Source organism: Lampetra planeri, chromosome 2, assembly GCF_965212315.1.
Source record: "Lampetra planeri chromosome 2, kcLamPlan1.2.h2, whole genome shotgun sequence".
In the NCBI taxonomy this organism is placed as follows: domain Eukaryota; kingdom Metazoa; phylum Chordata; class Hyperoartia; order Petromyzontiformes; family Petromyzontidae; genus Lampetra; species Lampetra planeri.
In genome coordinates, this window is record NC_136108.1 from 22,488,002 (window position 1) to 22,632,180 (window position 144,179).

Genomic DNA, 144,179 nt, shown 5'->3' on the forward strand with positions numbered 1-144,179 from the left:
CCCCAATTGCTCGTCCGGCGCCCTCGGCGGATCCTGCGGCGTCGGCATTTCTTCTTCCTCACCCCCCGATGCCAGCTGGCCCGAGTCGTCAAGGTTATCCTCGCGGTCAATCTCGTGAGTCCGACGGGTCTTCCTTGTATCCATGCTTGGAAGACTGTTTCACTTCTGACGCCAGTTGAAGTATTGAATGACGGCAGGAAACTCCTTGACGGGTAACACACTTTTTTATTAAATCTTGACTTGTCACTATACAACGAGTGGTCTCTATTCCTCAGACTACACACACTTGACTTGACTCGTGTAGCCTCTATTCCTCCGGCTACACACACTTCACTTGACTCGTGTAGCATCTATTCCTCCGGCTACACACACTTCACTTGACTCGTGTAGCATCTATTCCTCCGGCTACACACACTGCACTTGACTCGTGTAGCTTCTATTCCTCCGGCTACACACACTGCACTTGACTCGTGTAGCTTCTATCCCTCCGGCTACACACACTGCTCTTGACTCCGTAACGTCCGTGAAGCCTACAGGCCCACCCCGGCTTGGGCGTGGGCCACAACCTCCGAGTCCCACGAGCCGGCTCTCTCACGGACGTTCGGCTCCGGGTCCCAGGGTTCCGCCTCTTCCTCCGTCTTCCGTCTTCGCTGGTACTCTTCTCTCCCCGTGCGCCTGTGCGCATCCCCTTATATAGTCCCCGCTCACGGGAGACGGAGTGTATGCGGACCTCGACGTGAGCATCGCTCCTTAGTTGACCAATCACGCCGCGCTGTTCCTACGATCCGTTTTCCCCAGCGCGTGTTACCACTACACAACCAATCACGCCGCGCTGCCACACGATCACTCCCTCTCAAGCGCGTCACCGGCACACACAGCCAATCACCACCACACAACCCATGACCCCGCGCTGACCCCTGATCCCCCACCGTCAGCGCGCGTTACCAACACACACAGCCAATCACTACGCGCTGACACACGATCCCTACCCCAGCGCGTATCACCACTACACTCCGTTCAGGCGCCGCCTCGAACTCTGTCTCCCCGCTCCTTGTATCCTCTTCCCCGTCCTTTCTGGAACTTTCCCCGACTTCACCGATCCCCTTCATCTCTCTCAATAGTCTCCCAACCGACCCCTCATTTGCATGTGGTCCCCCCCCCCCTGCTCATTCAATTTTATCCCGACGACCAATCGGACTTGAGTGGTTCTCCACTTTCCAATCGAATCTTGTACCTTACGTTTGGCTTCTTCCTCCCTGACAGCTTCTCGCCAATGAGAGTCGAGCGCGCTACTTTGAATGTACGAGCCATTAGACCCGGCGAGTACAGGGTAGGTACTATTTTGAGTACAGGGAATGTTTGTGCATTACTTAATATGGTTTGCCTCTCGGCCGTCCCTTACGCAACAGTACAATAATGTTCTTGGCGCTTTGTCAGTCCACCTCTGGATGAAGTCATCTAACCATGCCGTGTCAATTATGGGGGTTGTGTGACCATGCTTCATACTAATGTTACGTGCAGGTTGGATATACAATACAGCATGTATTCATAATCAACGTTTTTGCGTTAGATCGCGTTATTTATAAATGTGTCGTAACCCTCCATCACCCGACACGGCCAATCAGCAAAAAAGTGTCACGTTGACAAAAGACAAATGGTTCACTGCTTTAGCCCACCAGTGTTTTGAAGCGTGAAACCACAACATTTAAATTTTTTGAGTACAACGTACACAAAAATTGTAAATCTTGTGGTTTCACGCTTAAATATATGCTGCCAAGCCTGGTGGTGCCCATTCAGACGCTGTCTTTCCGACAGACCTGTTCTTCACCTGAGGACGGCTGCTTGCGTTGTGGCCGAAACGTCGTGAGAATTATTGTATTATGTTTTATTTGTATTATTTTATTATTTCCCTTCTACGTGACTTTACCGAAAGAACCAAGAAGATGAATCCCTGCAGTCACGAAAGCTTTAAATCGAAATTTATTTGTCATTTGTCAACGCGACACTTTTTTGCTGATTGGCCGTGTCGGGTGGTGGAGGGTTACGACACATTTATGAATAACGCGATCTAACCCAAAAACGTTGATTATTAGTAATATTGGTCGCGAAAGCCTACGTGTTAAGCCGACGTTAAACAGCATGTATGTTGAACTTCTTTCGAACCGTACGTAGCGAACCGTGCTAATCGGAGGTGCATAAATAACTCGGTTGACGAATCCTCTGGGGACAAAGCTCCTTTATAGTCGGCCGTGGAGGGTCCATTTTCACCCCCCCCCCCCCATATTTTTGTACAAAAATGTATAATCGAAAATGGGAAATAATGCAAATCGATTCAAATGAATAATTCTAGATTTGAAGCTTTCGTGACTGCAAGGAATCATATTCTTAGGTTTTTTCGGTAAAGTCACGTAGGTAAAACATCAAAATTAATGAAAATAAAATAAAACAAAAATCACGACGTTTCGGAGGCAACACAAGTCTCCGTCATCAGGTGGGACCGTCACAGCCGAATTAGCTGCATCAAGTGAGGCAATGATTCAAGAAGTAATCCCTTATAAGCAAGTTGAAGGGGGGAGGAGAGGGGGGGGGGAGCTCATCAGAATGTGGTAGCCAATGAAAAACAATGGACTACGGCTTGGACGAGGTTGCTGCTGTACACGCCAACACAATGGACAGAGAGGGGGGAGGGGGGGTCTGATACACATGATAGACAAAAGAACGAAAATGCCCATGTTTATACCAATGCTGGCTGAACAATGAAGAGAGCACTGCCAAAAAATAACTGGGGATGTTAACACTCGGTAAAGTAAAGTAAAATAGTGCCTGTCAGATAAGATGGTCCAAAAAAGTGTAATTAAGTCTTTTTTTTTCAAATGAATAATGTTTTAAACGCTGGACGTGTCCTGTAAACCGCAATTGAGTGGGGTCTGTTTACTGGACATTACCAGCAGCCGATCAGCGAAGAGCATCGCGAGACCTCCCTCTCCCCCTGCCCGCCATTGCTTGAACTCGCTGGAATGTCATCATGTTTTTTGCAGTGATTAAAGTTATTTAGCTTCCCCCATTATGTCATCCAACCGACCGTCTCGTGCTAGTTGCCTCATTGGGCAAAGAATGCAGCGTAAATTCATCTCTGGAAACCAAAATGCAGATCGTAAGGAGGACGGGTAGAGGCGAGGGAGATGAAACCTGAAGTGGCGCGTTATGGTTGGCGCAGTCCATCTTAGAGACAATTTTAAAACAAGCAGACGTGAAAGCCACTGTGCAGCAATGTTTTACTATTGTACCCCCCTTCTCTGAAGTCCTGGAACGCATCCTTATGCCTCCCATATTTACCTCTGGAATTGACCTTTCTGATAAGGAAGTGACATCATCGAAAGCATCTACTTTGTTAACCGAGGTATAACTCTACATATATCGACTTGCCACTGATCTTAGCCATGGCTGGGTATTGAACTTGGGTTACATGGGTCATAGTGCAGTGCTTTAATCACTGTGTAATGCGGGCGTAAACGGCTTCGCGGATATGACGTCATGGGGGGGAGGAGTTAGGTCACGTGTGAGAGAGGGGTGAGGTCTTAAGGGAGAGATACCGGAAGAGACGGGGGAGTGTGGGAGATAGAGTTAGAGTGAGGCCACGCTGGGCGGAGGTTGGAGAGTGGCGAGATCGCCACACACGCAGAGTAAGACTCGGCACCGTCGGCCAGCGGTGACCGAGCACGGGGGAACGCGGAGCAGCGGTGGAGCTGCGGTGAGGGCAGCCGGAGGACTGCACAGGGGATCTGCAGCGGAGCTGCAGAGGCGAGGAGGCTACGGGAGCGAAGGCAGCTGTGGAGTTGCCAAGCGGAGGGGCTCTGAGCGAGGGCCGTGTGGGACAAGTGTAAGAACCCAAATAAAGGACAACGGAGACAGACCCGGTGATCGAGTCCTTTATTACACTGGTGTCAGAAGTGAAACGGCTCGTCAAAACAGCTCAGAAAAAAGAATATTCCTGCGCCATCATCTGCATCATCATCCGACGACGACGACCTTCCTCAGGCGGTGGACTTGCCTGCGATGGAGGAGGAGATCCGTGCGGGAACGAGTACGGCTCCGGGAGTCCAAGATTTCGCCGCGTCGGTGGACCCGTCCGCACCAGAGGACGCAGATTGGCGATGGAGGCAGATGGTGGCACAGCTGGAGACACTGAAAATCGTGCTCGCGCAATTGTGCGAGCTCGTCACGCCGAGGACGGTGTTGGGGAGAGCCGATGGAGGTCCGCAGGTTGCTGCCTTGCCTCCGCTGTCGGCGCCATCGGCCACGCGGCAAGAAGACGCCATATTAGGCGTGGCAGGAAAAGAACGGCGGGAAGCCGCCATCTTGTGCTCTCCGCGGCGAGGGGCCGCCATCTTGAACACGTTGCGATGTGACGCCATTTTGAATATGCCGCCTGGTGAGTCATCAGCTGAGGACGGTGCAACAAGGTGTCGCAGTCGTCATCTCACGACCGTTAAAGAATTCTCCATCGGGGGCGATTGGAGTGCTTTCGCCTGCAGATTTTTGGCGGCGGTACACTCAGCACGGTGGACGGACGCTGAGGCATTGGAGGTTTTACCGACTCTTCTCGATGACGAGTCGGTGAGATTCTTCCGTTCTATAAAGGCCGAGAAGAAGAAAACATTGAGAGGAGTTTTCGACGAGATGGCAGATGCATATGAGCCACCGGATGATGCTCATCGCCGGTTTGTTCAACGTCAGCGAGCACCCGAGGAGTCGCCGGTGGCATACAGGGGTGCGGTATTGGAGTTGGCCATGGCTGCATACCCGGAGACGGAGCCTGACCTGCTCGAACCTCTCATCTTGGGTAAGATGCTCGAGCTGTCCCGGGATTTGGGGATTCCTATGCCGGTGTGTGGCCACGAAAAGCTCACATCCCGGGCGGCCGCTAAATGTCTTGATGCCCAGTTCAACCTGCGCCGTTGGAAGCAAGTCACGGCGTGGACGGGGGGGCCCATCGTCGATGGAGGTGCCGCGGGTTGGGATCCCAAGAAGGCGGTGTACGTTCCTGACGGGGGGGGCCCGCAGGAGCTGACGGCCGCCTCTGCTCAGTGGTCGGCCCGCAGTAGTCCGGGGCCGCGATCTGCGCCGCCGCCACGGGAGCGTCGGGACGGGGGGCCTGCGGCGCGGCGCAACGACATCGACTGCTTCCGCTGCGGCCGTAAAGGCCATTACGCCAGGGACTGCTGGGCCCGTGTCCCGGGTCTGCCCCAGCAGGAGGCCTCGACAGCGGACGTGCCACGGAAGGATCCTCCAGGACAGGCAAGTCGGTGCGCACCACACACCCGGCAAGGCTTGACACCTCACTCATCACCGTTGTCGTGCGATCCGGGTGTTGTTAATAACGGGGGGAGGCCATCGACTGGGCCACGTCGCTCGGTAACGCAGTGGCGTAAATTGGCACGGCGGGTCGTCGCGGCCGCTACTGGTTCGTCCACTGTACCTGGTTCTATACAAGGGGTGGACGTGCGTATTTTAGTGGATTCCGGGGCGTCCGCGACCATTATATCGGATGTAATTTTCCATCTGTTGGACATCCCACCTGAGGCCGTGCGTCCGGTTTACGATTCCTGCGTCGCTGCCAACGGGGGTAGCATGGGCATTGTGGGCCAGGTGGACGCTAAAATATCTATCGGGGGAGTGTCGGCCTCGGGAATTGTGTTAATTTCGAGGTCCCTCGCGGTTCCTTGCTTGTTGGGAACTGACTTCCTGGCCAAGATGCCCATTCTAATTCGAATTAATCAAAACTGCATTGAATTACCGGGTGGGCGAAAAATTACATTTCTACCGTCGCCCTGGGGGCGACCTGCTTCGGTCGCTCAGGTGCAGGCGCTGTCCGAGGTATCTGTTGATATTCCACCTGGCTCACAGATGCTTATCCCCTTGCGATATCGGAAGCCTGTACCTGGTCGTCAGGGTGCAATTGGGGTTTTGTTGTCGCCGTCCGCCACCATAACGGGCGGAGCGGCGCTCGTTGGGGCGCAAACTATTGTCCGGCCAGACCAGCAGCCGTTTCTGCAGGTGCTTAATGCAAGTACCGAAAATGTGTGTGTGCCGGCTGGTACGGTTGTGGCACATGCCACTACGGCGTTTACGGCACAAGATCATCTGGGCAGCCAGGTCATGGTTGGTGGTGTTTCAGGTCCTGGTGCCGCAGATAATCGCTGGATCGCCGAATTGTGTGGGGAAAATTCTTCCCTTTCCGGTGAACAACGTTGCGCGCTTCGTAGATTATTATTGAGTTATTCTGATGTGTTTAGCTCCGACGATTTGGACTTGGGACGCACCTCGTTGCTTTACCATCATATTGACACAGGGGACGCTGCCCCTATTCGGCTAAACTCGCATCGGATGAGTCCGGCGGAGCGAGATCAGGTTCGAGGGGCAGTGGAAGACATGTTGGCTGCGGACATAATATCTCCATCTAACAGCCCATGGGGCGCGCCTGTTGTTTTGGTTAAAAAGAAGGATGGCAAATTGCGATTTTGTGTCGACTTTCGAAAATTGAATAAAGTGTTTGTGGCAGATGCGTACCCCCTGCCACGTATGGACGACTCCCTCAATGCCTTGTCGGGGGTGAAGTTCTTTTCAACGCTAGATCTCTCTTCGGGATTCTGGCAGCTTCCCCTTGACGAGCCCTCGTGGGAGAAGACTGCTTTCCGTATGCCGCAGGGCTTATTCCAATTTAATTGTCTTCCGATGGGGTTGAATGCTGCCCCTGCCACATTTCAAAGGTTGATGGAGTTGGTGTTAACGGGGTTGCAGTGGGAGACATGTCTGATATATTTAGATGATATTATCGTCTTCAGCCGCACATTTGATGAGCATTTACTGCGGTTGGAGGCGGTGTTCGCCAGGATGCGTTCCGCAAATTTGAAATTTAAGCCTAAGAAATGTCACCTACTGCAACGGTCCGTACGCTATTTGGGGCATATCGTCAGTGCGGACGGGGTGGCCACGGATCCGGACAAGACAGCATGCATCCGTGACTGGCCAACCCCGGCCACGGTGGGGGATGTACGTCGGTTTTTGGGGTTTGCCTCATATTATCGGAGGTTTGTTCCGGATTTCGCGACGATCGCGAGGCTCTTGCACCTCCTTACGGGTAAAGGAAGGAAATTTGCTTGGGGTCCGCCAGAAGAGGCGGCGTTTCAGGGCCTGCGCGATCGACTGGCTACGGCACCGACGTTGGATTATCCTGATTTCGATCACCCCTTCATTCTGGATATGGACGCGAGTGACACGGGCATTGGGGCCGTGTTGTCTCAGTCAAAAGGTGGTGTGGAGCGCGTGGTGGCGTACAGTAGCCGGGTTTTGTCTCCCGCAGAAACCCGCTACTGCGTCACACGCAGGGAACTTTTGGCAATTGTTTTCTTTCTCCGCCAATTTCGACCGTATCTCTACGGTCGTTCATTTATTGTACGCACGGATCATGCGGCCTTGCAGTATGCTCTCAAGATGGACCAACCATCCGGCCAGTTGGCGCGGTGGTTGGACACGCTGCAAGAATTTTCCTTCCAAATTCACCATCGGAAGGGGGTGCGTCACGCGAATGCGGACGCGCTTTCTAGGTTGCCGCAGCGATCCCCTTGCGCGTGCGCGTCTGGGACGCATAGATGTGCGCCGATTCAGCAACCCCCTCAGCCTGTTGCGTTGGCGGTCGACGTGCCTGAAGCTCCAAAGGAGCTGGGACCGGCTGATGGGATTTTGAATCTTCCAAGGGCTGTGTGGATTCGGGAACAAATGTTGGATGATTCATTGGTCACGTTACGGAATCGGACTGCGAAGAAGAGTGGGGGACTGGGTACGGGGGGTATGCTGGAAACCGCTCTCCGCGATGGTCTGTTGATGTGGAGGGAAGGGTTACAGGAACGCTGGCATCTGGTTGTACCGGCATCCTTGCGGTACGAATTGATTAGGACTCTGCATGGGGACACGCTTTTACATCTGGGGGTGCAGAAGACCCTATTGACGTTGCAGCGAGACTACTTTTGGCACGGCATGACAACGGATGTCGTCGGTCACGTTCGCGCGTGTCCCGATTGTGCCCGGCGAAAACCACCTAAACAACCATATGTGCCGCCCATACAGTCTATTCAGGTGTCTAGAGTTAATGAATTGGTGGCGTTGGACATTTTGGAACCCTTCCCGCCATCCGCTAAGGGTAATAAATACTTGCTAGTTGGGGTGGAGTACCTCTCCCGCTGGCCGATGGCCTGGCCTTTGCCTGACCAGTCAGCGGCGTCTATCACAGACGTCTTTCTATTCGGGTACGTTATGGACAAGGGGGCACCGGAGAGGCTCCTCACAGACCAAGGCCGGAATTTTTCTTCTAAATTGTTGGGGGAGGTGTGTGCGGCTTTTGGAACTAAAAAGATACGGACATCTCCCTACCACCCACAAACGGATGGTATGGTCGAACGGCTAAATCGGACTTTGTCCGCCATGTTGTGTCACACCGTGAGTGAAAAACAATCGGATTGGGATTTGCATATCCCTGGGGTACTTTCGGCATACCGGATGACGCCGCATGCGGCTACAGGATATTCGCCGTTTTTCCTTATGTACGGTCGCGAATGGATGTGCAGTTGGGAACTGGAGTGAGGGGACCTACTAAGCCTCTTCCTGATTACATTCAGAATACCGTTCGCCGGGTTACTGAGGCGCGGGAAGGGGCCCGCATGGCTACTGCCAAAGCCCAGGCCCGGAACGAGCGGTGTGCTCGACGCTCAAAGGGGGAGTGCCCCTGGAAGGTGGAGGACATGGCCTGGCTCCATTGCCCGCAGGTGCGGCCAGGTACCTCTCCTAAATTACACAAACCATGGCAAGGGCCGGTTCGCCTCATCGAGGTTCCCAACCCACAGTCCGCACGTGTTCGGTTTGGATCTCGACGTTGGTTCGTTCACACGTCGCGCTTGAAACCATATGTGGCCCCTCGAAACGATGCGTCATCTCCTGATGTTGCCTTGCCGGGGTCTGTGGCTGCCGACTCATCCTTGCCTGTGCCTGTTGACCTTGCAAGAGCGCCTGTCGTGCCTTTTACAGACAAGCCGGCCGTGACATTGCTGGAGACAGGAGACTCTGCTCGGGGTGTGCCTACCACGGCTGCGGGGACTCCGAGCCCCGCCGCCCTTCCGACCCCGTCGCAGACACGATCGCGACGCACCCCCGACGCTGGGCCTTCAGGGACACGGGACCGGGACGTTGACGGGCCTCCACTAGCGACAGGAGGACTTCATCCTGTCGCTCCTAAAACCCCGTCACGTTCCCGGTCTGCAGGAGGGCCGCCGCCCGTCCGGGACGGACCGGCGACCCGAACGCGCTCAAAGTCCCTTACATTTCGTTGAATTTTACTGTTGTGTTTTGTTGTTGTTGTTATATTTATTGTATGCTTCATTGTCCTTGAATGTGTGATGGTTGTGTTCGCTCGCATTACTTGTCTCGTTATTGTTCAGCCGAGGTCGGCTGGATTTTCTCTACGGGGGAGGGTGGTGTAATGCGGGCGTAAACGGCTTCGCGGATATGACGTCATGGGGGGGAGGAGTTAGGTCACGTGTGAGAGAGGGGTGAGGTCTTAAGGGAGAGATACCGGAAGAGACGGGGGAGTGTGGGAGATAGAGTTAGAGTGAGGCCACGCAGGGCGGAGGTTGGAGAGTGGCGAGATCGCCACACACGCAGAGTAAGACTCGGCACCGTCGGCCAGCGGTGACCGAGCACGGGGGAACGCGGAGCAGCAGTGGAGCTGCGGTGAGGGCAGCCGGAGGACTGCACAGGGGATCTGCAGCGGAGCTGCAGAGGCGAGGAGGCTACGGGAGCAAAGGCAGCTGTGGAGCTGCCAAGCGGAGGGGCTCTGAGCGAGGGCCGTGTGGGACAAGTGTAAGAACCCAAATAAAGGACAACGGAGACAGACCCGGTGATCGAGTCCTTTATTACAACTGTGCCACTGCTCCACCTCAATATATGCCGAAATAATGTGATAAAATATAATGAGAAGATTATAAAGTATAGTGACACATTATCGTGATGAATCAGATTTTACATTGAACACAATTTTGTGAAATATTCATCAAGCTTTCCAACAGTGTACACTACATGACAATGTAGCATTCACGACAGTTCCTTATATTGTATCTGACTGATGTGAAATTTACCATGTATACAATACAGTACTGCAGTAATAAATGCCAAATTACCAGTGCTGTTATAGAATTTGAATATTAACAGACTTAACAATGACATTTAATATCGTGTGTGTTATCAAATATCACTCGACTGGTTGTATTTCGGCCATGTGCTTAGTTTGCTGATGCGATGGTTGCATCACCGACACCATGAATCGGTCGCATTGTCACATGCCTCTAGCTTTGTTATGAAGACTTGTGCAGGTGTCACAACCATACACTGAGCAGTCATCTATTAAAGCTTCACCTCTTCTCCATTGCTCATTATCTTCCCTCTCCTCGCTCCTCCATTCCTTCCCGTCCCTCCCGAACAGCCCTTTCGTGATCCCTAAGTACCCCTCTATCGCTGTCACTCATTCCTCCATCCTTGTACGCCCCAATCAACTACATCATTCCATTGTCATCGTTTCGTAAACTACGTCAAGCGCATTGAGTGAATGCACACTATAAATATAAATTATATTAATCACCAAGTCTTCCTGCAGACTGCAAAAGATGGGTTCAAAATCTTGAGATACATTTGTTTTTACCACAACACAAAAAAAACAGTAAACAAACAGCACAAGGGTGTGTGTGACAATGTCACAACAAAACATTGTACGGCTCCGGCACCATGCATGGAGGAATTCTGGGGTGTAGCCAAAATAAAACTGGGGATGAGGGACTTACCATCGTCATCTACACTGAAGAACCCCCATAATCAAACTGTACTCAGACCCTGTACCTACCTAACCACACGCTGGAGATGGATAAGCATTCGTGGTAGTCTACACGTGTTGTTGGTAGTCCAACTCTGGGGCATGCAGACATTAATTCAACACCGCCACACGGGCATCTCATCAGCAGCTGCCTTTAACATGCTGTCCTTATCATTTTCCATACATTCAATGTCAATGATAATTTGAGTCTTTATTTATGATTTGGGGGAAGTTGTGTAACAATCCGGCAAATATATTTTTTAGTTTTTATCTCTCCACCACGCGACACGGCAACATAAATTCAATTGTCGCGCGTGCAATGGAGGCGTCCAATGACGCGCCAATTATTGTTGCGAGAGGACGACGCATGTAACGCGATGCCACAGATTGATGTTCCATGGTCGTTGCCCCTTGCCGAAAGAGAGGCTCTCCTAATCATCACTGGCCTTCAAAGCCGAGCTTCGATCAACGCCGTTGACGCAGTGGCCAACCGCCCCACCGGTTGTCTGTAGGGTTTGTCCACAATAGCAACAAAAAACTATCGTTACGTTTCATTCACACTGGATCCGTTTTACGAGAGTTGCTGTTACTGTACTGTGACTTCATGAGCCTTATTGAGAGGCGGACACAGGCGGACGGAGTTAATGCATTATTAACGCACTCGCAATCAGAGTTAGACAGCATTAAAAGGTGACACGCGGAAGAAAAAAAAATCTAGAAATTATAGGATCACTCCCCTGCCCACTGCCACATGAATTAATACAAAAAAAATACATTCAGCTGCTAACGAACTCAATCTACGATCCAACTCAGTTCCTAAATGCTGTCATCAAAGTTAAAGTGCTACGGTCAACCTTGTTTTGTTTGTATTTTGGCTTTCATAACAGTAAAAGGCGTTTTTTGTGCAGTGTACACCATGGCGCACATTTTTTGAAATATCTACAGAACTTGTCTCACTCCTGCGAAGGTTTCCCTGCAGCATCGACGCGTAGGCTGCTCCGCTGGTGCGTGCACGTGAACCAATGGCTTGGCTTGGGCGAGATGGCCGTGTTTCCTTGTCTGCATTTAAAAGCAGTGGCTTCTCTTCACTTCTTTTGGCCCTTCACTGTCGGGGCTGATAAAAGAAAATGCGCTGTTAATTTCGTGCAAGGTTACGAATACACGCACACTTACACAAGATATTAACCCACGAGATGCAATCAACTTTGGGGCATGCAGACAATCGGTCAGAACCCTTGACTCTCAAAAGGAAGGCCTATACACGTTAAAATACTAGCTGGGAGTCAACTTAGCGTCTCGTCCTCCTGGAAATTATTTAAATGAGCACCAATCTATGGAAAGCCAGTTACAAAGACACGGCTCTGTCACGGTAATGTGGAATTCCCACCACTGGCTCAGGGCCACCAATTGAGATGGGAGCGACCTCATTGCTTTATAAGGGAGGCGCTTTGGCTTGCGACTTCTGGGGCCGGCATTGGTGCACGGTACGGCGGGGCTTTCAGCACCATTCGCCAGCTATGGGGTCTCTCAATTGATGTTCTTAGCACACAAAATCTTTGCCTATTTAGCGCTATCAGTTATGTAACTGTTGTATGGACACATTGTATTTCTCCTTTGATAGAATTTGTACGTTTTAGTGCAAAAAAGTTTCTACAGCTAACATAACGGTGCTTGCATCAGGAATGGCTTCTCAAATGAATGACACCTGGATGGAATCGAGTATAATCCATTTGCAAAGTTTGTGAAATGAATATCACATGCCAAACGTGAACTGTTTGCGTTATATAGGTAGTTTATCAAAGCAGAATCACCAATAGTAACACACATCGACTATCCATGGCATTGCAATGGAACTAATAAGATGTGATACTTTTCCATGGCTCATAAAATGGTTTCATGTTATATGCAAAACGAGTGCATGTTTATATATTGTTATTAATGTACATGATAACAAAAACATTGGAATTGATTTTAAGTTGAAAGCATTCTAATTTCATTCAGGCAGAACATAAGTAAACGTATTAAGTTAGGCACCATATGGTAAAACTTTTTTTCTTCTAGGAAATTCATTTTAACAATTTTAAAGTGGAGCAATACAGGTGTATTATCTCTGACAGGCTGAGATCGGATAGCACTGACAGAAGTCGCTGGGGTGTGAAGGAGTAATTATATCATTAACGCACAGGGGAACAAATGCTACACGAGATTTCACCATAGATGGTGGAGTCGCGCTGCCCACGCGTTTGGTACAGGGAACTCTGAGGCCGCGCCTCTGCTCTGTGGCTGTTATTTAGCCTCAGCGTATACGCGAGGAAACATGTGATCACAAAAACATCAACTTGTCAGGGCCCGTGACTAATTTTGTTTTTCTTTTCCCACCGCACATTTCTTGCATTTAAAATAACTCGGTACGGCTGGCATTTTTCCTTCACTTATTGCAATTATTTTAAAATGAAGAATTGTGCCTGGCCCTGTTGCTGTTGCTAACGATCACACCACGTCAGAACTGTGGATAGAGCACACATCGCACGCGACACAATCCAGCGATGAGAACGCATTATTATATTTTTCACCAGGGACTTAATAAAAAAAGGTCAAAGAAAACATCCCAATGCTGAAACATTCTCTGAAAATTACTCAACTGGAATCACACAAACAGCAGCAAAATCATCACCCCTCTCCTGCAAAAACTTGCCAGGACCCTCCTGAAAATGAGTCTTTCGACTCAGTGAAGGTTTCCTGCGTAAACAAACTTCATAATAATAACAACAAAAGGAATCCAGAGTGACAATGCAAATGGCACTCATTCTGGCGATTTTATTTTTTATGATGCTAGATAATAGTAAAGTAATATATTGTGCCTGCAGTATTCAAAATCCTACTCCATACAGTTATGTGGAAAAGGTAGGGTTATAAACGAGTATAGCATCCCACTGGCTGGCAGCATGAAATTCACGTTTGGAGGGCATTTTGCACTGCAGCAACCGAAAGTTCACACCTTCAACGAGAAACCAAATGTAGGGATTTCTGCCATAAAATACAAATTAAAAATTCCATTAAAATTGGGAAAAACAACCTCAAAGTATTATTCAACAATCATAATATTCGAGTACTTGGAATGAATGCTTAACTGAAACTGAATGGAGCAATTGTATATGCTGCACTGTACCGCATTCACTAAACGCCAAAAACACATTCACTCGGTGATTTGTCCCACTGCTCCTGGAAACATCAGCAATTTTGCCAAAAATCGGACCTTTCCAGCAAATGAACTGTAAATTGGCCCCTGTATACTCAAGCCAACTATGCATTCACTGTGCGGGAATAGGTGTTACCCTTTCCGGCAATAATACATCATCTTGATACCAGCAAATAGAGTCCCATAGATATGAGGGAAGTTATTTCATGTTAACAAGTCACTAATCAACCGTGACCGTATTTTAGCCTCACAATCTCGCTTCGTGGATACAGCTGCTTGCTGAATCCAAGACACTTGCATTGAAAAACCGTAAGAAATCGTGACCTTAATATTATAAACAACTTGTGTACATGAGTTTGCGAATGTCCCAGTGTTTGTTTGCATGTTATAGGGCAGCGATGGGCAACTGCAGAGGAGTTTATGGGCCACATGGGTGGACCTCCTTCACCTCAGTGGGCCGCAAGCATGACACCGTGCTTGTGCATCTCGCCATGACCCCACACATCACCCTAGAGACACCGAGACCAGCACCACTACGAGGGCGGCACAGGACGCAAGTTGGCCCACCACTGCTCTAGGGGCGATGCAGTTGTTTGTATAATGCAGGGCTTACACTTGAGGGCAGGCCTCGTCTCCTTGGTGCCAATGCCTTTTTCACAGAGAGCCTTGGTGATCCAATCGAGCGCATCAACTGTTATACCCAGCTGGTGCAAACACAGACAAAAACAACAACAGTTTTCACAAGTTCAGAACATCATTCGCTCAATTTAGAACTACATTTTTGACACTTTGAGTCATGCAGCTCACTATTCCTCACTTCTTGCATGTCACCGTTTTTTTTAACTAAGTCAGGCATCTTGAGTTGAAGGTGGTCTGTAAATATACAATTAGATGAGATTGAGCCGTTAAGGGTAAACATTTAGAATCAATCAATGGAATGTTTTGCCAAACTAAAGAATGGAAAGTCTGGAATGGTCGTGCACTTCTCTGTGATTAATAAAACAATTTATATCGAGCATGAAATGCTATGTGGAAAGGAACATTTGATGTCAGTCAGTTATGGAATGCTGAAAACGATCAATTACATCTCTATAATACAGCACAGGCAAGAAGAGAAACAATAGCCAGAAACATTAGCCCACAATGTCTCTGTCATACGAGTGTCAATAGCAGCAGTGGTGATATTTATCGGTCTGTGCTCGTATGATGATGCCAATACAAGTCCCTTGAGTGGTATCTCACCTCTTGAAAAACAACACAGAAAATATGGGAGTCAGGTCTAGTTCAACTGGTCCCTTTGTCTTTTTAGCATCTCATTCCAGAAACTCCTACAGACTGCTCCCTAACCACCTTCTCTACATTATCCCAGACATTAAGCATCTGAAAAACTGCACAAACCCTGGGCACTCCACAGTCTGGCTTCACCCCTTACTCAGAAATTACCACCAAAGACTGTTTTGACAGTCCTGGAATGATACAGGCATCTGCTCAATTAACGACCGATTTAACAAAGACAGGCAATGTATGTATGTTGAAATTATTTCGCACCCTATGTAGCCAACCGTGGTAATTAGAGGTGCACAACGTACATCGTACACCTTCCAGCCAAACGTACATCTTATAGATTCCCCAACAACCTGCAAATGCGTCATTTCCACAAACATCTACCCTGCAATTGTCTCACCACTCCGCTTGTGTTTCCCCAACCTGCTCTTTCTTGGTTAAACGAGTGGTCAACTCACGACAAGAAGTCACGAATATCCTCCCTTTTCTTGCATTTAACACCCCCATGAGACTACACACCACCTTACTGCATGGGAAAAACTTCATTACCAATCCAATCAACGATCATCAGTAGACTAATTCGCATGTGCCAAATGTATAATAATAACACTGTGTAACACATTGTTTTTGTTCCTGGGTAGTACGTGTTATTTCCTAATTGCTTATGCCTCAAAAGTACAGAAAATGGCTATTATTCCCCACAAACTTTGCTTTGGTGACCAGGACAGTGATATTATTTTATTTACCTATTTTCTAGAACAATCAAAATAGATTCACTGCTGAGTAAACTTGAAGTAACTTCTAGAACATTCTAGAACTGTCCAGTAATATAAATAGTAGTATAAATACAGGGCCTTAAGCCTACCGTTCAGTTTAGCTCCAGCTGCCCAAGTGGATACATATCTGCAATTTTTTTAGATGGCATCAAGTGGCTGAAAGCATCCGGCAGACGCATTTTGCTATGTCTGCGGCTAATTTATCAAGACAAGAGCGAAAAAGTACTCTGTTAAGATGTGTGAGGCCTACAAGGCATATTACGGCATGCCTGTCGGGGATCAAGACAAACCCTGGGCACCTCATTTCACCTGCAAACAATGCAAAAAAACTCTGGAAGGTAAGATGGACAATTGTTGCTCAGAATTTTATGTTATAAAAAAAAATTGTAAAAGTTTTTAATTTAAAAATGTTTTTAAATTTTTAATGCTATTGAAAAAATATATCATATATAAAAAATGTTCCAAGAATCTGACACATTAATCATGGGTGAAATAAATGTATTTTTGTAGGATGGTACAGAGGGGAAAAGAAAGCCATGAAGTTCGCTATCTTAAGAATTTGGCGGGAACCCACTGACCACTCAAGCAACTGCTACTTCTGTATGGTGGACCCTTCCAAACGTCGGACTGGCAAGAATGCACCTGCTATCACGTATCCGGACCTTCCTTCACTCATCGCCCGGTGCCACACTGCCATGAGCTCCCCCTACCCACTCCTCCAGAGAGAGAGCGGCCGTCTTTAGAAGAGAGCAGCAAGTCAGAGAGCGAATAAGACATTGTACATCCAGATAACAATTTCAGAGGTGGAGCTGAGAAGAGAAATTCATACTACCCCAACTAAAAAGACCTCAACGACTTGATCAGAGATTTTGGTCTCACCAAGTCCAATGCCGAGCTTTTGACATCTAGGCTCAAGCAATGGAACTTGTTGGATGAAAGTGTGCAAGTCGCAGATCAGAGCAAGCATCATCAACCTTTTTGCAGCTTCGTCATCCATCAGGATGGGCTCTGCTTCTGCCATAATGTGACCAGTCTGTTCGAGGCAATCGGAATCGCCTGTAACCAAAATGAGTGGCGCCTCTTCATTGACAGCTCATCCAGGAGCCTCAAAGCCGTGCTTGCTCCATAATGGTAACAAGTACCCGTCTCTTCTCCTGGCTCACACGGTGCACCTCAAAGAGGTTACAACAGCATCAAGACCTTGCTGGACGCCGTGAAGTATGATGAGTACGGCTGGGAGGTCATCGGAGACATCAAAATAGTGGAATTCCTGATGGCTCTCCAAGGCGGTTTTACCAAGTTTCTCTGTTATCTTTGTCTTTGGGACAGCAGGAACACCAAGGCGCACTACCACAGGTGGGACTGGCCACAGTGGACCGAGTTCTCTGTGGGAAGGAACAACGCCAAGTGGGAGCCACTGGTGGACCCCCGGAAGGTGCTGATGCTACCACTGCACATCACATGGGCCTTATGAAACAAATTGTCAGAGCTGTAGATAAGGAGTCGGCAGCCTTCAAGTACCTTCAAGACTTATTCCCTAAGCTGTTTGAGGCAAAGGTCAAAGCCGGTGTCTTCGTCGGACCATAGATAAAGAACATCCTGGAGTGCAATGAATTCCACAAGAAGCTCACTAGTAAGGAGAAAGTGGCTTGGAATAGCTTTGTCGCAGTGATTTGTGGCTTCCTGGGCAATCACAAGGTCGAAAACTATGTGGAGCTGGTTCAGATTCTGGTGAAGAACTACGGCACAATGGGCTGTAGGATGTCCCTCTTGATAAATTCAAGGAGAACATAGGAGCGTACTCGGAGGAGCAAGGCGAGCTCTTCCACCGGATATACTGGACTTTGAACGCCGCTACCAAGGACAGGATAACGAGAACATGATGGGAGACTACATTTGGGGGCTGATTCATGAAAGTGATTTACAGTATAATCGTAAATCTGGAAAATCTACTCACTTTTAAATATTTTGTAGTCATTTTTGTATTACTTTAGTATAAATACATGTTAATTTTGATTCAAATGTTGTTGTTTTCTGACTTTATGTGAACGAAAAGACACAAATTCGCCCGTTTTCTCATTGAAGTTATGTAAATTTCTAAATATCACTGTCCTGGTCACAAAAGCAAAGTTTGTGGGGAATAATAGCCATTTTCTATACTTTTTAGGCATAAGCAATTACGAAATAACACTTACTACCCAGGAACAGAAATTGTGTTACATAGTGTAATTATCATCACTTATGCTTGTTTATTCAGGATGGTCTTGCCAAGTTTTGACAGCAAGAGACGATGTTGCGATGTGTACTCCCAATTGAGTAGTTTGCTGATATCTCAGCATTGGGAGGTTTGGCCAATACCAGTTACATAAATTGGCTAAAAAATTAAACTTTTTTTATCAGGTAAGGCCCACTGAGCTATATAGCTCTTTTTTAGAAGCTACCTGGGCACAAATGATAGCAGCCAAATACTATAATTGTGTGTTTTAGCTTTCCGTATGTTGAACTTCATTTTCACCGTATGTAGCCAACTTTGTAAACCGGAGGTGATAAGGTATTCAGGATCCTGTTAAGGGGTAAAAGTGCTCTTTGATGCACCCCTATATTTAATTCAGGCATGGAGGGTCAACATTCCACAACATTTCCACTGACCTTCTCTTCTATCTGATGGAGCCGGACCTCCAACGCAGCCGTTCTGCCCTCCCCAGAAACATCCAGGAACTGCATCACCGAGTCCATCCTGGTGTCATGCCAGACCGGAGTTAATGCCAAAATAACAACAACAATGCCACCATGACATATTTCACAACTGTCCAAAACCTCTCACATAGTAATAGGTTACGTATTTTATAACAAACTTTTATCATATTATTTGGTTCTTTGGGTAAAGTCACGTAGAAATAAAATAAATAAAATAATAGAATACGACGTTTCGATTGCAACACAAGCAATCGTCATCAGGTAGAAAACAAACCTAGTGAACTTAGAAATACAATGCAATACAGAGTCGGCTAACACAACAGTCAGCACCTTACCTGGTTGATTACGTTCTTCCAAAGATTGCTAAATTTGAGAGAGAGACAAAACACAGACACAGAGACACACAGACAGAAACACAAGCAGAGAGAGACAACACAGAGACAGAGACACAACATAGACACACAGAGATCCAACGCCTCTGTGTCGAGGCCTTAAATAGAAAGAGAGGGGGGGCAGAGAGAGAGGTGGGTCTGCTGGAGCAGAGAAACTAGCATGTCGATGAGAGAGCTGTGTGGAAATCCACCCCGCGGCGGCCGGGGGAGAGAAAGAGCGGTAAACGGGACCCACATTACAACTTGTAAATATCTCAGAACTGGAAAGGGCTAAGCTATTACAATTTACATTAAATAATATTCTGTTGCTCGCCGTTTATATGCAATTAGATGTTACTTATAACAAGGGGTAAGAGAAAGCTGTGGATGAGTACGTTGTAGGAGCTGAAGGATCGTTTGTGGAAGTGAAGAGGAGGGCAGGGGACAGACGAGGGCTGAGAAGATGGCAGCCAGGGTCCCATCGTTAAGGCAGAGCACCACGGGAGGAGGAGGATACCGTAGGCCAGTGATGGGCAACCCAGACGAGTCGGTGGGTGACATGAGCGTCCCTCCTTCAATTCAGTAGGCCACAAGCTTGAAATCGTGTTTGTGTACTCACTTATACAAATGTCACACCGTCGCAGTGTTCAACTTTAGCTTACAGCTCGCCCATCATTGTTGTGACAAAGCATAACACTGCACCATTCTGACTCTGAGATATAGGCGCTTGCATCTCCCTGTTGTGTGAGAAAAAGCAAGCACGGCTAAGCCCAACACAAACGTATGCTTCCCAGGAGTGATAGGGCATTGCAGACACCTTGTACGTAATCCCACCTTCAAACGCTTCACGGAAATTAACTGTGAAAGAGACACACCTCGACCAGGTCACCACGAGGGACTCCACGGGTCGCATCTGACCCGCGGGACGCAGGTTGCCCATTACTGGCGTAGGCTCCATACAACGGCGGTACTATTGAATGCTAAATTGTCCGTGGGGAACTCACTTCTCTGCCGTCGACTTAATCCTCTCCTCCAGTCTCTGGCTCTTCTCGGTGAGCTGGCTCGCCACGTAGCTCTCCCGCATGATGCTCTCCCATGCCAGAAACTCGCGCTCCTCTGACTCACTGAAACCCTTCTCTGGGGGGAACACGTGGAATGAACTCTCATTGCGACTGCCTCGCTCGCAATCCTTGTGTTGCTTTGTAAGATTTTGGGGAAAACAAGGGATGGGTTAACATTTGAAACCTTTCCCAGGGAAATCCTCACCAAATCCTCAAGAATTCTTATGCGGGTCCTTGCTTGGCATGTTATATTAATTTGTAAATGAGTGTTTTTGTTTTAAAGCAGGCATAATGGAATGGCGATGCTGTAGGTCGGAGGCGAGTCTAGTGAATTCTGTGACTCACCATGTTGGTGGGAGAGAGTCTGCATTAAATTTAAATTATTCTGAGGATTTATAGGACTCACTGCACCACTTAAAATAATAATTTTGCACATTTTTTTTCCAAATTTCCCAATGTAGGCTCTGATCGGAAAAAAGTATTGTAACTTTTGGGCAGCATAGTAGCACAGTGCCAACACACTCCTCACAGCAAGAAGCCCTGGGTTCGATTCCTGGCACGGGTGCCTTTCTGTGTGGAGTTTGTATGTTCTCTCTCCCCCTGTTCTGCATGGGTTTCCTGCCATAGCTAAAAAAACAACATACAATGTAACTGGCATTGGCCACATATCCCAATACTGAAAAATGGATGACGCACAGCAGCAAACATCACTCACTACAGAAAATAAAACTTGACCCTCCTGAAAAAGAGTTGAGACTTGGTGAGGATTTCCCGGGGTAAAGCAGGGTAGTGATAATAATAATAATTAAAAATAAAAGTTGCCAAAGTTGCAATACTAGCATTCCCATGTTGTAGGATTGCTACAAGCGAAACACATTATTAATATATATTCACAATAATTTTGTCTATAAAACCATGGAAATGTATTAAAAGGTTATTGTATGCTACAATGCTCGTTCATGAAAAAGTATATGCCGCAGCAATAACTATTACACCAATGTGGAATTGTATACTTTTAACAGTATCTTTGAAGCAAATTAAGCACAAAAGCAATTTGAACAATTGGATGCAACTGGGCGGAGTATCTGATGCCAAGTTCTTGAGGAAGTATCATGGACAGAGCCAAGCAAGGCCACGATCGCCGACATTTTTTAGAAATTACATGGCACACAGGGAGAGAGAAGCTCTTGTGCAATCAAGGTGTACGCGACAGTGGGTAGCCATCACGCGAAGTAAACCAGGGGGAAGGAAGTCTCACTGAAGTCCTCGTGCTTGTGTTGGGGCTTCTTGAGGATGAACCGTCTCACAAATAAGTAGACGTGGCTGAAGACGATGAGCGGCGGTGCCAGGGAGGGCCGGCTGTGGTACTCGTTCACCAACTCGTACCGCTGGAACTTCCAGATGGTGTCCGTGTTGTCCTGCACCAACTGGAAGGTGTAGCTACAACGTGACAAGGACATCCACTCCTGCTCAGGCACGAAACTATTCGTCAGCTGATGACTTACAATAGCCTTTTATGACCAAGATACGTGCTTACCAGTTGCATGTGTGAGCACCATCCCAATTGCTTTGTATATCTCAACTTAATGCATATTATCATTGTCATCACCTACGCTTGTTTACCCAGGAAGCCTCGCTAAGCCTCAAGTCTCCTCTTCAGGAGGGTCCTGCCAAGTTTTACATGGTAGGGGGCGATGTTGCTGCTCCTGTGTGTGATCCCAATTGAGTAATTTGCAGGTAATTTTTCAGAATTTCGATGTTTGGCCAATACCACGTCGAGGAACGGCTCTCTAGTGCTGGTTTGTGTTCTCCAATTTGGCTGCTTGGAAACAACGCGACTTCCTAACGGCAACACAACTTCATCCTAAACTTGCATTCATACTAAATCATCTTCACGGGCGTTTCCCCGCGCCTCCGATTAGCAGGGTTGGCTACGTACGGTGCGAAAGACATATGTGCATACGTACATCATGCCCTGCAACCCGTGACGGACAGCGAACGGACAGAGCTCAGCGTGGATGTTTAAACACGTGTTGAGTGTTCGAGTTGCTTTACTCGCATCTAAACGAGGTCATCAAAATCACATTTGAGCTGAGCTGATTTATCGTGCACCGCTACTCCATGCTTTGCTCAGTCTGGGGTCCCGTGAGCTCCTTGGGGCCCTACGCCTTTGCTTAATTTGCTTATGCCTTGCTCCACCGCCACTGCTAATAGCCGGTTATCAAATTACTACCCCCACCGTGAACCTAAGAACCTTACGTCCCGTACCATCTACTGTGCGCCGTTGACATGGATGCGCGTGTAACGTGCAGGCTCTCTGCTTCAGCACCAACTGGTATGGGGTTGATTAAACCCATTATTCATTCAGGGTAGATAAAATGAGAACCGTTCTGTGGCATTAAAAGCGCTTTGACGAAAGCGCTATATAATATCTTAGATGAGATAACGCAATCGGGTGATCATAACTACATCACGCGAGTAGGAACAAGTGGTTGTGCGGCTGCCTCGGCGTAACATCACACAGGGCGGGATGTTGCTTTGTTGATTACAATGAGTGGCTTAGCGACTAACACTGTAACATGTATTTTCACTCATTTCATTTTTTATTTAATGAATGAATTAATGATTAATTGATTCTACGCGATCTAAACCAAAAACCTATATTATGGATGATATTCGTCGCGAAAGCCTACGTGTTAAACGGAATCAATGATTATTATATAGCGATGTTTCTTCAGAAACGCAACAACCGCGTTATAGGAGAAGAGAATGTATGAGTGTCGTTTAAAAAAAAAGTCAATTTGGCAGCAGGCAGAGAAACACTTGAGCCAATAAACTGTAGCGTACTTGAACATGGCGATCAGCAGGTTGAGCAGCAGGATGTTGGCAAACAGCAGGTAGAGGCAGGTGAGCAGGATGGTGAGCCAGTCTACGCCCAGCACCGGACACCTGGGCTGGCTGGTGTTAATGCCGTTGTTCGTGCACGACGTGGTGTCAAACGTGGTACCTGAGAAGTCATCGCTCACAGAGTGAGATTCGCGTTCGAGACACGGCTAACGGACAGCAAAGACGTTCTCTCCCCTCTAACGGCGCTCGCGACCGCTTTTAGAAAGCGTCAAGACATTTGATACATTTTCACATGCGTGCACATTTTTACGTGGATTTGTTGTATTAAAGTAAATTAAACGCCGCTATATTGTACGGGGTGGAGTGGTGGCGAGGTGTATAGCGCACTGCACTGTGAACCTGGCCCACCCGAGTTTGTTTCCTGACTGCTTGCTCCCGCAGGCGGAAAGAGACATCTTAACCTGTCCTGCCCCAGCCTCCCTCAATCCACACTGACCAGCACGGTCAAGTATGGTCGAACAACCCCCATGACTATCAGGGGCTGGGGAAGCCTTCATTCAGCAATGCATTGACACAGTGCTGTAAATTATTATTTTATGAATAGTTTAGAAACGAATTGAACTGTTTCGTGAAACCTTCTGTGTATCGTGGAAAATAATGAACACAATAACAAGAGTTACATTTCTCTCACCCATGACATCCCTAACAATGCTGAGGATGTTTTACTGATGTAAAAATATTGACCATGCAGAGACGGCCAAGTAGCTATCTTGAGGGATGAAGAGAATGCCTCTGATTGGGTGGAATGGCCCCTTCCTTTTGGGAGTTTTGTCCTATTTTGGCTTTTCGGGGGCCATTAGAGATTAATGCTCCCATGCCAAAATCTTCAAACCTGCCAGGCTCACCATGAGCGATGCTTGTTAGTCGACTTCTGATTTGTTTCTGCTAAGTAGGAGCACGACGCAATGACATCAGTTATCCCTCACCCCCTCTGCCCCTTCTGTTTATGCGACCATCTGATGTGATTTAAAGTACACTAAATCCCTGCGTTTCCACTTTCACAAAGTTTTCTTTTATGTAATGTTTTTAGCTTAACGTGCACCGCACCCGCTATAACGAGAGTCTAGCGTGTGATGGACTACTAGCTATAACGCGAGTCTAGCGCGTGTTAGACTACTTTTCTGAGCGACATGGGTGTTGGCAGCGTTGTTTGGTGATGCTGGAAGCTGGTACTGCAGTACTAGCGATTTTTTTACCCGCCATCTCTCCCTCACTAACTTTATATTTAAATAAATTAGTGTTACACATAGCGTCATTTTAGAAATACTATATCAACAGAAAACATGTAAAACGAAACTTGTAAAAAAAATGTACTGTCAAATAAAAACAACAATGGAATGGCACCCCTACCTTCACTGTTATTTCTTACAGGAAAATCGCTCCCCCCACTTAACACATTCACTTTACGCGGCAATTCTCAGGAACGCAACCCCCATGCTAAGCACGGACTCGCTATATACATGAAAAACTATGGCCTAACTTCTAACCAAAAGGTCACACGCGGCACTACTCGACGTTCATCACACACTGTTAATGCTCATGGAGCCAGACCGGTCTATACCGAGTTTGTTGGAGGTCATCAGTGACTTTGGCCAGGCCTTAGAGTACAAGCTCAATGCTCGTGAGTCATTAGTTCGGTGGTAATCCCTCTGCATAAATTAGACCAAGGCTGGTGCCCAATCTGATGGAACTAGACATCCATGAAACACATTGGGGTTTGTATTTCTAGTCTCAAAGAGTCTAAATCGGAATAATTAACTCTCCATATCAGTGGAACTCTCTGGAGCTGCATCTCATTGGTCGTTCAAATGTAGTAAAACAAATGACACTGCCCAGAGCCCTGTGTCTATTCGAATTCTTCTGACACGTCTCCAGGCCTTGTTACATCCTTTAGTATCATCATTTATGAAGAATCGTATGACTTGTATTGGCTGTAGATCCTTCCGCATTACTTGATCCTAAAGGGGCTTACGCCTCAGGGATTCCCACAAGCACTTTCTTGCTACTTGAACAGTGTGTTATACAAATTGTACAAATCTTTAGAATCTCTCAAGAGGGATGGACGGACCTCTGGTCATTGGCTGAGCTGCTCCATTCCCATTCCAAAGATTGGCCTAAATCTCCACATCTTCTCTGGACTCCTTTGCAGTAGCCCTCGTCCAAACTGGGCCAGAGGAGAAGGCATCATATCCAGGAAGCCACTTGTAGCAATGCACATTTAAATAATTTAGACTTAAATGTTTTTTCTCTGGAACTGCTTCTTGTGTTTAGTTTGTTGTCCTGCACTTGCACCAACCGATTACCGCGGTTGGGTACGTGCAGTGTGAAAGAAGTTATACAACATACAACGTGGATGCTGCACGTACTGTCAACCCTGGTGGGGAACTGTCCGAAGATGAGCAGGTAGGGCTGATAGACGACTCCACGAAAGATCCAATCCAGCCGCTGCTCGTTGAGGATGAGAATCCCCTGAGTGGCCACTCCGTAGGCCACCACCCACACGCCCAGCAGGAACAGGAAGAAGAAGATATCCTTTACCTAAGGTGGGATGTTTAATACGAAACAAAAAACACCCAGATGCAAATAATTCGAGGCTTTTCCATGTTCTTTTTGAAACGTTCCATCCTTGTACTACTACAACCCTTGTTTACCCAGCCTCACTGATTTACTCTTTTTCAGGAGGGTCCTACCAATTTTTTCACATAGAGTGCGATGTTGTTAATGCCTAATCTCAATCAAGTATTTTTTCAGCATTGGGGTGTTTTAGCCAACACCAGTTACATTGTCAGTGGTGTTTTTAGCAATGGGAGGATACTGGCAAACCCGAAGGAAACCCATGGCGAAAAGGGAGAGAACATACAAACTGCACATAGGAATGACAACTGTGTCAGGAATAGAACCCAGGTTCTTCTTGCTGTGGAGGCACAAGTGTCACCACTGCACCAACTACCCCGCTGCGCTGTCTGCAGGAAATTATGTAATAACTAAACAAAAAGGTAGCAGAGTGGGGATAACGATAAATAGGAACAAAAACAAACGCCATGTGCAATGAGTTATCTACACAAATAAAAAACAACTGTTGGAGCGATACGTCAGGAAATCTCAACCGATAATTACTGTATATCTACTGTTGAAAACAAGCTGAGATCAAAATTATAAAAATGAAGAGGTGAGCGAGAGCACGATGGAGTGCTTTTGGAAAATGAAATCTGATAACGAAAAGTATAAATTGTGCATGCGCACATATGGCGCATTTATTTGATTTTGATCAACCATTCCGTTCATGAGTAACATGAATGGGCACCACGGTGGCAATATATTAACTACCTCACCTCGTATACAGGAGTACATAGGTTCGATCGTTAGACACCTGTATATTTGGAGTTTGCATGTTCTCCCTGTGGTCCGGTGGATTTTTCTCCAGGTGTTTAGATTATTTGGCTGCAATAAATATCCACATGATGAGCCCCTTTGTTGAACTATCGTTTGTTGTCAGGTCGCTTCTGAAAAAGAGCTACATAGCTCAGTGGGCCTGACCTGGTAAAATAAAATAAAAAATTTTTTGTTTTAGTTTAGTTTAACCGGCCTAGTACTGCACCCACCATGCGTTTGACAATGATGATCTTCGGCCCTAGGGTTTTGTTGACGGTGAAGATGTGCATCAAGCGGAGACAGAAGACCATGTAATCCACACAGAGCACGGAGCGGCCAGCCTGGAATGTCGATTCGTTGATGCTGTTCGGGATGAGCCTGTAACACCAATACACGTGCCATGGCTAAGGCATACAGGTCGACCTCATTGAGTACAATTTGATTAATTATCAATTTCCCTAATCATTTATGTGCTGGAAACTCAAAATAAACGGTTTAAAACTCGGCACTAAGAGAGATGGTTGCAAGGTATAAAAACCATTCTGCCAATGGTTGCTGTGACGGGAATTATTTGGAGTCATTCTTTTGAGGTATTGGGTTTTTGAATCGATTATCTTGGGCATGAGTGATTATGTGCCGTGAGAATGTTCTACATAAGACACTCCTAGCTGCCTGTGTATAAGGCAAGACATGAAACCATCGTAATTGGTGCCTCGTTAAACGACACAGATTTGACCGGATCATTACACGGCCTAACCCCAAAAATTAATTACGAATCAAACATTGGCTCTGAAAACTTGCGTGCTAAAATCTCTTTGATGAAAAAAGAATAGGCTTTACCCTTTCCGACAATAATATGGGAGCTGTTAAGATGTTCAACTACTAAATAAACACACCTATTGCAAGGCATCACGCCTGCATTAACCACACATCATGCGTGTGATAAACCATGCCAAAAAAGCGCTTTAATAATAATGTATGCATTGTCTTTGAAACTGATTGGCCTACACCAGGGACAGGCTCCTTTATGGCCTTTTCTCACCAGTGTTAGACTGGAGAAAAACGCCAAAAGGCGAACAACTGCAATTTTTTCCGGAAAGGGTAAAGCCTATTATTTTTCATCATTTTGATACCGGCAAAAAGGGTCTCATGGATAAATAAATATTTCTGTTATGTGCCATTCAAAACAAACTCAAGTGATAAAATACTGTTTGACAGATAAAGAGCAAACCAAGAAACATATCACGTTATCACGAACGTTTCAGATAAGCGGTGGCCAATGAGAGGTTTAAAACACCATATATGCACGGGAAGATAAAAACTCCCCTGGTGCACACATTTTTTGGTGACCTTGAAAAATTGTAATCGGCCCCGCAATCGACTTACGTCGCTCTTCCCTGCACAATAAGAGCATAAATGCGTCCGCATCGTGAGTTTAATTGTACAGAGTAAGCCGCACACGTCGTTGGTTCGTCCCACCTGCATATGACTCCGATTGTGAAGAGAAGTAAGGCCAGCATGTCGATACGGTTCCAGATGTCTTTGATGTAGCGGACTGCAGCCTTCCATTGCCCTGCTTTCTCTGGGTCAGTGAAAACCTGCAGAGCAAGAGCAACGTCACACGACAGCTGTGGAAAGCTGTGGACAGCTGTGGAACGTCATGACAATGCAGTGTATGGCTGCCCCAGTACGTCAGGGTGGGCAACATTAATGTGAATGATAGGATACACATCTAATGCAGCCATCTTATGTTATATTTTGTATCATGCTTCTTTATCCAGCAAGGTTGAACCGAGTGTCAAGACTATATTTCAGGAGGGTCCTGCCAAGTTTTTGCAGTAGGGGAGATGTTTCTGTGTGTAATCCCAATTAGGTAATTTTTCAACTTTGGGATGTTTTTGTATCTCGTACGTTTTTTTGAGCTATAGGATGGAAACCGAAGATCCTGGAGAAAACCCATGCAGAACAGGGGGAGAGAGCAGATACAAACTCCTCACAGAAAGGCGCCTTAGTCTGGAATCGAACCCAGGAACTTCTTGCTGTGAGGCACAAGTGTTACCACTGTGCCACCACCCTGACATCCCTTGTGTAAATGAAGCTGTAGTGTACATTTCGATTTAAAGATTTCGTGACTGCAGGGATTCATATTCTTGGTTTTTTCGGTAAAGTCACGTAGAAGGGAAATAATAAAATAATATAAATATAAAACAATAAACATTATCATGACGTTTCGACTGCAACACAAGCAATCATCATCAGGTGTGAAATCCACAGCAAGAAAATGTTGCTGTGGATTTCACACCTGATGTTGCAGTCGAAACGTCGTGAGAATTTTTATTGTTTTATATTTCTATTATTTTATTATTTCCCTTCTACGTGACTTTGCCGAAAGAACCAAGAATATGAAGCTGTAATGTACGTTTAGATTTACAGTATCACCGACTATTTAGAGGGTGAAACTGCAATTTATATGACGATAAATGTAGATTTATTAAAAACTAAAATTTCGGCGGCTTACGCCCATCTTATTCTGACTCCTACGGAGGACTTCTCAGCGGTTCGCTCCTCGCCTGTCACCCCCACTGATGTCCTCTTCTCTCCCGCCCCCCCCCCAATGTGTGCAGATACTACTGACTCTATTGTATGTGTAGGGGTGTTAGAGAGAGAGCCGTTATGCATGGCAGCTTATGGAAAACAAACACAGTGGGCGGGGCTACGTGAGTGCACGGGGGGGGTGCTCTCAACGACGTCCGCACCAGGCAGCCCGGGGCCCCACCCCTCAGCGGGGGTTGACTATAAAGGGGGATGTGTCAGAGGGCTCGGGGCAGAATGTTAAAGCTAAACGAGTGAAGACCGAAGATCGTCTAGCTAGAGCCCTGGACTCCCCTGGGACGCCGCCCTTGTCAGGGCCGCGCAGGACCGAGCCAGCGGCGTGGTCCCGAGAACCAGAGCTAGTGCTCTGGGACTCCGGGTACCGTAGCCCGACTTACCAGTGTCGGGCCAGACAGCCTCCCCTAGCCCGTTAGTGGAGGACTAGGAGGTAGGTCAGAGATAGCTAGCAGTGTATTCCCAGCTAGCCGGGTGAGGGGGCCGATACCCCCTCCAGTATTGTATGTCCGCGGTTGTGACAACTGTTGCGGAATAAATACGTGTGCCTCAACCCCGGGTGTCCAAGAGTCCTCAACGGTATTACATCTGGTGTCAGAAGTAAAAATCTATGAACATGGACACGCGCCGGTCAGCTCGGGTCAGGATACCGGGGGCGGAGGACACCGCTGCAGTCGGAGAGCCCGGGACAGGTGAAGAGAGCACGGAGCAGTCGGGGCCAGATACGGCTACGCCGCAGCAACAGGAGGGTGGAGAGGTGTCGGCAGAGGGGCTGAGGCAGGCACACGCCAAGCTCATGGAGCTGCTGCACGCCGCTGCCAGCATGCTGGACCACATCACTCAGCTGGGGGCTGCTGGACCGCCACGGGGCGACGAAAGCCGACGACCACAGCGCCTTCCCGCCATTTCGGCGGAACACCAATTTGAAAATCCCGCCATCACCGCAGCTGCAGTTGAGGGCGTGGCCGGCCTGAGCATCGCGTCCAACGGCGGGCATACAGTACCTGCCGCGTCATCGCCAACGGACGGGACGTCACCACGGGTGCGACCGGCGATGCCATCGGTCGTGCGCCGAAGCAGAGCCGGGTGAGGGGGACGAGGAAGGGCGACCTTCTGCGGCAGCCGCTGCGCTACATCAGCGACTGCCTCCACTCAAAGAATTTGTGGGTGAGGAAGGCGACTGGGGCGGCTTCCAGCGGCGCTTCCTCGCTCACCAGGAGATGGCGAAGTGGACGGACGCCGAGGCTCTCCGCGCGCTGCCAGCACTCCTCGACAGCGACGCCCTCGCCACTTTAACATCGGCACCGAAGGAGAGGCGCTCTACGCTGCAGACGGCGATGCAGGTGCTGGCTGCAGTTTACGGTCCGCCGTCAGACTGTCGCCAACTCTTCTACGATCGCCAGCGGGGGGCAAAGGAGTCGCCTCTGGCGTACCGCACAAGCCTCCTGGCACTGGCAAAGGCGGCCTTTCCACGGATGGACAACGAAGGTGTCGACGCCATGGTTACAGAGAAGATACTCCTGCTGGCGGACGACTTGGAGATCGTCATCGTCACACAGGACGACGCGGAGATGTGCTCCCTCCAAGCAGCACGACTCCTCCACGCAAACCTGCTCGCGCAACGACGCAAGGCCAGCAAGGCGGCGAGCGGGCGTACCGTGGCCGCAGCCACCCTCCCGGCGGAGGAGATCTGCGCCATCGACCATCAACGGCGGCAGGGAGCGGGAGTACGGGCGGACCGGGGCGGCTCGAGCCATCCCGATCATCCGTCGTCGTCACCAGCGCTCCCGCGCTGCTACAACTGCGGCATCCGCGGCCATGTCGCCTCGGGGTGCCGCTCTCCTCGGCAGCGCAGGACGACACTTCGACGGGACGCCGGCCCTCTTCCCAAGCTCCATCATCATAACCCGGCGAGTCGCGGCACCTCACATGTTTGGCCCACGCACACACCCGCCACACACTCATACACCGCACCGATTGGGGGGCCAATATCGTGCACCATCGCACCAACACGCACCGCTTTGGGTACTCAGATTGAACCCAGCCAGTGGTCCGTGTTGGCCCATCGTGTTGTAGCCGCGTCGTCGGGGTCGTCGGCTGTTGTGGGGCACATCGACGGGGTCGAGGTGCGCATCCTGGTCGATACGGGAGCATCAGCAACCATTATTTCGGAGTTAATTTACAATATTCTCCCTGCCCAGAGCCGTCCTTTGATGCCTGTTAACGTGCCATTCTTTGCTGCTAACGGGGGCTCACTTGGCATCATCGGACAGATTCGAGCCCTAATTTGTATCGGGGATATTAAATTGTCTGGGCCGATTTTTGTTTCCTCCTCGCTGGCGGTTCCGTGCCTGCTGGGGACGGACTTCCTGGCCAAAATGCCGATTAGGATATTAATCGACCAGGGATGCATTGAGCTCCCGTCGGGCCGACGCGTGGCGTTTCTGCCATCCCCGGGTACGAGTCGGACGGCGTTCGCAACGGTGCCGGCGTTTGTAGATAGAACGGTGCGCGTTCCTCCGGGGGCACAAATGTTGGTTCCTTTGAAACTTCGGCGGCCCTTCGCTAAGAGCATTGGGGCCCAAGGGGTTCTGCTGGGGCCATCTAGGGCCGGGGTTAGTGGACCTCATTTACTTCCGGCCCAGACCATAGTAAGAGGGGACGGAGACCCCTTCATCGCGGTCCTCAATTTGGGCTCGCAGACGGTGGTGGTCCCGCAGGGGACCGTGCTTGCTCACGCGACGCCGGTGCCCTGTGAGGAACCCGTCGCGAATCACGTGAGTGCTGTCCCTGCGCCGCGACCACATTCGGACAGCGATGAAGGGTGGCTCGAGGCGCTTTGTGCGGGATCGACGGACCTGACAAATTCAGAGCGTCAACAGCTTAAAACACTACTGCGGGAATTTTCCGACGTTTTCTGTCGGGACAAATACGATTTGGGTTGCACTCATCTGCTGCGTCACCATATTGATACGGGTGACAGCGCGCCAATACGCCAGAATCCGTTTCGGTTAAGTCCCGCCGAAAAGGACCATGTCAAATCAGCTATTGATGACATGTTAGCCGCCGACATCATTTCTCCTTCCACCAGCCCTTGGGGAGCGCCGATCGTCCTGGTTAAAAAGCAGGACGGCTCGTTGCGGTTTTGCGTTGATTTTCGGCGCCTTAACAAAATTTCGGTTGCCGACGCATACCCGCTCCCACGGATGGACGAATCGCTGGACGCCTTGGCGGGAGCGCGATTCTTCTCCACATTGGATTTACTTTCGGGATTCTGGCAGCTTCCTCTGGACGATGATTCAAAGCCTAAAACTGCTTTCCGTACACCACACGGCCTGTTCCAATTCAACCGGTTGCCGATGGGACTCCACTCAGCGCCGGCAACTTTCCAGCGTTTGATGGAATTGGTTTTGGCTGGATTGCAATGGGATTCGTGCCTGATTTATTTGGATGACGTTATCGTCTTTAGTAAAACTTTTGACGAACATCTCCAGAGGTTGCGGGCGGTTTTCCTAAAGATGCGGGCTGCTAATTTGAAATTCAAACCCCAAAAATGTCATCTGTTACGCGATTCGGTGCGTTATTTGGGACACATCGTGGGGCGCTCAGGTATTGCTACCGATCCCGCCAAAACGCAGTGCGTCAGCTCCTGGCCGACTCCCACCTCGGTGGGAGAGGTCAGGAGTTTCATTGGCTTCGCGTCGTATTACCGACGGTTCGTCGCTGATTTTGCGACGATTGCCAAACCCCTACACGCTTTAACATCAAAAGGGGTTCGGTTCCACTGGGGTCAGGAGGAGGAGGCTGCTTTCTGCTCCCTTCGGGACGCCCTGGTAAAAGCTCCTCCCTTGAGTTACCCCGATTTTTCTACGCCTTTTTTGCTCGACACCGATGCGAGCAACACAGGTATTGGGGGCGTGCTTTCCCAGGTGGTTGACGGCGTGGAACAGGTGGTTGCGTACGGCAGTCGGGTGTTGTCTCCGGCGGAGCAAAGATATTGTGTCACCCATCGGGAACTGTTGGCAATTGTCTATTTCATCCAACAGTATCACCCATATCTGTACGGTCGGCATTTCACCGTCCGCACAGATCATGCGGCACTGCAGTACGCCCTGCGAGTTCAACAGCCATCGGGACAATTGTCCCGATGGTTGGAGATCCTCCAGGATTTTGATTTTGAAACCACCTACCGTAAGGGCGTTCGCCACACAAATGCTGACGCTCTGTCGCGCATGCCAACCACCTCCGAATGTGCATGCCTCCTGGGGTCGGGACGTTGCAGGCCAGCAGGGGACATACCGGTTCCGGTCCTGGCGGCCGCCGGCCACGACGAATCATTGGTTCCAAATTCAATCGCACAACAGGCAAAAGATTCCCTGTTGGGGATGCCCGTCAATGAATGGGGGCGCCTCCAGATGGAGGATACCTCTCTCCTCGGGTTGCGTCGTCGCGTCGGCTGTGCTGGGCAGGGCAGGGGTGATGCCGACGCATGGGAATTGGTGCATGGTCTGCTGATGCACTGGGACGGAAAATCCCATCGACATCGGCTGGTGGTCCCTTCGGGGTTGCGGGGCAAGGCGGTGTGGGCCGCACATGAGCGCCTCCTACACCTGGGGACCCAAAAGACCCTCGCCTTACTCCAACTCGATTATTTTTGGCCAGGCATGACGAAGGATGTCGGGGATTTACTGGGGTCATGCCCTCGGTGCGCGCAACTAAAACCGCCAGCACGTGTGTCTAACCCACCCTTGCAGTCAATCAAAGTGTCCAGAGTTAACGAACTCGTCGCGCTGGATATTTTGGGCCCATTCCCCGCCACACCCAGGGGCAATAGATATTTGTTAACTGGTGTGGAGTATTTTACACGCTGGCCTATGGCCTGGCCCCTTGCCAACCAGTCAGCAGCAGCCATCGTGGAGGCCTTTGTTCAGGGTTATGTCCTGGACAAAGGTGCTCCGGAGCGGCTGCTGACCGACCAGGGCAAAAATGTTTCCGGTAAATTGCTCAAAGAAGTCTGTGAGCTCCTGGGCACGAAGAAAATTCGTACCTCCCCGTATCACCCGCAGACTGACGGGATGGTCGAGCGTCTGCATCGGACCATCGCGTCAATGTTGTCACAGCAGGTGTCGGACTCACAGACCGATTGGGACTTGCAAATTCAAGGGGTATTGGCGGCATACCGGATGGCCCCCCACGCAGCTACGGGATTTTCACCCTTCTACCTCATGTACGGCCACGAACCTGACCCGCCTGTTCGTGCCCAGCTGCAGATCCCCGCGCATCAGGGAAAAACTAAATTGGCTGACCATGTAAAATTTAATTTGGCCAAATTGACAGAGGCACGGGATGCTGCCATGCAAAACTCTGACCTCCGTCAGAAAGCGAATGAGCGGCTCAGACTGGGTCGGGCGCACATGCTGCAGTGGAAGCCGGGGGACAAGGCATGGCTGCACTGTCCACAGGTGCCACTCGCAACCTCCTCTAAGCTGGTGCGGCCGTGGCGGGGCCCTGTGGAGGTGGTCGAGGTTTTGCGACCGCAGTGCGTGCGCATCAAATGGGGGAAGCGGCGGTGGTTCGTCCACCCCTCTAGATTAAAACCCTTCGTTGCGGTACACATCCCCACTTCACACACGCGTGGCCAAACATGTGGGGGGTCGACCGACTCACTGGGTCCGTCTCCGTCGCGCTCACCTAATGCCTTGCCGGCTGTGCCACCTCCAGGTGCATCAGGAATGACGGGCTCATGCCCGATCACCCCTCCTGGGGATGCCAAGGGTCACGCGGCGTCGGATGAGGACTCACTCCGAGACGGACAGTTGCCACCTGACGGTCCACCACCCGGGGTTACCCCGTGTGAGGGGCCCGCTGCACGGACACGCGCTAAAATGCGCAGACTGTTGTGAGGCCGGAAGATGTGTACATAGGTTGTGTTCATTGCGTGTTGTGTGTGTGGTGGGTTCCCTGCAAATTGTGTATAGACTGTTTTTATGGAATTCGTATTTAATCGGGGGGGTGCGTCGGGTTGTTTTCTCTTCTTGCTGTTGCGTTGTTGTTGTGTTGTTCTTGTTATTGTTGAAAAATAGTGAGGCACACGCGCGGTCAGGGGGTAAATGCGCTTTTATTGTCGTTTTTTTTGTATGTTGGCAGCCGGGACGGCTGCAAGCTATGCGGGGGGGGGGGTGATGTAGGGGTGTTAGAGAGAGAGCCGTTATGCATGGCAACTTATGGGAAACAAACACAGTGGGCGGGGCTACGTGAGTGCACGGGGGGGTGCTCTCAAGGACGTCAGAGGGCTCGGGGCAGAATGTTAAAGCTAAACGAGTGAAGACCGAAGATCGTCTAGCTAGAGCCCTGGACTCCCCTGGGACGCCGCCCTTGTCAGGGCCGCGCAGGACCGAGCCAGCGGCGTGGTCCCGAGAACCAGAGCTAGTGCTCTGGGACTCCGGGTACCGTAGCCTGACTTACCAGTGTCGGGCCAGACAGCCTCCCCTAGCCCGTTAGTGGAGGACTAGGAGGTAGGTCAGAGATAGCTAGCAGTGTATTCCCAGCTAGCCGGGTGAGGGGGCCGATACCCCCTCCAGTATTGTATGTCCGCGGTTGTGACAACTGTTGCGGAATAAATACGTGTGCCTCAACCCCGGGTGTCCAAGAGTCCTCAACGGTATTACATATGTTTGGTGTGTCGGCGGCATGTATGCCTACAAAATAAAAAAACATTTGGGGTTGGGGGAGTGAATTGTTTTTTTGGGGGGCGGCAGTTGACAATTTTTGTAAACCTGTTGGATTATTTTAGATTCAAGCCTTCTGAAAGGCTCTTATAGTTTAGTTGACGGACAAATGGACACATGGAAAATGACTTTTATAATAGATAGGTGACCTTTATTTAGAGCCAAAAAGAGCCCACCCTGAGACCAAAGGTCCCCCAACAACTCACAAACAATAACAGATCACGACATAGTGTGGGATATACTTATGCTACAGAAATTATGCTGACGTAAACCAAGGTGGGATGCACGCCAACCTAAGGGGTACAAGCGCCGCGCGTAATCGTCACCTGACGCAGCTCCTCCAGGATGAGCGACAGGACCCAAGCGTAGAGGAGGTACTCGGGCCAATCGGGCGTATACTGGAAGTCCATGATGATCACGTAGGCGAAGAGCCATAGGAAGATGAAGTAAGACACCACGTTGGCCCAGAAGACTGTGATGGGCGCCGTCCAAAAGTTCCGCCAACGCTGGAACATCGTGATAGTCAGAGAGCGCTTGCTCGCCACATTCTTTATGGATGCTGTGGGCAATGACCTGTTCAACAAAGAAACATCGACACACACAAAGACAAAGATCCCCCATAGAGCCTGAAGAGACTATTTGAGCAAGTGCTGTTAGCTAGTAGCATCTATGAAGGCCGGCATGGCACACGAGGGGATGGGTGGCCAACACCATGCCTGGCCGCCTTTGTCTCCCCAGTGGCGATGTTTACATATGGCACCAGGTACTCATTTGAGGCTTAGTCGACCTAGGGGAGGCCCAGGACCAGTTCAGATAATCGTCACTGGTGTTGGCCATGAGCGGGAATTGAACTCGGGTGGCTGGGTTTGTAGCGCAGTGTACTAAACGCTACACAACCGCTCCTCTCATACAGACACACAGACAGACGGACAGGTGACCTTTACAGTGACCGTTTCCCACGGCTAGGTGCCGATTACAGGTGCTATAATTGATATCGTACACCGTGCGATATAGTGTACTGTAGTAAGCATTGCGATTTTATACCAATTTTAACTCTTAAAATATACCTCGTAATCTTATTATTTTAACAATAGTACATGCTATACTGATGCCATTGTTAAGGGTTTGGTGACACAACAAGGTTGGCATGTAGTAGCAATGCTCCGGGTCGTCCATTATTATCGTTTTCCTACGCTCCCACGAAATGCACAACATTGTGTGTGAGAGTAAATGGATGCAAGTTATGAAAATTATCTACACATAATTTGCTTATATACAGTTACGGTAATCTTGATTTGAAGCTTTCGTGACTGCAGGAATCTATACTCTTTGGTTCTTTCGGTAAAGTGACGTAGGTAGAAAAAGAATAATATATCACGACCTTTCGATCGCAACACAAGCGGTCGTCCTCAGGCAGAAAAAATGTATCCAGCAGTGGAACTGCTGAACCAGCGAGATAGCTGTTACAACAAGGTTATATATGTGGTGATGGGAAAGCAAGCGGGGTCTCAGCTGGAAAGGAATTCCATCCCCGGACGCAAGCACGTCAGTTGTGTTAATGAGAGAGATTAGGGAGAGAGAGATTAGGGAGAAAGATTAGCATGAAATGAGCTTCCATCGCCGCATAAGAGTATCATCTCCGCATATGCACAACAGCAGTGTCCCATTAACAAAACTGACGTGCTTGCGTCCGGGAATGGAATTCCTTTCCAGCTCAGACCCCGTTGCTTTCCCATCGCCACATATATAACCTTGTTTTAACAGCTCTCTCGCTGGTTCAGCAGTTCCACTGTTGGATTGTTTTTTTCCGCCTGAAGACGGCCACTTGTATTGCGATCGAAACGTCGTGATAAATTATTTTTTATAAAAAAAATTCTACCTACGTGACCGAAAGAACCAAAGAGTATTTACGGTAATAATACCCACAAGCTGTACACCTGAGACAGAAGACATTAAACACAATTGAGAAAGTAAATCCGTGAGGAAAAACATTAGATTCTTGAATCTATTTTTCTTCCCAATTCATAAAAATATAAAAAGATTGTAATCACTGTGAGGTGGGGGTGGGATGTGTTGTATGTGTCGGGTTATGAAATTTTGATGAAAATAATAAAAATTAATAATTTTCCAAAAAATGCGCAAATCGCATTAATTATGTTAATGTGTGTATTAACATGCATAAATTATGATAATGTGTGTAATTATATGCATAAATTATGATAATCGCGGGATAATACCCACAAGCTGTACACCTGAGACAGAAGACAGTAATTTATGCGGATGCTTGCGATTATGTTACTGTGAGCAGTTATGATAATTAGGCTTAGCTTCGTTTATCCATTGTTATATCAATCAGGATAATACGATTATCATCGATTAAACGTTTACCGATTATCTTAGTGTGTGTTATGATATTTTAGGTCTCCCTTTTCATATCTCATCGCAGGATACAGTTATCAAGAATAAGATAGTTTTGCATGGACTTGGAAAGAAGCACTCGAACAGTTGGTGTTAAGCAATTTTATTCTAAACAAGCACATGACACTCTCTTCTCCGAAAGCAAGTATACGTCAATAAATTCATGGACAAGATTATGCAGTAACGAAAATGAATGACTAAAAATACTTCTTCATTGGCGTGATTATGCAGTTAACGAAAATGAATGACTAAAACATTTCTTATTCATGTAACTCGACGACAGCAACTGCTTTGCACGATCCGTTGATATTGAACGCACCACCTCGAAATGGCAACCCTTTTTGAAACGCAATGACAATTTTTTCTTATTCGTGTGCGTGCTGTGTGTGCGTTGTCCCCTTGTAATATTAATTAATTCTTAGAGCCGGGAGTTGTGTCGTTAGCTTGTGTGGTGTGGGAGGATACGAACAGCGGCCAGAAGTTTTCTCTGGGTTGGGGCGTGGCCGCCGCTCTGCTCCTGCTGCTCCCTCGCTCGGCGTGTCTCGGCTTGTGCGCTCTCTCTCTCTCCACTGCTGGATGACGAGTTGGCACGACGCTCGGTGACGCCCGGTGACGTCCGAGTCGTGCTGCTCTTGCGCTCTCTCTCCCTCTACTGCTAGATGACGAGTTGGCACGATGCTGTCCTTGAAGATGCTCGGTCGCTCGTGGCGCTCGGTGGCGCTCGGTGGCGCTCGGTGGCGCTCGGTGGCGCTCGGTGGCGCTCGGTGGCGCTCGGTGGCGCTCGGTGGCGCTCGTTCGGAAGACTTTGACTCTCTTTCTCCACTGCGGGATGACGAGTCGGTTTTGGTTGATGCTGGTTGATCTGGGTGTGTATTAGACACACGGCGCATTCGATGGCGCTGTCCTCTTCCTCACAGCCGTTTGACCAGGCTTTCTCCACTGCTTCGCGCTCTCTGCTTTGCTCGCTTGGTCGACGCTTGGCGATCTCCGCCCTTTTACAGGTTGATTGCTTGTCGTCGCTCGTCACTCTCTCTGCTCCGTGCTTCCCTTGTTCGTGCAGCTGCCAGCTTCACTCGCACTTAACTTCGTTCTGCGAGAAGCGACACCTGCTATCGGCATCGGTGTTTCGTTTCCTCACGACGCTCCGCCAGCCGGAGCACGGCTGAAACCCAGCCCCGACCCAGGTTGAACTCAGACTTCTGCGACTCGAACGACCCCTCCTCGTTCCATCACTTCTCGAGGCACGATCTGCCCCCGCTCTCTTGCGAGCCCTGTCGCAACGCTGCGTCGCAAGCCGAGTTGCGAGACCGAGCACGACTCGACCCAGCCTGTTCGCTGTGTGCGCCCGTGCCTAACTCAAAACGTGACTCCCCTCTGCGCATTCCTTGCGAGCGGGCAACAAAACACAAACAGAGCGAGAAAAAGCAGACACCCCCGCGACTCCTCCTCGCGACCTTTCCTAACCCTCCAAGCATTCATGGGCCATCTGTTTGAGCTGCGGGGAGACAAAGACGGCCGTGTTTAACTCAAAACGTGAGCACCCTCTCCTCTCTCCGCGTCTCTTGCGAGAGAAAACAAACAATGTCAGCACAAAACCCCCCCCTTGTGACCTTTTTGCTCCCTCCTTGCTTGCCAGACCCCGCTGGAAGACAAAGGTGGCTGAGGAGATGTTTGTAATACATTTATGTGGTCCTGTGTGTTACATTTATTCTTGAATTATATTTTATGAGTTCCTTCGGTCTTAGTATCGTGGTTATCATTCGTCTATGTTTAATGAATATTCGTAATGATCCTCGTCACATTATTATTTTGGGGCTTCGCCAAGTTTAGTTCTCCAGAGATTGGTGTTTTATTCTGAGTTATATTTTAATGTCCTGAGGTTAAATGTAACTATGTTTCCACTTAAGCTTCCTGGAATTCGTACTCTTTAGTTTTTCGGAATGTCATGTAGATAGGAAACATATAATTCTAAATAATATGTATGCGGTGAATACGAGTAATATAAGATAATTACTAAAAAAAACTTATGGTTTGTTGGTTAATTCTATTTGTTAAGTTTCTACTTTTCGGTTAGGAAAACGTTAAGAAAACGCGAGTGGCAACCGTTATTATCCTTTACTCTGCTCTGCATCCCCTCCGTGCATCTCAAGATGTTTTGGGAGTTCAGGTCATCGATCTTTGTCCATCTGGATGTCTCTGACCTCTCTTGTGACCGACTTCTTACCAGTTTAATGGCCGTTTCACAGATTCCTGGTGTGCTTGTAGTGGGTTGTTTTCATTATTTAATAAAAAAAAAAATATATATATAGATATAATAAAAAAAAAAATTATTCTTAATATTAATAACGGAAAACAGGGCATAGATACAACAATCCGCCCTTTTAAAAATGATCAGTGGTTGATTCGGCCACTGGCGAATTTTTAAACAAAGTAAATGCCCTGTTTTTTTTTTGTTATAAATCCATCAGCCCCCTTACTCTCGGCGGTTATTTCTTACGACGCGCGTGCACGTATTATGATCTTAACCTGGTTACATTTGAAATAAGCAAAGAAAATAACAACACGTTAAACATCGATATTGCGTTACATCGGTTCTCATACATCATAACTCTGACGAATATTCATTTTTGTTTTTGCTTAACATGGTTACATTTGAATTAAGCAAAGAAAATAACAACACGTTAAACATCGATATCACCAGTTACATGGTTCTCATACATCATAACTCCGACGAATATTCATTTTTGTTTTTGCTTAACATGGTTACATTTGAATTAAGCAAAGAAAATAACAACACGTTAGACATCGATATCCCCAATTACATAGGTTCTCATATATCATAACTCCGACGAATATTCATTTTTGTTTTTGTTAAATCCTGGGAAACGCTAGGTAGCGGTTTCGAACGCATTTATGCGTTACCTTCCTCATGTTGCCTGGTTTACCACTTATCACTTTGATAATTCGATCACGGTTTTCGGGTTCGTTTTTGTAGTTTCCTCTCTCACTCTCTCGCGTCGTGGGAGTGTGTGGTGAAAAATTGTGCTGCACATAATCAGAATTCGCGCACACAACCCACTTTGACACTTGGTTCGTGGCATTCGCTCTCTCTGCGATTACATGCACATTTGCCGAGTCAGTGTGTCGATTTAATTCTGTGCCTCGTAATGTTGTCCTCTTTGTTTTTACGAGTGTGTTAGATTTCAACACCATTCCCGATACGTCATGGACATTCGTCTCCATTTCAGCACTCCGATCCACATTAATTTTTGTTTCATTTGGATATTTTCCATTCAGGGGCTCACGCCTGTACTTCCCAGGGTGGGTCTCTGTGTTCCCTCTCCCTGCACTATTATCGCTCTCTTTTGCGACGCGTGGCACTGTTTTCCCTGTGCGATCTGGTTTTCCTCTCTGTCTCTGCTGTCTGTTATCTACTGTCCGATCACACTTCAATTTAGCCCTGTCCTTGCATTCGATTTGCGCATCATTTACGGGAGCACTGTCCGCGTTTCTTACCGCATCGTATGCATTTGATGTTTCCCGGTTGTGGTGGTATTTGCCCGCCCTGTCACTTGCAGCCTGCTTGTATTTCCCAATGAGGCCAGGGTTTAATAAAACTTCAGCGTGCGTGGCGCGTATGGGCTGCTCGCTCTCAATCACTGTGGGTGGTTCATCACGTATTTGGACCGCATTGTGTGTTATTCCTCTATTCCCTCCTGGTATAGCCGGTGGAGAAATTGGTCGGAATTGGACCGATTGTGTTTGACCTCCCATCCTGCGATTCTCGTACATTTTTGGCCCAGTGTTACTCCCATTTGGGTGCCAAATTTTTCCTGGATCGTTACTTGGCCATTTTTGTGGGAAATTTTGACCTTGCGTATGTCGGGGCATGGGGTGTTGATATGATTCTGCCCTTGGTCTCCACATTCTGCGATTCTCCTGAATGTTTGCCTCCGTACCTCCGTAGTCTGTGTACCACCTTCTCGCTGGATGGTTATCTCGCCATCTTTGTGTGTAATTTCGACCTTGCGTGTGTCGTGGCATGGGGTGTTGATATGGTTCTGCTCTGAACCTCCCCCTGCGATTCTCCTGAATGTTCGCCTTTGTGCCGCTCTCATTCTCGTGCCCCCCTCTCTCTGGGTTATTTTGCCATGTGTGCGTGCGTCTTTGCTCCTCCCTGCATTGTGGGACTGCTTGGTGAATTTTTTTTTTCTCTGAGAGGCTGGGTTCCTTATCCCTCTCCCTGTGTTCTGGACCCGAATTATGATTCTTAGCTCTGTATAACCATGCCATGTACGCCTTGCTCTCTATGCAGCGTAAGGATGCGGTTTCTGGATTCAAAACCATTCTCACCCTTTCGGTAATCTCTGGGCTCAAGGATTCAAAAAACATAATTTTGAACATTTTATCTCCTTCGTGGTATTGATTCACATCGCCTGCGTAATACGCTTTTTTAAATTGTAAAAGGTAGTCACGTGGGTCTTGGTCCATGCCCTGGGTCATCGATTTTACAGCATAAAACCCCTCAGTGAGTGTCGAATATTCTCCAAACTTCCGAATCACTGCCAGGCTCAGTTGTTTAAAATCATTTCTAACCTTGTGTGGTAGTGAATTTACCCATGGGATAGATTCTTTATGTAAGCTCCGTTTCAACAAACTCGCTTTTTCATCCCGTCTCCTCAGCCCTCTAATCATTGCCTCCTCTTCTACTGTTGCGATATGTGTGTGTATATCCATAGACTGATTGTGTGGGTCAAAATCGGGAATTCTGACTAGAACCTTGTCCATCGATTTAAGGGTTTTACTGTTGAATAAGTATTCCGAAAGTTGATCGCCGTCAGCGTCATCATAAAACAAGTTATCATCAGGCAATCTGTCACTTTGGTCTGTGCTGTGTCGCTCGTGTTTCAGCGGCGTGCATTTTTTGTGTGCGTGCCCAGTGCTGTGTCGCTCGTGTTGCCATTTCCCTTCAGTTTTTGCCTCTGCCCTTAGTGGAGCATGTCCAGTCGACTTTACTTTAACATTTTGCCTCCCTCTATCTGTGAAGTTGTCAGTCTCACATATTTTTGTTTGCATATGTATCTCTCCCTCCCTTCTCTCGAATTGTGAGGGTTTCCCTTTGTCAAGGATTTTTTGTTCGATATCCATAATTTTTTTGCGATCAGTCCCTGGACTCTGTCCACGTACCCAAGAGTGTGATTTACTGTTACTTCCATATTTATTCTGTGGATCAACGTCTGTGAGTTTCGCTGGTGTCGCGAGCACTGATTTCTCCTCCCTTACGATGGTGTGAGGACATTTTTCCTCGTTTATTAGAGACGATTTCTCTCCTGTTTCCTTTCCGAATTTTTCTTCATTCCACAATCCCTGTCTGTATGCCTGTGTGAAAAGGAATGAGTCCTGTCCTGCCTTCTCTGCAGCTTTTGCATCGTGTTCGCCTTCGTTACATTTTATCCAGTCAATTAGTTTCCCCCGAGGTGTGTTCGTGTTATCGATACAGCTCCCTTCCCATATGTCTCTCTGACTGTACTGCTTTGTAACAGATCGGTTGGTACGTTTTAATACGAGCTCCCAGTATTCCGTAATTCATTCAAAAATTATTCTTAATCCTATCATCTCAAGTGGCAGGAGTTACTTTGACCTTTCCTTTCAGAGTGCATATAAAACAATTATCTCACAGGGTGTGGTCAGTTTGACTCGAGCTATTCTGTAATTTTCTGATTCAGAGTGCGTACCTCTAACACCATTTATCACAGGATGCAATCGGTTTGATACGATATTATCTTAATTCCACTGTCTCTGTTTCAACCTGCTATTCTGGGTTTTAACCTTAGAGGGCGTTTTTTTTGTTTTTGTTTTACGCCCGTTTACAATCCCATGCAATGTTCGATCCCGATATTCTGGTTAACACGTAGTGATTCATTCCATCATCCATGCAAAACACTGTCTGCGAGAGATCCCGGACGAGCCACCCATTATGTTGTATGTGTCGGGTTATGAAATTTTGATGAAAATAATAAAAATTAATAATTTTCCGAAAAATGCGCAAATCGCATTAATTATGTTAATGTGTGTATTAACATGCATAAATTATGATAATGTGTGTAATTATATGCATAAATTATGCTAATCGCGGAGATAAGCGTAGTAATTTATGCGGATGCTTGCGATTATGTTACTGTGAGCAGTTATGATAATTAGGCTTAGCTTCGTTTATCCATTGTTATATCAATCAGGATAATACGATTATCATCGATTAAACGTTTACCGATTATCTTAGTGTGTGTTATGATATTTTAGGTCTCCATTTTCATATCTCATCGCAGGATACAGTTATCAAGAATAAGATAGTATTGCATGGACTTGGAAAGAAGCACTCGAACAGTTGGTGTTAAGCAATTTTATTCTTAACAAGCACATGACACTCTCTTATCCGAAAGCAAGTATACGTCAATAAATTCATGGACAAGATTATGCAGTAACGAAAATGAATGACTAAAAATACTTCTTCATTGGCGTGATTATGCAGTTAACGAAAATGAATGACTAAAACATTTCTTATTCATATAACTCGACGACAGCAACTGCTTTGCACGATCCGTTGATATTGAACGCACCACCTCGAAATGGCAACCCTTTTTGAAATGCAATGACAATTTTTTCTTATTCGTGTGCGTGCTGTGTGTGCGTTGTCCCCTTGTAATATCAATTAATTCTTAGAGCCGGGAGTTGTGTCGTTAGCTTGTGTGGTGTGGGAGGATACGAACAGCGGCCAGAAGTTTTCTCTGGGTTGGGCGTGGCCGCCGCTCTGCTCCTGCTGCTCCCTCGCTCGGCGTGTCTCGGCTTGTGCGCTCTCTCTCTCTCCACTGCTGGACGACGAGTTGGCACGATGCTCGGTGACGCCCGGTTGACGTCCGAGTCGTGCTGCTCTTGCGCTCTCTCTCCCTCTACTGCTAGATGACGAGTTGGCACGATGCTGTCCTTGAAGATGCTCAGTCGCTCGTGGCGCTCGGTGGCGCTCGGTGGCGCTCGGTGGCGCTCGGTGGCGCTCGTGGCGCTCGGTGGCGCTCGGTGGCGCTCGGTGGCGCTCGGTGGCGCTCGTTCGGAAGACTTTGACTCTCTTTCTCCACTGCGGGATGACGAGTCGGTTTTGGTTGATGCTGGTTGATCTGGGTGTGTATTAGACACACGGCGCATTCGATGGCGCTGTCCTCTTCCTCACAGCCGTTTGACCAGGCTTTCTCCACTGCTTCGCGCTCTCTGCTTTGCTCGCTTGGTCGACGCTTGGCGATCTCCGCCCTTTTACAGGTTGATTGCTTGTCGTCGCTCGTCACTCTCTCTGCTCCGTGCTTCCCTTGTTCGTGCAGCTGCCAGCTTCACTCGCACTTAACTTCGTTCTGCGAGAAGCGACACCTGCTATCGGCATCGGTGTTTCGTTTCCTCACGACGCTCCGCCAGCCGGAGCACGGCTGAAACCCAGCCCCGACCCAGGTTGAACTCAGACTTCTGCGACTCGAACGACCCCTCCTCGTTCCATCACTTCTCGAGGCACGATCTGCCCCCGCTCTCTTGCGAGCCCTGTCGCAACGCTGCGTCGCAAGCCGAGTTGCGAGACCGAGCACGACTCGACCCAGACTGCCTGTTCGCTGTGTCTAACTCAAAACGTGACTCCCCTCTGCGCATTCCTTGCGAGCGGGCAACAAAACACAAACAGAGCGAGAAAAAGCAGACACCCCCGCGACTCCTCCTCGCGACCTTTCCTAACCCTCCAAGCATTCATGGGCCATCTGTTTGTGCTGCGGGGAGACAAAGACGGCCGTGTTTAACTCAAAACGTGAGCACCCTCTCCTCTCTCCGCGTCTCTTGCGAGAGAAAACAAACAATGTCAGCACAAACCCCCCCCCCCTTGTGACTTTTTTGCTCCCTCCTTGCTTGCCAGACCCCGCTGGAAGACAAAGGTGGCTGAGGAGATGTTTGTAATACATTTATGTGGTCCTGTGTGTTACATTTATTCTTGAATTATATTTTATGAGTTCCTTCGGTCTTAGTATCGTGGTTATCATTCGTCTATGTTTAATGAATATTCGTAATGATCCTCGTCACATTATTATTTTGGGGCTTCGCCAAGTTTAGTTCTGCAGAGATTGGTGTTTTATTCTGAGTTATATTTTAATGTCCTGAGGTTAAATGTAACTATGTTTCCACTTAAGCTTCCTGGAATTCGTACTCTTTAGTTTTTCGGAATGTCATGTAGATAGGAAACATATAATTCTAAATAATATGTATGCGGTGAATACGAGTAATATAAGATAATTACTAAAAAAAACTTATGGTTTGTTGGTTAATTCTATTTGTTAAGTTTCTACTTTTCGGTTAGGAAAACGTTAAGAAAACGCGAGTGGCAACCGTTATTATCCTTTACTCTGCTCTGCACCCCCTCCATGCATCTCAAGATGTTTTGGGAGTTCAGGTCATCGATCTTTGTCCATCTGGATGTCTCTGACCTCTCTTGTGACCGACTTCTTACCAGTTTAATGGCCGTTTCACAGATTCCTGGTGTGCTTGTAGTGGGTTGTTTTCATTATTTAATAAACAAAAAAAAAAGATATATATAGATATAATAAAAACATTTTTTGTTATTATTCTTAATATTAATAACGGAAAACAGGGCATAGATACAACAGATGTGTGGGAGTCATGACGTGCCGGGCGGTGGCGGCTGTTCACGTGGCCTGTAATCCAGCACTGTATGTATGTAGGTTGAACTTCTTTCGCTCTGTACATATCCAACCATGCTCATCGGAGGTGCACTGGAGGCCAGGGTTGGTGGATTGCACACATTTCGTGAAACATCCTGCCCGTGGACCATAACGGTCGCCATACCCTGGCTTGCCAGCAGATGGCAGGGCAGCAAGTGGATTAATTTCCATCGGTTTCTATTTGTGTAGGGGATGGAGTTTTGCCCTCTGCGTATGCGTGGATTTTCTCTGGGTGCTCCGGTTTCCTCTCTTGTGTTTAAACGCTCATTAAATTGGCTGAAAACATCTTCATATACAGAGGACTGCAGAGCTTGGGTAATTGTTGGTAGTTTGGCTGCTGCCGTCCCACTCGTCCGTGGTTCCTCATGCCTCCAGGTCGTTATCTCTCTTCGGGAGTGAGCAAATACGATGCGATTTACAAGCCTACGTTAGAAATGGTTATTGTACAACAGAGCATAATCATTTCCGATGGACTTACAGGTTGTGTTTCCCCGTTTCCTCGTCCGAGATCGGCTGTGCTCTGTTCCACGCGGAGCTCACTTGGGAAATCCGAATTTTCTGCATCTCTTGCTCCTCACTGCACAGCACAAGGGAGATACGGCCATGGGAAGTGCACACACTCATTCTCTCACGACATCTGTCTGATAATCACTTTTCATTCATGCTTCACGAAAGCATATTCTTATGGTTAAATAACAAGTAGTTCACTGAACATGTTCACATGGCAGACTTTAATGAACTTTAAGAGTTTTCCCTCAAGAGAAAACCTTTGGTCCATTACACAGTACTGTACATGACATTAGTTGAGATTTGCTTAATTAAAGTTTAATTTCTGTATGAATTAAATCTTAAGTTCAAATGTCCAAGTGTTGCAGCATATTTGGACAAGCGTGACATGGCGAGCCTCCACTGGCAGCCCTCAATCAATTTTGCTATGGCAGGGGCCAGGATCTCTGTAGAAAAACCGCAATATATGAGCGATGTATTTCAATGTAAGCAACGACAGCAGTCAGCAGAATTACATCATCAGTGAATTCCACGTGAGGGAGGGGATGACCGTGTTGACTGGCAGTGGCCTGGCATGGAGGTCCAGGGAAGAACTGATGATATCAATAACCGCATTGCCTAAGACAGGTATACAGTCTACACTAGACAGTATAAAGTACTGTAATACTGCTGCTGTATTAATTTATTGTTGTTATTTATCCCAAACCCTCTTGTTTATCAAATAGTTTTCCAATTGTGCTATCGGCACGAGGCAATGTGCGTGCGTTCCTAGCTCTGGGAGAGCAGTGCATCACATCTTAACTGTAACTGAGAGAGGTCTGCAGAAGGTGATGTCGTAGAACTACTTCTGAGGATCCTTCAATCGATCATTTGGGTACTGCATCCTCGCATGTGCGTTGCCATGGAGATATTGCATGGTAACCAAGTCGTTTCCTTGTTTCACAGAACCAGAATTTTTCACAAATTAAGTAAAATTCTATATATTTAGAGAACCAAAAAATGCCTGTACAAAAGTTTCAAAAATATGTCAGAATTGGGATGTTTGGCCAATACCAGTTATACTCTTTGGTTCTTTCGGTAAAGTCACGTAGGTAAAGTCACCTACGTGACTTTACCTACGTAATAAAGTCACATAGGTTACCTACATGATAAAGTCCGAAAGAACCAAAGAGTATGGATTCCTGCAGTCATGAAAGCTTAAAATCAATACCAGTTATGTTGTACAGGCAGTCCCCACTTTTACGACGTTACAATACGTTCCTGGAAACCCGTTGTAAATTGGAATGTCGTAAATTGGACCCTATTTTAACATATATGCAGTGACATCAGGGATGTCACTGTATGGTGCCGGCCCGGTAGGGCCGTGCTGTTCGATGTTCCTACATCATGGACAGCACCGTGTGGGTGGCTGTGTGTAATACCAGCCCTAGCAGGGCTTGGTGAGCACTCGTATAGTGCGGGCACCATACACAGCATGTGGTGGGGGCTCCCACGAGGGGGAGTGCGTGAGTGTCAGCCCAGGGGTAGGGTTGCCCCGGGCCATGGCACTCTGGTTGACCCCGTAGACACGTGATCCGGAGTGTTCACACAAGGGGCCCCAGGTGGGGGGGCTAGTGGGTGATCACGTGTCCAGGGAGAGCTCTTGAGAAGGATCGAGAGGGAACGAGAAGGCTCCGGAAGGCGGGCGGAACCGAGGGCGGAGCGGCCCCGGCCGTAGGGGGATATAAGGCGGGTCCCTGAGAGAGACCGGGTCGCTGCATTCTACAAGCTGGAAGCTCAACATCTAGAAGCGGAAAGCTCTACGTCTCAAGCTGAAGCTCTTCATCCTACGAGGCAACCACATGGTCGGAGACCCGAGTGAGGGCCCGACCCTTCGTAGCAGTAACTCCTCTATATAGTGTAGTTAGCTGGATGGTCCCCACCCTAAGCTGTATCTGGTAAAGGGGCAGTTACCCCTTTGTGTTACGGTGTTACAATAAATGCGTTGCCTCTAGAAGGAACAACGTCTGCGACTCAGTTGGACTCACTACATATATATTCAAGGGTTTAGTAGATACAAATCCACGAAAACACTTCAGAATAAAAAAAAAGCTCCACTCCAACGTCAGAAACCAGACTGACTCTGTTCGAATGTGTTTGGAGTCGTGTTGGAAGATGCAGCTTGAATCAAGTTTCTGCGTCGTAGATTGATCCATGGTGACATTAAATAAACGTCGTAAATGTGGATAGTTGTAAACCTGAGACCGCCTGTATTGAGCGTTTTTTTCAGTTCTGGGAGAAAACTGGAGAACCCTGAAGAAACCCATGCAGAACAGGGGGAGAACACAGAAGACGCCAGTTGTAAATCCAACACAGGCATTTCTTACTGTGAAACACGTGTTACCACTGCACCACCCTGCTGCCACTGTAGGTGTACATGTGTGGGCACTGGCGGTTGTTGTTGCACTGGCTAAAGTACCTGCCTGGGTATTTTGTACCATGGGACACTCCACTCCCACAACTCCCAATTGGTGATAGGGCAGTTGTAGAGAGAGTGGAGAGTTTTCCATACCTGGGCAGTGTGCTCATGACCGGCTCCGGTTTAACAGCAGAGGTCTCACTCCGAATCAGTCGAGCGACATTATGTTTTCATCGGTTGCGTAACGCTGTGTGAAAGCTACCTAGTCTGTCGCTCCACACGAAACTTCAGGTCTTCTTGGCCACAGTCATTCCCTCCCTTCTCTATGCTTGCAAAACGTGGACCCCGCTATTGGAATATCTTCGCTGGTTAGAAACATTTAGGCTGGCCTGCCTACGATCCATCCTGGGTTTAACCAGACTGGATTGTGTGAGGAGCTCACAAATCCTTGAAAAGTTCCATCATTGAGCTCCTCCGGCAGGCAAGGCTGCATTGACTGGGTCATGTAGCCCGCATGCCCAGCCACCGCATTCCTAAACAGCTTTTGTTCGGCCGGATAGAGGGGGCTAAACGGGCACAGCACAGGCTAGAGAAGAGATGGAGTGATGGAGGAGGATGTGGAGCTGAGTTGACTTGCCGATGACTGGTACCAGCGGTGTCAAGATCGGCCTCTGTGGAGGAGGCTCGTGGGGACGTCACCGCCATTTAGTGGCGAATGGTGGTTGTTGTTGCACTGGCTAAAGTACCCACCTGAATGTGATGATACGAGTGTAGATGAGCAATGGGAAGATAATGCACAGAATGACTCTCCAGGTCTTCAGGTCCACAGACATGCCACCCCACCAGATCTGGGTAAGCAGGGCCTGAGAAAGAGATACAGTCAGTGCACTCCCACCACACTCATGCACACGTCCACGCACGTCCACACGCACGCGTGTTTGCCACAAAGTAAATGCGTGTTTTAGACGTGGAGGGTGATCGGAGAGTCTGTGGCCCCCATTCCATCGCAGTGGTATCGCGATCGGAGGTGAGCCAGAGCACGTTGGAGTGCTTTTGAAAAATGTAAATCTGATAATACAAAGCATGAATTTTAAATGCGTGCATATGGTGCATGTTTTCGATTTTAATCAACCGTTGATTATTTAAAATGAATGTGAATGGGCGCGACAGTGGTGAGGCGTTAACTACCTCGCCTGGTATACAGGAGCACGTGGGTTTGATCCCGACCCTGACACCTGTATATTTTGAATTTGCATGTTCTCTCCGTGGTCATGTGGATTTTTCTCTAGGTCCTCCGATTTTTCTCTCCACATTCATAAATGTTTGTTAAGAGTATTTGGCTGCTATAAGTTTCCACATGATAAACCACTTCGTTGAGCTATCATTTGTGGACAGGTTGCTTCTGAAAAAGAGCTGTATAGCTCAGTGGGCCTTACCTGGTAAAATAAAAAAGTTTTAAATGGCCCCGCTAAGTTCACTCTCCTTAGCAGTAGGCCACTGTTGTTATGGTGGCTCACCACACAGCAGCTTGACTCCCCCCCCCGCCCCCCAAATCGAGAGGAGCTGGAGCCATGCCTGAAAACGCATGTTGCATAATTGATTTTGGATGCGGCCGGTCATAGCTATCGGAGCCCTCCAGAGAAGGAAATTATTGGAGTGCACGGCGGCCGACTCCCTTGTCCCGTGACAATTGCTCAGTGCGTGGCGCTGGGTACCTGCACTCCACTGTGGGAGAAGAAGCTCTTGTTGTTGGCGTGGTAGGCCATGCTGAGGCACGTCGCGCCGCCCCACGAGTGGAGCTGGCGAATCAACAGCTTCTGTGCCCGCAGCTCATCGTCCTTGTAGCACTCGTCCAACAATCCTGCTCGGCCGCCGCAGCCGCCATCACAAACGCCACACATGCGTGTCGAGCACATGGCACGCGAGTCAACGCCGTTTGGTTTAATTTTCAAAGCAGCGTCTGATCGTGGGATGATCTTAGCCAGCGGGAGTGCACTGGGACACGGATGCAATGGCTGTGGCTATAGCGCAAGATTCGTGCACTTGATTAAGAGAGAGACGTGCGGTATTGTACCACGCACATGTTCCCTGTGCTGTGCAAGACAACCCAGTTGCCCGTGTGCTTTACAAAAAGCACCACCAGAGAATAAAAAAGTCAGATCTTATCATCTTTATTTATCTTTTATTTATCATGGAGAAATCGGATGAGCTATGAAACTATTTTTCACCCAAAACTGATTTTGTGTTTCCTTCCCCGTACCTCCCATGAGCACGGTTGGCTACGTACTGTGTGAAAGAAGTTCAAAATACATGCATACGATATATCTAACGGGGCGGCCACGTTTTCTCAACACTTTGAGTTGGTGGTCTCAATGATAAAACGGCCACAAGTGCAGTTCTTTTGAGCCTGGTGGTCTAGATAAAGGCAGGGTGGGGCGCTGTGCATGCTTGTGTGAGATCCGGCGCACCAATGGCGAGCTGCTCGTAGTTGTCAGCCTGAGCCAGCATGTCGCTTGTCCGGTCCGAGTCGTCCTCCTCCTGCACCATGGCCTTCAGCAGCTTGCTCGCCATCAATGCCGCAGCCATGCAGTCCTTGCCCTGCCGGGAATAACACCGCTGCTTGTCAGGGCACCATAATCTCGACCACCAACTCAAAATAACTGCATGTGCGGCCATTTTGTCATTTTACCCGCCGTCAACATTTCTCTGCTTCTAAATGTCATGCGAGTGATTAATTGATTTACTTTAGGTACAATAAAGGCTTCAGTAATCACGCATTGGTCTATCACTCATGTGCAAAAGGTAACTTTATTTGTAATATTTTTTTTATATGTAAATGATGAGCCAATCCATTACGGTAGAAAAACATAATGCAGCTACAAACAGATTTAACAACACAGAGATGTGTGCAGCGCTGCCTGTTCAAAGTTCTCAGCCTTATCCATATATGGCAGCAGCGAAAATGCATGTCTGTACAGTACTGATGAGTTAAAATAAGGATGAAACCGGGCTACAGTTGCGTCTTTGTTTCACCGCTGCTCACTGGGATGCCCACACTTCCGCAGCTTTCTGAGATGGTGGTCTAAATGACAAAATCGAAACAGACAGTTCTATCCATCTGTTGGTGTAGACAAGGCTGATGGCTTATGGACACACCATGCTGCAGACCTGTGTGTGTTGTTAAACCATTTTTTTTTGTGGAGCATATTCTCTAATGCCTATAGAATCACCACCTTCAGGTTTTTCACACCAGCTCCACTCACTGTGTTGCAAGTAACTGTGCTGCACAGACACAAAAGCCAGATGGCAGTGCTGGCTATGCACGCTTGTAATCCAGCACTGTGGAGGCAGTGGCAAGGGTTGGTGGATCACCACACAATTGTTGTTAAACTCCCTTCCCGTGCTGATCGAAATGTCATGCCCTGACTTGCCAGAAGATAATACAGAAAGTAGACTAATCACCATTTGTACGGGGATCGATCGTTGTATCCCTTGTGACCGTGGGTTTTCTCCGGGTGCTCCAATTTCCTCCCACTTGTATAATAAACACAACTGATCAATAATTGGCTGAAAACATCTTTAAAAAAAAAAACAATGCTCTCTTGGATAATTAAGTATATTATTATTTTTACAATGACGTGTTGTTATGGTAATTATCGTATTCCTGCTGTTCCCCACTTCATAATTGCTCATCGCGTGCATTGTACATTTTTTATGATGTTAATTGATCAAAACTTTCTCACACACAATGCCAAGGAATGACATATCATTTATCTGTGATGGAAATGTTGCAATTGAGCTTACATAATTTCTGTTCAAGAAGGCACACTTTTATTTTAGGGGTGCCACGGTGGTGATATTTTATCTTTCTCGTCTGGTTTGCAGGACATTGGGGGTTCGATGCTGACCCTGACATCTGTATATTTAGAGTTTGCATGTTCTCTCCATGGTCACGTGGATTTTTTTCTCCAGGTACTCTGGTTTTTCCCTCCACATTTAGAAACATGCATTTAGACTATTTAGATGATTTTGCTGCTATAAATATCCAAAAGGCAAGCCACTTTGTTGAGCTATCATTTGTGGCCAGGTCGCTTTTGAACAATAAGTTAATACCTCAGTGCGCTTTGTCTGGTAGGATGGGGATGGTTTAGTTGTATTTGTATGTGTTTGGGTGATTTGTTTACCTTTCTTGTACTTTGCACTCCTATCGTGTTTTGTATTGTTTGTTGTTGTAAGGTTCTTACCTGCCCCGACTGGACATCTGTGAAAATTAGATTAATAGCGCATTGGATTCCTCCAATATAAATAAATATTCTGATTTTGATTCAATGCATGCCATTATCTGTGAAATTGTTGTTGGCTAAAGGGCCCTCCATAAATGGCGTCACGCAATTGTTGACCCCCCCCCCTCCCCCCTTTGTCACACGGCATCACAAAAAGTCAGACCCCCCTCAAATATGACGCCATATTTCCATTTTGAAAATAAAACATGCTTCAAATCACTTTAAACTATTGTCATTGTAGTGCGTATTTTACGTGGCGCTGCACTCTGATGTTGTAGGAGAAAACATGTATTAAAAAGAAGGCGTTTGAAAGCCGAAATTTAGCATAAAATGAACTTGAAAATATTAATCGTCTAACTAAAACTACAGATGTTCAGAATATGATATTGAAATTCTCTGAGAATTATAAAAGATTAAAAGTAATTATAACTATAAAAAATACTTGAAACTTTGTAGTAGAACGAAGCAAAATGGAGAGTACAATTATAACAATCACATATTCATTCCACAGAATGAAAAGACCTGGTAGAATAATTAAAATTAAAATGTTTAATAACAATAATTCAAAAATTTTTAGAAAATGTATGCTTCTCCATTCTGCCATGGAGAAGCAAAATGCTCCTTCATGGAATAAATAAAAGGTGACCTTAGTAAATTTAAATAATCAAATAGTTAATAATGAAACTTAATCAAAATGAGTGTTGTTATAACAATTATATTTAATTAAGTAGAACGTGTTGTTTATATTTATTTAAAGTTGCGCATTTTGATGTGACGTCACATTTCTCAAACCCCCACCTCCCCCCGTCGTCACACATCGTTACAAATGTTTGATCCCCCTCCCCCCCTAGGTGCGTGACGTCATTTATGGACGGCTCCTAACCGATACACGGACGATACACATTTGGCTCTCACCTGACTCCAAAAGAAGTTGGCGAGCTCCCTGCGATTCAGCAGCACTGCCCAGATGAAGAGGTCACGCTCAGGGTCAGGGCAGTACAGCTGCCCTTCATTGTATGTTTGTCCTTTGAACTCCGATGACGTCCCACCCTGCCAAACACACGCATTCACATCAGACGCTGTTCTTACCCCATACCCTGTGGGGTTAATCATCTGTGCTACATTCGAGTATGATTAATTATTACTGCGCTCGTTTACTCAGGCACGCCTCACTGAGTCTCAAGACTTTTTTCAGGAGGGTCCTGCCAAGTTTTTCGCAGATGGGGACGATGTTGCTGTATGTAATTGACGAATTCCCATTGGAGTAATTTGCAGGAAAATGTTCATCCAGTTGGATGTTTTGGCCGACACCAGTTTACAACACACACATCACAAGCCACATATGGACACCTTTTAATATAGATCTGTGACAAAGCGCTTGACAGCTCATCGGATTCCTCCAGTCGAAATACAAAGTTCTGATTATGATTCTGACCTTGGTGGAGCCGGTGTTCTTGCTGTTGGGCGACAGTTTGGAGAATCTGGACATCTTGTTCCCGTACAACATGGAGGTGCTGTCGCCGAGCAGCTCGCGGATCAGCAAGGAGATGTGGTACAAACTGAAGTGGTTCGTTCGCTTTGGCGCCATGGGCAGCGTGGAGATCCATCTCCTGTGTGGATCCGCGGGGGATTTCTCGCCCTCAGAAATGCGCCTCAGCAGAATGTGCAGCAGGGAGGAGGCGGGTGCCCCGTTGTAGAGGGACTCGAGGCGGGCCCAGGTGAGGTATTCCCTCAGGATCAGGCCATGCTCCACAAAGAGGGACACAAACTCGGGCCGGTTCTCCAGCAGGGCAGCATCCATGACCTGCTCCAGGTCGCCCGTCTGGCACGGGGAGACGTGGCGTGACACGAAACACAACTGGGAACTTCGCAGCCTCTTCGATTGCGTGGCTTGTTTGACCATACTTTGTATGTACGTACGTATGTTGAACTTCTTTCGCACCGTGCGTAGAAAAACCATGCTAATCAGAGATCAGCACGCTCGCCTGTGTGGGTTGAAGTGTGGGGTCCCAGCACTGGCCCAGGTTATGTTTTATTATTAGTAGTATTGCACTTGTTTACGCACACAAAGTCTCACTTGAGTCTCAACACTCTTTTTTCCATAAGGGCCCTGTCAAGTTTTTCACAGCATTGCTATGCGTAGTCCCACTTGAGTAATTTGCAGGTAATAGCTGATACCAGTGACATTGTGTGATATTTAAGCTATGGGAGGAAACTGGAGAAAACCCATCCAGAATAAGGTGATAACATACAAACTGCACACAGAACAGCACCAGAGTTGGGAATGGTACCCAGGGCCTTTTCGTCGCGAGGCGCGAGTGTCACCACCTCGCCACCACCCTGCCACCAAAATTCCACTCGCCGCTGACATTATCCTAGGCGAGGAGTCAAACTCGGGCCACCAGGGGTCATCGGGGTAGTGTGCGAAAATCACTCCACCACACAATGTCCTGCACGTAGCCAGATTGCAGTGTGAGGGAGTTAGCGATGTTTTTCCGCCAGTATTTGGATCCGCCAACTGATGCAGCATGACCGTCGTGGCCCCGTGGTAGTGTGCTCGGTCGTTGTGAAGTATCCCGGTGCAAGTCGATGTCCCGAGGCAGTCATATTTCGCGTACCTGCCATTTGCGGTCGTCGGTAAAAATCTCGCTGGTTGCAATGTCCACACGGTTCCAGGCCAAAGCCAGTCGCAGTTGGTGGTCACAGCTCTCCTGGGCTTTGTTGGCTTCACCTCTGCTGGCTGAGATGCAAACCACGACCATGGCGCAAGCGTACATACCAGTCAGTAAAGCTCAACAACACATTCGTCAACAACACCGTGGCTTGAAAAATGGGAAAATACATATATATACAGTTAGACCTCGCTTAGCGTGATCCCGTTGAAAGCCGATTCATTATAGAGCTGTTTGGCCTCGATATAATTTGTCCCAAAAAATTAATCAAATGAAAACATTAATAAAGTGAGTGAAATCATGCAGCAGCACTGGCCGAGGAAACGCACCCGCCCCCATCATTCGCTCAGCCAATGAGAGCGACGAACGCTCTCCGCCAACCAGATGCCACCTCCCACAATTCGATTATCACGATTCGTAGTCTTGCTTACATTTTTTGAAATCTATATATTTTTTCCAATGTTAATAGCCAGGTGAGAACTCACGAGACCAGGATAGTCTCAAGGCTCCACCTAAAATAAACCTCTCTACAGACATTTAGACTGAGGGCATCACTAAGACGCTACCTTGTAGGAGTACAGTAGAATGCACTCATGAGTGCAGTGCATAATACTTACTGATTATTTTATTTATAATAAAAAAATTACCACCTGTATCATTATCAGTGTTATTGCCAATACCCCAATGAAGCCCTCATTGCTAACACAAATAAATAACACTGTAATTCATCTCCATGTATACAATGGTGTAAAAACCGCTTTCAACGCTGATTCGATTTGCGCTCACTTCTCCAGGAATGCATTGCGAGCGCTAAGCGAGATCTGCTTGTACACAATTGGTAACGTTTCGGACAGCGGCCCTTCTTCAAAGCACAGCTGATGAGTGGCACGGCATCAGCAGCGTGTCACCTTAACCCCACATATCCGTCGCATCGCCCTTTATGGTGAAAACCTTGGCAGGACCATCCTGACAAAAAAAGTCTGGAGGCTGCTGCTGGGTAAAGAAGCAAGAAGGCGGTGGTTGCGATGAGGTAGTTATGGAGGCTTGTGTTGTTGTTGCTCCGGAGACCGGGAGAGATCGACGATCGATGTTCGGTCACCGCGTTGATGGCATTCATCATGATTTCTCACAGTGTGAAGCCTGCCATCTTCCGTACAACATATAACGACGCAATGTAGGATCCACAAATACGAAGGAGACATCGCAGTGATACACTCCTCTACTCCTGATGTGGTTGTCTGGCTTGAATGTGAAATTGTAGTTGTTGCTTTGCATCTACATCATCCGTATGGAAGAAGACGATATGGGGGGGTGTGGTTGAGGGGTAGGAAAGGATGAGGCTTGTGCATTGTGGGTGGGGCATCGCACTCACCCTTGAGCAGAGCCTTGAGGATTGCCACATCGATGCCCGGTCCACCCTCCTTGTCATCAAACACAGTGAGCAGATGACTCATGTTCACAATGTCTTGAATCTAAACACACGGTGCGCACACACACACCGAGTCTTCACGCATCTTCCCGGCAAATGCAATTACCTGGAATGTCAACAGAAAGAATGTGCCGCCTATGATTCAAACCTAATTAGCATAATCTAACGGAGACTGCGTTACAAAAGCACCTTCCTTTGCGCCACACAGCACACAAAACGTCCTGCAGCATGCAGACTTGGCACGTAACGACTACCGGTGCATCGATAGTCAGGCAGCAGTTGGGTGGGTGGGTGGGAAGGAGAGTGGGGCCACCTTCGAGGTCAACTCTGCGATGCGAGCTTCCGAGAAGGACTCTGCCTCCTTGCCCAGGAAGTTGTGCAGCTGCTCACGGATGACGGCGAGGGTGATGCCGGTGGGAGGCAGCGCGGCCACGCTGGCGATGACATCGGCCACCCTCCCCGAGCCCTCCACCACCACGCACGGCGTGTTGTTGTTCATCGCATTGAACATCGTCTGTGCGGAAAAAAAAAGCCTATTGATTTCGGTTACATTTCCGCATCACGATCCTGCCGAGCCGGCTGTCACACAATTAGATATACGCCAGGTTCTTGCTATAACGTGGTTCTTCCATTCGTTATAGCATGGAATGTGCCCAGTTATAACGCGAAATGCGCATCGTTATAACGCGGTTTCTGAGCGATTGATGATGAACTACTTTGTTGAGCTGCGCCTCTGAGCGGCATAGTGATATAGTTCGTGGAATGATACAGTAACGCCAAACTTTATCTCGCCAAACTTTATCGGTCCTTCATTTATGGGGAAATTGGTTTGGCTTAACGGGTTTTTCGTAAAAATGCAGCACTTTCAGGAACGCATCTACCCCGTTAAACGAGTGATAACTATAGGCGGATGATAATATGCACGTTAGATCCACACCATTAAGTTACATTCTATTTATTATTAAACTTTGATTTATGTTAACGTATTATTTTTTATTTCTCATATGTTCTTTTTCCTCTATATAATCTGTCATTGCTGTAGTGATTTGCTTTTATAAACTTCCCCTGTAAATGTAAGCAGTCCCCCTCCTTAAGCCCCTTCCGCTCCTGTCTGAAAGCGTCACCTCTTCTCCTTGCACACCCCTGCGGTCTACATGTTTGTTACTGCTTTTAAGCTCTGTAAAGCACCTTGAGCTAAGATGCTCTATAAATATAAAATAAGATAAATGTGGTGACCCACGTCACTCGTTTGAACGAGACTGCCGTGGTCTCTTTATCTCTCACCCGGTTAAACAAAATAAACTTGACTTGCCTTGCCCATGGTCATTTGCAGAGAATGCAAGACTGGTCAATAAAACATCCAAACCGTTCCACTCTTTGGAAGCCACGGTGGCGAGTTTACTACCTCGCTTGATATACAGGAGGTCGTGGGTTCGATGCCGACCCTGATGTCTGTATATTTGGAGTTTGCGTGTCTCTCTCCCTGTGGTCGCGTGTATTTTTCTCTGGGTCTTCTGGTTTTTCCCTCCATATTTAGAAACATACATTTAAAGTTTTTGGCTGCTATAAATGCCCAGATGATGATAAGCCACTTTGTTTTGGTGGCCAGGTCGCTTCTGAAAAAGCGCTATATAGCTCAGTGGGCCTTACCTGGTAAAATTAAAAACATAGTTTCATAATTTCAATAGTGGCTCTACACAAAGCAATCACTGGCAGCCAGCCTTTCGAACTCCTTTGGGACCAGCCCATGAATAGCACAACACTGTTGTACAACTCTCCTTGTCTCCTCTGGCACGAATCCTATCACAATGGGCGGTTCCTCATCCAGGGACATCAAGTTATCCAAGGACGGTTCTCTTTTCCGTCGATTCAAGGATGACGGAAAAATTGGGCAAACCTCTAGACAGGAAAGCCACCAACAGCCACCTTAACAATGCGCTCACAATAATAATAATCACACAAGGAATCTAAAAAAACTATTTCCATAATATCCTATAATAGGATGATTAATTCATTATTTTCTCGGTTAGGCCACGAAAAATGGCAATTATAAAAAAAAATCCTCACAACCAAATATAGCAGCAATTAGATATATGTATTCTGATATTTCTTGACAAATTCCTTCCAGAATGTCTTAGATGTGGAGAAAAAACAGGATTCTCAAAAAATATATATGCAAATAAGGGCCTCGTTCTCAAAATCAATGCGTACAGGTGTGGGACCTACTTGCTTTACTTCAACCACACAGCCTACAGGCTGGAGCATCGCACAATCACCTCTGTCTAAATCCACCATCACCCACCTCCAGAGTGCTGGATCAGAGGCAGGCGGCACCATGAGGAGGAAGGGAGGGAGGAGGAGTGACCTTCCATTGAGAGGAAATTCACCCAGGGTATTAACTATTAACTACTCACTATTTTATTTTACCAGAAGCGACCAGGCCACACATGACAGCTCAATAAAGTGGCTTATCATCATATAGAAATTTATAGTAGCCAAATACTATAAACGGATAATGGGACCTTTTTGCCAAGTTCAACATACATACAAAGCACTGGAACAGTGAGTGGGGAGTGTTGAGAGGGAAAGGTCTTTTGAGGATATTGGGGTAGGTGGTGGTGGTGGTGAATGTGCTGATGTGACAGGTGCTTACGTCTAAGGTTCCCACGCCACCCTCCAGCACCAGACACACGATAGGGATCTGAACACTCCCCACACCTGCGGCAAACGGAGGAACAATTAGTGCCGGCTGAGAAACAAATGGATCTAACGGCACACAAGCACGTGCATTGCATGCACAAAAAGCTCTCAGCCTTATCCAGACCACCAGCTCCAAAGAACTGCATGTGTGCTCATTTGTCGTCTTACACCACCAACTCAAAGAGTATGAAAATTGCGCACCTATTCTCTGGTTTTCTCATCGTTTACAGATTTTCATGACTGGTGCCATTAGGCAAGTGCTAACGGGTGCCCACCGTGTAAAGGTTACAGCCCTCTCCATATAGGGGGGCTCCCAGAGACTGATGAGTCCTAATGATGACAAATCTGGTCCATAGTCATGTGTTTGTTTCAGTGCTGTCCATTGGGACGGGCCACATTTCCACAAGTCATTGATTGAGTCGGTGGTCTAAATGACAACACGGTCACACACGCCGTCTTCTCTTGTACGGCGGCTGATGTAGATGCGGAGCAACGACTACAATTTCAAATTCAGGTGGTCAAGCCAGACAACCGCTTTAGGAGCTACGGAGTGTATCGCTGTAATGTCTTTGGAGTTGGTGGTCTAGATAAGCCAGAGAGTTTTTGTACATGCAATGTTGCTGGCCTTTGTGCGTTGTCAACTCTGGCAGGTGAAGACAATGAGGCAGTAAGTGGGGGCAAGATAGCAGTGAAGCCAGACTGTCACTTCTCATCAGCAGCTCACGTAAGTTGTTCATCTGTCACCAAGGACGCAAACTCATTCAGATGCAATCGTGCCTTAATTCACAAAGCTGAATAACATCAAACGGAAACTCCTGGATACAATTGCACACGAAAATGTGTAGAAAAAATGTACACTCACAACATGATGAAAGAACATACAATCATGAATAACGTGAAAAACACAATCAGGATTTGTGTATTCACAAGACATAGAACACAATAACACAAATGTGAGAAATCGTAAAATGCCCCACGAGCTCATTAATGGATGTTAAAAAAAACAATTTAATGGCATCAATTGCTTGCAGCAGTGGGAGCAGCGGTCTGACGTGCTCTCATTGTAAATTCAGGCAGCGCACGCACGGCGTGCAACAACATCGCAAAGCGCTGCATCGATTGCGAGCAGACGACTGTACAATGTGCATAGGGGCTGCCTGGCAGGAAATGGATCCACGTGGAGCGTCGTCGTGAGAGCGAGTGAGCGATGAGAAAGTGACGTTTAGGGTGTGGGTTATGTTTGAGTGTTGATTAATATTTGCAGCTTCTGTGTTTAATATATTTTGTAGTTTTAATAATAACTGAGAATATTTTTGATGCAATACAATGTAGATTAATAAAGAATATAAATGCATTCGCATCTCAAGAATCTGTACAAATGAGTGGGCATTCTTATCTTATTTATAAAACACCTTAGCTCAAAGCACTTTACATGGTTTAGAAGCGGTTACAAAAAATCGAGTGATTTAGATGGCAGGGTCATGAAATGGCTATAGGGGAGGGACGAGATTGAGTGGAGGGGTGAGGGGAGGGAAGAGGAGGGGAATGAGTGATGGTAAAGAGGACTTTAATAGGATTTCAGAATTTCACTGGGGAGTGAAAGTGAGAGTGAGTGAGGGGGGTGGTAAAGGCTACAGGGCCGAGGAAAGGAGAGCACAGTGTGGGAACGGTGACCTCAAAAGCTCCTCATACAGTGGAGTTGGTCACTCAGAGACGGATGAATATACGGTCACATTCTTACGTCCAAACATCTGAGTGAAATGTTTCCCCTGTGCCTTCAACGGCAGCCTAGGGGTGGAAGGAGAAGGTGGGGGCAGTGACACGGTCCAGCTGTAGCAGCCGCTTGTTGCAGATGTCTACAGTTGGAATCTGGCAGGCCGCCCTGGTTAATACTGTGGTGTGTGCTAACCGTAAACTATGTGGACGATACAAATTCTGTGACGTTACTCGAAAAGAGTGGCCATTGTGCACCAGCATCACTGTCCAAATTAGCCAAATCTGAAAAATTACACCAAAAGTTACTCAACTGGGATTACGCAGCAGCAACATGCCCCCCCGCCTACTGAAAAACTACTGCATACTAAGTCTGTGAAACATTGGCAAGTCTTCCTCAGTGATAGGCTTCACTGTAAGAATAACGTGAACAGCCAATGTGCTAAATTATTATTAATACGATTTTGCCACACAGTCTGACACGCACACACATATCCCATAACCGTGCCGCACAATTGCCTCCGACGCCCACTCCTTTGCTGCTGCGGCACTCACCGCCGCTTCCCGTGTGCTGCGTGGAGATGTACTGCTCGAGCCGGGCGCGCAGCACAATCTCCACACCGTACTGGCCGTGCGTGCCGTTGTCCACCAGGATGAAGTGAGAATGGTTGTTGTCCAGGCAGGAGAGTCGCCCCTGGCCAGCCTCGTCCATGGGATACTCTGCCGGAAACTTGCCCTGCCAACGCACGCACAGCAAAAACGATCAAAGCAGCATTCACAACGGCAATAATTACCGATCGCATGAACGGTGCTGTGCGAACAGGGTGGAACCACGCGGACGTCCGGAATAAACGCCCCATGAGAGACCCAAACATCATTGCACCTCCAAGCTTTGAGGTGCCTCCTTCTCAAAGACACTGCTGGAGCCATCAATTGCATTTATAACCAATAGGCTGATGCACACATCTCCTTCACGGTTGGAAAATTAAAGACACAAGCCACAGTAGTGCGGTTGTGGTCATCCACCCCAAACTTGAATCATATATTAAACCCATAGAGACACATAGAGACTCGTAAAAGTACAATAAAGACGAGCCACATTAGTGTAACTGTGCCCAAACAACCCAAACTATAGACCATACAGCCAAATCCACTGTGGTCTGACGCTCCTTCAACAGAGGAGATGGAACAGCAAAACTATACAAATTCTCTCATCTGATGCCCTCTCTTCACGGCCAGAAGACTTTGACATTGGCAGTTAGCACCTGAATGTATTGGCATCTTATGCAAGAATATAATCAATTACATTTGGTATTCGAGATATTTAATAGTACAGCAATGCAATTCCTGAAAAAGCAATGCATGTTGTGCAGGATGCTCTCCAGTTCTATTAATGATAATAGTTTTGAAAAATGTCCAACATTGTATTAGTCTTCATACACTTGCCATTTATGTGTACCAACCATATTTAAACGATGTAAGAATATTAGTAACATTAATTGATTGCATTTGGTATTCTCGCTGTCCATACCGGGCAGGGGTATCACTCAGGAAAGTGCTGCGTTCCACAGACACAGTCTGTCGTAGTTGCACAGCAGGAGGTAGCGTTGCAGTATGTAATCCCAATTCGATCATGAGCAGTGTCATTTTCTATAATCTCCCAATACTAACCTGCGCGTCTATGAGGTGCCCCTTGTTGTGAATGATGCCCCAGGTTGCTATGCCAATCGCCACGATCTTGCCTTCCTTGGAGCCACTGGCCAAGGCGAAATCCCTCACCGACTCGCCTACGTACTTCATCACGCCGGCGTAGGAGCCACCCGTGATTATCCACGCTCCTTGAATACCAACAAAATACACACATTTTACACACTCACACAAACACAGATCCCCCGTATAGCCTTAAGAGACTATCAGGGCAAGTGCTGTTAGCGAGCACCTATGAAGGCCGGCACTACACACGACGGGACGGGTGTCTAGTACCATACCCAGCCGCCTTTGTCTCCCTAGTGGCGATGTTTACACACCACACTAGGTACTCATTTGAGCTTGAGTAGACCTAGGGGACGCCCAAGACCGGTTCAGATAATCGTCACTGGTGTTGGCCGTGAACAGGAATCGAACTCGGGTTGCCGGGTTCGTAGCACGGTGCGCTAACCGCGACACTACCGCTCCCCATGTTATCCGGTAGAAAATGCGCACACATGGCAGCACGTATGGTACAGACAGTTAAATACCTACCAGGCTGTTTCTCATCAAGAACGTTTATTCACATTATTTATTCTGCTCGTTTACCAAGGAAAGCCTCAATGAGTCTCATGACTGTTTCTCAGGAGGGTCCTGCCGAGTATTTTTTCACAGCTGGGGTATCAGTATTGCTATGTGTGTAATCCCAATTGAGGAATGTGAGGGTATGTTTCCAAATTTGGCCAAAATGATGCCAGACCAACCATGGCCTACTCTTTAGAATAACATCACGGCCGCTACATTGAACACAAAGCAACAATTATCGCCCCTCCCTGCTGGCAGACTGGTGCCCACTTGCAGGACAGATGCAGGGTCACCATGTGCTAAGTAGGGGCAGCTGCCACTGGAGGGGCCCTTTCAAGTGTTTAAGATTAGATGTGATTAGATGTGATGTGTGTTACTTATTTATCCAGGAAAACCACACTGAGTTGTAGGACTCTCTTTCTCAGGAGGGTCCAACATTGTTTTTTTTTTATTTTAAGAAGTTTTCAGCCAATTAATTATTGCCAGAAAGGGTAAAACTGGAGCACCCGGAGACAACCCACGCCTTGAGTGAGGGGGCAACACTTGATGACCGTATATATGGAATACAGATGGCGAACAGTCCACTTGCTGTACTGCCTTCTCCCGGCGAACCATCAGTATTTGTGCGGTCATCCACCAACCCCGGGTGGCTCTATGGTGCACGACGCCCAGTCGTGATCACCTGTGCTGCGTGCGGTCTTGTTGAGGCCGTGGCGAAACATGGTTCTCAGCTGGGGCTTCAAGTGGAAGTTCTTGGCCCCGCCCGTGACCGAGATGAGCAGGTTGGGCACGTCCAGGTGCCAGTGCTCCATCATCAGCTTGAAGAGCACGCTGGGCTCCGTGTCGTTGCCTACGCGCACAAACTGAGCCCCAACGGAATCTCGAGGAACACACTCACGGCCATTGACAGCAGCACTTCTAAAACTATAAACTATTACAATTATTTAAATTTTTGCAGATAAGGTCCACTGAGCTGTTTAGCTATTTTTCAAAAGCGACCTGGCCACAAATGAGAGCTCAACGAAGTGGCTTATCATGTGGAAATGCATTGCAGCCAAATACTCGAGACAGATGATTCTAAATTTGGAGGTGAAAACCAGAGGAACTGGAAAAAAATCAACACGACCACGGGTGAGAGAGACACGCAAACTCGAAATATACAGGCGTCGGAGTCGGGATCGAACTCACGAACTCCTGTATAGCAGGTAAGGTATTTCACATCTTGGGTTAGCTCCGCAATATTAACATGAACTCATCCATGTTTAAACACCAACGAGTTCCTTGAGATCTCCAGATCGCCTTCTTCTCACTACTCTGAGGTCAAATCTCATTTCTTGGGCTGATCGGGCTTTTGTCAGTGCAGCCCCAAGCTTTGGAACACTTTGTCTTTGCTCATAAGACAATCAGAGTCGTTAGCTATATTTCAGTCTGTCTTGAAAACTCAACTCTTTAAACTGGCCTTTATCCCCTAGTTCTGGCCCTTTTCCCTGCAGGTTATGTTTCCTGCTTTCCATACATGGGGCGCATTGAGATTTACAGATGAAATGCGCCTTACACATATAAATTTGTTTATTAAAGTACAGTATCACTGAGTCTACTTTTTTATGACGTGACCTTTGTGCCAAATATACTGTTTCAAATAAACCGTAAAGAAATACTGTGCACAGGAAAAGTATTATAAAGCGCACCATGGCCTGCAGTCATTATTTTATTGTTGTTATTGTTGATATAATTACAATTGTTTACTATGCAGGAAAGCCTCACTGAGTTATGTTTCAGAATGGTCGAGCCAAGTTTTTTGCAGTAGGGGGCGATGTTGCTGCCGCTGCGTGCAATTTCTATTGTGTAATGTGCAAATACTTTTTCAGCATTGGGATGTTTGGCCATTACCAGTTACATTGTGTTTTATAATCCACGGGAGGAAACAGGAAAAGACGGAGCAAACCCATGCAGAACAGGGGGAGAACATACAAACTCCACAAAGAAAGTTAGGAATCAAACCCATGAACTTCTTCCTACGAGGCAGGAGCATTACCACTGCGCCACCCTGCTGCCCACCGAACCCAGCAGGTTTGGAGTCTTAACTGGTTGAGGAAATCAACCGTTGCTTCCAAAGCGCTGGGTTGGTTACATGTGCACTGCACCATGCTCGACATTAAAAGCTGCCACAATGGAGAGCAGCAGGGATTGTTGACCGAGCCATCTAACCTGACAGAAACTGATCCAGCGTCAACGCGGTACCCAAGGTGGCGTGTGACGCAACAGGCAAGTGAAGCAACAAGGGCGTGCCTAGTGCAGCACAGGTGCTGCAATGCTGCCCTCAACCAACACAGCATGCAAACCTGGCTGCACAAAGTCGATGTTAACAAACTAAACTGAAGATATTTTACCAAGTAAGGCCCACTGAGCTATATAACTCTTTTTTAGAACCAACCTGGCCACAAATTATAGCTCAACGAAGTGGTTTATCATGTGGAAATGTACAGCAGTCAAACACTCTAAACGCGTCTTCTTGGTTCTTTCGGTAAAGTCACGTAGAATTGAAATAATAAAATAATAAAAATAAAACATAATAAAATAATTCTCACGACGTTTCGGCCAAAACGCAAGCAGCCGTCCTCAGGTGAAGAATAGGTCTGTCAGAAAGACAACGTCTGAATGAACACCACCAGGCTTGGCAGCGTATATTTAAGCTGGGTTGGAGGGGGAAGAGCGCCTTGACAAAGGAATTTGCATAGAAGTCGAAAAAGATGGCAAGCTACCCTTTTTGGATGTCCTAATTAAAAGGAGACCTGATGGTTCAATGAGCCACTCTGTCTACAGGAAAGCCACCCATACGGATGCTTACCTAAAACCGGATTCCCACCACCATCCATCCCAGAAGAATTCCCTCATCAAGACTCTATACCATAGAGCCCAATGCATCTCCGACCAGGAACACATTGCCAGTGAACTCAAACACGTACGCCAAGCTCTTAAGGCTAATTGTTACTCCGACTACACAATCCGCAAAGCCATCACTCCAACCATCAAGAAGGATTATGTTGAGGAGCCTTTCAAGATCATCACCTTACCCTACATTGCTGGGGTCACAAAAAAGATCTCCAAAATCCTGATAAAACACAAGATCCAGGTCCGATTCAACACAGTACATAACATCCGTGATCTGGTCCCGTCTGTAAAAGATGTGGTTCCAGACATACAGTACCCTGGCGTCTACAAACTAAGTTGCCTCTGTGGTAGCAGTTACATTGGAGAAACCAAACGACATGTCTCGGATCGCATCCGTGAACATAAAGCAGACTTGAAACACGGTAGGACAAACACCTCAGCCGTGGCAGATCACTGTTACAATTCAGTGGGCTCACATGATTTTGACTTCTCCAAGACAGAGGTTATCTGCAAGCCATCTGGCTACCATGAGAGATTCGTTCATGAGGCGATCCACATATACAAACACAGAGACAATTTCAACCGAGAAGATGGATTCTGGCTTAGCAATCATTGGAAGGACGTAATAAACCAGGTTATGTTTCCTGCTTTCCATACATGGGGCGCATTGAGATTTACAGATGAAATGTGCCTTACACATATAAATTTGTTTATTAAAGTACAGTATCACTGAGTCTACTTTTTTATGACGTGACCTTTGTGCCAAATATACTGTTTCAAATAAACCGTAAAGAAATACTGTGCACAGGAAATGTATTATAAAGCGCACCATGGCCTGCAGTCATTATTTTATTGTTGTTATTGTTGATATAATTACAATTGTTTACTATGCAGGAAAGCCTCACTGAGTTATGTTTCAGAATGGTCGAGCCAAGTTTTTTGCAGTAGGGGGCGATGTTGCTGCCGCTGCGTGCAATTCCTATTGTGTAATGTGCAAATACTTTTTCAGCATTGGGATGTTTGGCCATTACCAGTTACATTGTGTTTTATAATCCACGGGAGGAAACAGGAAAAGACGGAGGAAACCCATGCAGAACAGGGGGAGAACATACAAACTCCACAAAGAAAGTTAGGAATCAAACCCATGAACTTCTTCCTACGAGGCAGGAGCATTACCACTGCGCCACCCTGCTGCCCACCGAACCCAGCAGGTTTGGAGTCTTAACTGGTTGAGGAAATCAACCGTTGCTTCCAAAGCGCTGGGTTGGTTACATGTGCACTGCACCATGCTCGACATTAAAAGCTGCCACAATGGAGAGCAGCAGGGATTGTTGACCGAGCCATCTAACCTGACAGAAACTGATCCAGCGTCAACGCGGTACCCAAGGTGGCGTGTGACGCAACAGGCAAGTGAAGCAACAAGGGCGTGCCTAGTGCAGCACAGGTGCTGCAATGCTGCCCTCAACCAACACAGCATGCAAACCTGGCTGCACAAAGTCGATGTTAACAAACTAAACTGAAGATATTTTACCAAGTAAGGCCCACTGAGCTATATAACTCTTTTTTAGAACCAACCTGGCCACAAATTATAGCTCAACGAAGTGGTTTATCATGTGGAAATGTACAGCAGTCAAACACTCTAAACGCGTCTTCTTGGTTCTTTCGGTAAAGTCACGTAGAATTGAAATAATAAAATAATAAAAATAAAACATAATAAAATAATTCTCACGACGTTTCGGCCAAAACGCAAGCAGCCGTCCTCAGGTGAAGAATAGGTCTGTCAGAAAGACAACGTCTGAATGAACACCACCAGGCTTGGCAGCGTATATTTAAGCTGGGTTGGAGGGGGAAGAGCGCCTTGACAAAGGAATTTGCATAGAAGTCGAAAAAGATGGCAAGCTACCCTTTTTGGATGTCCTAATTAAAAGGAGACCTGATGGTTCAATGAGCCACTCTGTCTACAGGAAAGCCACCCATACGGATGCTTACCTAAAACCGGATTCCCACCACCATCCATCCCAGAAGAATTCCCTCATCAAGACTCTATACCATGGAGCCCAATGCATCTCCGACCAGGAACACATTGCCAGTGAACTCAAACACGTACGCCAAGCTCTTAAGGCTAATGGTTACTCCGACTACACAATCCGCAAAGCCATCACTCCAACCATCAAGAAGGATTATGTTGAGGAGCCTTTCAAGATCATCACCTTACCCTACATTGCTGGGGTCACAAAAAAGATCTCCAAAATCCTGATAAAACACAAGATCCAGGTCCGATTCAACACAGTACATAACATCCGTGATCTGGTCCCGTCTGTAAAAGATGTGGTTCCAGACATACAGTACCCTGGCGTCTACAAACTAAGTTGCCTCTGTGGTAGCAGTTACATTGGAGAAACCAAACGACATGTCTCGGATCGCATCCGTGAACATAAAGCAGACTTGAAACACGGTAGGACAAACACCTCAGCCGTGGCAGATCACTGTTACAATTCAGTGGGCTCACATGATTTTGACTTCTCCAAGACAGAGGTTATCTGCAAGCCATCTGGCTACCATGAGAGATTCGTTCATGAGGCGATCCACATATACAAACACAGAGACAATTTCAACCGAGAAGATGGATTCTGGCTTAGAAATCATTGGAAGGACGTAATAAACCAGGTTATGTTTCCTGCTTTCCATACATGGGGCACATTGAGATTTACAGATGAAATGCGCCTTACACATATAAATTTGTTTATTAAAGTACAGTATCACTGAGTCTACTTTTTTATGACGTGACCTTTGTGCCAAATATAATGTTTCAAATAAACCGTAAAGAAATACTGTGCACAGGAAATGTATTATAAAGCGCACCATGGCCTGCAGTCATTATTTTATTGTTGTTATTGTTGATATAATTACAATTGTTTACTATGCAGGAAAGCCTCACTGAGTTATGTTTCAGAATGGTCGAGCCAAGTTTTTTGCAGTAGGGGGCGATGTTGCTGCCGCTGCGTGCATTTCCTATTGTGTAATGTGCAAATACTTTTTCAGCATTGGGATGTTTGGCCATTACCAGTTACATTGTGTTTTATAATCCACGGGAGGAAACAGGAAAAGACGGAGGAAACCCATGCAGAACAGGGGGAGAACATACAAACTCCACAAAGAAAGTTAGGAATCAAACCCATGAACTTCTTCCTACGAGGCAGGAGCATTACCACTGCGCCACCCTGCTGCCCACCGAACCCAGCAGGTTTGGAGTCTTAACTGGTTGAGGAAATCAACCGTTGCTTCCAAAGCGCTGGGTTGGTTACATGTGCACTGCACCATGCTCGACATTAAAAGCTGCCACAATGGAGAGCAGCAGGGATTGTTGACCGAGCCATCTAACCTGACAGAAACTGATCCAGCGTCAACGCGGTACCCAAGGTGGCGTGTGACGCAACAGGCAAGTGAAGCAACAAGGGCGTGCCTAGTGCAGCACAGGTGCTGCAATGCTGCCCTCAACCAACACAGCATGCAAACCTGGCTGCACAAAGTCGATGTTAACAAACTAAACTGAAGATATTTTACCAAGTAAGGCCCACTGAGCTATATAACTCTTTTTTAGAACCAACCTGGCCACAAATTATAGCTCAACGAAGTGGTTTATCATGTGGAAATGTACAGCAGTCAAACACTCTAAACACGTCTTCTTGGTTCTTTCGGTAAAGTCACGTAGAATTGAAATAATAAAATAATAAAAATAAAACATAATAAAATAATTCTCACGACGTTTCGGCCAAAACGCAAGCAGCCGTCCTCAGGTGAAGAATAGGTCTGTCAGAAAGACAACGTCTGAATGAACACCACCAGGCTTGGCAGCGTATATTTAAGCTGGGTTGGAGGGGGAAGAGCGCCTTGACAAAGGAATTTGCATAGAAGTCGAAAAAGATGGCAAGCTACCCTTTTTGGATGTCCTAATTAAAAGGAGACCTGATGGTTCAATGAGCCACTCTGTCTACAGGAAAGCCACCCATACGGATGCTTACCTAAAACCGGATTCCCACCACCATCCATCCCAGAAGAATTCCCTCATCAAGACTCTATACCATAGAGCCCAATGCATCTCCGACCAGGAACACATTGCCAGTGAACTCAAACACGTACGCCAAGCTCTTAAGGCTAATGGTTACTCCGACTACACAATCCGCAAAGCCATCACTCCAACCATCAAGAAGGATTATGTTGAGGAGCCTTTCAAGATCATCACCTTACCCTACATTGCTGGGGTCACAAAAAAGATCTCCAAAATCCTGATAAAACACAAGATCCAGGTCCGATTCAACACAGTACATAACATCCGTGATCTGGTCCAGTCTGTAAAAGATGTGGTTCCAGACATACAGTACCCTGGCGTCTACAAACTAAGTTGCCTCTGTGGTAGCAGTTACATTGGAGAAACCAAACGACATGTCTCGGATCGCATCCGTGAACATAAAGCAGACTTGAAACACGGTAGGACAAACACCTCAGCCGTGGCAGATCACTGTTACAATTCAGTGGGCTCACATGATTTTGACTTCTCCAAGACAGAGGTTATCTGCAAGTCATCTGGCTACCATGAGAGATTCGTTCATGAGGCGATCCACATATACAAACACAGAGACAATTTCAACCGAGAAGATGGATTCTGGCTTAGCAATCATTGGAAGGACGTAATAAACCATTTCGGATCTTAACTGATTGTGTTCACGTTTACAGTGACTTTCAGACCGCGTTCCACTTACTGGCATTGTATTCTTTGCAGGGAATGGATTCTTTGCTCCGCTGCAAGTTTCCGTTCACTACTCTCCCATTGACTTATTTTGTTGCTTCCTCTTAGTATCTTTTACACGACGGTCAATGATACAGTGTATAATAACAAATAGTATAAAATGTATATGCATAATATAATGTACAAAGTAATACATATTCTTAGGTTTTTTCGGTAAAGTCACGTGACTTTACCGAAAAAACCTAAGAATATGAATCCTTGCAGTCACGAAAGCTTTAAATGTAGAAGTAATATATAGTATCGTAATTGTATAGTGAATATACAGCAGTGTGATATACATTAGGGTGGGTAGAATAATACATAGTGTAATATTACAATGTATAAGGTTTAGGGTGGTTTATAGCAATACAGTATATAATGTTGGGTTTGTCTATGGCAGTATATAGTACGGTGTAGACTCGTGTGATGTAAGAGAATAAAGTTTAGATGGAAGCATATTATATTTTTTACGACGTAGAATTGTAATGTATTACTTACTGTTAGTAACTCAGCTTATTGTAGAGTATATTTAGCATACTGATGATACTATGTAGTTTATACTTTAGTTGTTTACGTGGTGGTTTTAGTTACTGCAGCTACATACTATTAACACTCCTTCCCTTTATTAATGCTACCGCTATCCCCTCCCTTTGATGCTGCTAATCCTGCATAATGCACGGGCATAAGTGGTACTAATCACATACCTGCATTTCCCATATCCCCTCCCTTTGATGCTGCTAATCCTGCATAATGCACGGGCATAAGTAGTATTAATCACATACCTGCATTTCCCATATCCCCTCCCTTTGATGCTGCTAATCCTGCATAATGCACGGGCATAAGTAGTACAAATCACATACCTGCATTTCCCATAAATATGCTAAATTCCTCTTGATATGCAAATTCCTTTGTCAAGGCGCTCTTCACCCTCCAACCCAGCTTAAATATACGCTGCCAAGCCTGGTGGTGTTCATTCAGACGCTGTCTTTCTGACAGACCTGTTCTTCACCTAAGGACGGCTGCTTGCGTTGTGGCCGAAACGTCGTGAGAATTATTTTATAATGTTTTATTTTTATTATTTTATTATTTCCATTCTACGTGACTTTACCGAAAGAACCAAGAAGATGAATCCCTGCAGTCACGAAAACTTTAATCGAAACTCTAAACGCGTGTTTATTCTAAATGTGCTGGGAAAAAAACAGAGGACCCAGAGAAAAATCCACGCGACCACAGGGAGAGCATGCAAACTCGTACATAGTGAGCCATGCTAATCGGAGTTACGGGAGGACAAGAAACTAAGTACACAAATCAGTTCTAAATAAATTAGTTTTCAATCTTGCTTGAGTCCCTTGAGGGAATCTCAGCTACTTGCTACAGGGAAACCTTGCTGTGGACAGTACAATGGAAGATCGCGCATCACCCTTATGGGTAATATTAACGATTCGCTATCACCCCCCCCCCCCGTGCACTGTTAGTTGCTACCAATCTAGGATTTGTTTCTCACGTTACTGTCTCGTTTGCAGAGTTTCGTTGCTCATAATGGCCTAAATGTAACATTCGCATCTTGTGTGCATATTTGTATAAGTTAAGTGGTTTGCACATACGATTCAATGCATGCAGAGCAATCCTTGAAAATCAATATCACCCAATGCATCATTACACCCATAATTACCAGATTGTAACATAATGCACGGACGTGGAACATACAAAACAGTGTTTCTGGATTACCAATTACCGTAGTTGGTTTTCATGGCACGTCTGCGAAATCGTTTGCTCTGCTGAAATAAAAAGTTATTTTCCAGACACTTATTTTTTGAGAATCACCATTTATTTTACGCAGCACTAATTAGGGTGCTATTCATTCCTGCCAGATATAACGTGACGCTGCCCTTCCAAAGCTAGAAACACTGTCGATTGACTTCACATGCCTACAGCTGTGCGGGTGACAGTCACGCAGATGAAAGTCTCCACAACACTCGTATATTCACTATTAGCGCGGTATGCTCTGCCACGGCTTGGCTCGGCTCTGCCATGGCCTCTACAACCTCACATGGACGGTGCTTTGTGCTGTGATGTTTAACAATGAAGCTTAGAACATCTCTTATGGTAAGCACGGCAGGGGCGATGATAATGATGGCCGGGATGCGGATGGAAGGGAAAATTGTGTGGGAATAATTAGAAACCAAATTAATCGAATGACACACTACGGTTTAGTTTGGAAACGTAACAACTAAATATTATATGCACTTTATAAATGTACAAGGTTTTTTTGTTCATTATCCCAGCTGAACATTTGTCAGGCAGCCTGACATGGCCACGGTGTGCATCTCCACAACACGAGAGCCATTCCGTGCTGGATCTCCCCCTTACGTCCCTCGGCTGGGATGACCAAGTGCTGTCCACGTGCTGCGCAGGACTCACTTTGCCAAGCCTCTGGCCAAGGCCGGTGAATTGGATGTCTCCGAACGCATTGGTGGGCTCTTTCGCAGTGTGCTTGGCGGGCTCCCATTTCTCTCCCAGCAGAGTGGGCTTGCGCAGTGCTGTGGAGGCATGCTCAGAACGCGGGTGCCTGCACTCACACACCCTGCGAGCGGCACCGGCCAATGCAGAGCCGTTGTCACCTTGTGGCGCAGGCATTCAATCCTGCAGTTTAAGGGGGTCACACAGGAATCCAACCCCATCTAATATAGCCATTGACAGTTAGTCAGCATAACACAATCATAGCTCGGCATTCCGCACAAGAAGTAACCGCGTGGAGACGGGCACAATGGATTGTAGGCTGGCCTGGTACAAAACGATTGTACTGCAACCCTGAACGCTCGTCTGCACGATAGTGCATCGTGTACAGCTCGTCTAGATGAGTCGATTGCCGCATCGCCGACCATCAACGGACTAAAAATGACTGCATCACGGACATTGTGCGAGAGCCGGGGTACTATGGTCCCTCGGGGTACCGTCATAAGGTTAAAATGCTCTACTGCACCCCATCCGAGAGGAGCTGGTTGTAGGTGCACTGGACTGAGTGTGCTTTTAAAATTGCTGATCACGATACATTATCACATATAGATACACTCTCATAACATAGAGCTCATTCTTAATTCTTGTACAAGCACAATTACAACACCATGCTCAGGCATTGCGGTTCACCCATGCAGGTCGAGAATACATCTATACCTGAATGGGTGGTTTACAACAGCAATACAAGCAGAGACTTCTGTGTGCAGCCCAACGCCACTGATAACACTTCATTTACCCAGGCAATCCTTAACGAGTCTCAAGATTACATTCCAGGCAGGCCCTACCAAGTTTTTTTGCAGCAGGAGCTGATGTTGCTGCTGTGTAATCCCAATGAATTAATTTGCAGTGTAAGGTTATAGAATGCGGATGTTTGGCCAATACCAGTTACATTTTATGGGTTTGTTTTTTTTCCAACCCTCTACCTTACCTATAGCCTGTGATTTTACAGGTCACTTTCTGGCATAACAATCGTGTGATAAGCATTTTGTAGCTATGTAAATGGATAGAGTACTCGACATTCCAGACTACATCCACATTTTATGAACACAAATGTACACATTTAGAAAAGTGTGCCCTCACCCAGCTGTCGAAGACTCCATGTACCAGCAGCACACCTTCATTTTGATATTCTGGCTTATCCAGGCTCTAACTGCTTCCTGTGACAAGACACATGTTCGCAACAGCATTGAGGAATGTCCGTGAAGTCTGGAGATGCGGCACTGCACTCCTGAGCATGAATATTTCACACAAAAAGATTGCATTTATAGTGGCACTTGCTTACAATGTGTAAGCATCTCACAGTACCATTCCAATGCCCTGTGTCAGTCTGACTCAGGAGACCACCCAGTGGCAACCATCCCTATACAGCACAAGTTGGATGCAGCACCAGCCTGCAAATGGCTATCGTCTGCCAGCAGGGAGGTGATGTTGCAACATGATCTTTCAAATTCAGTAATGTGCCGGTCGTTTTAAAAACTTGGCAAGCATGGGCCGACTTTTCGTGAAACTTAACCCATGCAGCTGACAGCAGTAGTGTGACTGTTGGTCACGTTATCTGCTGAGATGTGTCTCATGTCATCCCTTTGTTGTAGAGTACGAATAATATTGAAATCTGCATGTTTACAATGAGCCAATGAAATAATACGGTTCTTATATTAAAAACATATCTAAAACTTGTGTTTGAAGTTGTTTTAGTTTTATTTAAGTAATTTGACTCAATATTTTTACGCAATACTTTTTTCATGGACGAATGAAGGTGTAAAGCAATCAACCAAGAATTTACCACTAACATCTAAAAATGTACCTGATAAAAGCAGTTACGATTATATATCCTTTCAGATCTTCTCTTGAAAGTATTTCATATAAAAAAAAACATTCCTAATTAAGTATTCAACACAATTGTCAGTTGTAGGCTAAGGAGAAGTGGACTCGAACAGGAGAATGGAGGCAGCCATGTGGGTGGTGCGTTGCGGAGAGCTGAGCAAGATGGGAAGAGAGGCGTCGGCAGATGTCAGTCCATAGGGGGTCTTGAAACACTTGTAATTGCTATTTTTGATGCGTGTGTAGTGGTGTTATTTCACGCAGACAACTTATTTTTCTCCTGTGTCACTTTATTCGAACAGAACTCCCCGCGTTCAACACCACCCATCTCCGTCGCAACTCTTCCGTTTGCTCTGCTCGCCTGCTCCCTTTCATTTTCCTACCCTCTCCACTGCTAGCCTGTTCTCTCTCTCTCTCTCTCCTAGCCTCTCCGCTGCTAGCCTGTTCTCTCTCACTCTCCTAGCCTCTCCGCTGCTATCCTGCTCTCTTGCTCTGCTAGCCTCTCCGCTGCTAGCCTGTCAGTCACGCTCCACTCACTCCACTCTCTCTCATTCTGCTCGCCTCTCCGCTGCTAGCCTATAACTACACACTTTTGTAGCTTCTCACCGTACACTCTGCTAGCCTCTCCACTGCTAGCTTATTACTATTCACTCTGCTAGCTTCTCCACTACTAGTCTCTCACTATACACTCTGCTAGCATCTCCACTGCTAGCCTCTCACTATATATTCTGCTAGCTTCTCCACTGCTAGCCTCTCTGCTGCAAGCCTCTCGCTATACACTCTGCCAGCTTCACTACTGCTAGCCTTCGCGCACTCACACTTAGGATTCCGCTAGCTTCTCTACTGCTAGCCTGTCTACCCTCACTTCTCCAACCTCGCCCTTGCCTCCAGTGGGGGATCAGCCATCACCGCTGGAGAGGACGAGGTGTGGAGAGCGGGGCCCCGGACTTCTCTTGTGTTCACTCTTGTCTTCACTCCAACCAACTAAACTCCTCTGCCTCACACGTTCCCTATTTATAGTGCTCCTCATTAAATGCCCTAATTAAGCTGGCGTCCTCCCGTAGCCTCTCGCCCGTGCTATCGCCTCAATCTCTCGCCAACCTGGCGCCTGTTCCGCGCCTGCATTTGCAGCCAGCCAATCACCGCTATGCACCTTAATTGGTCGTCTCTCGTTGTTTTCTCTCACAGCACCTATTCGCCCTGATGTGACCTCACTGTCCGCAGCTCACACATGCGTGTACACTGTTTGCAAGACCCCGCGCGCGTTACTCCACTACAGATGTGTAATAAGCGAGCGCCATCTCCTGCATAATTGAGGGGTTACACTTTAAATACTGTCATACAGTCCACGCCTTATCAGTAGTAGGGTTCTATCTTGGAGGGAAGGTTATGGGCGGAGCTAGCATGGAAGCCTCTGGAACGTTCTCGAAGGTTCCTAGAGGGGCGTGGCCAGAGGCGGGGCTTAGCCTCGCAAGAGCGAATATAAGCGGGGTAGTGGTTGAAGATCGAAGAGGAGCTGCTGCCCCACCATCTCCACCAGCCACGTGGCGGCTCGACCTCCAGCCGCTCGGCCGCTCCCCAGCGCGCTGCCAGTCAGCGGTGCGGTTGAGAGCGGGGTGAGCGCCACGTGGCGCGGGGCAAGCGCAGTCACGCCGGAGAGCAACAACGGCATCCGCGGGAACGAGAGGAGTCGTGACTGTGCAAGAACCTTTAATAAATATTAAATAAAGTTCTGCCGTATCGGAGCCACTTATTACACATGGATGGACTAAATTAGCACCTATCGTAGTATAGATGTTGACAATGTGTCCATACACACATAAGGGGGTGCTGGCATGAGGCCCTGCACCACCAAATGTCGCTTTTGCCCACCTCAAGGTCACGAGAGGAGTTTTTACTTGAAGTGGTGCCTCGGGGGGTCATACTGTGCGTGTACCTTCTCCTCGGGCAGGGTGGCGTTGGTGATTCGGCTCCTCTTCCCTGTGAAGCTGGTTGTCTTTTTGAGGCCCCCATCAGCGTGCTCCGTGTGGCTTGCTCCTCCAATGCCCGGCAGCGGAGTGGATGCCCTGCTCACCTCCAGTGAAGGCGCCACCCGGCTGGAGTCCTTTAGCTTTGACATCACAGACTCCTAAAAGTCTGTTTGTGCTGTGCATCTGAAAGCAAGCAAAACGTAAGCAAATCAGATGGCTCTCACCCGTTGATGTCGTTGTGCTAATACTATGCCATAAAATGTCAGTGCTATCCGGCAAATCTGCTCAAGATACAATACCTTTAAATCTATTCCAAAACTGCACACAGTACTTCATAGCATCGTTCAAATAGTTTGCTTATTGTCCTAATTCTAAATACAAACATAAACACGGTAAATACAATATTTCTGTGCGTCTTTGAATTATACAGTAACGCAGGTTTTTTTTACATGAACGCAAGAATGCCAAAAACATGTTCAAGAATTATTATAAATTGTAAGTCGTGCAAGTAACTGTCTCACACCTACTGTAGGGCTACAAGTTCTTAGAGGATGATGCAAACTAAATACACAAGATCGGTCTTAATAAAAGTAACTGAAAAGTAATTTTCATCCTTACGAAGTTTCAGTATTAGACAGCCTAGGACACAGCCAATGTGTATCTCGGTAAATAAGATAAGATAATGTGCATGGTGGACTTTGCATCGTGTATTACTTTAAATTGTAGTGGCCCATTAAGTGTCTAACGAAGTGAAAAAAAATTCTATATAAACACCTTTCTTTCAAAGTCATTCTGAGGTTTATAGCAATCATGCGAAAGATATAAAGCAGCTCCAAGAAAATTGCTTTCGAGTATCACCGACCAGGAGATACGAATTGCATCGAATTAGGATTCAAGTTATCTTTGCTATTTTCAATGTGAAGCGTGGGGTTTGCGATACCAAATTTGATCCAGATGCCCTCACTGATGGAGAGATTGTATTGATAAAAGCATCGCACAGCATAAGTAACTCAGCAGGCAGTCCTCGGGTTAAGAACCTAATTCGTTCCTGAGACCCATTCGTAAGTCGAACGGTTCGTAAGTCAGAACATAATAATTCACTGTCTTTAAATGCTCATACGGTCAGTGTTATAAAATGTGTAACAAAAAGGGGATCATTGTTAAACACATAAGAATAAATATGGTACATTTGCATGTAATACTGTATAAAATGTATATTACAAATGGCACAGGCATTAATGCAATGAATATTACGTCGCGGTCTGCTATTCACTTGCAAGTTTCAGATTTACTGCAATACACCCGTCCTTGGATGGGCAAAAAGCGAGTTTAAAGATAAGGGAGCACGTGCGAGCACACACACACACGGGAGCACGTGCGAACACACAGACACGGGAGCACGTGCGCACACACAGACACACACACACACGGGAGCACGTGCGTGCACACAGACACACGGGAGCACGTGCGAGCATACACACACAGACGGGAGCACGGGCGAGCACACACACACGGGAGCACGTGCGCACACACACACACACGGGAGCACGTGCGCACACACAGACACACACAGACGGGAGCACGTGCGAGCACACAGACACACACATACGGGAGCACGTGCGAGCACACAGACACACACACGGGAGCACGTGCGAGCACACAAACACACACACGGGAGCACGTGCGAGCACACACACACGGGAGCACGTGCGAGCACACAGACACACACAGACGGGAGCACGTGCGCACACACACGGCGGCACAGACACACACACACGGGAGCACGTGCGCACACACAGATACACACACAGACGGGAGCACGTGCGCACACACAGAGATACACACACACCTTAGCGACAATGACCCCCCGACCCCGTGTAGCCTTAACAGACTGTTGGTGCAAGGGCTGTTAGCGAGCAGCGCCGGTGAAGGCCGGCACTGTGGCACACGAGAGGGTAAGCGTGCCAGCGCCACGCCCGGCCGCCTTTGTCTCCCCCAGTGGCGATGTTTACACACCGCACCAGGTACTCATTTGAGGCTGAGTCGACCTCGGGGAGGCCCAGGTCCAATTCAGATAATCATCATAGGTGTCGATCGTGAACGGGAATTGAACTTTGGCTTCCAGGTTGGTAGCACAGTACGCTAACCATTGCACTACCACTCCCCGACACACACACGTGCGCGCACGCAAAGACCCCCCCCCCTCGTGTAGCCTTTACACACTGGATGAGGAAGTGTTGTTAACGAGTAGCACTTAAGGCCTGCACGGCACACGAGGGGGTGGCCAACACCACGCCCGGCCGCCTTTGTCTCCCCCAGTGGAGATGTTTACACACCACACCAGGTACTTGGTGTTGGTCGTGAGCAAGCATCGAAGTCAGGTGGCCGCTTTCGTAGCGCCCACTCAAACTTTCACACACACACATGCGCAAACATTCACTCACACGGAGAGGCCGGCTCATTGCGTCTCTCGTGGAGGACCGCTCCTCTGGACAAATTAAGTTTCACGGTTCAGTTTGCAATTGCGAGTTCGCGTTTTAAGTCAATGTTAATTTGTTTTAATATTTCATGGAAGCTGGCTCGTAAGTACGGATGTTCGTAAGACGGGTGTTCATAAGTCGACGACTATCTGTGTATATTCCTAATCATTCAAAAACATGTGTACGCTTTGGGAAATGCGATAAAGGTAAGTGGAAAGAAGGTATGAGCAGTGCACAATGGTAACTAAGGCAAATGTGCAATGGTTCAAATTACAGTACTGTATAACATTACAAAAATACTTCATTAATAACGTACACTAAAAGTGGCCACCGATAACACGGCTCACATCGGTGGCGAGTGATGTCCGAACCGGTTGTTGCCCCCCCACCTTCACCACCCCACGCTCACCACCGCAGGGAAGACTGGTCAATTAAACCCCATGACCAACATGGCATGAGGGCACTGCAGTAGTAGTAGCAGCACTTACCACCAGATATCATTTTAAGAGCGCTTTCTAACCGTCCATTTGCCGCAGTCATTATACAGCATTGACGTTAATACGGCAGCCGCACACTTCAAATATTATCACTTCACACATTCATTAAATCCTTATGCAGTAAGAGGATGTGTCCTTACCTGCTCTGAATGTACAATGTAATATATAGGTTAGAAGGTGTCCAGCCCGCACGTGTGGTTATAACGGACGCGTATTCAGAACTGTCAGGAACAGACGCAGGTGTTCGGCAGGTACGAGGCGTGGTCGCATTTCATCATCACCTTTCACCTCTTATTACCCACTCAGAGCCCAGCACCTTGGCCAAACATGGTGTATGTTTGCAAGCGCCGCAAGGGACAATAGCGCCCAACACTAAAGCACTGTCGTCTAATGCTGTGTTACATAAGAATGAAGGTGCATTCTACTGCAAAACTATCAGGCCTTGGTGAACAATAACAACAAAATAAATTCACAAAAATGTGTAAAGAACCATTTATTATATACTGTCGGTTTTTTTGTAAACGGAGATCTTATATATCTGCTGCTCGAAAGGCTTGAATGGCTCAAAGCAAAACCATTTACTACAGACTATACAGAAATATGACGGTTGCCTGGCAATATCACTGGACACCACAGAAAGGAAACAAACCCCATTGTGAGGCCACCCACGCAGCCAGGCAGGCAGAGTGGCTGCCGTGTAAATATGGCCTGGCAGGCGCAATGTGCAACACGCCCCACACACACTCGGGCTGCCCGCCATTCATCTGCATTGGCATCATCGCGCACCAGTTTAGCACCGAATGGACTGGCCGGAAATTCCATAAAAAAAATCAGACAAAGTTTCAACAGTCGTGACTAAATGTTTTATTATGCTTTTAGTGTGAATGTTGTTTCACGCCAACTTAAGGACGAGCATTTTAATGGAAAGGGCACTTGCTTAAATGCCTCAGCATCTACCAGAACCTTATCACATATGAACCATTCCAGAATCAGAATCTTTATTTATCCTGAAAAAATTCGATGAGCTATGAAGCTCTTTTTGTTTACAGATGTACAGTATTTTCACAGATGTCTAGCCTAGGGGACCCTCAGTGGAAAGCATCACTCATGACTCTTTTACATGTGGGTTCTGTCAAGTTTTCAGTGGGAGGGGGGGGTCGATTATTTTGGCATAGATTCCTTTGAGTAATAAGTGGGTGTTTTTTTCAAAGTTGGAAAATTTTGAACCGTGACTCCACCACGCAATGGCCTACTCTTGCGAATGACGTTACGGGATCCTTAACCTCTAATGTGAAGTATACGGGCGCAGATTGTTTGTGCTTAATACACCCGCAGAATTAATCAGTGGCCAACGGATTCAAACGGTGAAACCTTTGCACACAAGCTAGCGAGCGCACTACCTCGTGACTGCCTAACATAGTACTGTTTGCTGAACTACTGCAATGACATTTCTTTCTATTGGACTTCAAGGTCAACATTTGAATCAAATGTGTAAAAACACACGGGTTGGTGCTGTTTTCAGTGCATAAAATATCCTTTGTGTTCTTGATCAGTTAGTTACCAAGCAGCTGAAAATCAAGATTGTTCTTCACCTGGGCCCATGATTGGCGCCATAGGCCCATGATTGGAGCGTGAGACCATTATTGGTGCCGTGGGCCCATGCTTGGTACCGTGGACTTATTATTGGCACCGTAGGCCAAGGCCGTAGCCATGGAGTCAACATTGGGGGGGACCAAATCTTCCAGGCGGTCTGGGGGTCCCCCCCCCCAGAAAAAAAAATCTAAATTTGAAAACGAATTTCCTGCCTAAAATATTTTACAAATTCACTAACACAGATGGACTTTAAATTTATTTTTTACAATAATGTCTAATAGTGTATTGTATTCCATTCCTCTGTTTTTTACATTTTCTCGTTTCATTGTATGTGTAATAGGCTCGAATTAGGCGCACTCACAACTTATTGGGAGGCAATACTATTTATAATTAACACAAATGCAACACTCTTGGATACTACTAGCTTGACCAAGCCAGAAGGGCTGCTGGCTGGTCAGGGTGACTTGAGGCTTGACTCTTCTTCACGAGGCGTCTTCTTGAGGCATCTTCTTTCTTGACACGAGCAGCCCCTCCACTTCCCCTACCCCACACCTCCCTCTCTGCCTCTCCTCTCTGGCTCCTCCCCGCCCCTCTCTTACCTATATAGCCTCGTGTTACAGTAGCCCTTTTGCCCACTTCAGCAATTGTTTCTTGCTGTGGTTGTCCCACCTGATGACGGACGTTGCGCCCGAAACGTCGTCGTGATTTAATTTATTTTAATTTATTTTATACCTACGTGACTTTACCGAAAGAACCAAAGAGAATGCCTCACACTCCATACAACCAAATTCAAGCACGTAATATTTGTAAAGAATGGTGACGTTATATTGACGTGCAAATCACGTTTGGGATTTATGCCATGCTATGCTGTTGGCAGCGCTTTGTGTTAATTTCCCCAGGCCCTGCCAGGAACTGCCCAGACAGCTACTGCTGGAGACCCTGTTTCTTTTCACCAGAGAAATAATTTTGCACGGCTTCTGTGGAGTGTCTTGACACGCAAGTGCGTGTGGACGCTATATGAACCCAAATGGGTGCCGAACTGGTGTCACTAATGGTGCCTGAGAACCCAGAGGTGCTGAATGAGAGCCTCTCCACGTCTTTCGTTCGTGGGGGCTATTAACCATACTTCACTACACTAGTCAGTGTGGGTCGGTGAAGGAAGAGAGCAAAAACGTTTCAGAAGCAGAATATTTATACTGGAGGATTCCGATGAATAATAAAGCAAATGTTCACAATGTCCAGTAGGGACAAGTCAGAACGTTACAACAAATACAAAAAGGCGACACGAGTGAAAAGTATAGGAAAGGTAAATTACTTAAAATATATTATTGGTTCTTTCGGTAAAGTCACGTAGAAGGGAAACAATAAAGTAATAACAAATAATATTGTATTATTTCCCTTCTAAGTGACTTTACCGAAAGAACCAAGAATATGAATCCCTGCAGTCACGAAAGCTTTAAATAAATAAATACTTAAAATATGTATACAAATAAAGCTAAACTATGTTTCATCTTCTTCTTGGTTCTTTCGGTAAAGTCACGTAGAAGGGAAGTAATAAAATAATAAAAATAAAACATAAAACAATTCTCACGACGTTTTGGCCACAACGCAAGCAGCCGTCCTCAGGTGAAAACCAGGTATGTCGAGACGACAGCGTCTGAATGAAACAGCACACGTGCTTAGAGCATATATATAAGCTAGGTTGGAAGGGGGAAAAGGGCGCCTTGACAAAAGAATATGCATTTCAAAAGGTATTTCGCATATTTATGGGAAATGCAGGTATGTGATTAGTACTACTCATGCCCGTGCATTATGCAGGATTAGCAGCATCAAATGGAAGGGTTATGGGAAATGCAGGTATGTGAATAGCACTACTTATGCCCGTGCATTATGCAGGATTAGCAGCATCAAAGGGAGGGGATAGGGGTAGCATTAATACTGGTAGGAACGAAGTGGACCAGCCTACAAAAGATTATATCGTCCGTCCGTTTGTCCGTCCGTCCGTCCGTGTAGCAACATCGCCCCCTACTGCAAACACTTGGCATGGCCCTATAAAAACCTTTAGACTCAGTGACGCTTTCCTGGCTAAACAAGTGTAACATTCCCTTATAATTCCCTCAGATAGCTTTTAATTAAAACATTTAAATTAATGAGGCTTTCCTGGCTAAACAAGTGTAACATTCCCTTATAATTCCCTGAGATAGCTTTTAATTAAAACTTGTAAATTAAAATTTAACTCACAGCGGCCTAAAGCCTACAGCTAGGCCTAAAGCCTCGAACAATGCCTCAAACTCTCCTTTCGAATCGTTCCCCCGCGTGTGTGCAAGGGAGTTAATGTTTAACAATGTTACATTCCCTGATGCTTTTAAATAGAAACATTTAAATTGAAAGCTTTTACATAAATAATCAAAACAGTTAAATTAAAAACTAACTCACGGCGGCCTAAAGCCTACAGCTAGGCCTAAAGCCTAGACCTAGGCCTCAAACTCTCCCTTCGTATCGTACCCCCGCGTGTGTGAAAGGGAGTTAATGTTTAACAATGTTACATTCCCTGTTTTTTAATAGAAACATTTCAATTTAAAGCTTTTACATTAAAAACTCCCTACCCCCCCCCCCCCCCCCCCCTTGTCGGCGGCTCTCCAGCCTAGAGCCAGGCCTGAGAATCTTTCCCCCGCTAGGGGTGTATTGGGCGGGGCTACAGCGGCAGGGGGCGGGGCTATGCGGGGCTGGGCGGGGCAACGGCGGCAGGGGGCGTGGGCACGAGGTGGAGGGCGGGGCTACGCAGGGTTGGGGCGGGGTTACGGTGGTAACGGGCGGGGCAACGAGCTGGGGGCGGGGACACCGAGATGGGGCGGGGCCACAGGTGGCCAGGGCGGGGTTACGCGGGTGGAGGGCGGGGCCACGGGGCATCCACTTATTGGCGGCCATTTTTTGCCATTTCATTTTATTATACCCATTCAATTGTTCGTTCCTACCAGCCCACCCCGCAGGGTCCTGTTAAAGGGAAGGAGTGTTAATAGTATGTAGCTGCAGTAACTAAAACCACCACGTAAACAACTAAAGTATAAACTACATAGTATCATTAGTATACTAAATATACTTTACAATAAGCTGAGTTACTAACAGTAAGTAATACATTACAATTCTACGTCGTAAAAAATATAATGTGCTTCCATCTAAACTTTATTATCTTACATCACACGAGTCTACACCGTACTATATACTGCCATAGACAAACCCAACATTAAATTATATACTGTATTGCTATATACATTGTAATATTGCACTATGTGTTATTCTACCCACCCTAATGTATATCACACTGCTGTATATTGACTATACAATTACGATACTATATTAATTCTAGATTTGAAGCTTTCGTGACTGCAATGATTCATATTCTTAGGTTTTTTCGGTAAAGTCACGTAGGTAAAACATTAAAATTAATGAAAGTAAAATAAAACAAAACAAAAAAATAAAATTCACGACGTTTCGGAGGCAACACAAGTCTCCGTCATCAGGTGGGACCGTCACAGCCGAATTAGCTGCATCAAGTGAAGCAATGATCCAAGATGTAATCCCTTATAAGCAAGTTGAAGGGAGGTGGAGAGGGGGATGGAGAGCTCATCAGGCTGTGGTAGCCAATGAATGGAAACGTATCGGGAGGGAGGAGGAGCGGTGATCAAAGACTGCACGTAGTGCTCAACACAATGAATGGAGACGTGTCGGGACGGAGGGCGAGCGGCGATCAAAGACTGCACGCAGTGCTCAACACAATGAATGGAGACGCGCCGGGACGGAGGGCGAGCGGTGATCAAAGACATCACGTAGTGCTCAACACAATGAATGGAAATGTGTCGGGACGGAGGGCGAGCAGTGATCAAAGAACAATGAAGAGATTACTGTTAAACACTGGGGATGTTAACACTCGGTGAAGTAAATTAAAATAGTGCCTGTCAGATAAGATGGTCCAAAAAGTGTAATTAAGTCTTTTTTTTTGCGTGGTTAATAACATCTTTCCAGTGATTACTGAGTTTGTACCCATCATCACGGTTGAAATTATGTCTGTGTTTGTATATTTGTATGGCTTCGTGTACAAACCTTTGATGGTAGCCCGGAGGTTTGCAGAGAACCTTGGTCTCGGAAAAGACAATTTCATGAGAGCTCCTCCCTCCCGATACGTTTCCATTCATTGGCTACCACAGCCTGATGAGCTCTCCACCCCCCTCTCCACCTCCCTTCAACTTGCTTATAAGGGATTACATCTTGGATCATTGCTTCACTTGATGCAGCTAATTCGGCTGTGACGGTCCCACCTGATGACGGAGACTTGTGTTGCCTCCGAAACGTCGTGAATTTTATTTTTTTGTTTTGTTTTATTTTACTTTCATTAATTTTAATGTTTTACCTACGTGACTTTACCGAAAAAACCTAAGAATATGAATCATTGCAGTCACGAAAGCTTCAAATCTAGAATTAATGCCCTCTACGGGGAGGAATTCCACCTATCTGTTAGAGTTTTTAACAGACAACGAGACAAGAAGTCACAGCTTCTCGAGACGCTGGCCTTCCTCAAGAGATGCCGCGATAACAAGGTAATACCCATCGCTTTCACACTCACATCCGCTGCTGTGTCCTCACCGAACTCCAAACAGATCTTATTTAAAGCTAGCCTATCACTAATCTCGGAGAGAATAAGGTTACTCCGATCTGAACTCGATAATTTAGACAAGACTCTCTTACAAACACATCTAATGTTAACACAAAAAATGTCACCTTCTGATTGGAACCACGTTGATAACATGACTTCTGCTTCTGCTGACTCAATGTCAGCCAAATGCAAAGCTAACCTGATTTCTAAATTCAACCTCCTATCTAAAAAGAAACCAGAGCCACACATCGCAAAGCTGGATGTTAACAAGACCGTGATTAATCAGAGTAACATTCCAATTTCTGACAATCTAAAAACGGTACTGGCCAAAGGACTAAATTTCGCCGTCATCCCTAAATATATACCAGTAGAGGATATGATTTCTCAGATTGATGTAGCCCTCAGAGGCATATGACACATCCATGCGGATGTAGCAAGAGCTGAAATAGCTACTATTCTTAAGAATGCTAAGAAACCCACTAGTAACATCAGCAAAAACGAACGCTCTGAACTCGCGAATGTAAAAAAAAAGAGAGATGATATAGTCATCCTCTCTGCAGACAAGGGCAATGCCACGGTCATCATGGATAAAGATTCATACAACAACAAAATCCTGGACCTGCTTAATGATGGGAGTTACTCCAAAATTAAAAACGATCCCACTAAAAGCCTAACGACAAAAACCAACAGTATCATCACGAGTTCGACTTCCCTAATCGAACCAAGCAAACGTCCCTCTCTAAAACCATCGGCGGCAAGACCTCCCAGACTCTATGGTCTTCCCAAAATCCATAAAGAAGGCACCCCGCTACGACCCATCGTGTCGACGATAAACTCTCCGACGTACAAACTAGCCCGTTTTCTATCAGATACTCTGCTCCCCTTCACAGGCAAGACCTCTTCGGCAGTACTCAACTCAACCCAATTAGTCTCTATGGTTAAGGACATGGTACTATCTCCTGATGACATCCTCGTCAGCTTTGATGTAGTATCTTTGTTTACCAAAGTCCCAGTACCGGACACCCTAACAATAATTGAGGACTTAGTCCAACATGGATTGAATTCTGATGTATCTGCGCTGGTTAGGCATTGCCTCACCAACACCTATTTTACCTGGAATGGCACCTTCTACAAACAGAATGAGGGTACCCCTATGGGCTCCCCCTTGTCACCAGTTATAGCCAACATGTTCATGGAAAAGTTTGAATCAGACGCCATCCAGACATCCACCCTGCGTCCTTCCCTGTGGAAGAGATATGTGGATGACACTTTCGTCATCTGGCCACATGGCCTCCCAGCATTGAACCACTTCTTGGACCACATCAATTCTAGATACCCATCTATCAGATTCACCATGGAAGTGGAGAAAGACGGTAAACTACCATTCTTGGATATTCTGTTTAAGAGGAGGCTTGACGGATCCTTGGGACATTCTGTCTACAGGAAAGCCACCCACACAGATTCCTACTTGAAACCGGATTCCCACCACCACCCATCTCAAAAGAATTCTCTCATCAAAACGCTATACCACAGAGCCCATGGCATTTCTGACCAACACCACCTGACTGATGAATTAAGACATGTACATCGGGCCCTCAGGATGAACGGATACTCTGACCGTACTATCCGCCAAGCTGTCTCTCCCACCACACAGAAACAACCACATGAAACTCCGACCAAAACTATCACGTTACCATACATAGCAGGCGTGACCAAAAAGATCTCCAAAATTCTAAACAAACATAAGATCCAAGTCCGATTCAGTACAGTGCATAAAATCCGTGATCTGATTCCATCTGTGAAGGATGTCGTTCCTGACTTACAGTATCCTGGAGTCTACAAATTGAGTTGCATTTGTGGTGATTGCTACATTGGAGAAACAAAACGTCATGTTGCTGATCGTGTCCGCGAGCACAAGTCAGATCTGAAACACGGCAGAACTGATTCTTCGGCCGTTGCCGATCATTGCTACAACTCGGCGGGCTCTCATGAAATTGTCTTTTCCGAGACCAAGGTTCTCTGCAAACCTCCGGGCTACCATCAAAGGTTTGTACACGAAGCCATACAAATATACAAACACAGACATAATTTCAACCGTGATGATGGGTACAAACTCAGTAATCACTGGAAAGATGTTAATAACCACGCAAAAAAAAAGACTTAATTACACTTTTTGGACCATCTTATCTGACAGGCACTATTTTAATTTACTTCACCGAGTGTTAACATCCCCAGTGTTTAACAGTAATCTCTTCATTGTTCTTTGATCACCGCTCGCCCTCCGTCCCGACACATTTCCATTCATTGTGTTGAGCACTACGTGATGTCTTTGATCACCGCTCGCCCTCCGTCCCGGCGCGTCTCCATTCATTGTGTTGAGCACTGCGTGCAGTCTTTGATCGCCGCTCGCCCTCCGTCCCGACACGTCTCCATTCATTGTGTTGAGCACTACGTGCAGTCTTTGATCACCGCTCCTCCTCCCTCCCGATACGTTTCCATTCATTGGCTACCACAGCCTGATGAGCTCTCCATCCCCCTCTCCACCTCCCTTCAACTTGCTTATAAGGGATTACATCTTGGATCATTGCTTCACTTGATGCAGCTAATTCGGCTGTGACGGTCCCACCTGATGACGGAGACTTGTGTTGCCTCCGAAACGTCGTGAATTTTATTTTTTTGTTTTGTTTTATTTTACTTTCATTAATTTTAATGTTTTACCTACGTGACTTTACCGAAAAAACCTAAGAATATGAATCATTGCAGTCACGAAAGCTTCAAATCTAGAATTAATATAGTATCGTAATTGTATAGTCAATATACAGCAGTGTGATATACATTAGGGTGGGTAGAATAACACATAGTGCAATATTACAATGTATATAGCAATACAGTATATAATTTAATGTTGGGTTTGTCTATGGCAGTATATAGTACGGTGTAGACTCGTGTGATGTAAGAGAATAAAGTTTAGATGGAAGCACATTATATTTTTTACGACGTAGAATTGTAATGTATTACTTACTGTTAGTAACTCAGCTTATTGTAAAGTATATTTAGTATACTAATGATACTATGTAGTTTATACTTTAGTTGTTTACGTGGTGGTTTTAGTTACTGCAGCTACATACTATTAACACTCCTTCCCTTTATTAATGCTACCCCTATCCCCTCCCTTTGATGCTGTTAATCCTGCATAATGCACGGGCATAAGTAGTGCTATTCACATACCTGCATTTCCCATATCCCTTCCCTTTGATGCTGCTAATCCTGCATAATGCACGGGCATGAGTAGTACTAATCACATACCTGCATTTCCCATAAATATGCTAAATGCCTTTGATATGCATATTCTTTTGTCAAGGCGCCCTTTTCCCCCCTTCCATATATATATGCTCCAAGCACGTGTGCTGTTTCATTCAGACGCTGTCGCCTCGACAGACCTGTTTTTCACCTGAGGACGGCTGCTTGCGTTGTGGCCGAAACGTCGTGAGAATTGTTTTATTTTTATTATTTTATTACTTCCCTTCTACGTGACTTTACCGAAAGAACCAAGAAGATGAATCCCTGCAGTCACGAAAGCTTTAAATCGAAATGTTTCATCTTGCCAGTTAAAGCACACTGAGCTATTAACTTGTTTTTCAGAAGCGTCCCGGCCACAAATTATATCTCAACGAAGTGGCTTGTCCTGTGGAAATGTATAGCAAAATAATCTTATCTAAATGTATTTATATCCACGCGACCACGGGGAGAACATGCAAACTTCAAATATACAGGCACCACGACCAACATCACACCACCGTGGCACCCCTTAAATAAATACAGCATACGTTCAAATTGCATGAGTAAATCAATTCCTAGGCTTGGGAAAGGCAGTAAAACATCAAAAACAGCCCCAGACCACAAAAAGACAGTCCCTCACTAAAATGTGTACATTAAAATGTATCAATACGTTATTAAGAGGATAGCGGAGATTTACCAATGATGATGTTATGGATGAACCGGGCCTAATGTATATTTATTTTAGCATCAAGTGATGTTTGAGCAAACTCCTGCTGCTGAAAACTCCGTGCTGGTGGTGGCTGACCCAGGTGCAACATCTTCTCAGCTGTTGAGACGTTGGAAAGCAAGAACCAGTGGTGACATCACCGCGCTTATTCACAATGGTGACGTCACCGTTGGTAACAAGTGCCGTCACCCGCGTCGTTAACGACAGCGACGTCACCACGCCGGTGACCGCGGTGACGTCACCGCGTCGGTAACGACAGGGCAACGTCGCCACGCTGGTACGGAATCAACGAAGCGCGGTGACGTCGGCGTGTTGGGTTAACCACGCGCGTGCGCAGTAAGCGGCTGTGTTGGGCGCTGTCGCGACGGCGGCGTCGCTTCTTGGGCTCGGCTCGCGGGGTTCGTGCGAAGAGGCGAGAGCGGAGAGAGCGTGGACAGAGAGGGAGTTGGCGAGAGAGAGCGGCAATGAAGACTCTCACGAAGAAGCTGGTGCTGGCGCGGGCGCGCGCAGGCGACTTGTCCAGCGTCCGCAAGCTCAACTGCTGGTGAGCGAGGGGACGGGGCTCGGTTGCCATGGCGACGATGGCGGCGAGGGGGCGGGAAAGAGGAGGACGGGGGGCGGGAAGGAGGGGGGCGGGAAGGAGGGGGGCGGGAAGAAGGGGGGGGGGCGGGAAGAAGGGGGGGGGGCGGGAAGAAGGGGGGGGGGGCGGGAAGGAGGGGGGGGGGAAGGAGGGGGGGGCGAGGGGGGGGGGGAAGGAGGGGGGGGCGGGGCGGGAAGCAGGGGGGGGCGGGGCGGGAAGGAGGGGGGGGCGGGAAGGAGGCGGGCGGGAAGGAGGGGGGGGCGGGAAGGAGGGGGACGGGAAGGAGGGGGTCGGGAAGGAGGGGGGCGGGGGGGGAAGTGGAGGGGGGCGGGGGGGAAGTGGAGGGGAATAGGGGGGGGGAATAGTGGGGGCGGGATAGTGGGGGGGGATAGTGGGGTGAGGTGGAGGGTGGAATAGCGGGGGGAGGTGGAGGGAGGAATATGGGGGGAGGTGGTTGGGGGGGGATAGTGGGGGAAGGTGGAGGGGGGGATAGCGGAGGGAGGTGGAGGGGGGGTAGCGGGTGGCAGGTAGAGGGATAGCGGGGGGAGGTGGAGAGGGGGGAATAGTGGGGGGGGGGGGGAGTTGGAGAGGGGGGAATAGTGGGGGGGGGGAGGTGGAGGGAGGATAGTAGGGGGAGGTGAAGAGGGGGTGATAGTGGGTGGAGGGGGGATAGCGGGGGGAGGTGGACGGGGGGTAGTGTGTGGAGGGGGGGGGGGGGTAGTGTGTGGAGGGGGGGATAGTGGGGGGGGGGGAGGTGGAGGGGGGGAATAGTGGGGGGAGGTGGAGAAAGGGGGATGGTGGAGGGAAGTGGAGAAGGATTAGTGGGGGGAGGGGGGGATAGTGGGGGAGGTGGATGGGGGGTGGATAGTGGGGGAGGTGTAGAGTTGGGGGGGGGGGTAGAGAGTGGGGGGGTGGAAAGTAGGGGGGGTGGCTTGGCCAGGCGCTAGGGGGTGTACACAGAGATGTGGACAAGTATTATTCACGATTATTCGTCTCCATATCGGTTACTCAACATAAGCAATAGTTTTATTTTTACACATCCCATCAGCCACACTTTTTCTGAGATTGCATAATTTCAGCAGCATTGGTGCAACACGAGACACAACTCTGGACCACATTCATTGTCTCATCTGAAGAATGTTCAGGCTCTCTTCAACCAATGCCACTGATCTGCCTGCCAGATGTTTACAGACAAGGGACGCCCTCTGAGATATGGGTCCTATTACTGGTAGGAACGAAGTGGACCAGACCACCAATAGATTAATGTGTCCGTCCGACCGTCTGTGTATCAACATCGCCCCCTACTGCAAACACTTGGCATGACCCTGTCCGACAAGATGGCCGCCCGCTCCCCCTGCGATCTGTGAAATAAACAAGATGGCCGTCGCTTCCGGCGCCTCACGGCGAAACTTTAAACTTCGCTTCAAATTTACTTTACTGAAACGCAGCACGTTTTTAAAAAAAATTACTTTACTGAAACGCAGCACGTTTTTTTAACACAGAGACAAGAAACATTTATTAACACAGAGACGAGATACATTTAATCGCCTTATTTGTGCACGAAAAGCACGGCGCGATGCCTAGTGCGGCAGGCTTCGCGAGGCCTAGTGCGGCTGGCTTTGCGAGGCCTACTGTGGAAAAGGCATCGCGAGGCCTACTGCAGAGAAGGCTTCGCGAGGCCTAGTGCAGAAGGCTTCGCTAGGTCTACTGCAGAGAAGGCTTCGCGAGGCCTAGTGCAGCAGGCTTCGCGAGGCCTAGTGCGGCAGGCTTCGCGAGGCCTACTGCAGAGAAGGCATCGCGAGGCCTACTGCAGAGAAGGCTTCGCGAGGCCTAGTGCAGAAGGCTTCGCTAGGTCTACTGCAGAGAAGGCTTCGCGAGGCCTAGTGCGGCAGGCTTCGCGAGGCCTACTGCAGAGAAGGCATCGCGAGGCCTACTGCAGAGAAGGCTTCGCGAGGCCTACTGCAGAGAAGGCATCGCGAGGCCTACTGCAGAGAAGGCATCGCGAGGCCTACTGCAGAGAAGGCCTCGCGAGGCCTAGTGCGGCAGGCTTCGCGAGGCCTAGTGCGGCAGGCTTCGCGAGGCCTACTGCAGAGAAGGCTTCGCGAGGCCTACTGCAGAGAAGGCATCGCGAGGCCTACTGCAGAGAAGGCCTCGCGAGGCCTAGTGCGGCAGGCTTCGCGAGGCCTACTGCAGAGAAGGCATCGCGAGGCCTACTGCAGAGAAGGCTTCGCGAGGCCTACTGCAGAGAAGGCTTCACGAGGCCTACTGCAGGGAAGGCTTCGCGAGGCCTACTGCAGAGAAGGCTTCGCGAGGCCTAGTGCAGAAGGCTTCGCTAGGTCTACTGCAGAGAAGGCTTCGCGAGGCCTAGTGCGGCAGGCTTCGCGAGGCCTACTGCAGAGAAGGCATCGCGAGGCCTACTGCAGAGAAGGCATCGCGAGGCCTACTGCAGAGAAGGCTTCGCGAGACCTACTGCAGGGAAGGCTTCGCGAGGCCTACTGCAGAGGCTTCGCGAGGCCTAGTGCAGAAGGCTTCGCTAAGTCTACTGCAGAAGGTGGTGGTCGGGGTGGTGGGGTGGTGGTGGTGGGGTTGGGTGGTGGTGGGTGGTGGTGGGGGGGTGGTGAGGGCTGGTGGGAGGGGTGGTGTTGAGGGTGGTGTTGGGGGGTCTTTAAATCTCACAGCGTTTCTTGTCAAAACAAACACTTTTAATTAACATTACACTAGAATACAGTAATTTTTTTCTTTAACTCCTCTATACCCGGTCGATATCCCTGTACCGGTACTAAGTATTATTCCTACCAGCCCACCCCGCAGGGTCCTGTTACTGGTGAAGTATTGGAAATGACGGCAGGAAACTCCTTGACGGGTAACACACTTTTTATTAAATCTTGACTTGTCACGATACAACGTGTGGTCTCTATTCTTCTGACTGCACACTTCACTTAGCTCGTGTAGACTCTCTGCCTCTGGCTACACTCTTCACTTAGCTCGTGTAGACTCTATGCCTCTGGCTACACTCTTCACTTAGCTCGTGTAGACTCTGTGCCCCTGGCTACACACGCATCACTCGTCTCGTGTAGACCCTATGCCTCTGGCTACACACGCATCACTCGTCTCGTGTAGACCCTATGCCTCTGGCTACACACGCATCACTCGTCTCGTGTAGACCCTATGCCTCTGGCTACACACACATCACTCGTCTCGTGTAGACCCTATGCCTCTGGCTACACACACTGCATGCTCACCCTACACTCCGCCTCTGGGTTACACAGAGTCCCGGTCCCCACAGGACAGCGGGACTGGGTACCGCAGGGCCCTATCTCTTCCTCTCCGTCTTCAGTCTTCGCTGGTTACACTCTCCCCGTACGCCTGTGTGCATCACCTTATATAGTCCCTCCTCACGGGAGACGGAGCGGATGCGGACCTCGACGTGAGCATCGCTCCTTAGTTAACCAATCACGACGCGCTATCTCTACGATCCGTTTTCCCCCAGCGCGTGTTTCCACTCGTCAACCAATCACGCCGCGCTGCCACCCGATCACTCCCTCTCAAGCGCGTCACCGGCACACAGCCAATCAGCACCACATAACCCACAACCCCGCGCTGACCCCTGATCCTTCACCGTCAGCGCGCGTCACCACACACACAGCCAATCACTACGCGCTGGCACCCGATCCCTACCCCAGCGCGTATCACCACTACATCACCCCCTCCCACATAGCTCGCAGCCGGCCCGGCTGCTAACCAACAACACAACACAACGTTAACACAACAAAAACCCCACCCCCCAGTGTGCCCCGTAACGCAACAACAACAACACAACAGCAACCTATGTACAAATTGACAACTAATACAAGAAAAGTCAACAACAACACACACAACACCTCGATAAGAAGCTATGTACAGCCCGACGAACAACACAATAAAAGCGATTTCCAGAAAATGAACGTGCCCAGCGTCTCCGTGACTAAACGCAGTGACGAGGCGCTCCAGCTTCCTCGACTCCTCACATGGTAGGTCATAAAAAGTAGCGCGACCTGGCGCGAGTCCGTCTGGCCGGTCCGTCATATGGGACGGGACGCTGACGACCGTCCGGTGGCTCCGGCTGCTCTAGACGGCGCGGATCGGCCCTGAAAGGACCGGCCCCGCCGCGAAGATCCGGCCGCCGGTGGTCGGCAGCTGTCAGTTCCGAGACACCTGGGAGGAGATCAGGCGGAAACATGTGAGGATCAGGCAGAGACATTTCCCCCTTTGGGTCGTCGGTCACGTCACATGCTCGGCCCTCACGACACAAGGGGAGGCCATATGGAGGCGAGAACGGTTTCAGTCGGGAGGGGTGGACGTACCATCGTCGCTTTCCCCATTTTATCTGAACGCACTGGGGACGTGCAACACGCACGACCTCCACGGGTCCCCGCCATGGCTTCAACAATTTAGGCGACGTAGCCAACGGTGCCTGAGGGCAATGCAGCCAGGCCCTGTCACCTGGTTTCCAGTCGTGCACGGACACCTTCCGTGCACGCAACCGCTCGTTTGCAATTTGGCGAGCCCGCGAATTAAGCCGTGCGGCCTCCCTTGCCTCTGTCAGCTTATGAATATTAAATTTAATATGTTCTGCCAATTTTGAATTAGGTCGTGGTGCGGACAGGCCAAGCTGCGTTTCCATGGGCGGGTCGGCTTCCCGACCGTACATCAGATAGAACGGGGAAAATCCCGTCGCTGCATGGGGGGCCATTCTATACGCGGCGAGGACCCCCGGGACCTGCAGGTCCCAATCAACATGTGCCTCACACACCTGCTGGCACAGCATAGAAGTCAAAGTCTTGTGGAGTCTCTCCACCATCCCGTCCGTCTGCGGGTGGTACGGGGAGGTACGCACCTTCTTAGTACCCAACAGATCGCACACCTCTTGCAGCAATTTACTTGAAAAATTTTTCCCTTGGTCGGTCAGCAAGCGTTCGGGAGCCCCCTTGTCCAGGACGTAGCCCTGGACAAAGGCGTCCGTCACAGCCGCCGCCGACTGGTTGGCGAGTGGCCACGCCATAGGCCACCGGGTAAAATATTCGACCCCCACCAACAGGTACTTATTACCCCTAGGCGTGACTGGAAAGGGCCCCAGAATATCGAGCGCAACGAGCTCGTTAGTGCGCGAGACTTGAATAGATTGCAGCGGTGGATTAGCTGCCACGGGCGGTGGTTTTCGCCTGGCGCACTCAACGCATCCCTTCAGAATATTCACCACGTAACTTCCCATCCCCGGCCAATAATAGTCACGCTGAAGCAGGGCAAGCGTTTTGTTTACTCCTAAATGCAAGAGGCGTTCGTGTGCGGCCAAAACAACTTTCCCCCTCACAGCGGAAGGCACCACAAGTGCATGCCGCAGGGACAAACTGTCCCATCTCATTAACATGCCTTGTTTAAGTACGTAGGAGCCAGTTCGCTCCTGGTCCTCTTTGGGACCCCCCGCCCTGCGGCGCAATGCTAGCAGGGAGCTGTCCGCCATTTGGAGACGGCCTCACTCACTCAGCAACAGTGAGAGCAGCGAGTCCTGACCCTGAGAGGTAGCGGGGACATCCCCGATTGGTGCGCCCGCGGTCACAGCCAATGCCCCCATATCTTCCACAACCGGCGGTTTACAGCGCGCCGATCCCGATAGACACGCACATTTCTGACAAGGCAACAATCGCGACAGGGCATCGGCATTTGTGTGTCGCAACCCCTTACGGTATGTAGTCGTGAACTGATAGTCCTGGAGGACTTCCAACCACCGTGACAATTGGCCCGAGGGTTGGGCGACCCTCAATGAATATTGTAGCGCCGCGTGGTCCGTCCGGACCGTAAAGTGACGACCATAGAGATACGGTCTGAACTGTTGTACAAAAAAAACAATGGCAAGCAGTTCGCGACGGGTGACGCAGTAGCGCTGCTCCGCCGGAGACAACACCCTGCTACCATAAGCGACCACCCTTTCGACTCCCCCAACGACTTGGGATAGCACCCCCCCAATGCCCGTGTTGCTAGCATCCGTATCTAGCAAGAAGGGACTCGCAAAATCCGGATAGCGCAAGGGTGGGGCACCCACCAAGGCGTCCCGGAGTGAGCAGAACGCGGCCTCCTCCTCCGGTCCCCATCGGAACTTCACTCCTTTCGCCGTTAGAGCGTGCAAGGGTTTTGCAATAGTGGCGAAGTGCTCAACGAATCGGCGGTAATACGAAGCAAAACCGATGAAACTGCGCACGTCCGAAACTGACGTGGGTGTCGGCCATGAACTGACACAGTCCGTCTTCGCGGGATCGGTAGAGATCCCCGAAGAGTCGACAATGTGACCCAAGTATCTAACGGACTTACGAAAAAGGTGGCATTTGGCCGGTTTAAATTTTAATTTAGCCGATCGCATTCGTAAGAACACCCCTCTCAATCGCTGGAGGTGTTCCTCAAATGTTTTACTGAAAACAATGACATCGTCAAGGTAAATCAAGCACGTATCCCATTGCAAGCCCGACAAAACCAACTCCATAAGGCGCTGAAACGTCGCTGGAGAGGAGTGAAGTCCCATGGGTAACTGGTTAAACTGGAACAGGCCCCCTGGAATCCGAAATGCCGTCTTAGGTTTAGACTCTTCATCGAGTGGCAACTGCCAGAATCCCGATAATAAATCAATAGTCGAAAAATATCGCGCACCAGACAATGCATCGAGGGACTCGTCCATCCTGGGGAGCGGATACGCGTCAGCCACAGAGATCTTATTCAGGCGACGGAAATCTACGCAAAATCGCAAGGACCCGTCCTGCTTCTTAACCAGCACAATAGGTGCTCCCCAAGGACTGGAGGAAGGCGAAATAATGTCGGCTTCTAGCATATCGTTAACGGCCGACTGAACATGTTCCTTCTCAGCAGGACTCAGTCGGAAGGGATTTAGCCTGACCGGTGCCGCATCGCCCGTGTCAATGTGGTGGCGTAACAAATCCGTGCACCCAATGTCATACTTATGTTTACTGAACACATCAGAAAATTCCATTAGCAACTCGCGCAGCGCACCCAACTGTACCGCTGACAAATCGTCCGAGTCCGCGCACAGCGAATGGACCCATTCAAGGTCCTCCCTCGGTTCAATGTTCTGCGTGGGGCTCGGATCAACCTGCGCAACCAGCCGCTCATCCGCAGGGACCCGTGCCGCGTGAGCCAGCACGGTGCCCTGCTGAATGACGGCTGGCCGCGACCCAGCGTTTAAAACCATCACAAACGGATCCTTGTCAGCTCGAACCAAAGTGTGAGCCACCGACAAATCGACCCCCCCGACAGCTCTGTTAGAAGGACCCAAAAGCATGCCTTGTTCCGAAGTCCCCCCCACCCATGGTTTCCGCAACCGGAGGGGAATTAACATCTGTGAACCCGGGGGCACGTGCACGGTCTGTGTCGCCAACGCTTGTATCGTAGCGCACGCCGTCCGAATTTCAGTAGGGTTCGTCAAAAATGAAATACGGCGACCCGATGGTAGTTCAATGCAACGCTGATCGATGAGAATTTTAATGGGCATCTTAGCCAAAAAATCAGTGCCCAATAGACAAGGAACCGCCAAAGAAGACGAAACGAAAACGGGTCCCGACAATTTGATATCTCCAATGCAAATGGACGCCCTAATCTGACCGATAATGCCCAACGATCCCCCATTAGCGGCGTAAAATGGCACATCCACTGGGAGCAGCGGACGGCATTGGACGGGGAGAATGTTGTAAATGAGGTCCGATATAATAGTCGCCGACGCCCCCGTGTCCACTAACACCCTGACCTCGACCCAATCAATAGATCCCGTAACGACGGATGAACCCGCTGAAGCAGCCACAATTCTGTGCCCCAACTCCGACCATTCAATGTCTCCCCGGTCCCGGCCGAACCCCCCTCGCCGAACCGAATCCCCGAACCCTAACCGGCCCTCCTCCGCCGCACCGCGACGGCCCATGCGTGTCGAGTATGTGGGCCGAGCATGTGAGGTGCCGCGACTTGCCGGGGTTTGTAGGGATGACTTGGGGCCTTGGTCGTCGTCCAGCCGAGATCCCATGGCGCGCTGACGTGGAGCGCGGCAACCGGACGCCACGTGGCCCCGGAGGCCGCAGTTATAACACGTGATGAGGGTCGTCGGAGATCTCGGTTGCTCCAGCTTGCGGGCCGATCGCAGAGGCGAACGACCCCCCGACCTCCAGTCCCCTGGTCGTCCCGCGGTGAACGCCTCCTCTCGTGGGCTGACGACTTGGGGTTCGGTGATCACCGGACCCGGAGCTGAGGCCACGGCAGCGTTGCAGACGACCCCCTGTTTGCGTTGAAGGACCTCGTGCGCTTGTATACTCGTAGCGACCCGCAAGGAAGAAATATCGATCTCGTCGGCCGTGTTGATGGGGACCCCCAGGTCCTGCGCCAACTTAAGCAGCTGCTCCAAAACCATCGCATCCTGGCCCTCCTCGTCCATACGAGGGAATGCGGCATCGGCGAGAGCCAGCAACGCCGTGCGATAGGCGAGCGCGGTCTCCGTGTCCGCCTTTCCCCTTGCATAAAAATGATGGCGACACGCCGAGGGAGGTCCGTAGACCTTGGCCATGAGACCCAGCGCTGCCTTAAGCGTGGAGCGGTCCGACCTCCGTGCGGACATGAAGGCCGCGAGCGCGTTGTCGTCCAACATGTCAGGCAGTGCCCGCAGCGCCGTAGCGTCGGACCAGGCGGACATCTCCTGATGCGCCAAAAACCTGCGCTGAAATTGGCCCCAGTCCCCGCCTTCCGCCTTGAAGGCTGACAATGCGGGAAGGCGCTGTTGAAAAATGAAGTCGTCCTCTGCCTCGTGGTTCCTTTCCGCCGCCCCGTCGGTGTGTAAGATGGCGGCCCCAGTGGCGGGTGTCTGATGGCGGTCCGCAGCGCGCGTTGATGACGTAAGCGGGTGCGCTTGGAGAACCGCCGCCACGTGGCGGTCGCCGTTCCCGCCAAAAGTCGGCGCAGATGAAATGGCGGGAATCGCCAAGTCATTTTGGCGGGAATCTGCGGGGCGACCCTGTAGAATGTCCGCCGCCGTCCCCGCTCCAGCCGACGAGCTGATTTCCGCCAGGATGGACGCGGCGGCGAGCAGCAGCTCCGCCAGACGGGAGTGCGCCTCGCGGAGCACGGCATCGGTCCCCAGTCGCTCATCCGGCGCCGTCGGCGGATCTTGCAGCGTGGGCCATTCTTCGTCCTCACCCCCCGATGGCAGCTGGCCCGAGTCGTCAAGGTTATCCTCGCGGTCAATCCCGTGGGTCCGACGGGTCTTCCTTGTATCCATGCTTGGAAGACTGTTTCACTTCTGACGCCAGTTGAAGTATGGGAAATGACGGCAGGAAACTCCTTGACGGGTAACACACTTTTTATTAAATCTTGACTTGTCACGATACAACGTGTGGTCTCTATTCTTCTGACTGCACACTTCACTTAGCTCGTGTAGACTCTCTGCCTCTGGCTACACTCTTCACTTAGCTCGTGTAGACTCTATGCCTCTGGCTACACTCTTCACTTAGCTCGTGTAGACTCTGTGCCCCTGGCTACACACGCATCACTCGTCTCGTGTAGACCCTATGCCTCTGGCTACACACGCATCACTCGTCTCGTGTAGACCCTATGCCTCTGGCTACACACGCATCACTCGTCTCGTGTAGACCCTATGCCTCTGGCTACACACACATCACTCGTCTCGTGTAGACCCTATGCCTCTGGCTACACACACTGCATGCTCACCCTACACTCCGCCTCTGGGTTACACAGAGTCCCGGTCCCCACAGGACAGCGGGACTGGGTACCGCAGGGCCCTATCTCTTCCTCTCCGTCTTCAGTCTTCGCTGGTTACACTCTCCCCGTACGCCTGTGTGCATCACCTTATATAGTCCCTCCTCACGGGAGACGGAGCGGATGCGGACCTCGACGTGAGCATCGCTCCTTAGTTAACCAATCACGACGCGCTATCTCTACGATCCGTTTTCCCCCAGCGCGTGTTCCCACTCGTCAACCAATCACGCCGCGCTGCCACCCGATCACTCCCTCTCAAGCGCGTCACCGGCACACAGCCAATCAGCACCACATAACCCACGACCCCACGCTGACCCCTGATCCTTCACCGTCAGCGCGCGTCACCACACACACAGCCAATCACTACGCGCTGGCACTCGATCCCTACCCCAGCACGTATCACCACTACACTGGTAGGAACGAAGTGGACCAGACCACCAATAGATTAATGTGTCCGTCCGTCTGTCCGTCAACATCGCCCCCTACTGCAAACACTTGGCATGACCCTACAAAAACCTTTAGACTCAGTGACGCTATCCTGGTAGCAACATCGCCCCCTACTGCAAACACTTGGCATGACCCTACAAAAACCTTTAGACTCAGTGACGCTATCCTGGCTAAACAAGTGTAACATTCCCTTATAATTCCCTCAGATAGCTTTTAATTAAAACATTTAAATTAATTAGGCTTTCCTGGCTAAACACGTGTAACATTCCCTTATAATTCCCTGAGATAGCTTTTAATTAAAACTTTGAAAATAAATAAAAAACTCACAGCGCCCTAATAATTCCCTGAGATAGCTTTTAATTAAAACTTTGAAATTAAACAAAAAAAAACTCACAGCGCCCTAAAGCCTACAGCTAGGCCTAAAGCCTAGAACTAGGCCTGAAACTCTCCCTTCGTATCGTACCCCCGCGTGTGTGAAAGGGAGTTATGTTTAACAATGTTACATTCCCTCATGTTTTTAAATAGAAACATCTAAATTTAAAGCTTTTGCATAAATCATTAAAACATTTAAATTAAAAATTAACTCACAGCGCCCTAAAGCCTACAGCTAGGCCTAAAGCCTAGAACTAGGCCTCAATCTCTCCCTTCGTATCGTTCGATTAGGTGTAGCAACATCGCCCCCTACTGCAAACACTTGGCAGGACCCTACAAAAACATTTTGACTCAGTGGGGCTTTCTTGGCTTAACAAGTGTAATAATACATTATGTTTATATTCTTTGGTTATTCGTTCTTACCAGCCCACCCCGCAGGGTCCTGTTACAATACATAAAATAACCACGCATTGTTTAACAGCAATCGGTCACTGGTTCAGAAAGCAAGGAATTTAACCGTTCCCAGGGAAATGTTGGTAATGAATCCACCGATTGGTAACGCGCGAACGTCGAAAGGCCACGGCGGCCCACGACACTGCGTTGAACCTTTGCCTAAAGAAGGGAGCTCTCGACATGGTGCTTGGTCGACTCTTCCACGTTGAGTAGACGTGTTGGCAGAGGCGGGAGAACCCACACTTTATCCCACCACGCCTGCCAGTGAGTGGAGTGTATTGAGAGCGAGCGATATACAATATATTTACATTTTGTGCGCAAAGCAGGGAGCTGAGCACCTACAGCTGACATTTACAACCCCTGGGGTGTCTGGACAAAAAAGGAAACAATATCTTAGGAACAATATCGCTGATGTGCTGGTGCCTGTGGACAGTTAGCATGTAAGGGTTGTGGATCAGAGGTTTCCCATTATAAATTCCATATGAAGCTGCTACCTTGGTTGCATGCGACTTGCATTGATGTTGTCACCTCAACTGCACCTACCCGCCTTTCCCCGAAATACGGTCCCAGTGGTTTATGCTGTTGTTTCAAAGGTTCTAATTTCATGTTGGGTTTTAATGATGGCGCTTTGAGTGGAGAGATTTGTGCCAGAATGGCACGACGCCACGCATGTAAACCAAAATAAAATGTACTTGACTTGCTCCACAGGAATTGCTGCATTATCTGTGGTGAGTGCTATTCATGGTTGTGAAGTCACGTAGGTAGAAAACATTAGAAGAGATCACAACGTTTCGATCGCAACACAAGCGGTCGTCCTCAGGCAGAAAAAATAACAGCAGTATGAAACGTCGTGATCTATTATTATTTTTTCAATCTACGTGACTTTACCGAAAGAACCAAAGAGTATGGATTCCTGCAGTAACGTAAGCTTAAAATCAAGAATGTCTTTTAACACTGTGTTTTCCTTTTACCCCATCCAGGGGAAGTGAACTTTCAGATGTAAGTATAGTGCTATGCACGTTTAATAATGCCACTAGTTTTGTAGAGTAAATGTAACGATGTGAGCGTTAACAGTTCAGAATGATAAATCAATTAATGTGTATAGATTGTCCAGACTGGATAGTGTTGTTTGCATAACAATGTGTATGCCCTTTTGTGTGTGTGTCTCAGGTGTCCATATTTCGGCAAATGCCGAATATTGAAGTTTTAACATTAAGGTAAGATTAAAAAAATATATACCATACCATTTTACAAGTAAATATTCCGTAGAAAACTAACACGTTGCATATTCCGAAATTATGAATATTAACAATTACACTTTCACTTATCTTTGTACATATAGAGGAAGTAATATAATCATTCATTTTTACTCCGATTTAACTAAATATTTATTGGAAGTCAAATTTCCCAAACCTAAGCAGAAGATCACATGGCTCAACACACCACAATGCACGAGTTTGTTATGCACACCTTTACCCCAGTTTCATAATTTCACTTCTGAAAGTACCCATCGAAAGGTGCATCTGTATATGGATATGTAATGAAAACAAACTATCATGCGGTTATTGCTTACATCGCAAGTCGATCGATTTCAAATTGCCATGTTGCACATCTTGCAGTGTGAACAATATTGACACGCTGAAGGACTTCAAAGAATGCGTGGGCCTGCGGGAGCTCTACCTGCGCAGAAATGCAGTCGTCAGCCTGGCAGAGCTGTGGCACCTCAAAACCCTGCCTCATCTGCGTGTGCTCTGGCTGGCTGATAACCCTTGCTGTGGGACCGACCCCCACCACTATCGTATGTGTGTGCTGCGGAATCTGCCTGGTCTGCACAAGCTGGATAACCAGGGTACGCAACCAAAACCCTTATTTTTTAAACCTACCGAGATGGCTGGGGATGGCTCAGGGGGCTAATCCCGAATGACAGCGCTGATATACCCACGCTGGGACATGCAGTCAATGTCCAGACAGCCAGGTTCTCAAGTGTAGCAAGCAATAGTCTCGGCCCAGTTACCAATGACTGCCGAGTTAAAATGTTTTTGGTGATGGAAGAGACCCGAGAAGTAGTTTCTGTGATATCACTTTACAGAGGCCGTTATAATATGGTGTGATGTCCAACTTCTTTCAATGAGAGTTTTGAATGGACATTCCCTTGCCTCATGATCTCATCTTAACGGAATGTATGTAGCACCTTAATGAAGGCGTTTAACAAATAATTAACAATGGTACAGCGTGTGAATGTAATGGTGGAGATGAGGTGAATGAAATAGATGAGAGGAAGTAATAGGCAAATATTCAATGCGTGAATTTGATTAAATTTACAGGAAATGATGAATGGATTGATTGAATGGATAATAAGTGATAGCCATGTAATGAGAATATGAAGAGGGAAAAGTAACGGTGCTGGTTATGAGGGGGAGATTAAGGGGTCATGGTGTGAGCTCGGGAAAATAAGGGAGTTGAGTACAGAGATGATACTAGTGAGCGAAGGTGACTGCTTAATGTGGAGGGGAAGTTTGTTCCAGTGAAGGGGGACAATAAGAGAAAGAGCGAAAGCATGTCTTGAGCACAGGGAGAAGAGGAAGAGAGACAGCAAAGATTGAGAACATAGCGGGCGAGAAGCTACGTAGATGTGACGCCAATGACAACGCTGTCGTTATCAAAGTAACCACGAAAATACAGATCCAGATCAGTGAAGGGGTCAGCTGTGTCAAGTCCGCACCATTGATGCATATTGCCCACTACATTAAATACTTTCTTCTGTTGGGGACCACTCATTGTAGTTTAAAAAACACAATGTAATCCTTTGAAACGATTGCACACAACATCCTTGAGGATTCGTAAAAAAAAAGATTAATCGAATGTAATATTTATGGTCCACGTTTCAGCTGTCACAGAGGAAGAACTGGCTCAAGCACAGAAGGAAGGGGAGGATATCACATCACCAAATCCAGCACAGGTGCAGGATGAGCTTCTGAAGTCAAATGATCACATCAGCCAGTCTGGAGATGGAACCAACGAGAGCCTCACTGAAGCAGACACGGATCCCATCAACTTCAGCCTCATAGAAACAAAGTAAGATTCCCATTGGATATTGTTTGCCTTGGCGCTAATTAGATATTTTTTGACTGGGAATATCCATAAAGGGCACATTCCCAAACATATGATCGGCAGGGTGGCCCAGTGCTAACACTTGCGCGTCATGGCAAGGGCCTGAATTCGATACCCGACTTGGGCATCGTTCTGCGTGGAGTTTGGAAGTTCTCCCGTGTTTTACATGGGATTCCTCCTTGTTCTTCCAGTTTCCACCAATATCTAACAAAACATACAATGTAACTGGCATTGGTTACATACCAGTTACTACATTTTGGATTACACACAGGAACAGTGCCTTTAGATGCAACAAAATCTTGATTTAAAGCTTGCGTGACTGCAGGAATTCATATTCTTGGGTCTTTCGGTAAAGTCACGTAGATAGGTTCAAAGAAAATAATCAAAAATAACAGAAAACTTCGACGTTTCGATCGCAACACAAGCAGTCGTTGCGATCAAAACGTCGTAGTTTTCTTTTATTTTATTTGAACCTATCTACGTGACTTTACCGAAAGACCCAAGAATATAGATGCAACAACTTGATAGGACCCGGAAAAAGAGTTGAGACTCGGTGATGCTTACCTGGTTAAATGCATGTAACAATGATAAAATATGGCGTGTCCCTCTTAATATTTTGCTTTGTTCTGCAGTAAAATACGACAACAGCTTGGCATGAAGCTTCTACCTATTGACAAGTACTCCTGCTCCAACTCTTCTCCAGTAAAAATCCCTTCCAAAGTGGGTCCCTCCATATGCCACACATTCACTCGATTATCATTAGTTGCACAGATACCAACGTTGTTTGTGAAGTGATCGGTGAGCCCTCTCAATTATTTTCCGTAAAAATTACTTTCTCTTTCGATTGTACTCTCGCAAGCCTCGTCTTGTCATTTGCCTTGCCTTTGTCTCTATAACTGTATTCCATCGACTGCAAGGCACAAATCCTCCCCCCCCAATGGCGGAGCCAGGATTTTCAGGTGGGGGGGGGGCAACCCCTCCAGCAATGAATAATGATAGGAGTTGTTAGTAAGTAAGGACTTGTCCCTTGCTTGTTATTTGACTCGTGTGCGGCGATGGCGCACACAATCGATCGCGGGTCGAATTCGAACCGTGTGATCGACATCGCGCTCGCTGAAGGTGAATGCCTTCAGGGAAGTCGTGTACTGTATACGCAACTGCGCACAATTCTGAGTCACTTAGAACTGCTTTGCCGTTACTTATTGCCAATTATGGACTCAGACTATTGTCCTATCATCTTATAGAATCGCTGGCACATAATATCCTACACAGTGGCAGTGGGGGTCGCAAAATGCCGAATTATTACTAATAAACCACAATGATCCGATGAAAATTAGGGATTTCGATCGGATCATTGGGGGGGCACGTGCCACCCCCCCCCCCCCCACTGTATTTTTATAGTAGGTGAGACCACATTTGTACAACTTTGTTGGCACCAGGCACAAGTTTGCTTTGCGTCTTTTTGGAGTGTTTTTTATCATCGGTAGAATACAGTTTATCACCCGTCTTGTATCTTTTGGTGAGTGGAGCATCATGGAGAGTGTGATTGTTTTTATTCTATTGTACCTTAATTCACGGCTGCCCTTTTGTAGAATGCCAATGTGCTGAGCGCTGTGCTCCTGCTGGTGAAGGAACTGGACTTGGAGGGATTGCAGATAATCCACAAGACAATTGAATGTCGACTGCAGCTTCTACAGAGCAAGCTCACCAACTGAAAATAACCACACCACGTGCTAAATGGGTGGGGAGTGTTTGTATATTTAAATATTTCAACATAACATGTTAAAAATTAAGATGAACATTGCAGATGTTTAGAGTACTTATGTGTAATCCCACATTTTTATATTTTAAGACTACTGAATTGTACTGCAGAAGGCTATCATGAGCTATGCAGTATGGTACTAGGGTCATGGTTTTGAGAGCTGCATACAAGCATCACATGCCGCTGCGCTATGCATTACTGTGATGTGTGCTGTGTAAACTATCATGCACCATTAACTACATCTCATTTAGTATACATTTTTGCATGGAACTATTGTTGATATATGATCTATATTAATGAATGTCAAGAGCTTATATTTTAATTTACATGGAAAATTCTAATTCTATGTGCAACTCACGACAACTGTTGTGAGCAATTGCACATTCTAAATGCAACTATGAACCACATACTTTAGGTGAATCTATGTGCAGTGATTGTAATAATGCAACTCCAAAGAACCTCATGATTTTGTGCCATAAGAATACTCTAAATGGGTGTTTTTTATTTGTTGTACATATGAAAATGTTAATGTTACCAACTGATTGGCAACAACACGAATGTTGGATTTGAGCGATATAAAAAAAGTTCATGTGCAGCAATGTTATCTTACAAGATTTTTCTTATCCAGCTTTTGGTACCATCAACATATTCCGAGGACCTTTCGACTGTTTCTTCTCGTGTTGGATATAAATAACTGGGCTTAATTAGGGTTGAGCGACTTGAAGAAAATCAATCCACTTTTACAGTGGGTTGTACTACTTGTTGAGGTTATGACGAAGAAGCCTAACAAATATAAAGCTGATAGGTTGGAGTGATCGTAAGCCCAACAGCAAAAAGAGATTCTTGCAAAGCCACTTGCCTATGACATGTAGTTGGTTTTGGAATCCCATTATCATCTGTGAGCCTTTCAGTGTTGTTGGTGTTCATGAACATTCTCGACAACACGTTTTAAAATAGAAATTGCACTTTCATTTCACCTTGGTTCACAAGTGTGTAAATGCATGCCATGTGAAAAGTACATTTCAATGTTGAAATGATAAAAAAAATGTCAAATAAAAAATGTCCAGCAAGGTTAAATGGGTGTTATTATATTTACAAACCACATGCCATAAAACGTCACGCACTCGGATATAAGTTTGAAGGTGATGGAGAGGGTGGTTTCATCTGCAATTCACCAGCTTGGGGACGAAGCAATTGAACGGCTAAATTACTTAAAACTGAATCCGTAATACTACCTGTACATAAGCTTTACGAAAGAATAAGTGAGCTCTACCACATCCCAAGACTTTGCACAAGACCAGGATTCAATGTATATCCTGACCGAGAGAAATCACTGGAAACTGCACTTCATTAAAAAAATTACTGGTCCCACCACTCTCCCTTTGCAAATCAAGTGACACTTTCAATGTCAACGGCACCTCTCAGGAGCTCATTAACCACAATAAACTTAATTGGTAACAGCAGTGGTTACTTGGTTGTTCGATCAGGAGTTAACAAGCGTACAGATGTAATAACCAGATTCTTTTCTAGTAGTAATGTTTATTGCTCTTAGGGTATGTAAATTGAACTTCTTTGGCACTGTATGTAGTAGCTAAGCTAGTTTATTTGAGGTGTGGGGGAAGGACAACAAACTAAACAGCAGTTTTAAAGAAATTAGTTTTCAATCTAGATTTAAAAGTTCATAGCTCCAGTGGCTTCCGAATACCGGGTGATGCCGAGACAGGTGAATGGGTGTTATCGGTGCCGAAGCTTGCGATCAAAACGATCCGTTCAGTGGACACTGAGCGTGTTCATCGGGTAAAATAAGTACTGTATTGAATGTATGCGAGCACAGTCTACTCATCTATTTTATGAAGTGGCAGCTGGCCAGGCAGTTCCAGGTTTGCTGTGGCAGACCCCACTAGTAGAACACAGCACACGAATGACCAGCACTAACGTGCACCAGGGAGCAGCAACAGCAGAAGAAATGCACGGTACCAGCAGCATGCCCCACTCCTTAACTTGCCCAGCCAACGCCATAGCCTGTTAGTCGTTCTCGGTACCGAGTAATCGTGACCTCGATAATGATTCCACTCTACGTGTAAATATGGACCTAAGGGTTAATCGAAGCAAACCAAAAGCAATCTAAAGTTTAATTAGAATGTTGGAGACTTTAATGAGCAACACAATAATTATACCTGCGGCAGTTGCTCAATGCAAATATTAATCACAGTGATGACACAAACGACTTGAGAGTGGAATGGAATGCTTACGAAAATCTGAATTTGATGAAGAGCAATATACCAATAATTTTCCTTAAGAAGCACGTTTTTCAATCAGTGCATGTTTCCTGATATTTTTATCCATGAAATATAATAAATTGGAATCGTTTGAATTAAAGTTATCTGAAGAGGTCTCAAAAGTAGTTCTGTGAAATCTAATTGCATGGGTAATGCACTGCTTTGCAAGAGTTATAAACGGACATGAGATGCAACCGACGGCACAAAACTGGGAGAACTATTTCAAGGTCAAATGAAACAAAACAGGTCATGTTTGAGAACAGAATGCAAGCAACATGAATGAGACAACTTCAAACTTGGTCCATTTGCAGTAATTTATTAAACAGTCTCACGACAGCACCATCCCAGGCCCCACCACGGTGCCCCTGTGGGACTCAGCAGAGTGCTTAACGAATCAACACACTGCCAAACACGCACAGTGATTCTCGACAAAGAACCTTAACCACTGGTCCTTTGGATGAGAACATGTAATTAATGTCATATTTAACAAGAACAAATATTTACCTAGAAAAGTAACACTAAGTCTCGAAACACTTCACGAGGATCCTGCATTGGGATGGTGGCCACTTTCTCACGAATGAGTGGCACTTGTAAAGAAACTGTGAGTGCCCAGATCTGCACGGATTCACCCCCTGGCCACCTCACATCCTCCCACCTACAAAACCAGACTCCACCCGGCTTAACTTTCAAGATCCGGTGAGATTTAGCACATTCAGGAGGATTTGGTTGGAGGCTACCAGCATGAAAAGCAATACAAATGAGATGATGGTAAAACAGCATAACAAATAACTATTAAATTTAATTGGAACCCCCAAAGTGGTAGAAATCACCTGATGGTGGCAGTGGGGATGAGTTGTTAGATGACTCATGACTTTAAATCCAAACTGAAATTGAATTTCCATCAAACTTGGAAACGTAAAATAAACGTGAAAACAATGAATGACAACTCATGAAATCAATCAACTCATTAATTTTGTATTGTGGGCTTAGTGCTGCTGGCTCAACAGGGTCCCTGTCCCACTCTCTGGGTCTGGGTTAGTGGTGATAATTTGGTAACTGGGTAAGAAAAACCAGCATCTTTAAGCCAAGAAATGCTGTAGCCAAGAGGGGGAGACATCAAGCGATCTCCTTTAACATGCAAATAACACGTGTGATCCACTGTTTTTCCACTTTTAACATGCCTGGCTTCTCTGCAAAACTGCTACACCTCAGGGCCTTTGCTGGTCAGAAACCTCAGCCTTTCCTAAGGGCGCACACCCCATCTGGCCTTGAATGGTGGTCGCAAGCGGCGGTGGTGCCTGAATCTGCGCTAAAATCACATTTGCTTCCACGGTTAACTCCGCACCCCGGCCTTGAGCGGCCGACCCGAGCGGGTCCACCGCTCGACCTTCGACCGCGGATGCCTGCCCCAAGAGGGAGCTCTGCGGCTTCAGCGTGAGCGCCTGGCCACGCGCGATCTGCGTCAGGGCCTTGCCCAGGGCCTGTCCCTGCACGCCGGGCAGCCGCACAATGTGGTGCGTCCCCGCAGGAGAGGCCTGCAGCAGGAACCCTGAAGGGTGCGGGCGTCCGAGTGCCACCTGTTGCTGCAGCTGGGCCAGTGTGGGGGCCGGCGACTTCTGGCCCCCTGAAGAGCGGCTCGCGGTGGCCGGTAGTGACACGACAATGAACTTGTGAGGGGCTGCGCCGGGCGCTCCGGACGACGCCAGCTTCACCAGCGTGGGGGAGGTGGTGGTGTGGCACGAAGCCGCAGAGGACGTGACCGACACCAGCGACAGAACCTGCGGGGAAAACATGAGGAGCTGGGTGGCTTGCCGTACTCACGGTCGATGTTTGGGGAAAACGGAGCCAGCACCACTGAGATCCTGGTTTGAGGTCAGATGATTGAACTGTGCTCTCAAGTGAAGTGTGTTGCTTTTACCCTGCTAGGTCACTAATGACTGCACGACTAATTTGATTTGTCCCAGACTGAGGACCAAAACGTGTGATCATGAATACAGGGCATAAGAACAGGTGTCGCCTTGTGTGGATAATCAGACCTAATGAGGCCTGGGTCTGTTCGATGTCACCATGTAGTGCATCCTTTGCTGCGAGATTTATGGACGTGTTTATCTGTTTCATTAAATAATTCCAAAAGCACAATTACAGTCATTACTGACGAAACTGAGTCCACTAGTCCACTGCACTCAATACCCTCAATTTAATCATGGGTGGCTAAACCTGCATCCAAAGCAAGGACCTCAGCGGTAGCTGGCTCGGTGCTCTGACACACGTCCATGATGAACCTGCTGAGCCATCCGTCCACCTCTAATTACAGCCCTTCGGCTTGCACCTTCCTCCAATTTGTTTCTCAAACCCAAACAAAGTATCCAGAAAGGGAAAGGGGGCAAGCGCCACTCACCTGTGGTACAGTGACCGCCGTCGCTGCCGTGCTGCTGGACACTGCCATGAGCTGCTTGGCTGGCGCCGGTGGTGGTGGTGGCGGCGACGGGGATAGGAGCCGCTCTTTTAAGACCCCGTCGGCCATCGCTGGTTTGGCCACCGCCCAGCACCGTGCCTCGAGGGAGGCAGCGCCGGCACTCGCCGACGGGGGACCCGGCGCCGATGGCGTCGCCAACGTGGGGAGCGCTCGGCCGGACGGAGGCCCTGCCACTGCCGCTGGTGCCGCGGGTGCCATTGTCGTGGATCTGGCGGGGGTGGGCGGCAGTCGTGGAACGCCGCTGGGGGCCGCGGGGCCCTGGGCGGCGACGCTGGCTGGGACGGCGCTTTGAGCTCCCACCGTGCTCCGCTAGCGGACGGCACACGGAGAGGGGCGCATAATGACCGTGTGTGAACAAAGACGCAGAGGAACTTGGAGAACGCAAAATACAACCCGCAGAGGACCTTAGACTTGTATACAATAGGAAAGTCTGTTTTTATATACAACAGTCAAGTGTTTTTCTTGGATAGTCTTGCCATGAGGACCTCGTGTCTGTCCCCCTCTCATTCTTTGTTTCTACATCTGTCTAGGTGTCCCTCTTAGAGAGACTCTGTGTGCATCTCGCTCCATTTCTATCTCTGCACCTCTGCGCGTCTCTTCCTTTGTGTTTCAGGCCCTAAGTTTCCTGCACTAGTAACAGAGCCCTCTTCACGTTCAGCCTGTTGACATCCCCGGGGAACACACAAGAAACCAATCTAATTCTAATTTATATTTAGAGTGCCTTCACTAAGTACCCCTCACTTCACTAAAGGCACTCTCTGATATAGCTTACAAAGCGGTGACAGAATGGAATGATGCAGATGGCAGGGGCATACAACAATTGTGGAATGAGTGATAGCCAAAGAGGGATACTTAGGGATCACGAAATGGTAGGGGAGGGACGGGAAGAAGTGGAGGGGTGAGGGATGAGAATGGGCAATAGAGAAGAGATGAGGCTTTAAGAGAGAAATAGGAGGTCAAGGAAGGAGACAGCTGAATATACAGAGATAGTATTGAGTATGGGCAGTGTTGAGTCTATGGGCACTGTTGAGTCTATGGGCAGTGTTATGGGCAGTGTTATGGGCAGTGTTAGTCTATGGGCAGTGCTGCTTAATAAACAGGGCAAGTTCATTCCAGTGGAGGGGTGCAAGGAGGGAGAAGGAGCGAAGATGGGATTGGGCACAGGGAAAAGGAGGGACAGAAGAGAGAGAAGGAGAGAAGACTGGGAAAGAAGGGGACAAGACGTGGAGTGGGAGCAGAGCGGACACCCCCGGACTCATGACAGCACCCTCTGACCTGTGCTTGCAAGGAAAGCGTGGAGCGCAGGGCGAGCGAGCGAGCGCGCAGCACGTGCTCACACAGCGCGGGGCCCAGCCAGCCATAGTCGTCGCAGTACGCGGGCACCACGTCTGGCACCGCGCGCTGCTGCGCCAGCACCGGTGCGCAGTGCTTCTGTTGGGCAGCGGGCGTAGGGGGGCAGGGGGAGCAGATGAGAGGGTAGCAAAGGGACAAGACAGACAAAGGCAAGCCCCAACATTAATGTGCAAGTAACTCATCATTCACATCAATTATTATGATGACAATGACGATGATGACGATGATGACAGTGATGATACATGTAGGATGACAGGGTGGCACGTCGGCAACACTTGTGATTCACAGCAAAAAGGCCCTGGGTTCGATTCTCAACTCTGCCACCTTTGTGTGGAGTCTGTATGTTTTCCCCCTGTTCTGCATGGGTTTCTTACGGATTCTCCAGTTTCCTCCCATAGCTCAAAAAACACTTACAATGTAACTGGTATTGGCCAAAAACTTTCAATGGTAATAATTACCTACCAAGCGCTCAATGGGGATCACACACAGCAGCAACATTGTCCCTGAACTGTGAAAACTTGGCAGGACCCTCCTGCAAAAATTGTCTAGAGACTCACTGAGACCTTGCTGGGTAAACAAGTGTAAAATCGAATTGGTGGACAATATACGTTTACAAAAAATATGCACATAATGGTCAGAATAAACCAGACGGCAGCAAGATGGACCGTGTGGTCCATAAAACCACAGCAGTGCAACCAAAATAAAACGAACAAGAAAGTCACATTATTAGTTCTGTCGGTAAAGTCACGTAGATAGAAAATAAATAAATAAAAGTTTATGAAAATAATAAAAGTAAAAAAAAACACCACGTTTCGATCGCAACACAAGCGGTCTTCTTTAGGCGAAGAGAAAAGAGGGGGCAAGCCTCCAAATGAAACTGCTTATAAGAGCTTTCAAAGTGAGCAAAGCTGTGCGGCGTAAACAGCACGGGCGGGGCAGCCAGCGCAAATGTAGGAGCAAAGCACCAGAAGTACAGGTGTAGTGTCTTGTAAAATCACTCAGTCAGACATGTTGTTACAGGTCACCTGCTTACACTTTGTTACTCTATTCAGTTGTAGACACTCCTGTCTCTGTCTATACGGTCACTTTTGTTAACTAACTTCCCCTATTTACTTTACACCTCGCTAACCTGCCTGCGGCAGCTCTTCCTCTCAGCAGCTCCGCACTCACAGCTCTGCACACAGCAGCTCCCGCTCGCGGTAGCTCCGCACTCGAGGCTCCGCAACTCAGCAGTGCTCACACAGAGCTCGCACACAGCAGCGCTCACACAGAGCATGCACACAGCAGCAGAGGCTTGCACACAGCTTCGCTCACACAGAGGCTCGCACATAGCTTCGCTCACACAGAGCTCGCACACAGCAGCGCTCACACAGAGGCTTGCACGAAGCTTCCCTCACTCTGCGCCGCTGCCCTCGCCTACGTTCCCTCAGACCCACTCACTCGTCCAATCCGGGCGGGGAGATCAACTATCACCCGCCCGGCGACTCGTGAGGGTTGAGATCCGTCCCTGGCTTGAGCGGCAACGGCGAGATGTCTTCACCTTGGTCCCAGCAACCAGAACTCCCGCTCCGCTATCACGCGCCTCCTTATATCCTCCTCCCAATTATCCAGCTCCTCCCTTGTGTCTCTTTAGGGCCAGACAGGCTGGCGCTTGTCAGGCCATCAATCACCCCTTATCGCACGTCTCCCTCGAAACACGTCTGGTGTCAGCGTGCAACCCCAGGCCGACCCCGTCTGCACCCGATTCTCCCCTTAATAATGTGGAGGTTTGCTCGTGCAACCTCACGTTGCACACGCGCACCTGCCTGCCCTCGGTTGCCCTCGGCCAACAGTGCGCACCACGTATTTTACCACACTACACAAGTGTTGGTGCAGTAAGACCACACGGAGATGGGATTTACTACAAGGCTGTTGCCGTTTATTAAACACTGTTAAACTCAACGCTCTAACTCACACCAGAGGTAGGTGTCCTCTATCTGGGTCCTTACCCCGGACTCTCAACAGTACCTGGTCCTGCCTTCGGCTATCCTTAAGGGCTCTCTCACTCGTCTGCCCGGAACGGGGGCTCATCCAACACCGTCCGGCGATGAGGAGAGAGAAACCCTTTTTCAGCCGATCCCTACTGAATACTCCGGACCCCACTCTCGGCTATCCCTTAGCTCTCTTCTTCCAGCCGATCCTTTCCCTGGTTCCCCACCACGACCCCGCTTTCGTCAAGGGGTCCCCCTTAAGTACCCCCTTACAGCACCCGTGACATGACGTCATCCTCGGCTGTCAACTCGCTCGCACCTCCCTCTGTTCGCCCGTTCATGGTTGCTCACATGACTCCTCTACACAAGTAAAGCGTGTGCGTTAGACAATGGGGGGAGGGAGGGGGCAGAGATAGGGGAAAGAGAGAGGGGGGGTTAGAGATAGAGGTGGAGCTGAAAGGCGAGGGTGCAGTCCAAATGTGTTAGACAATGGGGGGAGGAAGAGGGTAGAGATAGGGGGGAGAGAGAGGGGGGGCGTAGAGATCAGGGGAGAGAGGGGGGTAGAGATGGGGGGGGGGGCATTGCACCTCGCTACACCCATTCACACTGCTGACGGTAGAAGTTGATAAGAAAACACAAATCAAGTCATGACCCAAAGTGGTTGATGACATCTTTACCGAAAGAACCAAGAATATGAATTCCTGCAGTCACGAAAGTTTCACGTCAAAATTTTACAAGAAAGTACCGGTGAGAGAGAATACAGGTAAAACAAGACAAGGTGAGCCAGAACGATACGGGGTGAGGCAGAACGAGGCAGGGTGAGACAGAACAAGGCAGGGTGAGGCAGAACGATACGGGGTGAGCCAGAACGATATGGGGTGAGGCAGAACGAGGCAGGGTGAGACAGAACGAGGCAGGGTGAGGCAGAACGAGACAGGGTGAGGCAGAACGAGGCAGGGTGAGACAGAACAAGGCAGGGTGAGGCAGAACGATACGGGGTGAGCCAGAACGATATGGGGTGAGGCAGAACGAGGCAGGGTGAGACAGAACGAGGCAGGGTGAGGCAGAACGAGACAGGGTGAGGCAGAGCGATATGGGGTGAGGCAGAACGAGGCAGGGTGAGGCAGAACGAGGCAGGGTGAGCCAGAACGAGGCAGGGTGAGGCAGAACGAGACAGGGTGAGGCAGAACGAGGCAGGGTGAGGCAGAACGAGGCAGGGTGAGCCAGAACGAGACAGGGTGAGGCAGAACGAGGCAGGGTGAGGCAGAACGAGGCAGGGTGAGGCAGACCGAGACAGGGTGAGGCAGAACGAGGCAGGGTGAGGCAGAACGAGACGGGGTGAGGCAGAACGAGACGGGGTGAGGCAGAACGAGACGGGGTGAGGCAGAACGAGACGGAATGAGGCAGAACGACGCAGGGTGAGGCAGAACGAGGCAGGGTGAGGCAGAACGAGGCAGGGTGAGGCAGAACGAGACGGGGTGAGGCAGAACGATACGGGGTGAGGCAGAACGAGACAGGGTGAGGCAGAACAATACGGGGTGAGGCAGAACGAGACAGGGTGAGGCAGAACGATACGGGGTGAGGCAGAACGAGACGGGGTGAGGCAGAACGAGGCGGGGTGAGGCAGAACGAGACAGGGTGAGGCAGAACGAGGCAGGGTGAGGCAGAACGAGACAGGGTGAGGCAGAACAATACAGGGTGAGGCAGAACGAGACAGGTTGAGGCAGAACGATACGGGGTGAGGCAGAACGAGGCGGGGTGAGGCAGAACAATACGGGGTGAGGCAGAACGAGACAGGGTGAGGCAGAACGAGGCAGGGTGAGGCAGAACGAGACGGGGTGAGGCAGAACGAGATGGGGTGAGGCAGAACGAGGCAGGGTGAGGCAGAACGAGACAGGGTGAGCCAGAACGAGACGGGGTGAGGCAGAACGAGGCAGGGTGAGGCAGAACGAGACGGGGTGAGCCAGAACAAGACGGGGTGAGGCAGAACGAGACGGGGTGAGCCAGAACGAGACGGGGTGAGGCAGAACGAGGCGGGGTGAGGCAGAACGAGACGGGGTGAGGCAGAACGAGACGGGGTGAAGCAGAACGAGACGGGGTGAGGCAGAACGAGACAGGGTGAGGCAGAACGAGACGGGGTGAAGCAGAACGAGACGGGGTGAGGCAAAACGAGACGGGGTGAGGCAGAACGAGACGGGGTGAAGCAGAACGAGACGGGGTGAAGCAGAACGAGACAGGGTGAAGCAGAACGATGCAGGGTGAGGCAGAATGAGACAGGGCGAGGCAGAACGAGACGGGGTGAGGCAGAACGAGACGGGGTGAGGCAGAACGAGACGGGGTGAGGCAGAACGAGACAGACTGAGCCAGAACGAGGCAGGGTGAGGCAGAACAAGACGGGGTGAGGCAGAACGACGCAGGGTGAGGCAGAACGAGGCAGGGTGAGGCAGAACGAGGCAGGGTGAGGCAGAACGACACAGGGTGAGGCAGAACGAGACAGGATGAGGCAGAACGAGACAGGGTGAGGCAGAACGATGCAGGGTGAGGCAGAACGAGGCAGGGTGAGGCAGAACGAGACGGGGTGAGGCAGAACGAGACAGGGTGAGGCAGAACGAGGCAAGGTGAGGCAGAACGAGACGGGGTGAGGCAGAACGAGGCAGGGTGAGGCAGAACGAGGCAGGGTGAGGCAGAACGAGGCAGGGTGAGGCAGAACGACACAGGGCAGGTACGCTGGAATCAGACCGTAAAGAGGAAACAGACAAAATGAGACTGAAAAGGATGACAGACCAGATGAGATACAATTTACATGCCTAACTATGATCATATCCCTAGTCCTGACCATGACCCTAACCAACACTGCCCCATTGATCGATTCTGTGAGTGACAAGAATAACCCATCGTAACAGATTATAATCAGTGCAGGTTGGAATAGTCTTTTTACCCATACCGTGCGATGTTGAACCTAACACTCGCCAGGGCCATCACCTATGAACACTGACCGTAATCCAGACCCTAGCCCCTCACCCTTAGGCTGACACTTACCCTTACCCAAGCTACGGGAGCAAGAAGGCCCTGGGTTCAATTCCCTACTTGGGCGCCTCTCTCTGTGAAGGATGAATAGTCTCCCTATGTTCTGCACGGGCTTCCTCCGGGTTATGGAAACATTCAGGGCACACAACCGCCACCAACCTCACCAGGATGATGTTCTCCACGCGCTGGGCGCCAAAGAGATCGCCACTGCTGATGGCCTGCCCGCTCAGGATCGACCGGATTCTCTCTCCCTCTTGCTTGAGGCGGGGCAGCACCAGCGAGGAGATCACCTGGGGACCACAGTGGTGACCGCCCCAGTCACAGCACATGGCAGAGAGGGGTGCCGCATTGCCCAAGGGTTCATTATTATTATTGTTCTTGTTGTATCATTATTATTGCCTTTCTTTACCCAGGAAAGCCTCAGTCTCCAGATACTTTTTCAGGAGGGTGCTGCCAAGTCTCCGTGGTCAGCAGGGGTGACGTTGCTGCTGTGTGTAATCCTAATCGAGTCATTTTCAGTAACAATGCGAGGGTATTTTTGTTATTGCTATGGGAGGAACCCGGAGAACCCAGAAGAAGCACATTCAGAACAGGGGGGACAAAATACAAACTCCACACACAAAGAAGCACAAGTCAGGAATCGAACCCAGGCCCTTCTTGCTGTGAGGCACGGGTGTTACTACTGCGCCGCCAGCCTGCCGCCACACTCAATCGGGATTACACACAGAGCAACATTTCCTGCTGCGGCCAAATAGAGCAGACTGTCTGTAAAATACAGCAGTATCTTTCTTTGTGATAGTCCCGTGCTATGCGAATGGTGCGAAGACCCAAGTGTACTCAATGACTACTGTTGATTACGATGACGATGGGGCCGATGACGGTGACGACTGGAGCGCCGCAGTGGCGAGATGTTATCTCCCTCGCCTGGTACGCAGGAGGGCGTGGGTTCGATCCCAACCCCTGATAATGCCTGTTTTTATGCTCTGCATTGATAGTCACCAGCCTGGGGACAGATCAAATTAGTTGAAAACCCTAGTGAACATGATCGTTTTTGTGGTTATTGGTGACCGAGCAAAGACTATCAACACATTTCACTCTAACTAAATTTGAAGCTTTTGTGAATAAAACATTTAGATTGCAACACAAGCAATCGTCATCAGGTAGAAAACAAACCTAGTGAACTTAGAAATACAATGCAATCCAACATAGAGTCGGCCAACACAACAGTCAGCACCTTACCTGGTGGTTACGTTCTTCCAAAGATTGCTAAATTTGAGAGGGAGATAAAACACAGACACAATCTTTGGAGAATGCAATCAACCAGGCCATGTGCCAACTTTGTGCTAGCCGACTCTCCGCGTTGCATTGCACCACACTTCCAAAAAAAATCTCAAACTGCCCATTTCTCTCTCCAAAATTCACCAGGCTCTCACAGGTCCATTCGCTCTCTCTCTCCCCTGCCGCTTCGGAGTGGACTTCCACACAACCAGTTGAGGCCAGTTGTGTGGAGGCCAGCAGGACGCCGCCATCTTGGGCGGCGCGGCAAGGGCGCGGTCGGAGCCCGCTATTTCAGAAGAGCCGCGTGGTGCGCAACCTGCGGGGGCCGCTGCTGCAGTTGGACATAACGGGGCCGAGCGCACCCGCCGGCTTCCGCACGTTAAAGAATTTGTCGCTGCTGGCGGTGATTGGAGCGCCTTTATACTTGGCAGTTCGAGGCGGCATTTCGGTCAGTACATTGGTCGGAGGAGGAGGAGGCGTTGGTCGCTCTGCCGAACGTCTTGGATGACGACGCTCTGGCAGTGTTCAGGTCGATTTCCCCTGACAAGAAGAAAACTTTACAAGATGCGTACACTGAGATGGCAGAAGTCTACGAACCAAGTTCATGCAACGGAGGCGGGGAAGCTCCGAGTCTCCTCTCGCCTACCGTAGTGCTCTGATGGCATTGGCTGTGGCTGTCTACGCTGATGTTAAACAAGAGGCCCTTGACTCGTTGGTCATGTACGGATGTTGGCTCTGGCAAGGGACATGGGGGTGCTTCTACCGGCGTTTGGTCATGCTGTGCAGTCATCTCGATGGGCCGCCAGATGCCTTCACGCACACGAGAGCCTACAGCGGGGGTCGCAGATGGCTGCGTGGACGGGTGATCCTAGCCGAGACGGGGAGCCAAAGGGGTGGTCACCAACTAAAGTTGTACACATGCCACCTGAAGACGCGGCTTCCGAGGGTGATCCCACGGTGTCGGTTCCCCTCCTTGAGATCGAAGACGGGGCGATGCTGCACGTCGCCGAGGGTTCAACAGGCCATGTCGGGGTGATGACTGGGGAGCTCAACAACACCGACTTCGGTTGCTGCTCCGACGGCTCAACATCCTCCCACACAGGCGAGTCGGTATGCGTCGGACACCCGGCCAAATTCACCACCTCATGCATCTCATGGCACGGGGCACATTCATTCACATCGTGGGTTGTGTGTTGCTAAAGGGTGGCCCATTTCGGTAACACAATGGAAAAAACTAGCGCATCGCGTGGTCGCTGTGGCTGCGGGATCCTCGGCTGTGCCTGGTTCGATTCAGGGGTGGATGTTTGCGTCTTCGTGGACATGGGGGCTTCCGCTACGATAATTTCTGATGTTATCTTTCAATTATTGTCGATCCCCGTTTCGCAAGTCTATCCAGCCTTTGACGCTTGTGCCGCCGCTAACGGCGGTAGCATGGGCATCATCAGCCAGGTGGACACCCATATTGCGATCGGTGATGTCGTGGCGTCGGGGCCGGTTTTGATCTCCAGGTTGCTAGCCGTGCCCTGTTTGTTAGGCACCGATTTCCTTCGGAGAATGCCTGTTAAGATCTTGGTGGACCAGGGCTGCTTGGAAATGCCGTTGGGTCGCAAATAGTTTTTCCTACCATCGCCGCTCTTGCGTTCGCCGTTGTGTGCCGCCGTACAGACGCTAGCTGATGTCGCGGTCGAAATTCCGCCGGGTTCCCAAATGCTAGTGCCGTTGCGTTATCGTAAGGGAATCCGATGCGATAGTGCGGTGTCTGGCGTCTTTCTGACCCCATCTAATACTGCGACCCGAGGCTTGCTAGCACACAGACGATCGTTCGTTCTGAGCAGGCCCCATTCTTGCAGGTTCTTAATGGGGGGCCGGATGCAGTTGTTGTTCCTGCTGGCACGGTGTTGGCCCATGCCACCACCGCCTTTTCGGAACACGACGAGGTTGAGTCGCATCCACTGGTGGGGGCGACTCATCCCTCTTCTATTTCGGACAATCGGTGGGTCGCAGAGTTATGTGGAAAGAATTTATCCTTGTCGTCCGAGCAGTGGAACAAGTTGTGTTCACTTGTGTGAATTCTCAGATGTCTTTAGTAAAAGATTTCGATTTGGAAAGCACGTCCTTTTGTCGCACCATATTGATACGAGTGACGCCAGCCCCATCCATCAAAATTCGCATCGAATGAGTCCGGTGGAGAAAGAACACGTGCAACACGCTGTCAATGACATGCTGGCCGCAAATATTATTTCGCCGTGAAATAGCCCGTGGGGCATGCTCATTAAGCAGAAGGATGGTAACCTCAGATTCTGCGTTGATTTACGCAAGTTGAACAAAGTGGCCGATGCGTATCCGCTCCCGCGCATGGATGACTCCCTTGATGCTTTGTCCGGGGCGTGGTATTTCTCGACTCTCGATTTGTCCTCCGGGTTCTGGCAATTGCCTTTGGATGACTCATCGAAACAGAAAACCGCTTTCCATACGCCTCAGGGACTTTTTCAGTTTAATTGCGTTCCGATGGCCTTGAGTTCGGCTTCAATGCTTAATGGAGCTCGTCTTGGCCGGGTTGCAGTGGGACACTTGCCTCATTTATATATATGATGTCATTGTTTTCAGTCGCACTTTTGATGAGCACCTCCACCGCCTGCACTCCGTTTTTGATAGGATGCACTCTAACTTGAAATTCAAGCCGAAAATATGTCCCTTGTTGCAAAATTCGGTGCGTTATTTGGGCCATGTTGTCAGTTCCGATGGCATTGCCACGGACCCGGCGAAAATTGCATTTGTTCGTGATTGGCCAACCCCCACATGCATGGGTGATGTGCGCAGTTTCGTCGGATTTGCTTCGTATTACCGTCGGTTCGTGCCAAATTTCGCTATGGTCGCTAAACCCTTGCACGCATTGACTGCTAAAAATCAGAGGTTCAGATGGGGTCCGGAGGAGGAAGCTGCGTTCGTGGCTCTCCACGAACAATTGTCAGATGCGCCCACGCTTGAATATCCAGATTTTTCCTTGCCGTTTACCCTCGACATCGATGCTAGCGATACGGGCATCGGTGCTCTTATTCTAAGTGAAAAACGGTGTCGAAAAGGTGGTCGCTTATGGCAGCCGTGTCCTCTCCCCTGCGGAAAGTCGCTATTGCGTCACTCGACGGGAACTTTTGGCGATTGTTTATTTTGTATAGCAATACAGACCCTACCTCTACAGCAGGAAATTCAGTCCGCACTGATCATGCGGCCTTTCCAGTACTGCCTGAAAGTCGAGCAACCAGCCGGCCAGCTGTCTCGTTGGCTCGAGATATTGCAGGAATTTTCGTTCGATGTGGTTTATCATAAGGGCTCCCGGCATTGTAACGCGGATGCCCTGTCGTGACTGCCGCATGCGCATCGCTGCGCGTGTTCCTCTGGAACGAGTCGTGCGCCTGTTGCCTCGTTACCGCGACCTGTCATGTCCGCGGTTGTCAATCCAACCGCGCACAACGCAGATGCTCCGGCTGACTATAACGACTTCTGCGCTCTGTGTGGGTGCACGAGCAGCTGCTGGATGACTCCTTACGGACTTTACGGCGTCTAGTAGAACACACACATAAGTCTTCTATGTCGGATGAGGGTGGCCGCTTGGTTTTTCATGACGGCCTTTTGATGTGGAGGGATGATATGCTGGATCGCTGGTGGCTTGTTGTTCCCGTTGCTCTACGTGACGGCTTGATTCGCGTGCTGCACGGGGAAAAATTGTTGCAACTTGGTGTTCAAAAATCCTTGCTGACATTGCAACGAGATAACTATTGGCTTAGCATGACTGCCCATGTTTCTAAATTTATCCATTCATGCCCTGAATGTGCTCGGAGGAAGCCACCGCAGGAGAAGTGTCATCTGCCGCTGCAATCTATTTCAGTATCGCATATCAACGAGTTAATGGCGCTGGATGTACTGGGCCCCTTTCCGATCCCTCCTAGGGGAAACAAATATCTTTTGGTGGGAGTGGAATATTTTTCTCGGTGGCCGATGGCTTGGCCATTGCCTGACTAATCGGCTGATGCATTCTTAAATGGACAAAGGTGCTCCGGAACCACTGCTAACAGACCAAGGTCGTAATTTTTCTTCTAAATTGTTACGCAATGTTTGCGACACACTGGGCACTAAGAAAATCAGGACGTCGCCATACCACCCTCAGACCAATGGTAAGGTCGAACAGTTAAATCGGACCTTGACCGCTATGCTTTGTCAGGCTGTAGATGCTAAACAGGCTGATTGGGATTTGCATGTTCCAAGTGTACAGGATGCATGTTCCAAATGTACAGGATAGCCACGCATGCTTCCACGGGATTTTCGCCGTTTTTTCTTATGCATGGGAGGAAAAATGTGCCACCTATAGATGCTCAATTGGGGGCGCCTGTTGGCAGCACGAAATCCACCCTGCTGGACCATGTTTGGGACTCCCTGCGCCAGATTTCTGAGACTCAGGAGGCGGCTAGAATTAATACCGAAAAGACACTGGCGTGCAATGAGCGCTGTGCGCGCAGGTCCGGTCGTGATATGCCGTGGTCCATTGGTGACAGGGCTTGGCTACATTGCCCTCAGGTGCCCGTTGGCACTTCTCCCAAATTACATAAGACGTGGCACGGTCCTGTTGAGGTGGTTGAGATTAGAAGTCCGCAATGTGTACGCATTCGGGCGGGTCGTCGTCGGTCGTTCGTCCACCCATCTCGGTTGAAACCATTCAATTCCCCGCATGTCGTTTCTTCATCTCCAGTAATTAGTCTGCCGGGGTCTGACGTGTCCGACAAACTGGGGCCGGTGCGGTTACAGGGTGATCCCCCGTGGGATTCTGTTTTGCCGCCCACAGCATCCGGACCCTTGACCACCATTGCAGGCGGTAACCCTGCCCAGACCAGCCCGATTGCGACGGACCTGTCTACTCCTCAATCGCCGGTCCTGCCTCCCAATGTGTCGGCCAACGCGGACCGAATTGCGGCTACCGCGGATGGTCCGGCGTCACGGACTCGTTCCAAAACGTGTCGGTTTTGTTGACATTGCTGCATGTTATTACTCTACCTGTGTTATGGGTTTTGTCTTACTTCTTTTACTCTCAAAGTTAATTCTTAATTTTATCGCCTTGTCCTTGTTGGGTATGGCCTTATATTTCTTACCTTTGGGTTCTTACCACGTCTCTCCATTACTCGTAACTATATTGACTAGAGGCCAACCGAAACTGAATTTCTGGTTTCGGCTGAAACCAAAACCAGACCGAAAGTTAAATATTGACTTTCGGCCGAAACCAAAGCCGAAACCGAAAGTTTAACTACACTTTCGGCCGAAACCGAAGCAGAAACCGAAAGTTTAACTACACTTTCGACCGAGACCACAAGATCTATGAAATATGTCATGATGCAATGCTACTTTAATTCAAAAGAAATCTAGAACTAATCATTCAGAGCCTGCAGTAAGAGTCGCTAAATATCAAATATTTAGGCGTTACTTACTTAGTAATTATATCCAAACAAACGAATGTTGTAGTTAAGAAATACCACTTTATCCGTATTCTCGCCCAGTAGGTTGCAGCGCCTTGCTGGCATCAGAATCGACTTTAGTGATTAACTGCTCCGTTTATTAACTTTAATTTTCTATTTCACTCAGATTCGTAATTTCGTTATCACTAATTCGCTACGGAACTATTAACCAACTGAAAATCAATATTGTCAGACTTCGAATCTCGGTATCAACATGCGTGTAAACTTGTCGTCCCGCCAAAGAGACTCCACCCACGGATGCAGATGCAGGCTGCCGTCTGTTGACATTAGCAGTACTGTACATGGTTGCGGCGCTAACCTTGCTCCTAAGCTGCTGCTGACGTGTGTCTGCAGCCTATCGCATGGGATTGCCTAGCGCCGACTGACCAGCCGATAGGCAGAGAGATAGACGTCGCACTAGTGTTATATTCTAAAAATACATCTTCGGTTGATGACCGAAAGTCAATATCAGTTTCGGCTGAAACCGAAACCAGACCGAAAGTAAATAATTTACTTTCGGCCAAAACCGAAAGTATGCTGAAAGTAAAAAATGTACTTTCGACCAAAACCGAAAGTATGCTGAAAGTGGCCATTTGCCAACTTTTGGCGCCGAAACCTAAATCAAATTTCAGTCGGCCTCTAATATTGACCCTAGCCGGGACGGCTAGTTTTTTCATTATGGCTGGAGGGGGGTGATGTAATGAGAAAGCGCCATCTAATGGGCGGAAAGGGGTACCCGCATGGCCACCACCGGGTAGCGGGTATCCAATCCCAAGCGGGGATATATCTGGGCCAAAGGTAATGGGCGGAGTCAAAGGGGAACGTGCGGGAACCATCGGGAAGGTTCCACGAGGGGGGCGGAGCTAAGCTCCGCCGAGAGGGATATAAGCAGGGGCAGCGGAGGACTCAGGGGTCGGTGTGTGAAGCCTCAAGTCCGGACCGTGTCGCTGCACAAACCTCTCTTCGCCAACAACCAAGTGGCGGAACCCAGCGAGGTTCGTCTCTCCTTCCAGCACGCCGCCAGCCAGCGGCAGGATCAGGGAGTGAGAGAGAGGCGAACAGAAAGAACGGCTCGTCCCCGGCCGTAAAGAAGGAAGGGACATACGGGGAGAGCGGGACTGAGCTGTGCAAGAATTCTATCAATAAAAGACGCCAGTCAAGATCGTCATGGAAGTCGTTGATTACATTTGGAAGAACATAACCACCAGGTAAGGTGCTAACTGTTGTGTTGGCCAACTCTCTGTATTGGATTGCATTGCATTTCTAAGTTCACTAGGTTTGTTTTCTACCTGATGACGATTGCTTGTGTTGTAATCGAAACGTCGTATTCTATTATTTAATTTATTTTCTTTCTACGTGACTTTACCGAAAGAACCAAGGAACATTTCACTCTCTCTCCCCATGCGTTTAGAGTATCTGGCTGCTACTATAAATTCCCACACGTGATAAGCCACTTCGTTGAACTACCATGTGTGACCAGGCGGCTTCTAGAAAAGGGCTAATAGCTCAGTGGCCTTTACCTGATAAAATACATTTCTCTATGAGTATAAAAACAGCTCCAAAACCCAAGTGTACTAAATGATTACCATGAGGCCGACAATGATAAGCATCGTGAAAAGGGCAGCATGGTGGTAGTGTGACCCACACCTCTGGTCCCAGCTCGCACAGCACAGCGAGGCAGCCGTAGTGTGTGGTCCACACCGCCGCGGAGTCACTCAGGCTCTGGCGTAGGGGGGGGGGAGGGGATCATAACCGTTACGTGCAAGACGGTACAGGCTAGATGGAGTGAGATGGTGACAATGGGATTGATGAGAGAGACAGCAGGCAGTACAGATTAAATAGTGGCAACTCGTGATCATGGCGGGGCAGTGACATGGGAATTATGTATTGACTGGATGCTGTTGTTTATCCCGATAGTGCTTTGACAGAGGAGTTGTAAAGTTTGGGGAATGTGAAAACATTAGATCAGGCACCCCTTGAGATGGTATCATGGGGTAGCAGTTAATAATTCAGGGCTGTAGTCGTGAGAGTTTTGGCCTTGGCTATGATCATTAGTATGGATCGAACAAGAGTGAAGTCTTCGGGACATTCTTAGTCACGGCTCTGGCTCAGCTTTTAAAGCTCAGGCTCAGCTCAGGCTTTAGCCGCTCCATTGGTTTCCGAAGACACACGATGGAGCGGCTCAGCCATGGCCAGGCTCAGGCTCAGCCTCATGGGAATCCTGAGCGTGGCAGGGACCCATACTCAAGAGCCGACTCATGTTAAGCGCATGGCTTTGAGTGAGCCATGCCTCATCGGAGCCAGAGCCCAGCTCGAGCCATCACTTGGAATATGGACGTTTGGGTTGTGGAGGTGTGAGAGTCATGTGTACTCGTGCCTTGAGACACGCATGAGACACGCTGAGACACGTGTCGCACACGCGGTGAGACGCGCATCGCACACCTTGAGCATGACCTTGGAGGTACGGCCCAGCAGGGCGTTGGCAGGTGACGTGTACATCCTGCACGCCTGGGCCGCGATGCGCGACGCAAAGTCCCGCAGCGCCCAGTGGTTGTCGACGTCTGGCCGCTGGCACAGCTGGCGGCTCACGACGCATGACAGCATGGCGGGCATCAGCTCATGTAGCTGTTGCAGCAGTGCACGCAGACACAGTAGCAGCAGCCTTGATACAGAGACTCTGCGTTTCAAGGTACGGACCAATTTGTGAGATTAAAATAACGTGCTCAACAAAAAGCTCATCAGCGAACCACCACCACACTGCCAGCTTCCACAACACACAGTTCATCAGTGGGGCCACCATCAGACTGCCTGGCTTCCACAACACACAGCTCATCAGCGAGCCCACAACCACACTGCCGGCTTCCACAAACCACAACTCGTCAGCGAACCCACCACCACATTGTCAGGCTTTCACAACTCTTCAGCGAGCCCACCAACACACTGCCTGGCTTCGACAACACGCAGCTCATCAGCGAGCCCACCACAACACTGCTCGACTTTCACAACACACAGCTCATCACAACACTGCCCGGCATCACAACACGGAGCTCATCAGTAACCCTACCATCCGACTGCCCTATTTCCATCTCGCAAGGAATTTGCGGACACTTGAGGCACAAGTGGAAGTCAACATGTTCTCCTGTGTGCGACTGTGGCCTACGAACATCAAACCAAATCGGTCATAGAATCTCGCACTGCCCCAAATATCCATTTGAAGGTGGTCGGTGTGTGAATGGGTGTATCTACATAGGTTCTCACGAACAGCACTTGCCCCAACAGTCTGTTAAGGCTATACGAGGGATCTGTGTTTGTATCTGCAATTCACCAACTCTTAAAATAAAGCAAACTGAATGGCTAAATTACTTCAAACAGATTCTCAATAAGTTGCTATTCATTGATCATACGAAATCTGGTATGGTGTGTAAACATCGCCACTAGGGAGACAAAGGTCGCCTGGCGTGGTGCTGGCCACCCCACCCCCTCGTGTGCCGTGCCGGCCTTCATAGGTGCTACTCGCTAAGATCGCTTGCCCCAAAAGTCTGCAAAGGTTATAAGGGGAATCCTTGTCTTTTGTTGCAGGAGTGCATGCGCGTACGTATTTCTCAAGGTAGATGTTCGGATTCTCCAGCAGTGCTTTCACCATGCGCATCAAGTAGATGAGTAGAGCCAGGTTGTTGTGGACAATGTTAATCCGCACCTGGAACAGCAGCAGCACAAGCAGCGGCACGTTACTGCTGCCCGTGTACTCTTCTGGCGTAACGGCAGAGGCCCTATGCGTCTTTGTGTGTTACGTGTGTTACGCAATCCTGTGCAAACACAGCCTGAAGCAGCAGCAGTGACTAAGGCAGTGGAGGTTACTTCTACTACAGCAGCAGCAGAAATAGTAGCAGCATAACGAGCACAGACCAAGGTGGAAAGAAGAGACGCATGGGACAGAGACAATGCAATCAAGCTATATTGGGGTGAGGCGAAGGCGGGTGGGGATAGCTGTCTTATTCCTGATTGTGATCATTATTATTGTAATGTGAGGATATATCCGGGTTGCTGATAGATCACACCTCGTTACGATGATTGGCTCTGCCGGTCCTGGCCCATAGCCAATGGGGGGAAGTCTAGGGGCGTGGCCCTGACGTAATGGGAAGGTGATATCTGTAAGTAGAGGATTGGTTCTGCTGGCTTTAGCCACAGCCAATGGGGGGGACGAGTCAGGGGCGTGGTCGTGGGAGCGTACGATGGAGTTTAGAAGATTCCAGAGGGTAACCAGGATTGGTGGAAAGGTACCACGTGACCCGGGTATTAAAAGGGGTGGAGACGGACAACACGTGATCAGATCTGGAACGAACGGAGGGTGAGGCCACGCTGGAGCGGGGTCCAGGCTGCCACGTAACCGCGCGTGTCTCTCTCTCCCTTTCACGCTGTCTGTCAGCAGCGTGAAGGAGTAAGATGGGAGTGTTGTGAATGAAAGACAAATAAAGACCGGATTCCAGAAGTTGCTTCCACGACCTTTATTACATTATTATTCCGCTTGCTTAACCAGGAAAGCCTCGCGCAGTTTAAATACTTTTTTTCAAAAGGGTCCTGCCAAGCTTTCGCAGTGGGAGGCGCTGTTGCTGCTCGATGTGCAATCACAATTGAGTAATATGCAAGTAACACATGGGCAATGACAAATACAGAGTGAAATAGACACACACACATGCTACCTACAACCATATATCCAAACACATACATACATCCAACTCAACAGTCATCAATAACATTGCCGAAAAAGAAAAAAATACATTTAAAGGGCGATGTTTCAGGTAATGGCATGAGGCAGCCACCCACCCCCTCTGATATGAAGGTGCTGAGCTGAGGCATCAGTTGATAGAAGCCCGGCTCCATGGCAATGCTCTGCAGGGCCTCCTAATGGCACAGAGACAGCAACCATCACACACACACACAATTTCTTACAACCACACACACTTTCTTATAACTCGCTAGGTATTTGATATCGTGCTAGGTGTTCTGCGTTAGTGCTGGGTGTTCACGGCTGCGTGCTGGGTGCTCTGTACTAGTTCTGGGTGTTCTGCGTTGGTATTGAGTGTTCCATGTTGGTGCTGGGTGTTCACAACTGGGTGCTGCTGGGTGTGGGAGTGGTGGAAGCCAGGCAAGCAGACTGGCAGCACTCACGATTCTCTTGGGCTCCGAGGAGCCCATGGTCGCCTCCGTCACTTCGCAGTAGAACCTCTGCAGCTCCATGGACAGCTCGTGCGGGTGCCGCCGATGCACTCGCACGTACGCACTCTGAGACGCCCGCCCTGCTCGCGCACGCACACACATAAAGGTCCCCCATGTAGCCTTTAACTGATTTTTGGGGCAAGTACTGTTCGCGAGTAGTGCCCATTAAGGCCAGCACAACACACGTGGGAGTGAGGTGGCCAATACCATACCCGGCCACCTTTGTATTCTCAGTGCTGTTATCCATAACAGTTTTTCTCTGGCTGTCGCCCGATGTTGCAAGTTGTAATTATTGGCGAAACATCATACTTGGATTGTAAATGTTGTGGATTTACTCTCCAACACAATGGCGTGCTGTACTAGTAACGAATTGGTATGTTTTGTTTACGTGACGAACCTTATTAATCAGCTGTGGTGGGGTAGTAGCGGATTTAACGCACATTTATATTTATGCGATCTAACCAAAAAACCTGTATTATGGATAATATTGGTCGCGAAAGTCTACATGTTAAAGTGCTGATGTTTACACACCTCACCAAGTACTCATTTAAGACTGAGCCGCCCTAGGGGAGGCCCAGGTCCGGTTTAGATATTTGTCACTGATGTTGGCCGTGAGTGGGAATCGAACTCGGGCCACCGGGTTCGTAGTGCAGTACGCCAACCGCTACACTTTTTCTCCCCACGCACACACACGTGCTCATAAACACATACACGTGTAGTGTTGTACAGACGGACTCTTCAACGTCTTTTGTAGCACACACTTTTATTCGTCTTATTAACACAGTCCCTATGCACTCAGAACGTACAAGCCCCCGTACCCTACAGGCTACTTAATATCCCGCTCTTTCAGTGTCCTCTGACTGGACCTAGGGAGATGTCTCCCCGACCACTGGTTACTCTGAACCCTAGCCCTTATAAGGGCTGGAGGGCTTGGTCCAGGGTCCTAGGCTTCTTCCGCCGTCTTGGGTCTTCGTGTAGTCGAACCCCTCCAGAGCTCTGAGCGCTCTGGCTTTATACTTGTTCGTGGCCGGGTTGTCCAATCCCCGGCCACCTTGTGGAACCCTGTGATTGGTCGTTCCCAATCTGCTTTTCGATCCCAATTCACCCTATCTGACCCTGACCGTTTGGTCGCGCGGGAAAACCTTGTTTACGGTCAGCTCTCACAGCTTGTGAGACCCTGACCGTTAGTTTGAGCGGGAAAACCTTGTTAACGATTTGCTCTCCCAGTTTGTGAACATCGAGTGGGTAACTCTACTACATCACCCTCCCCTTCGGAAGCCTCAGCCGTCCCGGCTGTTACAAGCAGAAAATCCCCATCAATGAATCAAAGTGTGTGTGTGCCACAACCAACAAGAACAGGAACATCCAACAAGAACAGGAACATCCAACAAGAACAGGAACACCCACTATAAATACCCCCCCATCAACAACGCAACATATGTACATGGTCAGAACCAATCACAAATAACGACATTCGCGACGCACAACGCATGCAGCATTCAGCTGCCGCAAAAAAATGATGGGCAATCAAGAAAAGCGACGCGATCTAGCCCGTGTGTATTTCGCGGGCCCGTCGTAGGGGATGGGTGCCCCTTTCCGGGCTGCAGGCTGACCAGGCATCCTGGCAAAAATGTCAGCAGGGGCAGGAGGCCTCTCTGCGGGGACCCTTGGAGCAGACGGGTCGGGCAGCCTGGCAAACATGTTGGGCGGGTCAGGCATCCTGGTAAACATGTTGGGCGGGTCAGGCATTCTGGCAAACATGTTGGGCGGGTCAGGCATCCTGGCAAACATGTTGGGCGGCTCCCGGGGCCTTCGTGCAGAGACTCGTGGCTCGCACGGCTCCCTCAGTCCCGCATCATCTGCAGGAGGAATGAGACGTCTGCGCTGTGGGTTAGGTACCTACGGGGCGACATCCGACTCATCGGGCATATCACACGCTCGGCCCTCGTGTTTTGAGTGTGACGCAGAGCCGCGCGGAGCAACAAATGGCTTCAGACGAGAGGGGTGCACGAACCAGCGCCGTCGTCCCCAACGTATCTTTACACACTGTGGGCGCATTACCTGGACCACCTCAACTGGTCCTCGCCATGGTTTTAGGAGTTTAGCCGATGTGGACACCGGCACCTGGGGGCAATGAAGCCACGCCATATCACCTGGAGCCCACCGATGCACGGACGTGCGAGGGGCCTGCAACCTCGAATTTGCCCGCTGGCGGGAAGCGGAATTTTCGATCGCCGCATCACGAGCCTCAGACAGCTTTTGCAGGTTGAACCGCAAATGGTCAGTGAGCTTCGATGACTGTGGAAGCTGCTCTATCCCAAGCCGCACATCAGCGGGGGGAATGGGCTCCCTGCCATACATTAGGAAAAATGGGGAGAACCCTGTCGCTGCATGTGGCGCCATGCGGTAAGCAGCGAGGACCCCTGGGATCTGCAAGTCCCAGTCTACGTGGGATTCGTCAACCTGATGGCATAGCATAGAGGTGAGGGTTCTATGCAACCGCTCAACCATGCCATCTGTTTGGGGGTGATAGGACGAAGTGCGCACCTTCTTAGTGCCCAACAGGCGGCATACCTCACTCAGCAGGGTACTTGAAAAATTTCTTCCCTGATCGGTCAGCAACCGTTCTGGAGCGCCCTTGTCCAGCACATAGCCTTGAACAAAGGCGTCCACCACGGCTGCTGCCGACTGGTTGGGGAGGGCCCAGGCCATAGGCCACCGTGTAAAATACTCCACCCCAACCAGAAGGTACTTGTTACCACGAGGCGTTGTAGGGAAAGGCCCCAAAATGTCGAGAGCAACCAGCTCGTTCACACGGGATACCGTGATGGGCTGCAGCGGTGGGCATGCCGGCTTCGCTGGAGGTTTACGTTGCGCACATTGGGTGCAGCCCGTTAAAATATCAGTTACGTCGCGAAGCATGCCCGGCCAGTAAAATTGTAATCTTAGCAACCCAATGGTTTTATGCACACCCAGGTGCGACAATCGCTCGTGTGCCGCGCACACAGCCGAACACCGCAAAGCCGATGGCACTACAATTTTGTACTGGCAAGAATCAGCATCCCAATGCATGAGCAGACCGCGGCGCATGGCAAAAGAGTTCGATTTACTTGAACGTGAGGACGAATCACATGCGCGACGACGCAGAGGCAACAATGACGCATCGTTCATTTGGTGCCGACCCCATTCGTCCAACGTTATCCCCAGCAAGTCGTCACTTGCTGGTGGATTTTCGTGGTCCGCACCCGGCGCAGGATCGGAAGGAAGGGCAGCAGAAACCGTTTCAGGAGGTGCAACCGGGCGTACTATTTGCGGTTTGCACCGGCCAGAACCCGTGAAACAGGCGCATTGTTCTGACGGGAGGCGAGATAGCGCGTCCGCATTACTGTGCTGTGTACCCTTGCGGTAAATCACCATAAAATTGTAGTCCTGGAGGACTTCAAGCCATCGGGAGAGCTGGCCAGACGGTTGGTCAATGCGCAAAGCGTATTGTAACGCAGAGTGATCGGAGCGCACGGTAAACCGTTGACCGTACAGGTATGGCCTGTATTGTTGTATAAAGTAAACAATGGCCAGCAGCTCGCATCGGGTTACGCAATAACGTTGCTCTGCAGGGGACAAAACTCTGCTTCCATAGGCAACCACCCTCTCAACGCCATCAACGATTTGGGACAGCACCCCGCCGATCCCGGTGTTACTGGCATCGGTGTCCAGAATAAACGGCTTTGCGAAATCGGGGTAAGCCAGGGGCGGTGCTGCTACAAGAGCATTCCGTAAGGAGTCAAATGCGGCCTGTTCCGCGTCTCCCCAATGAAATTTCAGCCCTTTCGCTGTAAGAGCGTGTAGTGGCTTGGCGATTGTAGCGAAACCAGCCACAAAACGTCGGTAGTACGACGCGAACCCGATAAAACTGCGAACATCCCCAGCAGAGGTGGGGGTAGGCCATTGGCTGACACATTTAGTCTTTTCAGGGTCTGTGGAAATACCCGAGCGGCTGACTATGTGGCCTAGATAGCGCACACTCACGCAGAAGGTGGCACTTCTGCAGTTTGAATTTAAGGTCCGCAGCTCGCATCTTTTCGAAAACAGCGCGCAACCGTTCAATGTGTTCATTAAACGTGCGGCCAAAGACGATAACGTCATCAAGATAGATAAGGCATGAGTCCCACTGGAGCCCAGCGAGGACCAGCTCCATGAGCCTCTGAAACGTCGCTGGAGCCGAGTGGAGCCCCATGAGCAATCTATTAAACTCAAAAAGGCCCTGTGGTGTCCGAAAAGCAGTCTTTGGCTTTGACGCTTCGTCGAGGGGGAGTTGCCAAAACCCTGATAGAAGGTCCAAAGTGGTAAAATAACGCGCCTCTGCCAGAGCATCCAATGACTCATCCATACGTGGAAGAGGATATGCGTCAGCCACGGAAATTTTATTTAGGCGCCGAAAATCTACACAGAATCGAAGACTGCCATCGTGCTTTTTGACCAGCACTATCGGGGCACTCCAGGGGCTGTTGGAAGGAGAAATGATATCAGCCTTCAGCATGTCGTCAACTGCCCATTTAACATGCTGTTTCTCCGCAGGGCTGAGCCGAAACAGGTTTTGGCGGATAGGGGCAGCGTCACCAGTGTCAATGTGGTGACGCAGCAGCTTGGTGCAGCCAATATCAAATTGTGATTTGCTGAACACATCCGAGAATTCCCGCAAAAGAGCCCGCAATTTACTCTGCTGTGACCCGGATAAATCGCCAGCATCCGCGCAGAGAGCGTCAATCCATCCCTCATCAACGTTATGAGGGCGAGGCTGCTGACTGTTCGCTACGTGTCCGACAACCCCGGTCCCCAGGGGCGCCACTGTCGCATGAGCGAGCACTGTCCCCTGTGGAATGACGGTGTCTGACAGACCGACATTCAAAACTTGTATAAATGGCTCCCTGTCGCCCGCTACAAGAGTCTGTGCGGCCACCAACGAAAGGCTGTTAACTGCTGTGTTGGAAGGTCCCAATAAAATGCAATTTACCGAGGCGGTGGGAGCGAGCCGTTTCTTTAACCGTAAGGGTACGAGCATTTGTGCCCCTGGCGGAATGCGTACAGCGCAAGCCGCAAAAGCCTGTACGGAAGCATTTCCCATCCGTGAATGCGTGGCCGCGGGTAAAAATGCCATCCGGCGGCCCGAGGGAAGTTCAATACATCCCTGATCGATAAGGATTTTAATGGGCATTTTGGCAAGAAAATCAGTTCCCAGAAGGCACGGCACCGCAAGGGAAGAAGACACAAAAACAGGGCCGGCCAATTTAATATCTCCAATGGCAATTTGCGCCCGAATTTGGCCGAGAATCCCCAGGGAACTTCCATTTGCAGCGAAAAACGGAACGGAAACCTTTTCCAAAGATCGACATCGCACGGGCAGTATATTGTAAATCAACTCAGAGATGATAGTGGCCGATGCACCGGTATCGACAAGCACGCGCACCTCTACCCCCTCGATCGAACCAACAACCACCGAGGAACCCGCCGTCGCTGCAACCACTCTATGGGCCAGCTCTGACCACTGCCCGGGTCGCAGTGGTCGCGAAAAGTCGGCCAAACGCCGCGCATCATACGCCGTGTTCCGAGCGGAGTCAATGGTGTGTTGTGGTGTGTATGAGGACCGAGCGTGTGGGGTGCCGCGACTTGCCTGGTTATGCTGCGCTGCTCTGGAAGCTCTGTAGTCCCGGTCTCAGGATCCGGCGGAGCGGCGGCGAGGTGCACGGCAGTCGGGAGAGAAGTGGCCTCGGCGGCCACAGTTGAAACACGTCGCGTCGCCGTGGGGGAAGGGCCGTCCCCGCTCCCAGTCGTTGCGGCGACTGGTGCTATCTGGTGATCGCTGGGGCGTCGCGCTGAACGTCGAGAAGACTCGATCAGGAGAGCGAGCGTTGTCCCTGCTGGCAGGCACCGATGTCGTAGCCGAAGCGGTGATGGTCTCGTCCTGGTCCAGCATTAAGTGAGCATGAATGCTCCGGGCAGCTCGCAGCGAGCACATGTCCTCATCATCCACGGCCTGGATGACAAGGCGCAGCCCCCTCGCCATCTCCAGCAGCTTCTGAAGGACGAGTGCGTCGATAGCCTCATCGTCCATGCGGGGGTAAGCCGCTCTTGCCATAGCGAGTAGCGCGGTGCGGAACGCCAATGGCGACTCCCTTGGCTTGCACCGTCTCTCGTAGAACTGGTGGCGTGTGGCGGAAGGAGGTCCGTAGACATCAGACAGCCGCTGAAGTGCTGCTTGTAGTGTCGCCCTTTGTCGCTTGGGAATGGAGATGAGTGCAGCGAGAGAGTCATCGTCCAAGGTGGCTGGCAATGCACGAAGTGCTTGTGCATCCGACCAGCCCACCATCTCCTGGTGGCTGAGGAAGCGACGTTGAAATGCCGCCCAGTCGCCCCCTGTGGACGAGAATTCGCGAAAGACAGGCAGTCGCTGCTGTAGAGCAGCTGTGTCGTCGTCTTCGTCAAGCTCGGACTCGGTCCCGAACGCAGCGATGGCTTGGTCGGCAACATGTACTGTACGGCGTTGCAGCCGTGATGACGCGGTGTTGCTGGAGGGTCCAGCAGAGGCAGCGTCGCTCACTGATGACGCAGTGTGTCGTGATTGGCCCCCGGAGGTCCCAGCATGCACTTGGCTTCCGCCCCCACGTGACCCGTCGGCGGGAAGGACATTCTCTTCCGGGTTTGCGATGGCGGGGACGTTCGCAGTCGACCGTTCCTCTCCGCCCGCAGCCCCCAGGGTAAGTTGCTCCAGGATGGCTGCTGCAGCATGCAGCAGCTGGGCAAGGCGGGCGTGAGCAGCCTGGGTGCCTTCGCTCGCGGCGATCGGCTGCACAGCTGGTGGTGGGGCGGCTGGCAACACGCCAACATCTTCAGCGCCGCCCGCAGCACCCACAGGTGAGTCGGAGCTTGCATCATCGGGACTTCGCGTGCGGTTCGTTCGTCTTGTTTCCATCTTCTGACGCCAATGTAGTGTTGTACAGACGGACTCTTCAACGTCTTTTGTAGCACACACTTTTATTCGTCTTATTAACACAGTCCCTATGCACTCAGAACGTACAAGCCCCCATACCCTACAGGCTACTTAATATCCCGCTCTTTCAGTGTCCTCTGACTGGACCTAGGGAGATGTCTCCCCGACCACTGGTTACTCTGAACCCTAGCCCTTATAAGGGCTGGAGGGCTTGGTCCAGGGTCCTAGGCTTCTTCCGCCGTCTTGGGTCTTCGTGTAGTCGAACCCCTCCAGAGCTCTGAGCGCTCTGGCTTTATACTTGTTCGTGGCCGGGTTGTCCAATCCCCGGCCACCTTGTGGAACCCTGTGATTGGTTGTTCCCAATCTGCTTTTCGATCCCAATTCACCCAATCTGACCCTGACCGTTTGGTCGCGCGGGAAAACCTTGTTTACGGTCAGCTCTCACAGCTTGTGAGACCCTGACCGTTAGTTTGAGCGGGAAAACCTTGTTAACGATTTGCTCTCCCAGTTTGTGAACATCGAGTGGGTAACTCTACTACACACACATGAAAACAGCAGAAACAATGTATCCAATTGGTGAATTGCAAATACAAACGGTAGACCTTAGAGCACAATGGAACCATAACACGTGAAATACATAATCGTAAAAAGGATAAATGCTATGTAATGATTATCACAAACTAAATAATTTACTCCTGGAACAAATGATGTCCAAGATAAGGAGGATGTTCGAGATGTCCAACCTGAAGAGGTAACCACTGCCCTTCATAGTACGGTAGGGTCGTCGCTTAACGCGCGGTGTTCACACAACGCATTTTGCTATAATGCGGTACTTCAATTCTGGAACACTTTTCGCATGTGCACCGTTAAAATGCAGAACAAGTCATTATAATGCGGAACATGCACCATTACTGTATAACGCGGAGTGTGCACCATTATAAAACGGAACACGGACCGTTATAACGCGGTTTCTGAGCAGTCGATGACAAACTACTTTCTTGAGCTGCACGTCTGAGCGTGACAGTGGTACAGTACTAGGAATGGTACAGTAACACGACGGCGTACCCTCAGTTATTTGTCCCGCTATCTCACTGTTTATGCGTACATTGTATCTGGCCACAATTTATCGTTACATTATTTATTGGTAATTAGTTTTGGTTTAACGTGTTTTTTTATAAAAACGCGACACTTTTCAGGAACGCATCTACTGCATTAATCTAGGAATTTCTGTATAGCAAGGGAAAGTTCCCGGAACAGATGGAATAACTGAATATCATCCCAGAAACAGGGCCGCATGTTAGATCGATATTAGCATACCTATGTAAGATGCTTTGAATATAGGCCCATTCACTTATCATACATAAAGAAACTGTTCATGGGCATCACAAGAACAAGCCGGTTTTTAAATAGATTTTTCTACCATTTACCACAAATATATTCGTCATCAAATTCTATAAAAGTCGAGTGAATATCAAATACCATGAAGCGTGGCTTTTGTGGATGATGAAAGGGCATATAAATCATGGGAAACTGATGCAGTCATTCAAGTGCCCATAAACTAAGGCCTTAACAAAAATAAAAATAATCAATAGCACTTAATGAATGTGGAACACATACGAGGAAAATGCATGATGTAACAAACTACAAATCAGGCAAAGAGATCCGCTCTCGCCCAGGTTCCTCATATCAACATATATTTTAGAATCATATTGGAGAAATTAGATAAATGGTGATCGATCGACCATCTCAGATTCTCCATCTATAGCCGTTATAACAACTATCAACAATTAACTATGGGAAATCAATGGCAGGAAGTATGAAAAACGACTGCGAACATTTTCAGAACCGCTTCGCACACGGCGCCAACTGTCGCCAGGCACAGCTCCGCTAACTCCAGTGGAGTCAGTATCCCGTCGGTCACGTGCCCACTCTGCGAGACATCTGGTTGGGCGATTTCTAGCATCTTCTAAATTCAAGTTGTTGTTCTCTGTGGCTGCCCCTGCCGTCGTGCGGTTCGTCACCTGCTCTGCGAGGGTCCACGCTCCCGGACAGCCCCACGGGTCCCCTCGCGTCCACCCCCACCGCCTCCAGCTTCTGCTGCTCCCTTGGCACTGCCACGTGGAATCAAACACAATGATGGTGGTGGCGGTGGCAAAACAAACCCTTTAATCTAACAAGTGGACAGACAAGGGTATATATCGTCCACTAGGAATACTGTAAAACAATGTTTAGGTCCATGCTCTTTCTGTTTAAGCAACAAAAAACCAGGCTGGTTTCAACTTCTTTGAGTCTCATCAGCAGAGTGTGACTTATTGTAATACAGTGCAGTAAATGCGACCACATCTAGCGGGGAATGCGCCCACGTCGAGGGGACTTCAAAGGGAGGAGAGATTTTATTAGTCATCGCGGTGGTAGGGGCCGCAGGGCAGTGAAGTACACATACAGAGGACATGGCGAAGTGTCATAGAATACACTTTGTCGAGAACGAACGGCCAAGGCAGAGATGATGAGGGTTTTAACTTTGGTCTTTTTCAAAATTGTATTCCAATTGTGCTTTGAGGGTCATGGCATGAAATGAAGGATCCATCCGGAAGGTTTGCAGGAGAACAGCCCGCAATCACAGGGTATCAAATATTCTCTTCTCTGATCCCTTCAACTGACCTTTTTAATCCACACACGAGGAAGGACACTTTCCCACACACGCTGCTGTAAAATCAATGTTCATCAGCAGCACACGTAAGCTGTATACGCCTCCCCAGTGCTGATGTTTAAACTGTGTGTGTGTGCTGTATGTGCATGTTTCTCTGTGTGTGTGCATTATTACTACTGGTTTACCCAGGAAAACTTCACTGAGTCTGATGACCGCTTTTTTCAAAAGGCCCCTGCACAAGTTTTTGCAGTAGGGGGCAAGGTTTCTGCCATGTGTAATCCCAAATGAGTAATTTGCAGGTACTTTTTTGCATTGGGATGTTTGGCAAATAACAGTAACATTGTGTGTATTTTTAAGCTATCGGAAGAAACCTGGAACCCAAGAAGAAACCCATGCAGAAGAGGGGGAGAACATACAAATGCCAGGTGTAAAGGCGCCCAAGTTGGAAATCGAACACAGGGGCTTCTTGATATGAGGCAGGAGTGCCACCATCGCACCACTACCTGGCCTGCTTCCCCATGTGCTAGTGTGCATGCACTGAGTTGGCCTTCACAGGTGCAAGCTAACAGCACTTCCCCCGCCAGCCTGTGTAGGCTACACAGGAGATCTTTGTCTTTGTATTGAACGAACCGGGCGGAGGATTTTCTGGAATCGCCGGCTGCACGCCATCGATGCAAAGCCAGTGAGCTGAGCGCAGCACAGATCACAGGGCGACACGTGTCCTCAAGGCCGGAACACGTTGCCTGTGCACTTCGCACACAAGCTACTTCACCTGTGCATTCACAGCACACGCGTTCTGAGGGTAGATCTACACACATACGATGCAACCCGATACTACGCTATGTCTAGTTTGTTGTCCGTTCCCCGCACCTCCGATTAGCATGATTGGCTATGTATGGTGCGAAAGAAGTTCAATATACATACATACATACCACCCAGACTTATGTGAATACACTTTTCAGGAAGCTGTATTTGTTCTGTACATAGCCATGGTCTATGGACTACGAGATGAAGGCATCCCTATGCCGTCCGGATATTGCCACGCAATGCAACAATCCATCTCACTCCTGCACTCGAACAGATCTCGTAGGGCGGGGCGCAAATCACTACACTCCCACTCTCCTAGAAATACACACAAATACACACGCACTCTCATACCTTCACGTCCGAACACACACACGCACTCATACATGCAAACACACGCGCACTCACACATAAAACACATACACACTCACACCTTACACATACACAACAACAACCGCCATTCACCACTAAGTGGCGGTGACATCACCGCAGCGCTTGTGCCAGGCTAGGTGCACTTTAAGACCATGTGAAGTGTCGAATGCCCACTTGCAGGAGGTCATGGGATAGACCCAGGTGCCTTGGGTTGACTGACTTGAGATGACTGTCCGATGCACCACCTATGCCCTCTACTGTGCCAACTTCCTGTATTTTAGCCACCGGGCGCTCCACTCGTTGTTGTGAGCGTCGCTCCTCTGCCCTCCGTTGTTGCTGGAGGGTGACTGCCTCCAACTGCCCAGTAGCGTCCTTCATGAGTCTCCTCCACAGAGGCCAATCTTGACACCGCTGGTACCAGTTAATGGCAAGTCCACTCAGCTCCACATCCTCTTGTACCACATCATTCCATATTTTCTATAGCACGTGTCACGCCCGTTTTGCCCGCTCTATCCAGACAAACAAAAGCTGTTTGGGCATGCGATGACTTGGAATGCGGGCCCCAAGACCCAGCCAATGCAGCCTTGCCTGCTGGAGGAGCTCACCGATGGAACTGTATCCAGATATTGAGGATTTGTGAGCTCCTCACACAATCCAGCTGGTTAAACCAAGGATGGATCGTAGGCAGGCCAGCCTGAATGTTTCTAACTCTCACACCCTGACACATGCACACACACATGCAGTCACACACAAATACTCATCCACACACATGCAAACACTCATACGCACAAACACTTCCTTCAATATTTGAGGCATAGCAGCACCAGCAGAGTTAACCCCATCTTGCCTTGTGATGTTGTTTGAGCTGAGGGGTTTCCACTCCCTGAAGACCTCACAAAAATGCTCAGCAAACCAGCAAACCTGTTCTTGGCGATCAGGGATCAGATTACCCTTCTTTCTTTGAGGATGGTGATATATGTGGTGTTGCAAGTTACACACAATCACACCGTCACCCACTCTCACACCCTGACACACATGCACACACTCACACATGCAAACACTCACATACTCTCACATCATGACACACACACGCACTCACACATTCAAAGACTCACACCCTCACACATACACGCACCACACTCACACATGCACTCATATGCACACACACATGCAAACACTCAACCGCACACACACTTGCATACAAACTCTCACACATGCATGCACTCACACTCTCACACGCACCTCTGATGGAGACTTGCAGGGGCACGCGAGGTAGCGGCGTACTGATGAGCTCGCTCAGACACAGCTCCTGTTCCGGAGCAAAGTAGACTTCTCGGCCACCTCCACTGGCGAAGCGGAACGGAGTGAACTCCTTGGACTCGAACCCATACAGGGGCTGCACTCACCCCAACAACAACAACACCACCACTACAAATACAAACTCTAAACCACTGTCAAGATCAACAA

The 144,179-nt window shown here is 48.6% G+C and overlaps 3 protein-coding genes across 5 annotated transcripts in view; 1 reads left to right on the forward strand and 2 right to left on the reverse strand.

Moving 5' to 3' along the window:
- Positions 1–9,947: 9,947 nt before the first annotated feature.
- TRPM2 (transient receptor potential cation channel subfamily M member 2) lies at positions 9,948–82,275 on the reverse strand. Its single transcript, XM_078610401.1, has 27 exons — positions 82,171–82,275; positions 79,020–79,236; positions 76,343–76,419; positions 75,167–75,329; positions 65,750–65,930; positions 64,468–64,634; positions 63,352–63,532; positions 61,037–61,101; positions 58,697–58,897; positions 58,327–58,426; positions 56,901–57,022; positions 55,718–56,104; positions 55,198–55,332; positions 52,468–52,597; positions 51,715–51,860; positions 50,750–50,862; positions 47,573–47,671; positions 36,244–36,490; positions 28,062–28,180; positions 26,813–26,960; positions 25,577–25,748; positions 23,151–23,310; positions 21,562–21,743; positions 20,247–20,379; positions 18,824–18,911; positions 14,728–14,818; positions 9,948–12,029 (listed from the first exon to the last, which is right to left on the reverse strand). The coding sequence occupies exons 2-27, from the start codon at positions 79,200–79,202 to the stop codon at positions 12,001–12,003; spliced, it is 3,819 nt and encodes a 1,272-aa protein (XP_078466527.1). The 5' UTR covers positions 79,203–79,236; positions 82,171–82,275; the 3' UTR covers positions 9,948–12,000.
- Positions 82,276–92,610: 10,335 nt separating this feature from the next.
- On the forward strand, positions 92,611–109,877 carry CFAP410 (cilia and flagella associated protein 410). The gene is made up of 7 exons (XM_078610409.1): positions 92,611–92,824; positions 104,908–104,926; positions 105,098–105,144; positions 105,547–105,776; positions 106,816–107,002; positions 107,671–107,758; positions 108,631–109,877. The coding sequence occupies exons 1-7, from the start codon at positions 92,745–92,747 to the stop codon at positions 108,751–108,753; spliced, it is 774 nt and encodes a 257-aa protein (XP_078466535.1). The 5' UTR covers positions 92,611–92,744; the 3' UTR covers positions 108,754–109,877.
- A 1,508-nt stretch (positions 109,878–111,385) lies between these two features.
- Positions 111,386–144,179, reverse strand: part of LOC144729991 (transcription initiation factor TFIID subunit 6-like) — a 38,762-nt gene continuing 5,968 nt past the window's right edge. For 2 of the 3 annotated variants that reach the window (XM_078610431.1, XM_078610421.1), the window contains exons 4-15: positions 143,955–144,108; positions 142,167–142,223; positions 140,908–140,997; positions 131,854–131,981; positions 131,509–131,586; positions 130,280–130,381; positions 129,127–129,309; positions 128,332–128,406; positions 120,070–120,195; positions 114,831–114,986; positions 113,478–113,864; positions 111,386–112,857 (exon numbers count right to left, since the gene is read on the reverse strand). In XM_078610431.1, the coding sequence (XP_078466557.1) occupies positions 112,288–112,857; positions 113,478–113,864; positions 114,831–114,986; positions 120,070–120,195; positions 128,332–128,406; positions 129,127–129,309; positions 130,280–130,381; positions 131,509–131,586; positions 131,854–131,981; positions 140,908–140,997; positions 142,167–142,223; positions 143,955–144,108 (2,106 nt within the window). In that variant the 3' untranslated portion in view covers positions 111,386–112,287. The remainder of the gene's footprint in view (positions 112,858–113,477; positions 113,865–114,830; positions 114,987–120,069; positions 120,196–128,331; positions 128,407–129,126; positions 129,310–130,279; positions 130,382–131,508; positions 131,587–131,853; positions 131,982–140,907; positions 140,998–142,166; positions 142,224–143,954; positions 144,109–144,179) is intronic. The other variant, XM_078610439.1, reaches the window with a different exon arrangement.

Bases quoted from the DNA above. Each gene is read 5' to 3' on its own strand.
- TRPM2 (XM_078610401.1), bottom strand. From the start codon at position 79,202: ATGTCAAAGCTAAAGGACTCCAGCCGGGTGGCGCCTTCACTGGAGGTG. The intron at 61,102-63,351 runs GTGAGTGCCGCA...CGTTTGCCGCAG, and splicing joins GCAGCACACGGGAAGCGGCG to GTGTGGGGAGTGTTCAGATC. The intron at 14,819-18,823 runs GTCAGTGGAAAT...TGTTTGCACCAG, and splicing joins TCCATCAGATAGAAGAGAAG to CTGGGTATAACAGTTGATGC.
- CFAP410 (XM_078610409.1), top strand. From the start codon at position 92,745: ATGAAGACTCTCACGAAGAAGCTGGTGCTGGCGCGGGCGCGCGCAGGC. The intron at 105,777-106,815 runs GTACGCAACCAA...TCCACGTTTCAG, and splicing joins GCACAAGCTGGATAACCAGG to CTGTCACAGAGGAAGAACTG. The intron at 107,003-107,670 runs GTAAGATTCCCA...TTTGTTCTGCAG, and splicing joins TTCAGCCTCATAGAAACAAA to TAAAATACGACAACAGCTTG.